Genomic DNA, 144,179 nt, shown 5'->3' with positions numbered 1-144,179 from the left:
CAGTCGTGTTCCAGGATTCTCAGAATCCATGAGAGTTCCAGCCTCTCGTTGTCACACCTCTGGGACCAAGGCAGCAAAGATGACCCCACACCCTCACTTTCTTCTCTGGCATGGCTTTCCTCCCTTCCCACACCCCCACCAAAGCCTGTGCACTTCTATCTCAGAGGCCTTGGAGACACTACAAGTTTCCAAACACTGGCCAAAACTCAGCAGACTGGACCAGTATATGGATGCCAGGTTGGGCCTGACAATAATGTCAAAGCCAAGTTTAAGACAGCCGACTCACCTTGGCCAAGCACTCACTAGATTGATCAACCAGACATCTCTCTCATCAAAAAGTGGATTAAATGAGTGGAGAGATATCTTAGTAGTTAAGGCACTTGCCTGTGAAACCAAAAGACCCAGGTTCAGTTCCCCAGGTCCCACATAAGCCAGCTGCACAAGGTAGAACATGGGTCTGAAATTCGTTTGCAACAGCTAGGGGCCCTGGTGTACCCATTCTCTCTCTCTCTCTCTCTCTCTCTCTCTCTCTCTCTCTCTCTTTCTCTGTCTCAAATGAATAAATAAAAATAAAATATGACTAAACATGGGTTATATATCTATATATTATCAATAGAAAGATAAACATGGTATGGTCTATGCCCTTTAGTAGCTCAGTAGAAGGTTCAAAAAGGGGTTGTAGCCCAAGATAGACAGGAAGTAGAACATATGCCAAAAGATAATATGCTAATGCTTTCCTGAAGTGGGGAGCAAAGTGTACAAGTTCAAGGAAGTAAAAAGGGGGAAAAAAGAAAAGGCACAAGTGTAGAGAAAGAAAATTTGAGAGGATGCATGACAGAGCCATCAATGGCCTTCAGGAGGCCCAGGTGACCCCGGCATCTCAGGACATCTAAAAAACCTGTATACATCTACTTTGTCTTATAAAAATCTGCCCTATAGGACTGTCTCCATTAACAATCTCTCACTGATCACAGGTCCATTCAATAGGCACCCTGTATTTGCAAATTGTAATGTAGTTCTTCCAGACAGCCATTGAGGAAGCCCCACATCAAAATTCAATGCAGGATTAACAGTATCTCACCTGTCATAAAATATTAACTTTTGGGCTCACTAGAAGTGACATAAAACATTAGAAATTTAGAAACTGAGCCAGTGAAAAAGTCAGTTTAAGTATCATCAGAGCATCATATCCTAGCTGTCTGGAAATACTTGTTCCTATGAAAGGGGCCTTCAGTAGCATGTAACAAGCGTGCAACTTTAAATATACATGAAACAACTGCTCAGTGGAAGGCAGGTATGCATTGAAGATTGTCAGATAGCTGTTTAGTGGTAAACAACTACACCAACATGTTCCCAATTGCTGCTTTTGCATGATAAATAGCTACATTCTGCTCAGATGTCTGCACAATCTCTACTTGTGATCAAGAGCTTTGGTTAAATGTACTCCACATTCCACTTGTATTTGTCCACTTTTTTACACAAATTCCTTCAGAACTACTCCAAATGTACATGATCATTATGCACACATATCTGTCTGTATCCGTGAGGGAAATAAGGATGAAAAGCTGAGAGAGAGCCAAGTGTGGTGGCGCACACCTTTAATCCCAGCACTCGGGAGGCAGAGGTAGGAGGATCGCTGTGAATTTGAGGCCACCCTAAGACTACATAGTGAATTCCAGGTCAGCCTGAGCTAGAGTGAGACCCTACCTTGAAAAAACAAAAAATAAAAATAAAAATAAATAGTTAAGGGGCGTGGTGTCACACGCCTTTAATCCCAGCCCTCGGGAGGCAGAGGTAGGAGGATCACTGTGAATTCGAGGCCACCCTGTGATGACTACATAGTGAATTCCAGGTCAGCCTGAGCTAGAGTGAGACCCTACCTCAAAAAAAAAAGAAAAGAAAAGAAAAGCTGAGAGAACCAGAGGTAGTGAGGACAGAGATGGGGAACATGAGTAGGGAAAGATGACTCCTTGGTCAAAGAAGTAGGGGAGAGATATCAGAAAGTGGATGCTGTAGTTTAGGTCTGGAAAGTCTCCAAAAGTCCATGGGATAAAGGCTTAGTTGGTGCCCAGCATGGTGTTATTGGGAACATTGAGAGGTGGGGTTCAAGTGAGAGGTTTAAAGTCACTGAAAATGTAACTTCAAAGGAGAGTGTGGGCCTCTAGACCCTATCTGTCTTTTGCACCTGACCATGAAGTTAACAGGCTTTCTCCGCCATGATAGTCTGTCTCTCTTATCATAGACTCATGCTCTTCCTAATATGATTAGCTCAGATATTTTTTGCAGTAATGGAAATCTGACTATCACTGTGGGAAATAAGCATGGAAAACTCAGAGTGAGGGCTGGAGAGATGGCTTAGCAGTTAAGACACTTGCCTATAAAGCCTAAGGACCCAGGTTTGATTCTCCAGGTCCCATGTAAGCCAGATGCACAAGGTGGCACATGTGTCTAGAGGTCTGGAGTTCATTTGCAGTGGACAGAAGCCCTGGCATGTCCATTCTCCCTCTCTCTCTCTCTCCCTCTCTCTCTCTCTCTCTCTCTCTCTCTCTCTCTCTCTCTCTCTCTCCCTCTCTCTCTCTCTCTCTCTCAGTGTAATAAATGAATAAATTTTAAAAAATCAGAGTGATGAATGATCCTCTAGGCATAATCAGGTAACAAAACCATGGGACAACAGCATGGGGTGAAAATTTTCTTGAAAACATCCCTCAGCAATGAGAGACAGTAGAGGTGGATAAGTGAAAGAGGAATAGCTTGGAGGGAGAGAGGCATGGCTTTGCGTCCCAGCTCTGTAATTGTGTTTGGAACCATTTCTGCCAGTTGTAGCTTCTCTCCCTGACTTGGTATAATGGGGATAACACAACCCAGTGTAAGGGAACCATGAAGACTGAGGATGTTGTATTACAAGTAATTATCACTGAGTGGAACATCGATAAATGGTACTAGTTGGACATAGGGATAGAATGCCAGCACCTTATAATGTGCTTCATCCAAATCAATGTTCATATTCAAATAGGAGTTATTTGGGCTGGAAAGATGGCTTAGCAGTTAAGGCACTTGCCTGCGAAGCCTAGGAACCCAGGTTTGATTTCCCAGGACCCACATAAGCCAGATGCACAAGGTGGTGCATGTGTCTGGAGTTGATTTGCAGCAGCCAAAGTCACTAGTGCACCCATTCTCTCCCTCTCTTTCTGCATATTTACATATATGTCTCTCTCTCTCTCTCTCTCAAATAAACTGAAAAAAATAGTTTAAAAAGAAGTAGTTATTTGGGAAAAAAAAAAGATCTACAATACATCAGTTATATAATATTAAGTTTGAAGGGGCCCAAGTGTCTGTTCGATCAGTGGACAGCCTCTCTAGAGGTTCTAGAGAGAACACCCAAACCTTGAGTTATCTAAAATTACCCTCTCTTTCTCAAAACCAACCTCACCTCTTCACTTTCATACATCATACATTGACTTCATATTGTTCATTAAACATTTTTATAATGACCATGTTACAATAATCACTCTCTTTAGGGGCAGATTAAAGAGAAGAATAAACTCTATAAATTAGTACCAACCCTCTTTATAGATCAAAAACCTACCTCTGGTTATCTTGTCCAAAAACAAGGACCAGCATCTAACTCGGGTCCATACTCATTAATTTTTGCTGTTGCTGCTTGAGGCGGTGGCGGGTGGGGGGGACATGTTGACTAACTTCTCTTCAAATGTAAATATCCCTTAACAAATGTAGATACTACCTCCCAGACACTTAGAAAAATAATAATATTATTACAGGAATTTTAAAAGAGTGAGTCACCTGTAAGCACAGGTGTGTGAAGGACAGCTATCACAGGCCACTGTGAGCTTCCTGGTTTACATTCATCAGGATGCTAGGCATGAAGAGGCACACAGAACAACTCAGAGGTGACTTAGGTAATCCTTACCCCAGACAACAAAACCCATCTGTCTCCAGCCCATATATCGTGTGATGACAGGGATGGGTCCTCTGCTGTTAATCCTAGCCAGCTTTCCTCAAGACGACAGAGGCTGCTCAGTGAGCTGCTGGGATACTGAGTGAGCCTCACCTTGTGTATTCAGCCAGGAAGCTTCAGGGATGAGGAACTCAGTTTAGTGAGTTTAAGAGGGATGCTGCTTCTCTCCTGCTGTTTTGGTGACAAAAGCTTCTGGCTGAGATACCAGTGATGAAGGAACATGTCTAGATGCATCCGAGAGCTTTAAGGATTTAGGAAAGAAGACAGAGCATTCTAAAGGGGGTTTGTTCACAAAGTGAAATCCCTAAGAGGTGTAGAGGAATAAGCTTTAAAAAAAACTCTAGGGTCCTTCTTGAACTCCAGAATTTATTGGGGCTTTTGGGAGGACAGTTCCTTTGCGTTGGCTGGGCAACAAGGCAGAAGTAACCACCATGGGACAACCAAGAGCACCATGCATAGCTGTATGGGCTCCAGAAGGCATTCCACTCGTCATTTTTCTGATCTGCACAATGGATTCCCTTACCCAACAAGGATATATCTCTGGTCAGAAAATCTTAACTGACTTTAGCTATCCTAGTATTCTGGATCCTGTCAGAGATGAATGACAAGATTAAAACAAAAACCTATGACAAGAACGTTTGACTTAAAATTTTTATTAATAGAGTGGCTATTCAGTATTTGTTAAAGTTGAGTGCTAGACTCTGGGTAATGCATTAGAAATGTCTATATAATGGTCAGAAAATTCCTCGAGTCTACCTAGTTCAATATGGCAGCCACAGGGTACACGGCATTGTTGAGCGCTTGATGTTTGTCTATTGTAGCTGCCATGGTTAGTCTCCATTGTGAACTTGACAGGATTTAGAATCACCGTGGAAACAAATCTCAGGAGATATTACTCAGGGCTTTTCTAGGGTAGGTTAATTGAGGTGGGAAGACCTAGCCTCACTGTTGGTGGCACAACGTGATAGGCTGGAGTCTTGGACTGAATACAAAGGAGCGAGCTGGCTGAGCAGCTGCATTCATTGCTCTCTGCTTCCAGGGTATGGATGTTATGGCCTGTACCAGGTTGTCCCTGCCATTATGAACTAATCCCACTGAATTTTAAGCAGAAATAAATCCTAACCCATCACCATTAAATCATTCAGGGATGCTTCCCAGGCCCAGACACTTTCCTGCACCTGTGCTAGGTAAGATCCAATTCTTTATCGGTCTCTCTTCATGAAGCTTCTTCCTGCTCTTACAGAGTAGAAGCCAGGCTCTCTGAAATGCTTGAACTCATATATTTCCCCCTCACTCCATGGCTCATTCCAGCAGCTGCCCAGTTGACAGCATTTTAGGCAGAGGGAAAGACCCAGAACTCTGGGGAGAAGAGCCACAGCGGGAGAGACTCCTCCAAGTTGCCAAGCTACGCCTCCCAGGCAGTATGGCGTTCCCTGCCACCTTTTCACTTTTCTGTTGAGTGATTTTGCTTTCTCTGCAAGGTGCTGATGTCTTCAGGGAACATCTGTTTTACCTGTCTGGCCAACGGCACAAGCTAAGTGCTCCACACAAAGAATGGTATACAGCTCCCTGATTCTTCCTCCTCTGCAGGAGCAAGATCCTCTATTAAAGCTTTGGTTCTTGTTGCATTATATTAAATCCCACTTGGAGAGACTATTTCACATACCTTAACCTGATATATTCAAAACATCGGCTAAAAAGCCTGCTTTATGAGTGGCCCCAAAGAGCTTTAGAAAAAACCCAGTTTGTGTTTGCTGTGGATCAAAATGCTGACAGATTTAATCACTCAGTACTAAATATGTGCTGTCTTTTCATATGGGGCAGCCAAGACGTTTGCCTTTTGAAAAAGAAATGTCCCTTTCATTATGAGATGAACACATGTGCCTTTCCAAATAAAGCAAAAAGCTGATCAAAATTACCCCAAAACATCACCCTCTGGAGATAACTTCTATGAACAATTACAGGTATGTTCAGCCCTTGTTTTTGCTCTTAATGCCCATGGAGGATAAGCTAAATGACAGAGAGGCACAGTGTTGCCAGGGCCAAGAGGGATGCACAGGGAGAGAGCCGTGCAGGCCTGCAGTCTGGGAAACACAGGCCACTCTGTGTGCTACGGGCATGGTGAACACACTCCCTGTACCAGCCCAGCCCTCGGATTCTCAAATGGCTCTATGAATCGTCTTGTGATGACTCTAAACATCCCATCCACCTTCTGTCCTCTAAGGGACATACAACTGACAGTGGTTAGATGACATATTGGTTTTGTGCGATTATGGCTTATACTGTCATCTAGAGAGAAGATGTAAGTCAGGAGATAGCAGAGCCATGCTCCCTCTGAGATCTTCGAGGGAGGATCAATCCTTCCTGGCCTCTTCCTTCCTAACTCTCCCTGGTGTTGGACAGCCACCACTCCTTGGCTTATAGCTGCATCCCTTCACTCTCCCTCTGGTGTCACGGGGTCTTCTCCTTGGGTGTCTGTCTTCCTAGAGCATTCTATTCTTCCAATAAAGTTGTGACCCTTTTCCCCAGGGACATAGTGAGGCCAACAACAGGCCAAAAAAAGTGATCTCATCCAAGTTCAGTTGGGAAGACCAGTGAGTTTATTGGGGTTACTTCTGGTAGTAAGGTGGAGGAACACAGTTGACCTGGGCAGTGGCATCACTGACAATCCCGCCCCTACTGTGGGCGATGACTCACAAAAGTGCATCACCTATGCAACCTGCAGGGGCATGCTCCACTGAAGAGTCTCTCCCCTCCTTGCCAGTAACTGTTTACTGTTATATAACCTCGGGAAGGGACCTCAAGGGTATTGTGAGTTTCTTGAGTCAGGGTAAGCTTCCCCATGCCCTCCACAAAAGAATGTTCCAACCTAGAGGAAACAGATATATCCAGTATAATACCAGTCGTGTTGGATTTGGACCCAAACTAATGATATCACCCTAACCACTAACTCCAAGGACTGCCCATCCAAATGATGTTTCCTCTGTTCTAAGAGTTAAGAACTCAATCTCTAGCTCTCTCTTTCTCTCCTTTCCCTCATGGAGATGGTACACAATGCAATCTGTAAGACTATAGAATCAAAAACTAGATTGTGGCTGGAGAAATGGGTCAATGGTTAAGGCACTTTTCTGCAAAGCCTAAAGACCTGGGTTCAATTCCCTAGCACCCACATAAAGCCAAATGCACAAGGTTGAGCATCTATCTGGAGTATGTTTGCAGTGGCTAGAGGCCCTGGAAAGCCCATTTTCTCCCTCCCTCTCTTTCGCTCACCCTCTCTCACTCTCTCTTATCTTTCTATCTCTCTTTTTCTAGTTGTTTCTCTTCTCTCTCTGGATGCAAATATATAAAAAATTTAATACAACTAAATTTTCTTGATCCTTTTAGAAAATAATAAAAGATCTGTATCTTTTAAGTTTTCAGATCTATGGCTCAAACTATCAGTGCTATGTAAATTCTCAAAGGCATTATTATAGGAGGATGAGACAGATTGCAAGAGAAAAGCACTTGCAGAAGTCGTTGTACTTAGATGGATCTCGAGCCCCTCTATTCACAATTGAAACCTTAATCCCCCAATGTAATGATGTTCAGCAGACTGGCCTATGGAAGATAATTAGGTACTGAGAATGGAGCCTTTGCCAGCAGTAAAAGTGTATTGTTTTTGTTGTTCTTTTTGGAGGTAGGGTTTCACTCTAGTCCAGGCTGACCTGGAATTCACTATGCAGTCTCAGGATGGCCTTGAACTCATGGCAATCCTCCTACCTCTACCTTCCAAGTGCTGGGATTAAAGACGTGCGCCACCATGCCTGGCTCAATGGGTACCTTTTAATGACAGCTCCAGAGCTTGATTCTTCTCTGTCCACCTTGAGAGGACACAGTGACAAAGCAAACATATGCAAACCAGGAGGCAGAACCTAGTACACGGGCCCCTTGTTTTTGGATGTCCCAACCTGCAGAACTGTGGGAAATAAATGTTAACTTTCCTCCACTATGAGATGGTCTGAGCTAACTAGACAAGGAAAAAGTTGAATTCCAAGGGAAGAGAAAAAGTTCAAATTCTTTAGTGGACTAAGAGAGAAACTTCTTCATCCAATCACTCAACTTACTCTTTGGATTCCTGAGACAGAGACACACTCGGGAATGCCACATGTCACAGGAGTCTCTCTGTCCTCTCTCACACTTCCACAGCTGTACAAGCATCTGTGACTCTAACAGGAATGTTTCTCCTTTGTTTTCCACAACCAGGAATCAGTAACTTATTTTGTCCATCCCAGACATCCCAGACACTAGGATCCTTGGGCCTCCCATGAGAATTATTCCATCCCTCTTCATGCCATCACTCCACCTTGGAGATGAGGACTGTTATCTTTCGTGCTTAAAGCCAGAGACCATCTCCTGTTCATCTCTTCACTCTCAGCACAGCACAAAGCCTAGTACTTAGTACGTGGTCACTCGATTTGTTAAAATTTAGTTGAACTCCATTCTTACATAAAAAAAAAAAAAAAGAAGAAGAAGAAGAAGAAATGAGCCAGGCGTGGTGGCACGCGCCTTTAGTCCCAGCACTCGGGAGGCAGAGGTAGGAGGATCACTGTGAGTTCAAGGCCACCCTGAGACTCCATAGTGAATTCCAGGTCAACCTGAGCTAGAGTGAAATCCTACCTCAAAAAACAAAAAACAAAAAAAAAAAAATAAATAAATAAATAAAATAAGAAGAAGAAGAAAAGGAAAGGAAAAAGAAATGAGGTTGAGCCTGAGTCCTGACAATGGACAGGATCTAGAGGTATAATGATGGCTATACTGTTATGAACTCTGGTGAGCCACCATAAGAAAAAATAAAAAAAGGTGAAACCTGCCATGTAAGGTCCCTATTGAGTAAATGCCCCTTCTTGCATGATGGTTCTCACGTTGTCAAGACATGAAAGAGTCAGTACAACAGAACCATTAGATTCACAGGGAGAAATGTCAGGGACCTCAGCCTGCTGGACTTCCAGGTAGTAGGCACTGTGGAAGGCTTCCAGGCAGACAAGAGCATTCCTGTTTGAATAAGAGAGAACTGGCTCAGCAGGAGCATTGAGGATGGAATTTGGAGGTCAAGGCTAGACCCAGAGAATACACTAGGCAAATTCCAGAGACAGTGACTATGGAGACAAGGCAAAGGAGGGGGGGAACCTATGGGTAGAAAGGAGGTGAAATCATGGGGTTAAAATGATAAGAAAGACTTGTGGTTCCTCCCTTGAGTGATGGTTGACAGAGCTGTGCATTGAAGGGGCAGGGTAAGGCGAGAGGAGGTCTGGGAACCAGCATGGTTCAGTTTTGTAGAGTACTTTGCATTCTCTGTTTTACCAAATTAACAACTAGGGTGTCAGTTTTTTTGGGGGGGGGACTCTTTTTTTAGTAACAACTATAATTAGAGTTTTGTTTGAGATCAAGTTCAGACTCTTTCAAAATGTGCCACCCGTTTTCATGACATCATGACTTTAAAATGTGCATAACTGTCATCAAGGGCAAGCAGGGCCAAGTTCATCACTTCTCAGCTTCTTCACCAGTTCCATTGAGAACTGGAAAAAGAAAGAAAGAAAACCACAAAGCTAACGGACAATGACAGCCCACCTCTTAAAGAGCACAACTTAAATATAGATACTTCATCTTTACTGTTGCACAAGATGAAAGTGATCAGCCCACAGTGACTGACAATCTTGCCTTTTCCTTCTGGGTACACAAGCTATACAACCACCTGTCCTAACAGCCAAGGGCATAGTTGTCCCTTAAGAACCTCTCTATCATGCAAAGGACAGAAAATAGAACTTCAGGGTTAGACATATGAGCAGAACATTGACAGTGACCATATGAATTTGGAGGCCACCAGACACTTCATGCCATGAGCCAATTACAGCCGTGCTGCCATGAACAAGTGGTTATCTTTCCTGGGTCTGGTTTTGACCATCCATAAAATAAACTAACCATAGTACACACATCTAGGATTTGTTGGGGGGATTTAATGCATGGGAAGTGCTTAGAGTAGTGTCTGGGTCAGGGGCAGGGAAGATGGTTCAGCTGGGATGATGGCTTAATGGGGGAAAGGGCTTATCTTGTAAGCACTCCGTTACGTAAAACACTGGAGAGGCAGAGAAGGGAGGATCCCTGATGCTCTCTTGCTTGCCAGTCTACCCTAATTGGCAAGCTCCAGGCCAATCAGAAACCCTTCTCAAAAAGAAGTGGATGGTGTCCCTGAGAATAACAAGAGTTTGTCCTGCAGCCTACACACACACACAGGCACACACACACACACACACACACACACACACACACACACACCATATACATGTCTTTGGCTCAAAATAAGCAAAATAAGCACATGGGCAATGGTACTTGCACATTTACTCAGTATAATAATTTTGATGTTATTTATCTGTGCATGCCATAAGTTTCTAAGCAACAAGTATCCAAATTAGGCACAACATATCCTGTGATGTATTTGTATCTGGTCTCTGCAGATGTCCCTATGCCATTCTACCCAAAAACACGATAGGAAGAAATGTGGGGATCCTCTCAAAGTCATAGTTGTTTAATGACAGCAGGGTTTCAAATAGGCAAAATGAAAAAGTTGTGGAGATGGATGGCAGTGATGGTTCCACAAAGCATGAATGTACTTAATCCCACAGAATTTACAGTTAACAATTAAGATGGTAAACCTTACGCTAGGTACATTTCACCATGATAAAAATGAGAAGGAGGAGAGAGTGCTTATGGAAGTTCTGGTATTCATGCAAAAGGGCTTTTTGGTGCATGTGTGATCTGCCCTTGTCAATGCAGATGTAACTGCTGCAATCCAATTGGTATCACAGAGGAGCAAGGTGTCCTGGGAACCCGTTTTCCAATCTAGGTCCTCGGTGAGGAGGTGGAAGGGTCATAGCAATCTCAAGTGTCAGAAGCTTCTCAAGAGATCAGTCCAGTGTACGTTCATCAGGCGTAGTACATCCAGTTGAAATAAAAATAACAAAGTAGGGCTGTAGTGATGGCTTAGCAGTTAATGTGATTGCCTGTGAAGCCTAAGAACCCTTGTTCAACTCTCCAGACCCCACATTAGCCAGATGCACAAAGGGTAGGCAAGCACAAGGTCTCACATGCCCATAAGGTAGCGCAAACATCTGGCGTTTTATTGCAGTGGCTGAGGCCCTAGCACACCAATTCTCTCTCTCTCCATCAGTTTGGTCTCAAAGTGACAACGTCCTTGGTGAGTTTGTGGTTGGAGCTGCACCCCTGCCCATAGGTGGTACAGAAGACCAAAGTTTTTTCCCTCCTAATTCAGACAGGCTCATCTTTGCCCACAGGATTTGCTCACAAATTGCCATCGAGTGGAGGGCAGCCTAGGGTCTTGGGAAAAGCTTGGGCTGTAAAATGAGAAAATATCAAAAGAAACAAATATTTATAAAGAGAGTTGGGGATTTTAATGAGGCCTTAAAAATTGCTTAGTTCCTAAGATATATAGCTTTGAATGAAAATAACCAAAAATGATGGGGGAAAAAGTATGAAGCTAAAATTATAAAACTGAAGAACTTTTTTTTTCTTTTGATAAGGATATTTGCTATTATCAATCCATCAAATATAGTCTTGAACTCCTTCCCATGCTTCCATCTGAGCCTGTAATGTAAGCTTCTGGAAGCTTTTTTGCTAGCTTGTTTAATGTGGCAGTCTTAGAGTCTCAAAGAATGGCAAAGACCCCTGCTGAATAACAAGCCACTGAATGAATGAAAGAACGAACAAATGATGAATGAGTGATTGATTGATAAATGACCCTACTTCCGGGTGTGTTTAACAAACATAACACTCAAAACTAGTGTTTAGATTCCTTAACAAGCTGACTCAGGCCTAAAGTAGTTCATCTGATAATGTCTTTTCTTAACGTTCAATCAATCTAGCCTCTTTCAGGCAAAAACCTGAATCCAGTAAAATTAAATTATCAAAAAATCAGTTACCAAAATACCTGCTACTTCCTGGGCATAATTTTGTTTCAGTTCTATAAGAGGACCATTCAATCAAAGAAAGAAGTATTTTTATCTCCATGCTAATTTGATGATTTTTCCCCCAGAAAAGAGAGAGGCTTGGTAGGGAGTATAGCAGATGTTTGGTGGGGAAAAGGCCCCTAAGACCCATAGCAAAAGATGACCCAATGGGCCTGGCAAATCCTACCTTGGGGAGGAGGAGCCCTAAGATATCTATAAATAGTGAACTAGAGCAAGAGGCCAAGAAGTCCAAGAAGCTGCTAGGTGGGTCCTACTATCTTTCCCCAGTAACCTAGCTCACGTGTACAGTGTAGTCCTGAACAAGTTTTGTTGTCTTGGGTCTCATGCTTCACTAGATAAGAGACCCCTTCCCCCAGAATTACCTTTCCTCCGTGATCAGCACTTCTCAAGGACTAAGCATGCAAATAAATCCCTGCCAAGGATCAGGTTTGGGCATCAAGGGGAGCAGTTTAAGAGACTAGTTAGAACCGTGTGCTCAGGAGCCAAATCTTAGCTCTGCTCATGGCATAACGTGACATTAGGAAGGTACCAGACAATTGTGTACCTCAGTTTCCTCACCTATTCCATGTGTATCATTCTTCATCATCATCATCATCAATCAGGCCTACCTCACAGGATTGATGTGAAAGTGAAGTGAATTTGGCTTGAGTATGGTAAGCTGAAGTATCGTAGTACCTGGCATATACTAAGCATTTTGTTCTATCTCAGCTTCACATATGTATTTCATGTATGTTTTTGTGAAATTTGTGAAATATTTACTGTACAGCCTTCATAATGACAGAGTTGTTGTATCCCAACAATGAACAACATTAATGAGATCGCAATATACAATAAGAAAATTAAGGGGATTGCTTTCGTTAATTGTTTTTTATTTGCACGTGTGTGTGTGTGTGTGTGTGTGTGTGTGTGTGCATTTGCACAGGCATGCACACAAGAATTTGTGCTGCTACAAATGTATGCCAGTCCAGCTTTGTATAAGTGTTGGAAAATTGAACCCGAGCTGGTAGGCTTTATAAGTAAAGCACCTTTAACCACTGAGCCATCTTCCAAACCCCACTGAGAAATTTTTTGGAATGATCTGATCAACATAGATCCTTTTACATATATATCTTGCAACTGGGGTTGACTGCCTCATGGAATGCCAAAGAGAACCTTGCAATGCTGACAATTAGTTGGATCTTTTCCATCCCTGACCCAGAGGACAACTGTCATGAACATATGCTGCAAAGAATCCCCAAGATATTTTCAAGGTGAGAAATGTGGGCATCACATCACATCTCCCTTCAAACTCACGTGATTGTGCAGTGATGTCTCAGACAAACCGGACCTTAGCAGAGCAGCACCGCCTGGTACAAGCCGACAGCTTTGGAACCATCCCTGCTGCTTCTGTTGCTGCATCTCAGCTGAGCCATCTTACAGGTTCTAAGGATGGCAACTGGTCTGCCTTTCACATCTACCAAGCTCCACTTTCATTTAGCAGTTACATGTTTTCTTGACTTTGCGGTCCACCTGCCTGCCCACCTCTCTTCTTTGAGGTATCTCTGCCAGTGGTACAGGAATAGCCAGGGAGGCAACTGCTTCCTTAAATTTACCCCCAGCAGAAGCATCTCTACTTGCATTTAGTGTCACAACTCTATCCAACGTCTCTTTTATGGCTAATAAGCAAATGATCATGTATTCAGAATTAAGATGTAGAATGGTAATGCAGAATGCTAATTCTTTTAGGTCAGTTAAGACCTTGTGGTGGAGGAGGGGGGAGGGCAGTGTGGCTCAGTAGTTGATCCCCAAACTCACATACATGCTGGGTGGGCGTGTCAACCTCTCGTAACCCTAGTACTCCATAAGTGTTCTCCCCCGAGACAAGCGGGCTAGCTAGACTCGCCGCATTAGCTAGCTCTGGGTTCGAGAGAGAGAACTTGCCTCAGTAAAAAAAGAAGTGGAGGGCGATCAAGAAAAAATACCTTAAGTCAACCTCTGGTCTCCACATGCACAGGTATACGCATGCATGCACTCCTACACATGAGTGCACACATACCTAAAAACACACAGGCATACATACCACACATATGTAGACCTGAGAAATAAATAAATAAAAAGAAAGAAAGCTGGGATTTCTAATGTGAGCTTTTGTCAATCCCCTAGTCACCTAAACTAAGCCCCTGTATGTCTGTACTGTAACCCATCCTCAAAGCCCTGAGGGTTCATTTGCCTCCCTCTCTTTTCCACCTTCCTTATCGCTACAACAACCCCTCTCCTCATTGGTCCAGGGGTTCCTAATCTCTCCCCTCTTGCCCTCTCACTGATGTCTCAGGATCTTCCTGAACCATGGCTGTTTAGGTTTTCTGTTGCTCAGAACCTCGTCTGGTAGCCGGGTGTGGCAGCACACACCTTTAATCCCAGCACTTGGGAGACAGAGGTAAGAGGATCACTGTAAATTCATTCTTTGAGGCCACTGCATAGTGAATACCAGGTTAGTTTGGGCTAGAGAGAGACTCTACCTGGAAAAAAAAAACTTGTCTGGTGTCCACTTGGCCTTGGGGAAGAAGTCTCAAAACCCCTTAATCACAGGCTATCCTAGGACTCCTAGCGCACTGAGGGTCAGTGTGGGTTCACAGTATGAGTGTGGATGCTGACAGACTTGAGCCTCCATTGTGGCTCTGTCCCTTACTGGCTGGGTGGCCTTCAATGCTAGCAACCTTCTATAAATCTTCTGTATGATGTATGAAACTAGAGCACTCACAGTACCTTTCTCACTGGGGCAGGGGATGATAAGTATTCGATAAGATAACATGCATTAAAAAAAAACTAACTCATGCCATGGGAGCTCCCAAAATGCCCCCTGTCCTGGGGCTGGCCTCCTTCTCCAGCCACCGTTCTGTCTGGGCTTTCTCTCTTCCAGGTCATTGTGTACAACAATTGGCTCTCACATGCACAACTGATTGACATCGCCTGAACTTTCCTTGACTTAGTATGTCATGTGACCTATCTCAGATTCCTTCCCTACGTTGCACGTCCAAACTGTACACTCTTTTCCAGACCCAAACCACCCATCATCTCCTTCTGGAAGTTTCCCCAGTCCTTCCAGATGGGAACTATTTCTCTCCTTTTCTGGGCTACCAGAACCTGTGGTTTATACCTCATGATCACATTCACTTCATTCTTCATCCAGCTGTCATTAGTTAGGTGTCAATCTGCCACTTGCACCCAACTTTCCGTGTAGTGGTTTGAACATAAAGGTTCTCCCATGACTTCATGTGTTTGTGATTAAGCCTCATACTTAATCTCCAGCTGATAGAGCCTTTGATAAGTGGAGCCTTGCTGGAGGAGGTGTGTCCTTGAGGTGGGCCCTGGGGTTTTACAGCCCAGCCTTGCTGACTGCACTCAGTGAGCTCACACGCTTCTTTCCTGATGATGTGGAGATGTGACACCTGGCTGTCTTCTCTTGCTATGCTTTCTCCACCATGATGAAGCATCTCCTCAAAACTGTAAGCTTAGGGCTGAAGAGAAGCCTTAGTGGTTAAGGTACTTGTCTGCAAAGCCTAAAGACCTGGGTTCAATTCCCTAGTGTCCACATAAATCCAGATGCAGTGGCGTATGTATCTGGAGTTCATTTGCAGGGGCTGGATGCCTTTGTGCACCTATTCTCTTTCACGCACATGCTCGAGCACTCTCTCTTCTATCTATGTCTGCTTGCAAATAAATGAATAAAAATATAAAGGGTTGGGCTGGAGAGATGGCTTAGCATTTAAGGTGTTTGCCTGCAAAGCCAAAGGACCCTGGTTTGATTCCCCAGGACCCACATTAACCAGATGCACAAGGAGGCTCATGCATCTGCAGTTAGTTTGCAGTGGCTGGAGGCCCTGGTGCACCCATTCCCTCCCTCCCTCCCTCCCTCTCTCTCCCTGTCTCTCTCTCTCTCTCTCCCCCTCTTTCTCTGTCAAATAAATAAATAAATAATATCATATATATATATATATATATATACATATATATATATATATATATATATATATATATATATATATATATATGTGGTGTTAGTTTTAAAAAACTGTAAACTTAAAATAAATCCCTTCTTTCCATGAGTTGTTTCTGGTCAAGTGTTTTGTCCTAGCAACAAGAAGGTAACAGATACGATACTCTACATATATATATTTTTTAAAGGCAGGGGCTATTCCTTCATTACATTTTACCCTCTAAAATGCCAGGCTTTTGTACATGGGAAATGTTTGTGTTACATGAACTGAGTGTAGGATTAATCAGTTGTTTGTTTCAAGAATTTCACCAAGTGTGTTAATTATGTGGCAATAGAGATCATCTTCCTTTTCCACCCTGGAAAGGCAAACTTCCAGCAACTGAAACACAGGTCTGCACGGAGAAGCGATCACGTGTCTGGCGTGCCTGACATGCAATACCAACGGGCCATTCCAGTTCCATTTCACTTGTTGTGTCAGAAAATCAATCGGTGACTTCAGCAAAATCTCAAAGCTTCCTTCCATCTCTAGAGCCATGGTCAATAATTTATGTCTCTCCCTCAAAATAAATTTAAAAAAAAACTCTTCTATTCTTAACTTGAATATGCATTATTGAATCTGCCTGGGATCTCTTGTTACCATACTTTTAAAGAAGAACAACCTATATTTTCTATATTTCAAGCTAAAAGTTTCTGGTTCCCAAGTATTAAGCTTATGAATAGGGTTTTGATATTTATTTAACCCTTCAGACCCCCAAGGATCCATTGTTAGATACTTTCAGGATGTTAACGTTTGTTTTCTGGCTCAGCAAAGTAACACTGGCCTAGCACTGGGGGTGATTCTGAAGTGAGTCACCCACGTGTTATTGATCTCTTGTGCTCATTTCTCTAGTCTGATGGTGTTTTCCTCTTTGTCAAGAAGCAACAAACATGGTAGTAGATGTGATCAAAACAGTTATAATGCTATCAATAAGAACACTTTATATTCATATGTAATGCTTCTTTGCGTGATTGTAAAATGCTTTTTCCCCTTTGAGGTTCACCACAAAAACCATTCCGTGTTGATCAAAGCAGAACCTGGGAACATGGGTCTTTATGCCCGTGAGGGCTCAGGCGAGGCCTGGAGGAAGGAAGGAGTGCATGGTGGTTTGAATTAGGTGTCCCCTGTAAACTCATGTGCTCTGAATGGGTGGTCCCCAGCTGACGGCATTGTGGGTGATGGATGTGGAGGCGGGCTTGTGGGTGTTGTGGCCAGCTTCCTCAGCATTTGGCTCACCTCCTCCTGCTGTGGGCCACCTGCTGTGGCAGAGTTGATATCCAGCCTCCGCTCAAGCCATCCTTTTCCCTGCCATCGTGAAGCTTCTTCTCGAGTCTGTAAGCCCCAAAATGAACAACTTCACTCCCATCAGCTGCTTTCAGTCTAGTACTTTCTGCCAATAAAGTAAAGGTGACTGCAACAGAGGGCATTGCAATTATCCAAGGAATGTCTGATGAGCTTGACTTTACCAGTAAGGTGTTTCCTGTAATGCTCTTAAAAGGCACACTCCCTTCTCTCCACCTGGTCATTAACCCTTCTATTCTATTTCCTTCTTTGTAAGTCATAGAACTTAAAATGTTCTTAATATTGAAAAGCAGAACAACACAACCTGACACGTTATAAGATTTTTAAGCATCCCCTCTTCCCATGGCTTTCTTCTAGCACTAACTCAAGTCCCCTTAATTGAGCAAGTGCAGAATTTGAAAAGTTGTATCCTCTGGACAGAGCATGGTAGTGCATGCCTTTAATCCCAGCACTCGGGAGGCTGAGAAGAGGTAGGAGGATCGTCAAGAGTTCGAGGCCACCCTGAGACTACATAGTGAATTCCAAGTGTGGCTGGACCCGTGTGAGACCCTATCTCAAAAAACCAAAAAAAAAAAAAAAAAAAAAAAGTTGCATCCTAGAGTGCATCACTTAGATCACTTAGTCATCACAACATGTTATAAATAAGGAATCAGGGCTGGAGAGATGGCTTAGCGGTTAAGCGCTTGCCTGTGAAGCCTAAGGACCCCGGTTCGAGGCTCGCTTCCCCAGGTCCCACGTTAGCCAGATGCACAAGGGGGCGCACGCGTCTGGAGTTCGTTTGCAGAGGCTGGAAGCCCTGGCGCGCCCATTCTCTCTCTCTCCCTCTATCTGTCTTTCTCTCTGTGTCTGTCGCTCTCAAATAAATAAATAAATAAATTTTTTAAATAAAAAAAATAAATAAATAAAAAATAAATAAGGAATCATTGTCCCCATTACGGAATTAAAGAATCAAAGTCAATGCCCAGCCCAAAACAGGGCAGTGCGTGTCAAGTTCAAATGGGGGTTCTTTTTCCCTCTCTGTGTCTCCTGGCTTTAGGCTCGAATCTCTCTGGGGGTCCTGGAGGTGGAAGGATGCATCAGCAATGGCAGCCTTCCTGAGTTCTGACTCAGTAGCATGCAGTCACAAAGAAAGGGGAATCTATACAAGTGCTGTGACTGCCCGCCACTGGACTCCCAGTGGGTGGACGCACAGCGGGCAGGAGCAGAGGCGTGCCGAACCCACTGGCCAGCCTCAGGCACAGCTGAGCCAGAGCTGGCCCTGCAAAACCCATCACGTGGAGACACAGAATGTCCCACTGTACTTCCTACAGGCCTCATTCCCCAGAGGAGGGACAAAGGAGGGCTCTGGGTTCCCGTGCTGTCTTTTCCTTCATCCATATCTATGCTCACCACCCACCAAGTGCAGAGCAGCTGGAGTGATGTGCCTGGGCCTCTAGTGATCTCTGTAGACACTTTTCCACACAGGAAGCCTCAGGAATGCGGAAGAAATGCCACACCACTGAAATGTATCTATCAGGAAGTTTCTATCTCGGATCCAGGGGGAGTGGAGCTACACATGGTGACCTCCTGGCAGCTCTATTACCTCTGTCAGAAGTTTGTCCCATGAACTCCTACAAAGGACAAGATATGTCTTGTCTACAACATTTTACTGCCATGGTGCGTGACCGAGGGCAAGCCACTTAACCAATCCATCTGAGTGGCTCGCTTCATAATATCATCTGCACTGTGGAGGGGAATCCTCTCTGTGTGCAAGACTTCCACCAAAGGGCATGAGTGAACAGTCTTTGCAAACTCTGCTACAGAAAGGTTCTGCCTTCCAGAAGACAATTGTTCCCAGGGCTGCTAAGAGCTGCTCGCCTTCATCTGTGAGCCCTTAGCAAGCTCTTTTTGGATGGAGTTATCTCTGTCTCCCTCAGTACGGCCTGGGTCACTTTTCTTCCAGAGTGTGGACCAAGCAGAGTGAGTTGTTATTTCATGCCTCTCAAATGTGCCAAGTCTGAGCAGCTACATAGACTGGAACCTATATTTTACCCTATTGTCAGCCCAAGAAAGGACATATGGTTTAGATTTTTTAGACAACACTCCACGTAAAAAGCTTTTCCTTTTATAGAGGCATGTACTCAGTCTCCCAAGCTAAGCCCTGGGCTGAATTTAATCCATACAGCCCTCCAGTCCAATCAAGAGCTGAAACACAACTTCGTGTCAGAGTAATACATTGTTAACTGATATGTCAGAAAATCAATTAATTACTTTTAAGAAGCAGTTAAGAGTAGGCTTATAATGCTGCCACTTGAATTATTAACGAATATGATGGAAAGGGTCCCCGTGCCTGTCCCAGACTGAAATCCAGTGTCATAGGATGGTCCGCAATGCCCATTCTGCCCTGAGTCCCCATCTCACGGCAATAGTTGAAGTTTGAGAGATGAAAAGAAGCAGCAAGGAGAAGGTGAGGGACGGCGTAGGGGGCTGAAGTGTGGCAAGACTGCTGCCTGCTGCCTCCGGCGAGCTCGTGCCAGGCTTGGCCTTCCAAACAGCTCAACTCTGGGGATGGGAGGATGAAGAACCGAGTTCAAAACCTCATAAAAGCCAGGCATGGTGACACGGGCCCTATAATCCCAACACTGAGAAGACAGAGACAGAAGGATCCCTAGGCCTTGCTACACTAGCTGAACTGGTGAGTTCCAGCTTCAGGGTCAGACCCCGTCTCTAAAACTAAGGTGAAAGCAAAAGAGAACACTTAATATTGGCCTCTGGTCATCAGGCATACACACCTGCACGCATACACATGCCCACACACATACATATGCTCATGCACACCACACACTGTATGCAAAAACAAGCACAACTGTCCAGGCAATCCTCTCAGACTAAAATCCAGCTGAAGTCCTGCTGGTGGGAGAGCAGAAGCCCTCCTCCCGGCCCTGTTTTGCATTGACTTGGATGGCTTAACTCAGATCCAATTACTACTCCATACACGTCCTGTATATCTGGAAACAATTCTAACATTGAGCCAGAGTCTCAGATATGCAGAGAAACCTGTTCCTGCCCAACCCTACCTCTGCCCCAAAGACAAGAAAAGTCGCGGAAGCCACAGTGTGACCCAGGGGAGAACATGCAGAGGAGTTTTTCAGTCCACTCGCAGACACCCATGCCTGAAACTCAGATGTGGTCTTGGAGGGTTGCCATGATCCATGACGGCCCCAAACTCCAAAGCCCTCAATACACCAAGGGGGAGGAGGCAGAAGAGACTACCCTGTCCAGTGTCACCCAGGTCCAGTGTCATATGGTGACAAAGCAGCAAGCCACAGAGGCAGAGGAATAAACACCTGGAAATAGATAGATTCCTTCAGTCTGAGGTCTGGAGCGCCTCAGGCTACCAACAGGCTGGAAGAAAGCCGTTGTTACTCATGCATTCGGTCAGAAAAATGTGTGTATTGACTGCCGTCTCAGTTCTGAGCATTTCTCTTTCGGCACGTGTATATGTGTGGTATGCGTGTGTGTGTGCCTGTTGGAGCGTGTGCTGGCGCACATGTGTGAAGGCCAGAGGATAACCTTGGATACCATCCTCAGGAACATTGTCCAACTTCCTTGAGTCAGGGCCTCTCTTTGGCCTAGAGCTCACCAATCAGGCTAGATCAGCTGCCCAGGAAGCCCCAGGGATCTGCCTGTCTCCACTTCTCCATCACTAGGATTCAGGTGCGTGCCACCACATCCAGCATTTTGCGTGTGTACTGCGAACTGCGCTTACGTCCTTGCGCTTGCAAGGCAAGCTCTTTACCGACTGAGCCATGTCCTCCTCCCTGAGCATTTCACTTGATGCTGGGTTCTTTCTTACGGCCGGCAGGGCAAGACATTCCCCTTGCTAGAACCTCTCCACCTGTCCCATGGAGGCTAGACCAGACATGGGATAGGAAAGTCAAATAAGACAAAAGGAGATGGTGAAAAGTGGGCTGGAGAGATGGCTTAGTGGTTAAGCGCTTGCCTGTGAAGCCTAAGGACCCCAGTTCGAGGCTCGATTCCCCAGGACCCACGTTAGCCAGATGCACAAGGGGGCCCACGTGTCTGGAGTTCGTTTGCAGTGGCTGGAGGCCCTGGCGCGCCCATTCTCTCTCTCTCCCTCTCTCTCTCTCTCTCTCTCACTCTTTCTGTCTCTGTTGCTCCCAAATAAATAAAATTAAACAAAAAATATTTAAAAGAAATGGTGAAAATAAGTTAGAGTGGATGACAATACCAGGGACACTGCATGAACAGGAAGATAGGTCACTGCGGCTAATACGTTTCTAGGTGACACCTGCACAGCCTGACGAACACTGAGGAGGGAGACAGCAGTGGCCCAGGGGCAGGGATGAGGGTAAGGATGGTACCAACGTGTGCTGTTTACATACTGAGTGTGTCCATAACTGACTGAAAAAACAAAAGGAGAGACTCGGGAATAAGGAAAGGCCTGCAAAGGTCCTAATGCAAGAGAAACTCAGTGTGTTTGAGGAGAAGAGAGAGAGTGTGGCAGAAGGAGCTGAGAAGGCTACGCCATGCAAGTCAAGAAGTAGCTGGGCCGGCTCCCCTAGAATCTGGAATCTTCAGTGCATGGAAATCTTTTCCTGGCTTGGGCAGTTGTTTGGGCAGAGCAGAGTCGTGATCCAATATCCCGCGCTCTCTGCTTGAGTGCTGTGAAGTGAGAGCGTCTCTATGAGGCTGGCCACTGCGGAATGGGGAGGAGACAGAACCCCATGCGCCCCTGGTAGGTAGTTCCTTTTCCCCCACGACCAGTAGTAACCTGACCGCAGCCTCCTCTTCTATCCACATAGGAGCGAGTCTCTCATCTCTGTGCCATGTACACAGGATCCCCTCTCCCTGTGCTGTTAAATGCAAGAGGTCAGGACCAGGTTCCTTAGGTGACAGAGATTCTAGCCACTCTTAATGTCACCTGCATTTCTCATAGTATCCTCATAAATGTATAAATGTATTTGGATGTTGACAGCTAACAGTGTTATCCAGCAAGCATCTGCTGGAGCCTGTACCCCAACAAGGGGAGCCTATAAAGCTATACCTATTCGGATAGATCCTACTGCCCTCTGGAAGCTTCCATAAACGGGCCTCTGTGTCCCCAACACAGGCTTTGTTCTGAAAAGCCATGCTGTCTTTAAAGAAAATGCCAGCATGGATTCGGGAGTCAATGACCATGTGATTCATGGACCAGCCCAGCTGGGATCCAGTGCTGACCAATGGTGAGGACTAGAGATGACGGCCGCTCCAAGGACAGCATCCAGTCTCTGCTCAGTGTCGCGGTGTGGACATACAGAGTGACTCCAGAGCCCCATGGAGAGGAGAGCTTTCCTCTGTCACCCTTGGTTAATGACAGAGAGGGCCTAGGCTGGGATGGCTTTGACCTCTCCATTTTAGCATTCACTTTGCAGTTCTTGACCTCAGAAAGACCTTCATTGTTCCCACTTCCCAGAAGCCTAAATGAATTCTCTTGCCAGAGCAAGAATAATAAGAAAGTTCTGAAGATTATCTACATTGCTAAAGATTTAATCCAGGAATTACCTAAAGACAAATAGGGCCTGGGAGTCTTGAAGTTCCCTGCTGGTGATGTGGATGGGGGGGCAGAGGGGTGGAGAAATCAAAAGATGCCACAGCTCTGTGCTCCAGGCCAGACACCAGGGAGCCACCACCGTGTGACTCAGACCTGCAGGGGCAGACTGGTGTGTCCCTGGTTCAGCAGGCTGAGGGCCAGCACAGGGAAAGGGTGAGTTGAGCTACGGACAGGCAAGTGTGAGCTGGCTGAGGGCTGACCTCAGAGCAGAGCTGGCAAGTCTTGATTTGTTTAAGACTGAATCCACTGGCTTGATGCAGCGGCCAGGCCTGGCTGCGGCTGTCCCTTGCTCCACAAAAGGATGTGGACAAGCCACTCACAGCTTGACAGATGATGGCGAATAAACTTTTTAAAAAAGACAAAGGAGGGGCTGGAGAGATGGCTTAGCAGTTAAGCGCTTGCCTGTGAAGCCTAAGGACCCCGGTTCAAGGCTCGGTTCCCCAGGTCCCATGTTAGCCAGAGGCTGGAGGCCCTGGCACGCCCATTCTCTCTCTCTCCCTCTATCTGTCTTTCTCTCTGTGTCTGTCGCTCTCAAATAAATCAATAATGACAAAAAAAAAGACAAAGGAGGAGGAAAAAGAGCAGATTGAGAAGAAGGAGAAAAATAGAGGGAAAGGAGGAAGAGGAAAGAGATAATAATAGTGAAAATTCAATGAGGGAGCTCAGAACACTGAAGAGCCCATTGAAGTCTTGGAAACCTGTTAGCTCCTTCATATTTTGCAAAATATGTACACCTCCTTCGTGAGAAGGTCTCTTTCTCTCTGTCTGTCTCTCTATTCCCCCCACCCCTGAAGAAATACTATTTGTGGTCCCATGGAAACCTCTGCCCAGAGTAGAGAGAAGTCCCACCTTCCTAATTTCCTAATTTGTCCTTACTTGCCCTCCTTTCTAGTTTGATGTTGTCTAGCTGCAGAATAGGTGTTGTGTTTTTTTTTTTTTTTAAGAGAGAACAAGACAGAGAGGGAGAGAGGAGGGGAGAGAGAAAGAGAATTGGCTCACCAAAATAGGTTTCGATGTAAGAGGGAGAGGGAGGACAAGAAAGAAAAAAATAAATAGAATAAAGGACAAAGTTATAAACATATCTGATTCCCCGAAATGGATTCGATCTGTTTTCCACATTAAGATATAAGTAACATGAGAAAGCATTAATTCTTCGTGAAAGGCTTGACACTCAGTTTTAGAGAGCCTCGTGCCAAATGGGAGCGAGGCAGGTCTTGAGCAGGTTCTAGCTGTTGTCTGAGCGCAGTGATCCAAGCAGACAGCCACCCGGGAGCTGGGGCCAGGCTCTGAACTCAGCCCACCTATCACGAGACCTTCAGAGCCATCCCAGACCAATTGCCCTCATCATTTTTGTACTGCCACAGAATTCAAGTTTAATATATACAAAAAAAAACATGTTTGTACATGACAGTCTACTGTGTTAAAGATAAATAGACTGAATATATATTTCATCCCTTACTATGTGCTGTATACACACACACACACCAGCCCCAAGAAGATCTGCCCTAGCAGAGGCATTCAGGGTTGTTCCTCTTTCTTCAGATGAAAGATAAGCTTCTTATGTATCCAAAATCCAAAATCATTGGGCCCATTTGATGTATATGCAGAAGTTCAAAGGCTGACTTTGACAGAGGACATTTGGAGAGGGATGATAAACTTGTGTCTGATAAAATAAACACAAAGGCTTTAGCAATAAAGACCTACAAATTGAGAAAGCAGGGGCTTGGGCTGGGGGTGTGAAACTGCCTTATCTACAGCTTCAGCTCCAAGAGATAGGAGTGGTGCAGAAAGCTTTATCTGCCTTCACAAGAGAGGAGCGCTCCTCCCCCAGCCCCTGTCTGCAAAGTCCAGGAAACACCTTGCAGAGTGGTTGCTGCAACCCTCGCCATCCGGGCCCTGGATGACAGTTAAAACAGACTTACGACAGTGACTTGAGCAACGACCTTGCTGTATCATCCAAGTCTATGTTTCACGCCACTTTCCCCCTACAGATGCACATAGGATATTTTGGATGACATTCATTTTTCTGGTTCTCTCTTTAGTATCAGCTTAGATCATCAAACAGAGGAAAGAAACATCCTTTTCCTCTCCAGGAATATTTAAAAAAAAAATAAGCGCTCAATGAATATCTCTCCAGCATGGGATTAATACCATTTACATTTCCGTTTTGCATCTTGCTGCATAATAGCTTAAAAATTTCCACCAAGTCCTGATAGGTTTTCTTGAAGATGTAGTATTTGGTCCCCATGGCTTGTTGAGACTTGAGTTTAATTTATGCGATTGCGATCAGGAAGTCACTCTGAAAGAGAAGAAGATAACAGCTAAAGCTTTTCAAAAGTTATAAATTTCCTATAAATAAAATTTCACAAGACACCCCTGTTTTTAGGAAGTAGCAGAATGGCTGTTGGAGAAACAGCAGGCTTGTGGGGGTTCTGGGGGGGCAGTGAGGGCTCTGAGGGGCAGGGGAAGGCTGGTGAAAGCACCCATTTCTGGATCCCAGGGTCCCAGGTTGGCTGCTGCCCAGAGAACTTGGAAGAGCCACCCCATTTCTTGAGGCCTCCTTCCCCTATGAAACAAGCGGGTTGCACCAAGTGTTTGCTGAGACACTTCTTCTCAAGAAAGACTCACTGCTTCCTCTACAGAAGGCGCCCTTCAGGACAGCTTCACCCACCTCACTTCACCGGCACCCTCTAGTCTGGGTGCTATCCTTAGCTTCTCCAAGAGCTTCAGTGGTCTTGACCTTGGTGTGGGCTTCCTGATAGTGGTTTGAGAATGGAGTGAGTTGAGACCAAAAAAAAAAGGAGAAACCTGAGGCACAGAAAAGTTAGAGGACCTGCAGAGAGCCTCGGAGTGTTTGTTACCCATAGAACTCAGGGGACAAAATGAGCACTAAAAATAAATTTAGAAAAAAAAATCTGGTCAGGCATGGTGGCGTTCACCTTTAATTCCAGCACCAGGGAGGCAGAGGTAGGAGGATCGCCGTGAGTTTGAGGCCCCCTGAGACTACATAGTAAATTCCAGGTCGGCCTGGGCTAGAACAAGACCCTGCCTTGAAAAACCAAAAAAATAAAATAAAATAAAAAAATAAAAATCTGGGCTGGAGAGATGGCTTAGTGGTTAAGGTACTTGCCTGCAAAGCCAAAGGACTCAGATTTGATTCCCCAGGACCCACCTAAGCCAGATGCACAAGGGGGCACATGCATCTGGAGTTCTTTTGCAGTGGCTAGAGGCCTTGGTGCACCCATTCTCTCCCTCTCTCTCACACGTGCGCGTGCACACACACACACACACACACACACACAAATAAAAAAATAAAAATAATTTTTTTTTGATCCTTTTAGCTGGATACAGTGGCACCTGCCTTTAATTCCAGCACTCAAGAGGCTGAAGTTAGAGGATTGCCATGAGTTTGAGGCCAGCCTGATCTACAGATTAAGTTCCAGTTCAGCCTGAGATAGAGTAAAAGCCTGCCTCAAAAAAATAAACAAAAGGGCTGGAGAGATGGCTTGGTGGTTAATGTGCATGTCCATGAAGTCTAAGACCCAGGTTCAATTCTCCAAGCCCCACCTAAGCCAGATACAGATGGTGATGAGCACATCTGGAGTTCATTTGCAGTGGCCAGAGGCCCTGTCCCACCCATTCTCTCTCTCTCTCTCTAATAAATAAATAAATCTTTTTAAAAAATAAATAAATAAGCAAAAAAAATGAAATTAAAGTTAAAAAGTCCTTTTTGGTCAAAGACATTCAAACATTTCCTGAGGTGTGATCCACAGTCAGAAGTAAATTGTCGCACATGACCAGGAAGCAGAGTGACACCTTCAAGGAAGCGGAGTCTGCTCTTACTAGGAAGCACTCTATGCTCTGGTTATTCCGTTCTACTTCCCTTCCCTTTCTTTACTTCAAACTAACTACTAATGGTCACACCCTATGCTGAAGATGTCACTGCTTAGAAACCACCTGGGAGAGGCTATCTCCTCTCTGCCACACTTCCAGACTTGGCAGCTGGTTGGGAGTCTCTAGTTCCCATTTTCTCGCAACCTCCTCCCCCACCCCCCACCCAGGGTCCAGGCTGCACACCACTCGGGGAAGTGATGTCCTTAGAGTCAAGCTTCTCACCGAAGACATGTGACCCTCCAGGTTGGCTTTGAATGCACCATCAAAGCCTAATAAATAATGAATACTAATGACAGTACCGAGACACCTATCTGCATTGTCCTCCCTCTAAAGTCAGAGAGATTGGGACTACTCCCTAAAAACGGCATATGGATCTCTAAATAAAGAGCTTTAATGCATTTTATATTTAAACCATAAGGCCATGGGCTCAAACCCAAGCTGAGATGGGCTGTGCTTCTTAAGCACCATTCTGGAAAAGTCATTGAAATATTTATCCATCTATCTGGGTTTTGTGTGTCTAAAGCAGCTCATTTCTTTAGCCACATTTCTAGCGTGGGCCTATTTGTAAATCCCTTCTGCCTGGGGAGAGGGTGTCCCCAAGAAACTAAAGCAGGCCTTTGAGAAAGCCACCATCTAAGAAGATCATTGGTTTTTAATGCACACAATTCAAAGATTATCTACTCTGCACACCGGGGTCAGAAGATGACATTCGTTGTTACATCTTTTCTCAGCCTTGAGCAAGTGTTTAACCTCTTTGAGCCTACGAGAACAATCATTTCTAGCTTAATAGCAATCACAGGAGGATGAAAAGTGATAATGAAACAAAACCTTTGCCACATGCCTGGCCCTGAGAGTAACTCAAAAGATATTACAGACTACTATGAGTGGAGACATATATATATAAGATATATATATACACACACACACACACACACACACACACACACGGTACTCAACCATCAAAAACACTGTCAGCATGAATACAGCTTTCATTTGTGTGTGTGTGTGTGTGTGTGTGTGTGTGCATGTGCGCTCACGCTTGCAGGTTACACCTATACACATGTGCACATACGTGTGGGGGCCAGAGGATAGCCATGGGTGTCTTTCCTCGGACATTGTCCACTTTTGCTTGGGGACAGGGTCTGTCTCTGGCCTGAAACTCACCAAGTAGGCTACAATTACTGAGCAGCTAGCACCAGGGATCCACCTGTGCACAACTCCCCAGGCTGGGATTACAAGCGTGTGTGACCACTCCAGGGTTTTTGTTTTTGTTTGTTTTTTTTTTTTGGTGGGGGGGGTTTGAGGTACTGTCTCACTGTGGCCCAGGCTGACCTAGAATTCACTCTGTAGTCTCAAGAAGCTAACCTCAAACTCACAGCAATCCTCATACCTCTGCCTCCTGAGTGCTGGGATTAAAGGGGTGCACCACCATCCTGGCTCAGTTTTTGTTTTGTTTTGTTTTTTCTTTCCTTTGGGTTTTCAAGGTAGGGCCTCACTCTTGCTCAGGCTGACCTGTAATTCACTATGTTGTCTCAGGGTGGCCTCAAACTCAAAGCAATCCTCCTACCTCTACCTCTGCCTCCCAGTGCTGGGATTAAAGGCATGTGCCGCCATACCCGGCTTTTTTTTTTTTTTTTTAATGTGGGTTCTAGGGATCCAACTCAGGTCCTCATGCTTGCATGACAATCACTTGACCAGTGAGCCATCTCCCTGGTCCCAAGGCTTTCTCTTTCTAATTAGATGAAACTTGGAAACTTGGGTGGATGCCCAAGGTCAAATGATGCAAACTCCTGCCTTCACAAACCCCCAGCCTACAAAACCCCAACATCGCCAAATTATTTGCACTCAGAACCTTCTGAACTGTTGTCCAGGCTCTTTGTGGGGGGTGGGAGATATATGATTCCATTGACATATAAGGCCATAGTGGAAGCATTTGTTGTATATTGGTTTTCAAAATACACAGAAGACTCACAGTTAGAATCTAAGCATTCATCTCAGAGGGGAATTTGGCATCTTCAGAAATGTTGAATCCTTTCCCCGTCTGTTCGTAGTAAAAACAAAACAACAACAACAAAAAAAAACCACCCCCTCACCAATGGTTGGTTCACAGTTGCCACTGCAGTCATTGAAGAAACATGTACTTTGGACTGGAACATTCCACAATCTTAAGGATCAATAAAAAGAGGGTGTTTTAGTATGGAATTTTTTTTTTAATTTTTTTAGCTTCTGGAGAAAAAAAAAAAAAAACTCACTTAAGCCAGGCACATGCCTTTAATTCCAACATTAGGGAGGCAGAGGTAGGAGGATCATTTCAAGTTTGAGGCCATCGTGAGAATACACAGTGAATTCTAGGTCAGCCTGGACTAGAGTGAAACCCTACCCCCCCCCAAAAAAAAAAAACTCCCTTGGTAAGCTTCAGGTGACCTTTCATTTTCTAGGCATGCTCTTCACCCCGCTACATCCAGTTATTTCAAGCTTAGTAAAACCAAGTCAAGAGCCCCCTCTTTGCTATATCCATTCTCTATAATTTGGGGAATCAGTGCTTGTTCTTATTTCAAAATAACTGCCTAGTTTATGCCTTAATTTCCTAAATTCTGGGACTTTTAAAAAATTTTATTTGTTTTTATTTGAGGCAGTGAGAGGAGAGAGAGGCAGAAAGAGAGAGAGAGACTGGGCACACCAGGGACTCAAGCCTCTGCAAATGAACTCCAGACACATGTGCCACCTTGTACATCTGGTTTTACATGGGTACTGGGCAATCAAACCTGGATCCTTTGGTTTTGCAGCCAAGCACCTTAACCACTAAGCAATCTCTCCAGCCCTAAGCACTTTTTTTTTTTTTTTTTTTTTTGGTTTTTTTGAGGTAGGGTCACACTAGCCCAGGCTGACCTGGAATTCACTATGTAGTCTCAGGGTCGAAATACTTTTTTTTTTTTTTTTGAGACTTTATATTCCTATTGCTCCAGCTACCATTGAACTCACTATGGAACCCAGGCTGGCCTCCCATTCTCTATGATCTGCCTCAGTCTCCCAAGTGCTTGGAGTGAGCCACCATGCCCAGCTTAGAACTTCTAAGAACAAAAGTGCCAGAAATTGGATAACATTCTGACTAAAGGGGCTTTGTTTTGTCTCCTTACTTTCATGTTTATGTCTTCACTAAAAGACATATTTGGTGGGGGGTGGAGCATGGAAACTAAAGCATAATCATGTTCATCCTGATCAGAATTTTAAAAAAAAACTATACACAAAAATGAAAGTAAAACATATACTCTTCTCTTTCTCAGTACTGAGTGGGTTCATCTGCAGACTTAATCCATTTCCACTCGAGTTGGGCAAGGTGGTGATAAGGACATTATTTCAGTGAGGAAATGAAAATTGCCAACCCATATATGCCTGAGGCAAAGAGAAGAGAAATGAGTTCTCTTGTGAGCTGGGTTAGTGAGGAGGAAAAATAAATGTACGTGTGGCCCCTTACTTCATGTCAATATTCAATTTGCCAGTGTTAAATAATTATCGCCAGGGTAGAGCATGGGTCAAGAGAGGGGTCCACTCAGGTCTAGTGGGAGTGACCAGCGCTGGATGCCTGGCCACTGCCTGTCATTCAGCTAAGCCAGGGGCTGACTGGCTTTGACAACTCAGCTCTGGTGCTGGGGTGAACTTTTGTTTTTCTTCTTCTTCTCTCCTTACCATTCATTTCATGATTTGGCCTCCCCAGATCCGAAACCCAGACCTAGAAATGGGTGGTGAGCTGCTGGGAATGGTGGTGTGGCTCAGGGATATATAATGGAGCTGGTTCTGGAAGTTCTGAAAAATGACCAGCCTGATCCAGCCCCAGGGTGGCGCCGTCCCCACCCCCCAGCGAGGTCTTTGGACTTGAAAGATAATGCAGATCGATTTCAGAAGAGAAAAGAATGACAACTTCATTATTGTGTTTCCTTTGTCTGCTGAGGCTATTATAACAAAATACCATAGCCTGGAGGGCCCAGACGAAGCACGTTCGTGTCTGACTGTTTTCAAGGCTGGCAAGTTTGAGATCCAGGTGCCAACAGCATTGGGGAGTGATCTTTCCACGATAGAAATGTCCTCATGTGACATGGAGCCAGACAGAGGACACGCAGCAGAGAACTGATCTCGTCATATGAGGCTAGCATTCCCACCGTGAGGGCCCTACCTTCATGGCTTCCGCCTCACTACTTCTAAAGTGACCCCAGTAAGGATCAGGGCTCTATCATCACAACGGCGAGGTGGGGGCTGGCAAAGCGGCTCAGTGGGTCAAGTGCTTCCCGTGCAAGAATGAGGAACTGAGTTCAGCCTCCCAGTACCCACATAAGCTGCCACACATTGTGCTGCGCTCCAGCTGTGGTCCCACAGAGAAAGGAGGCCCCACGGGCTTGCTGGCTAGCCTAGCCACATTGGTAAACTCCAGGTTTAGTGACAGGCCCTGTCTCTAAAAATAAGGTGGGAGCCAGGCGCAGTGGCGCATGCCTTTAATCCCAGCACTTGGGAGGCAGAGGTAGGAGGATCGTTGTGAGTTCGAGGCCACCCTGAGACTACATAGTGAGTTCCAGGTCAGCCTGGGCCAGAGTGAGACCCTACCTCAACAAACCAATAATAATAATAATAATAATAATAATAATGTGGAGAGTGATGGAAGAGGAGACCTGATGGATATCAACCTGTGGCCTTCACAGGTACATAACCATACATGAACCCCCACGCATATGAACACACACAGAAGCGCGCACACACACAAAGAAAGAATAAAAGAAAAAAAAAAGAATTTCGAGGTTAATACAAATACTCTGCTCAGCAGCTTAAGGGATCTAAACTTAAATTATAGTGCCTTCACTTTACGTTTTGCAATGTTGTTTATGAAAACCTTTAAAACAAGCTCTCTAAAAGTCTCTGTTGAGCACAATTTTTTACTGGATATCCAGCAGTGTCCCAGGACATTGTCACTTCTGAATGTGGGTCTTGGACCGGCAGCCACAGTGGCATCACTGGAGCCTGCGGGGAATGTCATCTTGCACCTCTCACCACACGTGCCCAGTCAGAATCTGCAGTCTCTGAGACTCCCCGGGGCTTCTGATGCACATTCAGTTCGTGCAGTGGTGCCTGGGAATTAAACTTTGAGTGAAGCAAAGCCTGGCCAGCAAGGTGTTCAAAATTCATTGGTCACGTGTTTGGGGGTGAGGCGAGGAAGGATGGGAAGAGAATATTATTTTTTTGTGGGCACTCAATGCCCCTGCTCTTTAGTGACCTGGTATCAACCATGAGACAGACAGAAGAGTCAAACAAATGGACGCCAAAAGAGCAACTTTACCACTGGTAGAACTTTTGGAAAGCAGGTAGGTATGTGGCTTCCAGCCACTGAGTTCCAGAAATAGGGACACTCATTCACTACTACACATGTAGTGTCTCCCCAAAACAACTGAGGGACAGATGAGCATGTTGGGTGTGCTAGCTTTTTACTCATATCAAACTCACAAGTCATCAAATTTGACAGTTTACTAAACACCCATTTGTTCACTCATAGTTCTATTGAAGTACATTATCTTCCTGGTTTCTCTATCAAGAGATGGGCCAAGCTGAGTTCTTACAAAATATTTTACTCTTATCTATTTATGTGAGAAAGAGACAGAGGAAGATAAAGAAACGAGAGAGAGAGAGAGAGAGAGAATAGGTGTGCCAGGGCCTCCAGCTACTGCAAACAAACTCCAGACACATGCGTCACCTGGTGCATCTGGCTTACCATGTACTGGGGAATTGAACCTTGGTCCTTAGGCTTCATAGACAAGTGCTTTAAACACTAAATCGTCTCTCCAGCCCTTTTTAAATTTTTTTTGTTTGTTTTTTTGTTTGTTTTTGGTTTTTCAAGGTAGGGTTTCAGTCTAGCTCAGGCTAACCTGGAATTTGCTATGTAATCTCAGGGTGGCCTTGAACTCACGGTGATCCTCCTACTTCTGCCTCCCAAGTGCTGGAATTAAAGGCATGTGCCACCACACCCAGCTAAAAGTTTTTATTTATTTGAGAGAAAGAAAGAGGCAGATAAGAGAAAGAGAACATACTAAATTTTAATAAATTACAATTACATCTCTGATTTTGGATAATATTCATTGGTTAACAATAAAGGGACAAAAGCTAAAAAAGAAAAGAAAAGAAAAGAAAAGAAAAGAAAAGAAAAGAAAAGAAAAGAAAAGAAAAGGAAGATCCACCCCACCCACAAGCTCACACGCTCACACTTAGCTCTAGGATGGTGTGCTCAGCTTCCTGACTAGCTGGCTCACACTCACACTCACACTCAGGGCACAGGAATTGCCCTTTGGTTCCTACATGTCACACCCTTCATCTTCCACAGTAATGGCTGATTTCACTTCAGCCCCAGCCAGAAAGGTTCATCGTTTTCTTGCATGGCATATATGTGGGTGTGATAGAGCATGCATATCCATGCTCCTGTGTGTGTGAGCAAAGGTGTGCATGCACATATATGCGTTTGCATTTGGAGGCCAGAGGTCAATGCTGGGTCGTCATTCACTTCTTCAGTCACTTGCATAAGAGGAATGCTGTGAGTTCAAGGCCAGCCTGAGGCTATATAGTGAATTCCAGGTCAGCCTGGGCTAGAGTGAGACCCTGTCTCAAAAAACAAGACAGAACAGGAATGGGTATACCAGGGCCTCTAGCCACTGCAAATAAACTCAAGGTGCGTGCACCACCATCTGCATCTGGCTTTATGTGGGTACTAGGGAATTGAACCTGGCTTTGCAGACAAACCACTAACTCAACCACTAACTCCTACCTCTGCCTCTCCGAGTGCTGGGATTAAAGGTATGTGCCACCAGGCCTGGCTAGCCAGAAGTTTTTGAGACAGGATTTCTTACTGAACTTGGAGCTCATTAATTTGGCTAGACTAGCTAACCAGCAAACCCTAGGGATCTTTTTATGTTTGGTTTTTGTTTTGTTGTTGCTGTTTGTTTTGCTTTATTTTGTTTTTAGGCAGGGTCTCACTCTAGCCCAGGCTGGCCTGGAACTCATGATGATCCTCCCACCTTAGCTTCCCTAGAGCTAGGATTAAAGGCATGTGCCACTAGGCCTGGCTTCTAGGAATCTGCTTATGTCTGACTTGCCCGTGCTGGGATAACAGATATGCACTACCATGCCAAGCTTTTATGTAAGCGCTGGCCGGGCGTTGGGGTCCAAACTCAAGTGCAGCAAGGCTTCACTAAGTCATGTCTCCACTCTAAATTTTCCATCTTTTAAAAAAAAATATTTTTTTTTTAATTTGAGAGTGACACAGAGAGAAAGAGGCAGAGGGGGGGAGAGAGAGAGAATGGGCACACCAGGGCTTCCAGCCACTGCAGACGAACTCCAGACGCATGCGCCCCCTTGTGCATCTGGCTAACGTGGGTCCTGGCGAATCGAACCTCGAACCGGGGTCTTTAGGCTTCACAGGCGAGCGCTTAACTGCTAAGCCATCTCTCCAGCCCTAAATTTTCCAACTTTAACAGTCTCTTGTGATTAAATTAGATGCACCGTGGTAATCTCACTGTTGTTTGACTCACAACCAACTGGTGAGCAACCTTAATTACATATGAAAAGTCCCCCTTGTCTGTGGACCATGTCATACTCACTGTATTAGGCGGGGAGATCTTGGTGATCCGGTTTAGGATTCTTGCTCGTATACCTTGCTCCTGCTCCCAAAGTCGCTAACAAGTAATTCAGCCCTTTATGGCGGAGGGTGAACAAAGGCGTGGGAAGTGGCCAAGCACTGCATACTGAGGAACGTTGTCCTACATGGAACCCTGAAGCTGCACAAGGAGGCTACCTACCAGCCCCACCCTCTAACACCCCAATAGCAGCGACACAAAGTACAGCCCAGGTGTCATTCAGGAGGCAGGCAGGGCTCTCTAGTGGAACACAATCAACAGAATGGACAACACAATCCATCAACAGAACAGATATTCTACAGCAGATGCGTCACGTTGCCCTACAGAATACGGGCTGGGTAGTCTGACAGTGGCTGTCCGCAGGCTGGAAAGCCTGAGAGTTCACAGGGCAGCTGCTGGATGCCTCAGCGATCCCAATCGGACACCGAAGGTCTGCAGGGTTCCTGGAGAACCGCTTGTTCAGTCCATGTCAGAAGGCTGGTTAAGCAGGCTTTGGACTTCCACAAAGAGGTAGCAAGAGGCAGATCAATGCATTTGCCAGCAAGTAGCACCACAGCCAGGCCAAAGGCACCGCTTTCTCCAGGAATGGAGAAGGTCTTCTTCCCTCTGGTAATTCCTCCTGGAAACATTCTCACAGACCTACTCAAGAGGAGTCTCTCTTACCTGATTTGATCTGATCAAGGCAATAATAAGAATGTCACTGTCATGAGGACATGACTTGTGGGAATCTTTGCTGATGTGGTAGGGAGGGGAAGGGGGCGGTAAATGATCACAAGCAGAGAATCTAAAAGGGTGACTTGGTAACAGATCGAATGAAATCAAAGACAAGGGTTAATTTTTCTCCTGTGTCTTCCATCACACCACATAGGACCCTTCTCTTCTCTTAAAAAGCCCCTGCCTCCCCTTCCCCACTCACAAAATTCTTTCTGCCTGGACCATTTTCTACTACTCCAACCCTCAGAAAACCTGAGTCGACCAACTGTCCAATAGTCAGTCACATCTCGCCTCAACTAGGAGCAAAGTCTCGACTGAGCCCACCCAGTCATGCTGGCCCCTTCTCCTCCTGTGCCCTTTACCTTCTGCTCCCTGGGCGCTGAACTTGCGCCTGTCCTCACTTTCTTGTTCTCTGTCACCAAGGAGCCCAGCGCCCTACCTAGCATGTACGTACAATTACAGGAAAGCTCTAGGGAGACAAATCAAAATATTTCATATCTGCATGGGCGCGGTGGCACATGCCTTTAATCCCAGCACTCAGGAGGCAGAGGTAGGAGGATCGCCATGAGTGTGAGGCCACCCTGAGGCTACACAGTGAATTCCAGGTCAGCCGGGGCTAGAACAAGACCCTACCTTGGAAACAAAACAAAACAAAAAAAAATTTCACATCTGGAAAAGTCTCAAAGTTGCCATTTGGAATGGAGGTCAGAGAAGACTAGAAATCCATTTTCTATTATGAATTTTTAGAAAAAATTCAGTTGAATAACCATGTTTGTTCAAACTCTCTGAATGAACAGAAATGACTTCAGGGTGATTTACAAGATGAAGAATTTCAGAGATGTTTTCAGAGAAAACTAGACAATGGGGATGATCAGTGTGAATGATGAAATCAAGAGTTAATTTTTGCCAACTCTACCGAGGATATCCATTAAAACAGCTTGCCATGCGGAGCCGATCATGTGTATTCGTGTGTGTGTGTGTGTGTGTGTGTGTGTGTGTGTGTGCTTCTGAACAAGGGAGGGTTCTCATCAGTAAGATGGGAATGAGACAGTGTTGTAAAGATTCAATCCAGCAGGTATATAATCACTCCTGGCATAGAATGGCAGCAGAGAGGGAGGAAAGACCAGAGACAACCAGGCAGACGCAGCTTTCCACCTCTCCCCTCGAACCGTGAGGGTGGCACCTTACACAGCTCCAGGGATTAAATCCCTTTCCAGTTCCACAAGTGCCTCCTGACCTGCACACGCCTGTCCCCTTTCCTTGAGCTTAGCCAGCCTTCCTGTGTTCTCAAAGCTAATGACACACAAACAAACTAAGAAAGTACTTAACAGCTAACATGGATACCTTTCAAAACCTAGTCACGTTTGCCTTTGTTTTTAGGTTGAAAAGAATCTTGGCTTTTCTCTCAGGAGCATTGAAATATTATGGGTGTGTATGAACAGCCATTTTCCTCCTTTCTCAGCCTGACAGGAAAATGGCCCAGGGTATCACGAGATAGTACCCAGGCTGTTTGGTTCCACTGGGTCTCTAGAATAAATTCAGCTGTCTGGTCAATCTTACTCTTGTGGACCTCTCTACATCCCACCCAGGCCTGCCAAAACTGAGCTCCCCTAACTTCAGGGTCAATTTGTCATGTTTTACCTTATCACTCATAATAAATCACACGATTCTGTCCCTGCTCCCCTCTTTACAAAAAAAAAAACAACAAACAAACCATGGAGCCATTTTATGTACTTGTAAACCATGAACTTTTTAAATTTTTTTAAGGATGCTTCTTAGAGACTATGCATATTTAAGTCCTTTAATCTTTCATTACAGGGCAGTCCTTCAGAGGCCTTTATTATTTTATTTGCTTTTTTTTTTAGCTTTGGCAAAAATATACGACTAAGGAGCTGTAAATCTCGTTCTCCTGCCTATTTAAACAGCGTCTGGAAATCTGAAATAATTACCTCCTTTCTTATTTTTAATGTTTTCTTTAAAGCCATCTTATACTAACAATGTGGAGTGGAGCTCAACTCCTGAGGCCTGTAGTTATTGAAATGCTCAAATTCTAAGGTTTTGAGAAACTGTATTCTCAGCTTGTGACTTGCTACAGATCATTGTCAGTGTACAAGGCTGACGGGGCAATTCCAAGCTCACAACATCACTTGTGCATATGTAAGGGCAAGAGAGAGGCTGCATATGACCTTCTTAATGGGCTTTCCCATAGGTGCACATAGCACTGTGCAGAAAGTACTTCCAATTTGGAGATTGCCACATGACAATTATTTCTAATAATAATTGAATAATAATCATAAATAGTATCTATTATTTGCAGAATGAATGGATCCCATGTAAACAATCTCCTCTCCTAATAAAGCTAAGGGAAGGAAAGGCAGCAAGGGGAGGATAGTTCTGAAGTATTCTGTCATTGGGAGATGACTGTAAAGTGGAGCTACCCGCTTGTTTCTTTACAGTCCACATCGTTTGTTTGGATAAACAACTGCTTTAAATAAGTAAGTTGTTTTAGAGGATGGCTACATATTTACTTCATATGCATAACCACTGTTGGGTAGCAAATTTTAAGATGTTTTCATATGAAGCTAGGGTTTGGTTTTAATTTCACCTAACATTCTGATTCATCCTTATTCCTTACAGATAGATTTTTTTAATCTTTGATAAACAAATCACATTGACACATCACAGGATGACCCCGAGACATAAAGACTCAGTATTAATTAGTAATGGAAAACATTGACAGAAGGCGCTTAAAGATCATGTGCCTACATCACAGATTCCTGATTTGGTGGTTGTTTTGTTTCAGTGTCAAATGTAATGGGTATATTTGAACCATGGTATTAAAAATAAAATCTCCAGGGATAAAAAAATATGAAAAGCAATGGGGTAGCACAAAGAAATAAAAGGAGTATCCAGTTTTCAAACTTGATGTTCATTGTAATTAGAGTGAAAATACATTAACTTTCAGTAAACTTGGTGTTTGCTACCAGTGTATTCATAGGATTATTTTTATTTTACTATTTATTATTATTCAGAATGTATACATGGAATGAATCCTTCTAGAGATGCTCATGGTATGTTAGAGTCCCAGGTATACATTTTATACATTTATAAAGTATGCATTCACACATGTGTATATGTGATTTTCTATCAGTGCATCTCAGTGCATCTGTGCATAACTTGTGATGTAATTTCCCAAATGAAGCCCTTTGCTGATTCAGATAGTCCTCCACATTGTGGATGTCATATCACATAAAATATTCCAATGAAACCTTAAATGATACCTTCGGTTCTATGGTGCTTGCCATTTACGCATTCTGCTGTTATTAAATGACTATATGACTCTCTAAAATATAAAGCGTGGCTTCTATCTGCCATAACAGACTTTATTACCTTTGTTATAACTGTGGTAGTGCAAATATTTTATGAGGGCAAAATGTTTACTAAGCATCCTCACTTTTTTTTAACAATTAAGAATATTCAGTTTGTTACTTGTAAGGAATGCAAATCATGTATGAGGCTAAAGTGAAATAATCACAGATTAACTACAGCCTATGTTGGAAATATTCAGAGAGGATGTGCTGTAAGAATGAACGAATTTTATCCCCCCCGTAATTAAATTTGAAAAATGAAAATATTCACAAAGGCACTGAAGGGGAAAAAGGAGCAATTAACTTTCAGTGTTCAGGACTGATGCGAGAGGGCACTGGGCTCTTTGTACATTGTCATTCATCAGAATTGTTCCCCATGCCTATGACCCTGAGTACCAACCACAGGAATCTGGTTCGATGCCAACAGTAAAATGCAGTTTCTAATTTTTAAAAAAATTAGAATAGAAATAATCCTTTTAGAAATATTACCTTCCTACAGATCTAATTTTAGAAATAGGATGGAACGCACAAAGGGAGAGTCATTTTGGTTTAAGAAAAATGTTGAGATTCAAATCCTGCTTTCGAATATATTATTTCAAAGAGCAAGCGTGAAAAATATTTAGATATTCTGAGCCCACTTACAGTTAAATAATTACCTTAAGTTGTAGAGGAAAACGCCAGCAAGGTGCTACTATTCTCCACTGAAATTATTGCTTTCCACCTAGTCAAAAGACTGCTTTTTAAATTCACTATGGAAACTTAACATCTCCATCCCTCTTTATGAGTATTTTCAAGTTTCCTCCGGAACAAATTTCGAGGAAAGTACCATATAGCATCCGCCTAACAAATCCTTCCATCGCATTTTTTTTTTTTTACTCGTGTACATTTTATTATTATTCTGGGGAGCAGGGGAAGTGACCTTGGTAATGTTTCCTTTCTCTCGTAAGGCATGGGAGGCATATTGGGCTTTGCCGCTGCCGTGGGCGCCCTCGGTGGAAAGGAAAGATTCCCCATGCGGTGTGCTTGACAAACTCGGTCAAAACTTGATTTGACAAACTCGGTACAAAGCCCCGCCGCCATGGCCTCCCGGTGTTTTTCCGGGAGAGCCCCGAAAGCAAGGCTTGCTTTCCATTCGTTCCAGTTCCTTCGGGAGGAGGACCGGTGGTTGGGTTTCTAGTTCGCAAGTGCGCGCAGCGAGGCGCACGGACAGCCCGCGCACGTCCAAGGACTGCCTGCGGCCCGGGGCTAGCAGTTTTCGTTGCCCGTGGCCCTCATGCTGGTCACGGGGCTTCCAACTCAGGCTTCATCCTTTGCAAGTCGGCTAAGCAGTTCTCAGGTTGCTGCCCTTGAAAACTAAACTTGGTGCGTGTGTTGCTCAAACTGCCTTGCTTTACTTGGGAAGGGAACTTGACCTCTGCGCGCAGGAGAACTGGTACAACCCGCAACCCAATTTAGGTTTTAAGGGTTTTAGGCAAAGGCCCGCCTGTCCTTTGACCCTTCCGAAGGTCATATTGTCACAGTGGGCTCTACCCAGCTCTTGTCCACAGACTCCTAACACAACCCTATCTCCGTGGGTCTCCAAAGATGCACTTGGCGATGGTGTCAGGAGCCGGGAGCTAGACTGTTTTTTAGGGGACGTGTTTGGGCCGGTTCTATTGACCAGTGACTAGACTTTAGAGAGGAAAGCGTAGGTGCCTGGACACAGGGGAATCGTGGCTCCTGCAGACAGATCATCCAGCGGTGACAGTAATATTTGCCATCATTGAGGCTGAGGTGTTTTGAGGAGCCTGCACCTAAAACAGGGCTTCTTTAAAAGATAGAGAGAGAGAGAGAGAGAGAGAGAGGCACGGAGTTTTTTTTTTTTTCTCCTTTCTTAGACCCTAACTCTCTTCCCCCACAAAGTAAAGATAATGCAGATGGCAGCATCAGTTTTCCAGCGCAAAAGGAGCAAAGGCTGGGCCCACCTCAGGGAAAGTACAAAAGGCTGGAAGGTGCCAAGGCCTTTGACCAGGAGCGCGGGGCACCTGGAGCTCTCTGGTCTGGTACTAGCCTATGGCTGTGCGCGGTCGTGGAAGCTTGGGGAACACAACTTCTGCCGGTGAGAACATCCAAGACCCCCTAAGCCCGAGAATTCTTAAGCAGACTAGCCCAGCTCTGGGCCTCGGACGCCCAGGTTGACCCCGATTGCTGCTTTCTGTCGTTTTCCCCAAACTCACAAGAGCAACCCAAAACGCCTTGAGGTGGCGGGATGGCTAGATTCCTGTGCCGTCGGGGCGTGCCAGGCGCTTGCACAGCTGCCCGGGGCATCGAACGAGGACTGCTGCTGCCCCCTGGCGTCCGGCCGCAGCCCGCGACCCACCACGACTGCGACAGGCCTGCCCGCAGCTCCAAGTGGATGGCCTCTACGGGCCAAAGGCCCCAGAAGCGGGTCCCTAGAAAGGAGTCGGCGCCAGACCCGCCACGTCCTTCTCTTCCTGCATCGGGGTCCTAAGTGGCACCCGTCGCCCCGGCAACGCATCTGCATGGACAGGAAGAAGACACGCAGGGATGAACAAGGGACCCTCGCGAGGAATGGAAATCCAAGAGTTCGATCATGGGTGGGGTGGACCGAGGAAGCAAAATCTCAGAGGGCGCGAAGGGTCTGGGGACCGAGCGACCCTCGCCGGCAGGGGAACAGCGAGAGTGGGCCGCGCGCCAGGCCAGGGCGGAGCCCTGTAAGCTCCGCGCAAATGAACTGGGCGCCGCGGGGACGGACGCAGGGGGAAGTTCCCTGCCGCGCGCAAGCTGGGTAGCTTAGGCGCCCTGGTGAAAATAAGGGACACTGGGGCCATCTCCCGGGGAGCTGGAAGTGTGGACACGGTCTCGGGAGACCGGGGTCCTATGGCTTATTTTCTTTCCCTCCACCCTCTTGGGGAGCCGCCACTCTGTGGCCAGGGAGCAGCCGCCGCGGATACTTTCAACTTTCTTTCCAGTCTCAGAGTGCTTTGGGGCCTTCTTTCTCTTACTAGAAAACTCCTTTGCTTTGTGGGCCACTGGGCACACTCAGCCAGAAAGCCGCGCGCTGCGTAATCTAGCCGCAGCCCTGACGCGGCGAAAAACACTAATTAAAGCAAGCAGACCAAGAGAGGATGGTAAGAACACAAAACTCGTGCTGCGAAGCGCCGCCGCCTCGGATGGAGTGAATCGGTGGCTCTCCGCAGCGGCGGCAAGGGGCGCACAGCAGGGGCTCTAGGGTCCCGCGCGGGTTGGGGGGAGCCGTCCCTCCGGCCCTCTGGCGGCCGAATCCCACCCGGTCCTCCCGGGAAAGCACCGGCCAAGCCCCTGGGCGTCCGCACATCGCCGAGGACCGTTCTGGGACTCCAACCCCGGCCTCGGGAGTGCCTTTGAGGCTGCTAAGTCTTCGGGGCACGCAGGGCGTCTCCCTCCAGCTGGTATCCAGGAGGTCCCGGCCTTTCCGGGCGCAGCCCGCGGGTCCCGAAGCCGAATGGATCATCTTACTCCAGGTCCTCCGGACTTCCGACCATGTCCACCGGCTTTCCCCCACCACCACCACCAGTCACCCACCCACCCCGGAGCGAGTGCAGCCAGCAGTACCATCCCGCGCGCGTGGCTGCGAGACACCCCGGTCCGCACTCGGGCGGAGCCGCGGTCACACGTGGGAGCGTGTGCGTGTGTGTGTGTGTGTGTGTGCGCGCGCGCGTGGGTCCGCGCGGGTGCAGGAGCGCAGGGGGCGGGTGGGAGCGGCGGGAGGCCGGCCACCCACTCCCCGCCGGGGCTTCGTGCGTACAGTAGCGCGCGGGGGCGCGCGGGCCAATTCCAGGAGCGCGGCGGCCGCGAGCCGCGCCCAAGCTGATACCGGAAAGGCCTGTGATTGGCCGGCGGCTGCCCCTATGCAAACGAGCTGAGGGAATGGAATTCCTCCGGCCGGGCTTACAGTAAAAGCACGTTCATTTCCAGGCACTCTCATTCATAGAGCCAGCGGGCGCGGGCAGGACGGGCGCCCCGCGGCCGGACCCAGCCAGGGCACCACGCTGCCCGGCCTTGCGCGGGCGGGTACATTCTAGCCAGGGCTCCTGGGGACGCCACAAGAAAGTCAACCTTTGCTGCTGCTCCTCCTCGACCTGCGTTGGACTTTCCCTCCCTCCCTTTTATTATTATTATTTTTTTCTTTTTCTTTCTTTCGTTCTTTTTTTTTTTTTCCCTCCCCTCCTTTCTTACTTTTGAATGAACAGGCTCCTTGGCTGGATGTTTCAACTTCTTGGCGGTGAACTTTTTTTCCTCCTCCTCCCTATGATTGTTTCCGCTTGACAACTGCGGGAGAAAGTGCGCCGGGGTTCCAGGCGAGCCGTGGGGTTGCGTGTGCGTGGGAGCGTCGCGAGCGCGTTGTAACCCGAGCCGCCCGGTGCCCCCCGCCGCCGGGGCCTCCTCTCCAGGCCCCGCTCCACCTGCTGCGGTGACGCGCTGCTCGCGGGTGTCCGTGCGTCCGAGCAGACACCCGGCCAGCGCTGGAGGAGGAAGATAGATCGTCTCGCCGCCGCCCGCGCCCGGCTCGGGGCTGACTCACCGGAGCCCATGTAGACTGTGGCCGCCTTCCGAAGAGTTGCAATGACTGCGTGTGTGTGACTCGGCTGCGCCGCTCAACTTCCACCAAACCGCAGGATCAGCCGCAAACTTTTAACCACCGTTCCCCCCAGACCCGAGTTCTCAGATGTGGAAAAGCTGTTCTCTTGAGTATCATCGACTGGGACTTTTTTTTTTTTTAAGATTAGCTAGAGAGATCTTTGAAAAGCTAAAATTTCTGCACTGATCATTTGGCCAGAATTTATTGAGGGAATATGTCAAGTAATTCTAGCTCAACCCTCTTCCAACTACTGAAGTTGATTTTCAAGGCTACTTAAAAGAAAAAAAAAAAACTACAGCGAACATTAATGGATTTCTGTTGTGTTTAAATTCTCTACAGATTGTATTGTAAATATTTTATGAAGTAGAGCATATGTATATATTTATATATACGAGCACATACATTAGTAGCACAACCCTTGGAAGTCTCTGCTCTTGCTTTTGAGGACGGAAGTCATTTTTTTTTTTCATGATAAAAGGGTCTCCCTGTATGGAAGACACTCCTGTATTGTGTTGTTGGGACTTTAAGCAAAACTGACCTGGAAAAAATAACAATAAACCTGACAGGCAATTAACTACTGGAACTTTCAAGTCGTGTATTTGTTGGTCGTTTTGCTCTTCGCATAAATATTTTAGGAAGTGTACGGGAATTTTTGCCTCCGGGAACTTTTGTAATAGCCAAAGCCTGAACTTCAACTCTGAAAGCAAGACTCTTGAAGACAATCTTCCTTTTGGCTTTGACTGTGGATTTCTGGTCGCCCACATATTTTATTTTATTTTATTTTATTTTAAATGCACTAAGCGGTTGTTGGCTAAGGAACCCTGCCTGGGTCTGAGGCCGATCGACATTAACTAGAACTTTCCCCCAAGTCCTGGACTGTTCAGTAACTTAGTCTCATCCTCCTCCCCCCCCCACCCCCCCCAGCCCTCTCGCAGTCCTAAAGGCTCCTGAACTTGTATGTTGGTGTCCCGGGAGCTGCTGGCTGAAGATCGTCGCCGGCTAGTAGGAGCTGTTTGCAGGGTCCTTACTCAATCGGCTTGTTGTGATGCGTATCCCCGTAGATGCCAGCACGAGCCGCCGCTTCACGCCGCCTTCCACCGCGCTGAGCCCGGGCAAGATGAGCGAGGCGCTGCCGCTGGGCGCCCCGGACGGCGGCGCCGCCCTGGCCGGCAAGCTGAGGAGCGGCGACCGCAGCATGGTGGAGGTGCTGGCCGACCACCCTGGCGAGCTGGTGCGCACCGACAGCCCCAACTTCCTGTGCTCCGTGCTGCCCACCCACTGGCGCTGCAACAAGACCCTGCCCATCGCTTTCAAGGTACCCGGCCCCCCGGAGCGGGTGGAGCGGAGGTGGGGGGGAGGACGAGGCAGAGAGAGATCGGCCGATGCCCAGGGTGATCTGGGTGGGCCAGGGGGCTGCGGCGGGCGGGTCCGGCTTCCAGAGAGGCCAGCGCTGCCCCTCCAGACCCCTGATCCTGCTCCAGGAGCTTGGGATGCGGGGATGCTGCGTTGCCGTGGCGACCCTCAAGAGGGACCCGCCTTAGCCAGACCGGGAGATATCCAGGGAGGACTTAAAAAAAGGGGACGATCCCCCCACAACCCAAGGCATGCACAGAAGGCCGCTTGAAAATTGCCTGGCAAAGGCCTTACCTTGGATACAAGTGGAAAAAGTGGGAAAAGTTATAAGCTAGCAGGGGACAGGTCCCTCTGCTTCCCTACTCTTCTGAGATACCTGGCTCCTGGACCTCTAGATGAACACCCGAACCATTTTGTGTCTCCCAGATGAAGGCGTCAAGAAATAAAATAGAGATATTGTTATACCCTCCAGTCGATAAAAATAAACTAGCCAGGGAAGCCAGCAGGGATTTTCTCTGCCTTATTTTATTTTATTTTTTTAAACGCCCTATAAGAATTAGCACGTCCAAAGTCCACAGCGGGCGTAGTTAAGTTTGCCTAAGTTTTCTTAGGAGTTTTGCTAACCTCCATCCAGCTCCTGCCAGAAGCCGCAAGTCAGGAATCTTGATGCTTTACCTGGAACCATCCTGAGTCTTATCGCGGGCTCACCTAGATTAAGCCCGGGGCTGCAAAAGCAGACGAGGTTGTCTTCTGAGACCCAGGAGGTCCTAGCTGCCCCGTTGTTCTTTTTTTTTTTTTTCTGTTGGAGGAGTGGACGGTGTGGACCTGGCCACTTCAGCTGGGCACCCCACCAGGTCCCTGTTCCCCTTTCAGCCCCCCTGATCTTGCCCTAGCTCTAAGCCGCCTTTAAAAACTTGGCCTTCAAAAGTGATACATCAACAACCGCGGGCGATTTTAAACAGCCGCCCTGCTACTCTGGCAGCTGGCAGGAGAAATGTAATTTCTGCGGTGGGGATGCTGTTGTTAGGTAGGTCTGAAAGGTACAGCGAAAAGTACCATCATCCCGGTCATTTCCTGCTCATTTAAAAGGCTAATGAAGGTGGGTGGTTCAAGCTGTAAGGAGAGATTTCTCCATTTTTTAAATATAAAAATGGCCACATAATACCCCCCCCCCCCGTGGGAGGGGGGCTTATTTAATATACGTTCCAGACCTCCGCTGCATCTTGATCTAATTGCAATGGATAATGCTCACTTTTTAAAAAAGGCGGTTTAGCTGTTTATTTTCCAGCTTTACACTTAGATTGTAATTTTTTTTAAATCACAGAAATATAATGTTCAGTTGGCTCTGTCTACAGAAGTCCCTCAGTTTCCCCTCCATGTTTTGAAGGCAGTGTTTTTAGGATTTTTTTTAAGGGGAGTGGTTGTGGAGTTGAGGGTCGGGACAGCAGCCAGCCACTAGGCTTCTCCTTCCCTTCTCCCAGTTGTTTAGATTTGAGTTGGGACACCCATTTCAATTTAAAACCATCCTAATTCCTTTAGGTAAACAGACGCAGCTGGGGGCCGCACCTCCGCTCACCCTTACTAGAGAGGACCTGCCAGGGCTGGCCCTGAAGTTTCTGTGAGCAGAGAGAAGAAAGGCTGATACCTCACCAGGGCCCATTTAAGCCAGGTGTCTCCACACACCCCTGGGCTAAAGGATTGGTGGCTTTGGGGAGATATCGGGGTCTCTTCTGTCTGTCACCTCTCTGTGAGTCAGCACTGATTGATTAAAAAGCCTTCTGGAAGCCAGGCGTGGTGGCAAACACCTTTAATCCCAACATTCCCACTCGAGAGGCAGAAGTAGGATCGCTGTGAGTTTGAGGGCACCCTGAGACTACATAGTGAATTCCAAATCAGCCTGGACTAGAGTGAAACCCTACCTCAAATAACCAAAAATAATAATAATAAGTAAATAAATCTTCACCAATTACGATGATGCGGTTTTGAGCTACTACATGGAAATATTTGTTTTCTTCTAGAAAATCATAAGTACTGATTTTATGAACCCCGGTGAATTCCTTTTAGCAGAAATGATAACCCATAGAGGTTTCCTTTTAAAAATGACTTGGGACCATCCACTTAAAAAAGAATCCTGATAGACTGTAGGCTAGGACAGGGGTCAAGGAGAAGGTCCCAGCGGTTCTCTGGAGACTGTTAGGGGGAAATAACAGGACGGCAGAGAAATCAGACAGCTTTATTAATATTTGACACCATTCTATCCCCATGAAGAGCCAAGTGAGCGTTGGGGTAAGAGCGGGCTGAACCTCAAAACCCGCCCACATTCTGGCTCCATTTGCTCGGTATCCCTGGCTTCTCTCTGTGCTATCTCTCCCCTTACCTAACTTAAAGCAGCTTCTACCAAATTATTCCTTTGACATTTGATTTTCAGTTAGTCTTGGGAATCTCCTTAGGAAGTTAATTCTTAAAGAATTATTATATTCTATATGATAGAAACCAGAAAATGTAAAGCAACGATCAAGTCTGATGATACTGGTGAAAAGACTGTCTCTTTGAAAAATCTTCTAAAATTCTCTGTGCATCCTGTGCTTTTACTCTTAGGAATTGCCAAGAGATTTTAAATTGGGAATTTTCTTAAAAGTAGGTTAAAATCATCCAAATAGATTTTCCTAGGCCCCAACGCTGTTCTGCCCCTCTTTGCTCCCATCAAAGAACTTTGTTTCAGCTCAGGGGAGACACTTTATTTTACTACTGAGAGAATCTTAAGTTTGCTACTCGGTATTTACAGAAGCAGCTTACAGAACTGTTTGGATGACTTAGGCTAGATTTTGTAATAACGCAATAGCACAGTTTGTTTAGGCCCCAGTACACCAGAGCCCAAGATATAAACATGCCTTTGGCTGGGAAGTCTAGAGACCTTGTGTGGATATTAGTATGCTTTTCATTAAAAAGAAAGAAAGAACGTTTCTGGCGGAAAGATCACGGTCTCTGGTTATGCATTAGCTGTCATCTCAGCTGAATTCCATGTTCCACACCACAGCCTTCTCCAAAACCTTGGCCGACTAAGGGATGTGAAGTAAATGAATTGTAACTGTAATTGCAACCTAATTAAAATTGCTTGAAAATGCCAGTTCCAACCATAACAGGCTTAGCCAAGAACAGTATTAAGAGGTCCATATAGTGTAGAGGAGAGTTGATATTTTATCCAACTTCCTGATACTTCAAAACAGAGAAGTAAAACAAAATATGCAATATCTTTGGCCAACAAGTCTCTTCTTGTCTGTTTGGTCTGTGTTAAAATGTAAATGTTTGTGTTCCCTTACCTATTGTTTACAGCTTTTCAGTCCAGGTGCTTCTTTTTTTCTGTTTGAAGTTAGATTTTTTTTTTCATTCTTTTTATACTGCATCTCAATGGCCAAATCTGTCTCTAATTAGCAGACATATTAGTTTTAAATTCTGAGAAATTAGCCTAAGTATGCTTATTTATTGGATAATACATATTATTAGTGAAATGTCCCTGGATTTAATTTTACCTTTTTTCCTTCTTCAAAAACCCCTGACAGATTTTTTTTTAAAGGCAAATAAATACTTGAGCACCTAATTATCTCATTCCTGTTGCATTTTGAAAAACATGGGGATGGTGAAAGTCCAACTCCCAATTTTTAAACTTCGAAATTCTGACATCAACAACCTTTGCTTATTTAGCCACCATGATAATTCCATACTCTGTTTCTGTTTGGTGAAGGTCGCTTGAGTTTACCAGATCACTAAGGGGCCATAAGAGGCCCAGGCATGGAGCGCAGAGAGACAGCTAGGAGGAAGGTAATAGCTCAGATGTAGCAGGGTTATGGAATAAGACTTGGAATTTTTCTGTTGTAACCCTTTGACAGACACAGCCCCAGCAGTGAGGGATTCAGTTTGAAAGACATGTCTGAATGTTAGGCTAAAATAGGAACGCCTGGGTCTCCACCATGAGATGAGGATGAGGAAGTAAAAAGAAGTATTCACAGAGAGCTTTTCAACACTGTGCACTAATTTCACAGGGGGGAAGTGAAAATGGGGAAAAAAAGGAATGGGGAAAAAAATTGAGAGACTAAACAGCAGCATCAAGCAAGTGTGCTTGGTAGCAATAGAAAGAAAAGGTAATAATGATCAATGAACTATTCAGGGAGATTTACCTCAATAATGTCTGTGAAACAAAAGAGAATTATCTTGTTATTGTTCTTAATTAAATGTCACCAAACACACTTATCACGAGATCTAAGTACTTCATTAAAGATTACTTGGAGAATAAGTAGCGGTGTTTTAAAATACGTCCAACAGTTGGAGTGAAAAGGTTCAAAGCAGAGCTCAGAGGCCCAGACCTTATTTCACAGAGCAGGTCGATTAAAACACATCGAATATAATAGATAGGAAAATGCTTACCTGGTTACCAGGAGAGCAGGTTGTAAGGATGAGGGTCTCAGCATCACGAGTGTGGCTGGGTTCATTTTCTGGCGTGTTCTTTAGAACTTAGAAGCTGAAGCAGCCACAGTGAGTAAAAATACCAGGCAGTCATCGGCAGGACAACAGGAAGGGGACATGAGTAAGCACACAAGGAGGGTGGCCATGTGGAAGGGCACCACTTTGACACCAGGCAAGTGACTGGGTGGCAGCCTTGTTTATGTACAGGACAAGACCGAAAATCTTCCACCAACAAGCAGCAACTTTTAGGCGAAAATTGGGAGGCAGACAAGTGGGGAACAGAGTCATAGCCGGTTAGGAAGTGTTTTGGTACCATCAACTTGAAAATGGCCATCCAAGAATGATTGTACACTTGGGAAATATAGAAGATGTAGTTCACCCTGAGAAAGGACCATAGAGAAGACCTGAGATGAGGGGAACAAGCAGAACTAAAGAGAGGTGGTTTGATCTGAAAGTCTGTGCCCCACTTTGAATTCACAACGGTGCAGATATAACCAATAATGAATGTCCGCAACCAGAAAGTCATCACAGAAAGACTCACAGGAGGGTTTGGTTGGTGCAGCCCTCTAATCTGTGGTCTCGGCAAGATAAGGCAGGATGATTGTGAGTTCAAGACCAACCTAAGCTACGTAGTGAGAACCTATCTCAAAAAGCAAAACTAAAAGAGCCAAAATGAGACCCAAAGTGAATACTATGACTTGTACCTTCTACCAGAGAATTTTACATTAAAATTGCTGCTTCCTTTTGTCTTTCTTTCTTTCTTTCTTTTTCTTTTTTGTCTCTTGAGCATCAAAAATGTTTACATGTTAGCTTTTTTCCAATAGCTCTGGTAGTAAACCTATGGTTCTCAATTACACTAAAAGACTCTCCATCAAGATCACCTGGCTTTGAAGAACACCTTTGTCATCCACCAGGACATAATTAACATGTTCAGGGCTTGTGGGTAGGAAAATACAACCCAGTCCCACCCTTGAACTGTGGAGAAATGGTTAAGATGGGAGCCTGTTTCTTTCTGAGCTCTGTGAGTTTTATAGGTAGTTAATAAAACAAATAATAGATTTTGTTTTTTATTTTTCTTCATGTGTGGCAGAGTTCACTGCGAGTGAAAAATCTACTAGAAGCAAGTGGGGGGTAGCAGAGAGGAACTGCTAGTGACAATTTTTAAAAGAATTACCAGCAAAAGCTGAGCATGGTACAGCAGACTTATAATCCTAGTGCTTAGGAGGTGGAGGCAGGAGGACCCGTAGTTCAAGTTCATTCTCAGCTATGTAAGTGAGTTCAAGGCTATATGGAGATCCTGCTTCAAAAACACCAAAACAACAACAACAAATCGCCAGCAACAGTCAAATTTCAGTTCAGCAGAAATGAGTTTAAATGTTTACATATAAAGTCCAGGCTCTGTTAGGCATTTCAGCGGAAGTTCGAACAAGTGGAAAGGTGGATTAGGTTATAGACTACAAACCTAAAGTGTTAAGTCCAACGTGAGGACTGAAGTGATGGCTTTTGAGAGGCAATAGCTTTTTAGTGTCCTTGTTGCTATCTGTGCTGTCCAAATGTCCAGCGAGGGCTTTGTTAGCTGGATTCAGTAAGTGTTTCCTTACTTAAAGATGAATATACCTAGGTATCCATCATGTGCAAATGACAGAAGAGTGTCTGGATAACCTTCCTGATGTCTGCTGCATTTGTTTCCTGACTGATGTCTAGGTGGTGGCTCTGGGCGATGTTCCGGATGGTACTCTGGTCACTGTCATGGCGGGCAATGATGAAAACTACTCGGCCGAGCTGCGAAATGCTACTGCGGCCATGAAGAATCAAGTCGCGAGATTCAATGACCTCAGGTTTGTGGGTCGCAGCGGTAGAGGTGCGTATCTGTCAAAACTCACCTTGAAATAAAGCATGCGCCTGGCAGTAGCCCCACATTTCCAAACTTCCAGTAGTTGCTGTAGTTGTCCTATTTTCATGGCTGTGTCAAACTTTGAAAAACAAATATTTATTTAAAATTTAATATTTCTAGCTGAATCGAATTTTTTTTTTTTTGAGGTAGGGTCTTGCTGTAGCCCAGGCTGACCTAGAATTTACTCTGTGTTCTCAAGGTGGCCTCTAACTCATGGTGATCCTCCTACCTCAGCCTCCTGAGTGCCGGGATTAAAGGCGTGTGGCAATTTGTGTAATGCATGGATTGTGAATTTCAATGAAACCGGATTGTGAATTTCAATGAAACCCTTCATAATTTTCCTAAAATGTAAAAATTCAAACTTAATATAAAGGAAAGTAAGGTCATATAAGGAAGTATACTATTTGATAAATCAAAAATCATAAAGAAGTTTTTAGCTTATAGCCCATGTGCTTTGTATAATAAATGACAGAATTTAAATCGCTACTTCAGTAATTTGAAGGGATCCCTATAGTGCATGATGTGCGGACATGGTATCTTTCAGGCAAGCTTTATATTTTTAGGTTATATTTTTAGGAGTAACAGCACCATGACTAACAATACAACCTTCCTGTTATATTGCTTTTGAATGGATGATTAAAATTTGGCGAGAGAGACTATACTCAAAACTTTCCATACTAATCATGTTAGAGATCTAATTATCCCAAGAAGTTTCTTCATTAGTTCAACTGTACATTGTAGTTTTATTTTCCTTCTTTAACCCATTATCAAAGTATTGGAGTAGAAAGAGTTCATTGGAATCATCTCTGGTTGCCAGTTGTTTTCCAGTATTGTATTTTCTCTGCATTGTGTGAAACTAAGTCATATTTTATAAACATCACCAAGTACTAAGAGTTTAATTGGAAGAGGAAAGAGAGTTTGTTTTGAAAATTTTAGTTTTGGAATTGATTTTATATTGGAATTATATTCCTTGGCAACAAAATAAGGATATGATAATAGGCTAGGAGTGATAGAGCATTTGCCTAGCATACACAAAGCCCTCGGTTCAATCCTTAGCACTGCAAAACTCAAATAAAACAACAAAAATGGAAGGACTAACCAGAGGGAATCTAAACATGGGGTCATCACTACTCATTATGGAGGCATTTTAAAATATTGGCAAATCTCTTTCTCGTAGAATTTGACTAGTGAAAATAGAAAGGGACAAATTTCTGGCTGTCATTTTTGCTAGCCTGGATTTCTAGAGCATTTTCATAATGAAATCATAGCTGGAGAAAATTTTTTTTAAAAAACCTCACAACATGATTGAAAATATATGTCTATAGTACTATGTTAATAGTGGGGTAATGCAAAGAAAATGGTATCCATTTATTGAAAGCATGAGTGATGCACTAAGATATAAAAGCATGTGTCATTAAATGGGTTCACTTGTTATATTAAAAGTCGTTGCCTTTCTGTAAATGGAATTCACATTATGACTCAGAGATTTTTGTTTAGAAAACATTTTGAAGGCTTCCTATGACTTGCTGGCAGAGTGGGTGAGATGCCAGTTTAAAAAAAAAAAAAAAATGAAGGTCTTACAGCCATGCCCAGGTCCACCTGCCCAGCTAACATCTTAAATGAGTTCTCTAGATTTCGGCTTTTAGGAATGGCTAGTGCAGTGCATTGGGCTGCTTGCACAGGGAAAGTGTTGCTATCCTAATATTCACGTAGGTCAGTGTGCGTCAGGTCTTGGCTATGGAAGTTTGGGAGGCTGTTTGAGGCTCTCTGCCAGTCACATCGTACCATGTGCAGCTCCATGGTGGCTCGCTGGCAGTGGGCAATAAGTGGGCGATCATGGAAAATGGGATTTTGAAAGCAGCGTGCTTATTCCTGTGGTGGTGAGTGCTGATCTCCCATCCCTCTTTGGCCATTTCTGTTTTGAGTGGGTGACTAATAGGTGCTGGTGTTTACTTGAGGAACAGGGAACTGTTTCCCCAAGGTGTGGACTGTTTGCGTTCAGCTGCCTGATTTGTACCAGTGTGTACTTGAGTTTGCATAAACCCCCCCCAAAGTGTAGTGGCCACGGCCAAGGCGAGGTGGTCTTCCCATACCCTGGAATGAAAAATATATATATATATTAATCAGATGCTATAAATGGGTTGCATTTGCTTTGAATGAGTTCCTTTCTATGATAAGTATTCAAAAATAATCCTAATTCAATACTTACACCATGTGTAATACTGGTCTTGAATTTGGGGGTTGTTTTTGAGGTGGGGTCAGTGCTCCAAGACAAAATGAGTTGTCAGGATGCTCAACTTGATTTGGACTCATAATTTTGCTCTGTAGTGGTGAAACACAATTTGGTTGTGCTCCTTCAAGTATCAACATCAAAGCCTATCCGACCTTCCTCCCACCCCACCCCCTTGGCGTTCCCCATTAGGAAGAGAACAGATGCTTCTTGCTCATTTTGACAATTCATGTTAATCCTCCTTGCTGAATCCTATCCTTTAAAAGTTTCATTATGTTTTATTAAGTGATCTTAAGGCTATCTACTGTTTCTTTTTTTTTTTTTTTTTTCTTTTTGAAAATGTGTCTGGCAATATGCCCTTGGCCTTCATGCCCCATGCTGACTTAGAAGGCCCCTGACCACCAGTTTTGAATTCTGCCAGTGACAGATGTTTCAGAAGGGCCAGTTCTTAATGCAGAATAAAAGGTAGAAAAATAGAAAAGGATATCCCCTCTCTTTTACCAGCTGCCAGACTTCGGGGTTTGTAAACCTCATAGCGGTTGCCAGAGGTTACACATGCAAGGGCTTTTCTCTGTTCTACAAAACGGATCTGTCTGGGTGCTGGCTGGTGTCCAGGACCAGGGCTCCTAACCTCGGGTTCAGCCCGCAACTGGGAAAACCTGCCTGTCCGGCTTTTAAGGCCCTGCTGACTACACTGGCCCCTAAGAATATTGGTGAAGGCCTCCCAGCCTGCACCTTCTTCCTCTGTATCTGTGGTCTACTCCTCCTCCCTGATAGTTTAAATCTTGTTCAGGTATATCTCACTGCTGGAATGTTCCTCCCTTTAATTCAGTATCTGACTGTGTCTTTACAAAGGAGAAGAGATAGTTGTTCCCAGGGGTTGAGCTCCTGAGGTTAGAAGGGCACACAGGTGGTTATTCTGAACAATGCACATTGGAACCACCTGGCCAGGGACTATCAGTCACCTCCCAAAAGTCCAAGTTCAGGGTCAACAAAAATTCTCTTTCTTGAGATCAATTAGCCCAGCAGTTGATCTCAGTCTGTAGCTATGGTTGGTATGTTCCCTGACAAGAAAGCAGATCATAGCCTCAGGTGACTTTTAAGGAGCTTTAGCAGTGATGTCCCTGTTGAAGTTTTCGATCTGCAGGGAAAGGATTGACCCATCTGTGAATGCAGCTGTACTTATTTCACTGTAGAACCAGAGAAGACATCTAGCAAATTATATTGTTAGCCACAGTGTCACCGAAGAAGAGAAATCACAGATTGCCATTTTTCTTTTAAGAATGTGATTTTCTTTTGGTTTTGTAAAAATATCGTATTTATTTATTTATTTGAGAGAGAGAGGGAAAGGGAAGCAGATTGAGAGAGAATGGATGTGCCAGGATCTCCATCCATTACAAATGAACTCCAGATACATGTGCCACCTTGTGAATCTGGCTTTATATGGGTACTAGGGAACTGAACCTGAGTCCTTTGGCTTAGCAGGCAGGTGCCTTAACCACTAAGCCATTTCTTCACCTCTCTCCCACCAGCTTTTTTTGTTTTTTTGAGGTAGGGTTTCACTCTAGCCCAGGCAGACCTGGAATTTACTATGTAGTCTCAGGGTGGCCTTGAACTCATGGCGATCCTCCCACCTCTGCCTCCCTAGTGCTGGGATTAAAGGCGTGCGTCATCACACCTGACTAAGACTGTGACTTTTAACTTATTGGAAATGACATGGGTAATTTTGATGATCCTTTCGAAGACTTTTCCTAAAGAGTGAAAAATGCACATGTGCACAGAATTCTGTGTGTAAGTTTCCAGAGCTACCTGAGTTTGTTTCGAGACCTTCCAGGATCGTGGAAGCCACGAATTTGGAACTTTGCTTTGAACATAGAGGGTGAGCTTAGCACTATGGTTTACACAGAAATTCCGCAGCAAATGAATGAGGGAGTCAATGACGCTGACATTTTCTTACCCTGTGCTGTTTTGGTGACATTTGATTTTGTTAGAGCCAGGACCTGGTTAGTATAATGAGGAAAGCGGATGTCCTTCAAGTGGCCAGTCTAGTCCTACAGTGGGTGACCATGCAAGGGGGAATATAATCCCTTGTGCAGGGAGGGGGCCGTTCTGTCACTGGCCAGACAGCGTCTTGTGCAGTGATGATCAGCCCTGGCTGCAGAGCCGCCACAAGGCCCATATGCCCAGCCTGTGAAGCCAAGTGTTTTGTTGCTTGTCAGGAAAGGGTTTCACTTCATGGTGGAAATAATTGTTTATGTTGACCTCCTGGCAGCTTGAAACTTGCCCACTTTCAAAATTGACAAAGTAGTATCCTTTCCCAGTGCTTTCATAAAATGGAATTCCTTCCGAAGCTCTTGCTGTGGACTTCTTCCCAGACATAATATTTATCCTGTCACAATCTGGGCTACTTCATATTTTTGTAACATTGGTTACTTAAGGCATTTTAATTTCTAAGTTCTTTTTACAGTATTTGGGGCACCATGTGGGATGCTGTCTTTCGGATCAGTGGGGAACTCTGGTGGCGACACAACTGAGCAAAGATAAACCGTACAGATGTTCTAAACGTCTTTATGTAGTGTTTGGGCTGAATGATTCACAGCGTTATCGTAAGACCCGAGTCATCTTCTTCTCAATGCACATAATGGGGGAAGGGGAAAAAAATCCATTCACCAGCCCCAGAGATGAAGATCCATGGAGAGTGTTTGTGATGTAAGCAATATAAGCTGGCAGTCAGGTCTCCTAGAGCGTAAATACAAGAAAAAGATGTGACTATATCAAAATGAACTCTCATCCTTCCCCCTCTTTCTCTTGCTGTTGATCTACAGTTATTTAAAATAACATATAGACTAAAATCTGCCCTCTTCAGATTTTATTGGGAGCAAACTAGGTAAAAACAGACCAGGCCTCTGATACAACAGGCCTCAGCCGGCCCCGACAAATACTTCCTTCCCATAGCGAGTCGCAAACTCAGCTCAGTCCATGATCTGATGAAGGATCCAAGTCTAGAGATTGCATTTCCCGTTCTCTTTTACATTTGCCAGTAAGACATTTTCTTCAAGCAACTTGCTCCCTGTCCTGCTTAAAGCCTGGGGTGGCAAAATCGTGCCAAAGACCAGAGCACAGCTTGCTGAAAACTGCCTGTGTAACCCAGAAGTTTCACGACTTATCCCAGCATGGTTTCATTGCTGACTTTATGAAGTGCCAGGCATCTCAGATGGTGTCAGACAGCTTTTCCTGATTGGGGTTATTTGTATGAACTGGGTTTTTTCAGTCGCTGGGCAGAAACTGTCCTTCTGTCCACCCACTGGCCGGCCACCCCTTCCTTGCCAGCCAGGCTTGCTTTTGCCAGCTCATTTTGGTCAGGACCAAAGGCTATCAATCAGAAAGTGCCTCCGAGAGAAATAACGGTTGAGTGATTTTCAGAGCTTCCTGTTTCGGCAGCAAGCATGATAGACATAAACAGTGATCCAGCCGGCGGCTGCGACACGACTCTGGTTCTAATAAATCAGTTTTGTATTTTCTTTCTGTGCTGGTTGGCGAGGGGCAAGGGAGTGGGGAAGAGGCTGGCTATGGAGGAACATACTCTGTTTCTGGATTATTTTTTTCTTGAAAGAAAAATTACTTGTTGAAACAGAGAGATGGTGTAATGTCTGATGACTGTTTCCTCCCTGCCGATGATTATAAAACAAGTCGAGAACAGTAAGGGGATGTTTATGAATAACTGTGTATCATCACCCCTTGGTATCTATGTATCATGGCCTAGGGTCCCCCTCCTTTCAATACAGAAATCTGCAGATGCTCTCATCCATTATATAAAACAGTGCATTGTGTGCATGTAGCCAACTCAAATCCTCTGGTCTACTTTAAGTTAGGTCTAGATTATTTAAGATAAGGAATACAATGGCAATGCCATGTTAATTGTCATTAGGAGTAGCATTTCAGGAAGGACTATATATGTTCAGCACAATTGCAATTCTTGCCAAGTATTTTGATCTGCATTTACTGATCCGTGGCTGTGGAACTTGAGGACACGGAGGTCCGGCTGTACGGAGGGGTATGTGGTGCCGCAGGCTCTGTGGGACCCTTAGCCAGCCATGTAGGTTCCTGTTTCTATACTTCCACTGACAGACTTCTTGGATCAAACTGTGTTTGAGGATAACACCCATGCTAATAACATCTCATCTGAAGCCCACAGAAAGCAATGAACAGAAGTCAGTAAGCGAGCCTGTAGACGTAATGTACTGCCCATGAATATGTTCGAATGGGCCACTCTCGTCCACTTCATTGCAGGCTGTGGAAAACGACGCACACTCATGGTCATGTTTAAGAGCATGCATGAGCGGGTGGGCTTCAGGCAACGCTGCTTACCCTCCATCACGGTTTTGCTGTGAGTGCTGCCTTCCACGGAGATGTGTTTGGGTCTGTGCGGAGGATGCAGAGAAAGTGGGAGATCATTCTGCGCTGGGCTGACTTGGGATCCCAGCATGCCTCCTGGCCTCTATTATACCGTATCAGGCAGCATATCACTCCAGGAGTTCCTTTTGCTAGTGCCCAACTTTCTCCTACAAGGATGTAAGGTATCGTGGGTCTAAAAACTGTAAAACAGTCCCAGCAGCCTCCTGTGAGAGATTGGCCCCTTCTGTTAGATTCAAAATGTGTTTTCTCGGATTTCCTCACCAAGGAAGCATTAATTTAGGAACCACTTTAAACTGTGGTTGCTTCTCAAAGAAGATGCAAGTAAATTTCCTGTTTATTTTTCAACTTAGATTGCTCCCTGCTTTTACCTTGAGATTTAAGTCCTTCCACATGAGCAAACTGGCCACCTCCCCATAACTTCACTCTGGGGTCCGGTGAATGGGAGGCCTGGCCAGCCCCCTCAGGGGAAGGATGTGTGGCACTAATGAAGTCACTTTACGAAAACAAAGGGGATGTGCAGGAATATGGGCCACCTGAGTGCAGACAGTCACTCATCTGTGTACTTACTAGATCTCCACAAGTAAGGCGAGGGGGATGGGCCTGTGGAGGTGGAAGGTCTCTGGTTTGCTCAAGGTATCTGTTCTGGGTCTTTCCTGATGTTTTTCCCTCTGTATGGAGTGTGGTCTGTGTCTGTCACTTATGCATTTGTCTATTATTCATGAAGAGACATCCAAGCTCAGAGCATTAACAAGGCTTTGTCTGCTAATGGCATTGCCAGAGCCTCAGAGCCTGCAATAAATGTCCCACCTTCACATTCTATAAGAAAGCACCTCCCAAGGAACAGGCCACTGTCACTTGCTTATCTGTCTGCTTATCAGTTTTGATGAAGCTCTTGCTCAGTGCTTCCCAACTAGGAGTGGTAAGTGCAGACATGGGAGGTTGTCACACACTGGAGTGTGTGGGGTGCCGCTGTCACCCGGTTGAGGCCAGGGGTCTGCTAAATATCCTACTACGTGTAGAACAGCCTCCAACAAGACCCAATCCAAAAGGTCAGTCATGTCAAGACTGCACGACCCTGACCCGGCATTGCCATTCTCTTAAATTGTTAAATTTCGGCTGGGGAGATGGCTTAGCAGTTAAGTGCTTACCCGCGTTAGCCAGATGCACAAGGGGGCGCATGCATCTGGAGTTCATTTGCAGTGGCTGGAAGCCCTGGCGCACCCATTCTCTCCCTCTCTCTCTCTCTCTCTCTCTGACTCTTTCTCTCTCTCTCTCAAATAAATAATTTTAAAAAAATGTTAAATTTCTCTCACCCTCCCACCTCAGACTTTTTATTTAGCTATGTCATGAGAATTTTAATTGAAAAGGAACTGCATGGAATGAAAAATAAAACTACAGCACGTCAGGCACTATTAGAGACCTTTTATTATTTTATTTTATTTTTGTGTATACAGGTTCTCATGTGTGTGCGTGTGGAGGCAAGTTTAAAATCAGGTGTCTTCCTGAAGCGTAGTCCACCTTATTTTATTTTATTTTTATTTTTTGAGATAGTGTTTCACTCTAGCCCAGGCTGTCTCAGGGTGGCCTCGAACTCATGGTGATCCTCCTACCTCTGCCTCCCAAGTGCTAGGATTAAAGGTGCACACCACCACACCAGTGCAACCTTATTTTTTTAGTCAGGGTCTCTCACTGAACCTGGAGCTTACTAATTTTTGGATAGATAAGCTACAAGCTAGCAAGTACGTCTTAAGGATCCAACTGTCTCCACCTTTGCAGCACTGGGATTATAGGAGCATGCCACCACACCCAGCTTTTACATGGGTTCCGGGGACCCAAAATCAAAGCAGGGGCTCCTCACTGAGCCATCTCCCCAGCTCCCATTAGAGGCTTTTCAAAAATAAAGAGTACGCACTTTATTTTTAAGCAGTATAAAGAATGATTGGGAAAACATTGAAACATCTATGTATAAATAAAAATAATTCTAAAATGTTTGAATATGAAAATGGTATAGACTTTAATTTTCCCATTTAATTCTCATTTTTCCAAATTTACTTATTTGTATTTGTTTTGATTTCCTGAACAAAATAGTCAATTTCTTATGGAGATATTAGTTTATGTTAGAAGACAAACTTCTAAAACATGATAGTTGCATGATTTTTTTTTACATTAAATTGTACTATAGTTACTGACATAAAATGAGAAACTGAAGGTGTTTAATTCTACGTTGTTCTTGAATAAATATTATATTCAATGGTTTCTAAATTATGATTATGGGAATTTTCATAATTTTTTTCTAAATAAAATACATTCTATCTTCCTTTGTTTTATTCCCGGCTTTCAATAAATAAACAATGCAAATTTCATCACCTCACAGCAGTAAGGTGGCACAGAAACTGCTCAAGTGGAATGAAGAATGGGTTCTGTTATTTTGTCTAGCAATGCCCATGTGAGACTTTGCTCAATACTGCATGATATTATCAAAGTCTCTTAGAGGCTTTTAAAATTTTACTTCTTAGCCAGGCGTGGTGGCGCACGCCTTTAATCCCAGCACTCGGGGAGGCAGAGGTAGGAGGATCAACGGGAGTTTAAGGCCATCCTGAGACTACAGAATGAATTCCAGATCAGCCTGAGCTAGAGTGGGACCCTACCTCAAAAGTATGAAAAATTTTTTTTTACTTCTTTATTTATTTGCAAGCAGAGAGAGTGAGAGAGAGAGTGAGAGGTAGATAAGAGAGAAAGAGAGAGAATGGGTGTGCCAGGGCCTCCAGCGACTGCAAATGAACTCTAGATGCATGTGCCACTTTGTACATCTGGCTTTACATGGGTACTGGGGAATCAAACCCAGGTCATCTGGCTTTGCAAATATCTTAACCACTAAGCCATCTCTCCAGGCCCCATTAGAGGCTTTTATACCTACTAGCATGCTATATGCTCCAACTCTGCCTGATGTCCTGTATTAAGTGGCAAGGTGCTACAAGACAGGGTGGGGTGGTCCCCCAGCAGGGGCAGCCTCCCCTTCACACAGCCACTCCTTCATGGGGGGAGCACAGGTGTGCATCCATCGGGACAGCAGCAGATTAAGATGTTCCGCTGGCTTCTCCCTCCTCCTCCCTCAACGCTTCTGTCCGTCTGGACCACAGATCCTGCCTTCGAGGGCTGTGAATCCACGTGATGCATAATGTCCACATGAATTTCAAAGTGCTAAAAGCAAGGGCTGGCCACCTGGACGGCTAACGCCCAGCTGTCCCTGTGTGTTAATTTTGCCGTCACCTGTTTCCACACTGAGATTCAGAGAAGGAAGTTTGGAAAACAGAAGTCTGAGCAGACGTCAACAGGCGTCTTTCGGCAGCAACTTGAATTTCTCCAAGTTACGCCATGACAGCCTTGTTCTTGTGTTGGCTTGAGCTCACCGTGGAGCCCCTCTGTCCTCAAGTCCCTGTCGTCCTCAGCATAGAGCCACAGCTCCTGGGTGACCATAGAGTTCAGTCACTTGTCTGGTCATTTGTGACTTGTAATTGCTAAAGGTCTACAGGGAAATTGCATGCGGCAGTGACTAGCTGGGCCTCTCTGAGCTCAGGCATATGTTGTTACAGATGTGATGTGTCACTAGGGCAAAAGTTCCACAACAGGTGTCACATGTGAGGGCATACTTACTAATTCTTGCAACCCAAATCCTATGGAAAGGAGATGAGGGGCTGAGGATGGGACTCGGTGCTATAGCACTTGTCTAGTAAGTGCGAGGGCCTGGATTCAACTCCCGGTATGGCAAGAATACATCAGGCTCTTGTCTAGAGTGCTGTTCCTAGTGGCCAGATCCCTGCTGGACGCTCCTCACCCTTGCCTATGAGCGAGGCCAGGGGCACTCTCGGTGGTGGACTTCGAACCTGACCTGGTGCTTCTTTGCCGAGAGGAGTGTCTCAACTTGCATGCCCTGCTGCGGCTGGCCTGCGCTATGCGTGCTGAGTGTTTCACAGCATCCTCGGCTTGCATTCGTAGCCAGTGACAGCTAGCCTCCTACTGACAACCAGAAATACCTGCCGACATTGCCAAATGTCCCCTGAGGATGGGGAAGTTGCCTTTGGTTGAGAACCTCTGGCTTAAAGGTGTGTGCTCTTGAACAAGTCTTTTGACCTGTCTGGCTCCTGAAAAGAATTCTGCCTTTGTCCACGGAGGAGGAGGGGAAGTAAGGATCCATTACCTGAGATAAGACATAGGTTACAGGTCATTCCTTCCCAGGATAAGGTCTCTGCAGCCACCTTGTCTCTGGAGGAGACAGTGACAACCGTGAATACAGAACAACCCTGGCCGTTGTCAACCAAGGTCCTGTTGTTTTTTTGCTCTGTGAGCATGAGGATTGCTGAGGAACCCTCACCACATATCCTCCCTCTTCAGCCCCGTGGAGTCCTGAGGTCTTGAAAGGGTTATATGCAGCAAGCACTGAGATTTCAGATTAGCAATAGAAGAGATGAAATTAAATATGGACTGTAATTCGAAGCACGGCTTTTCATGGGAAAAGAAGTTCTCCCAACTCAGCCTGGCCAACTCTTTTGTCCAAACATTAGTGGCATGCAAATATTTATGATTCATACATGCCCCTTTTAATTCCCGAGCGTATTTTAACAATAAACACTGCATTTTAACAATGAGGCAGAATAATCCCTTTGTCCTGTCACAGGGCTGCACAGGCTGGCACCCGGCAGCATCGCATTCTTCCTGAGCCGTAATTGCTGTCTCCACCCAAGCTTAGGGAGTTTTATGTCAGTGCCACCGTGGCTTGCCTTAGAGCCTGCTTTGGGCCATCCTGGCTGTTCTGCCGGAAGCCATTCTTAAGGCTGTATCTCAGTATTTTCATAAGTTGCAAGTCAATAGCCACACACGATTTACACTTGAAGCCACGTATAACCCAGAGCATTGAGTAAACTGTTACTTGGAGACACTTCTGCCTACACTATTTCCTTGCATTCGGGCCAAACCCCTGGGCTCTAGATTATACTCAAGCCATGGTGCCTCATTTAATGTTCCTGTGATTCATGAAAAGCCCATGGAAACACGCGTGTCTACCTGCCATGATTCTGGAGGTCCTTGGAAGGCGATGTGGGGTCATATGAAAACTGGGCACTGCTGCAGGACTAGGCACAGCTTTCAGTGTCCCCTCCTGGACAATGGGTACGGCGATGTTTGTCATCCGGGCCTCAGAGGTGGTTCAGCTGATAAAAGCCAATATGAGGAAGAAGAGCTACCCCCACACCCCACTGTGTTCTTCCTTTTACAGTAAAAACTGTGGAGGGAAGAAGGGAAGAGAGCTGGCAGCGTGTCTGGCTGAATCAGGAAGTTAGAAATGATGACGCCATTTTTCCACTGTCTACTTCACTAGACGGAGCTTACTCCTTTGTCCCATCAAGGGCTTAATAAGATCAGAATGCCTGGGATATGGTGAGATTGCATAGATGTTCACAAATATATGCGCGTACATTCATAACGAAACAATTACAAACATCCATTGGGCACTCTGTAGTAGGAAGTAGAGTCCATTTCTATTTCATTATATTTGTTCCCTTACCTTATCCCCCAAGGTCATTTACTGAGGGATTTCACTGATTCTTTTTTTGTGTGTTTCTTTAAAATATTTAATATTTATTTATTTATTTGATAGAGAATGGGGGAGAGAGAGAGAATGGGCACACCAGGGCCTCCAGCCACTACAAAGGAATTCCAGACACACGTGCCCCCTTTGTGCATCTGGCTAATATGGGTCCTGGGGGAATTGAACCTGGGTCCTTTGGCTTTGCAGGCAAACTCCTTAACCACTAAGCCATCTCTCCAGCCTTTTTTTTTCTTTTTTTTAACTGAAAGCTTTCTTTTTATTTCTTCATCATCTTAATTTAATTTGTTTATTTGGGAAAGAGGGAGAGAATGGGTATGTCAGGGCCTTCAGCCACTGCAAACAAACTAGACGCATGCGCCACCTTGTGCATCCGGATTACGTGGGTCCTGGGGAATCGGACTTGAGTCCTTTGGTTTGACAGGCAAGTGCCTTAACCCCTAAGACATCTCTCCAGCCCTTTTCTTTTTGCTTTTTTAAAACAGGATGCCACCATCTAGCCCAGGCTGTCGTGAGACACACAGCAACCTTTTGGCCTCCGTCTCCCAAGTGCTTGTCTACTCGCTCGCTTATAAGCATTGCATACTTACTGCGTTAGGCACTAGGCTCCCACTGGAGACTTCAAAAGGCACTGTCTTCAGGGGATCATGAGCCACCGTGCATGGCATGGAGCTATGTGTAGGAGGCTCTGGGTCATGAGCACACAGGGCAAAGAGTTATCCAGACCCAGTAGGTCAACTGGACCCCTGCCCTGGGAGGCCCTCTGGCTGGACTATGATTCCTGATTAAGAGAGCAGAGCATGAGGATTTAGGTGTAGTAATGAGAAAGCTCTTCTGATAGGAGGGACAGAGTAGCGGTGAGGCCTTGGCCTAAAGGGAGTTTTGGATATCTCTGTGCTAACACTGGGCTCCTTGGCTGAGATACTAGGGAGCTATGATTCCAAACACGTAAGGGAGATGGATAGGAATGTGAATCCTGAGGGAAGGAAATGCAAGTAAACAGGGAAGCAACATGGTGCTTTGGGTTAAGTCATGTATTCTTTCATCACTATGTTCATTAGGAATTGGATCAAGTTTTGTTTTGTTTTGTGATTTTTAAAAAAATTTTTTGTTCATGTTTATTTATTTATTTGAGAGCATCAGACAGAGAGAGAAAGAGGCAGAGAGAGAGAGAGAATGGGCATGCTAGGGCCTTCATCCACTGCAAATGAACTCCGGATGCATGCGCCTCCTTGTGCGTCTGGCTAACGCGGGTCCTTAGGAATTGAGTCTCGAACCGGGGTCCTTCAGCTTCACAGGCAAGTGCTTAACCGCTAAGCCATCCCTTCAGCCCTGCTTGGTGATTTTTGAGGTAGGGTCTCATTCTAGCCCAGGCTGGCCTTGAACTCAGTGTGATCCTCCTACCTCTGCCTCCCAAGTGCTGGGATTAACAGTGTGCACTACCACGCCTGGCTTGGGTGGAATTTGTGGATGTTCCAGTCTCTCCTGAAGAAGATGCACTGTTTGCATGTAATCTGCACATCTGGCTCTCACGTCTTCTGTGTGTCATCTGCACAAGACTTACGATTTTTAACCCAAGGTAAACAGTTGTCCCACCATATTGTCTATGGAATCTCAATGAGAAGGAAAGTGCACATCTAATGTACGCTCTCCTGATCTGTGATGGGTTGGATCCTCAGGTACAACACCCAGTGGTTCAGATAGCCCACTGTGGTCCCCATGAGGGTAAGTAAGGCCTGCCCATCGCTTTCTTTCCTAAGGCCACAGCTCCGCTCAGAAAGGCATGCTTTCCAAATGGAGTCAGGCGACCTATGGAACTGGCTGCTGAACTGAAAGCCTTCAGAGGAACTCATCGATTCATTTATCAAGTTTTTTTTTTCCCCATAACTTTGGAACAAAAGACACAGAGGAGACTCAAACATGGCCTCCGAACCCCTAGTGACTCACTTTCATAGAACTTCTCCAGATTAAATGTTTCCCGTGGCTTCGTGTTTCTCCAAGTTAAATGCTGTTTTTCAAATGCCCTGTTGCTCCGTGCAAAAAGGCTATTTCTGTGGAAAACTGAGCTCTGAATTTCAAGTTTTCAGTCAAGCTCTTGAGGCTTGTCCTGTGTCAGGAGACTCTGGGCTGCATTCTGCCTGCGTGGACAGAGATGTGGTTGGACTGGGTCAGCTGTGCACATGGGCCACTTTGCACGCAGGTGGATTACACCGATGTCATCATCCTGTTCAACTCAGAGGAGTCAGGAGAGTCTGTGCAAGTGGAAGGATTTGTGCCCTGCTTGCAAATCTCCAGGTTACACAGCTATACTGTGAAACCAAAATAGTGGTACTGGGAAAAGGAAATACAAGAGGAACAGAAACACAAATTCTGCCTGTTAGGTTGCTCCGGTGGGAAGATGAAATGAAACACTGAATCCACACTGAGAAAAACACTATGCATCTCCAGCTCCCAGAACCTACGGATGTATTCATTGTAATGCTCAGTTACCTGTGATCAAAATTAGACCAGGAGAAATCCAGAGTAGAAGACAAATCTCCCTGAAATCTGTGAGAATCGTTGGCGCTTTCCAGAATTTGCAAAGAGCAAACCCCCTGCCTGCCCTGATTGTCAAGGGCTACACTTGCAAATTTTTCTTCTTTTTCCTTCCTCACTCTCTTGGGTATCTCAATATGGTGAGCACAGCGGCTGGAGTTCCTGCAGAGACAAGAGAGTGAGAAACATTCCCGCTGTGCTTCTGAAGGGAAGTGACCCCTCCCAACCCACCATGGCAGAGGATCCTTTGCGTGCAACCTTCCTTTTCGTGACAAAGGCCAAGTTTCACATCCCTAGAAACTGCCCCTGAAAAAGGGAAGATGGACTCACAGGTCCCAACCTACACCAAGGACAGCAACTGTCACAGAGCCACAGAAGAGCCGTGGAGAACAGCCCACCCACAGGCCAAGTGAAGGTGGGGTGCTCCCAGCAGCAGTGAGGGAGCCACTCCTCGACACCAGCCCTGCTGGCATGAGATGGATGGAACTGCTAGGATGTTCATCACCTGGGTGACAGGTGGCTTTTAGCCACCATTCTTGCTTTATGTCATTTCCCTCCACCCTCGAGCCTTTGGAAGCACAGGGACATTCGCAGCCAACCTGAGGTTCAGCCGCCTCCCAGATGTTGGCAAATGCAATGCCGGCCCAGCAGAACCACGGAGTCCAGCCATGGTTTTATTAGACCACATTCAGCTGGGTTATCAGAGTTCACCACCAAGCCCTGCCCCGGGGCCCCAGAGCTGCCTGGCCTGAGAGAGCATGTCACATCACACAGCAAGTGTCCAGGAAGGCTCACCCTGTGACCTTCTTCCCGACTAAATAAAGCAGTTAGTATTTCGCCCTGCCCTTTGGATGGACAAACTGGCGTCGAGGGAGACAACACATGCGGCTGTCGTGGCTTGTTTATATAGTGGATCAGCCAGTCTCAGCTGTGCCTTACTCAGGTTGCCAGCTGGTTAGGCAGCAGCAAACTTGAGGTTGAATTTGAGTCTGGTAGCAGCCCCCATCACCTGCTGATCCGGCCACCTCCTCCCTAGTCCTTCCCCCATCCGATGTCCGTGGAGGCTTCATCCGGGCTCCTCATGGCTCTCTTGCCACTCGGGCCTCTAGTGAATCGCAATTGTCACGTCTCTGGTCATTTGTTGATACTTACAGAAAGCTTGCTTGCAGCCCTGCTTTTGTATCCCGTATTTCATTAAGCCTGCAAGTCAAGGTTATTATCGTCCTCTGAAAGCAAAGCTGGGACCACTGAGAGGTTAAGAAACTTGCCCAAGCACACACAGCCAGCAAGCAGAGAACTGAGATTTGAGCGTGGATATGTGGAGGGTACTAGCTCTCACCCCGTGTCTTTCCAGATCCCCAGAACTTTATGAGCAAGTTGTTGTCTCCTGCTGAGTCCCAGTGTATGACCAGATGACCCTTCTCCTCTTTGTTTCATCTTTTGGCAGGGAAGACAGGGTCCAAGGTATTGTCTCTTAGTCCCAGCTGACCTAGAACTCACTATGCAGTCCCAGTCTGGCCTTGAACTCACAGTGAGCCTCCTACCTCTGCCTTCTGAGTGTGGGATTAAAGGAATGTGCCATGTCACCCCATATTTCCACTTTTTTATTTTAAAAGTTAAAAAATATTTTACTTATTTATTTAAGAGAGAGGGAAGACAGAGAGTGGGGGGAGAATGGGTACACCAGGGCCTCTAGCCACTGCAAACAAACTCCAGACATGTGCCACCCTGTACATTTGGCTTATGTGGGTTCAGGAGAATCAAACCTGGGTCCTTAGGCTTTGCAAGCATGTGCCTTAACTGCTAAACCATCTCTCCAGCCCACTTCCACTTTCTTCAGCTCTCAGGTCACAGCCACTGGCTGGCACTGGTACTACTGCTGGGACCCATTTCCAGAAGTGGGAAAGGGGTGGGGACTGGAGAGATGGCTTAGTGGTTAAGGCACTTGTGTGCAAAGCCAAAGGGCCGAGTTTCGATTGCCCAGGTCCCACATAAGCCAGATGCATAAGGTAGCACGTGCGTCTGGAGTTCGTTTGCAGCAGCTGGGGGCTCCGGCACACCCATTCTCTCTCTCTGCCTCTCATTCATAAATATATATATATATATATATTTTAAATCTAAAAGAAGAGGAGAAAAGGAAGGTCTTAGTATGTCCATCTCTCCTTAGACAGTCCTTGACTCTCTTGCAGGGTACCTGTGATGCCTCTTGCAGCCAAACATCTCTGTTTCCAATCTGCGCCGAGGGTCCTCTGTGCACTCACTATTCAAGACGTTGCTGTTCTCCTGGGCCCACAACCAGTGAGGGTTTGGGGGGAGGACAGGGAAGCATTAGGCTAGCTGCAGGGTTGACCATGAACTCTCCTGGGCAGCCCGTCCCCTCAGCCCTGCGTTAGATCCTGAAGCACCCAGGACCATTGCTGCTCCGTGACCCATCCTCCTCTATGGCTTGCCTGTGACTCCTTGCTCTGCTGAGAAAAACACTTGAGAGTCTTTCGCTCTCCACACCCACGTACTTAAAATACCAGGCCCATAGGTCATTTTAATGAGGAAATCTGGCTAGTAACACGTGTACGTGCTTCGGGCTGCAGCTCCCACGTCTGTAGGAGCTCGCCAAGCAGGGCCACGTCTGTGCAGTCATGGTCTACAGTGGGCAGAGAGCAGAGCTTGTGACTCCTGCCGCTCACAGCAGCAGTCTGATGGCATGCCCATGGCCACCTTTGCGGGGCACCTTGCCGAGGTTGGTGAAGAACACGGGCAAGTTGAGGACAGGTTTTCACCCAGGGGAAAATCTGCCTATGAGCAAGAAGAGTTGGTGCTATCTCTAACATAATAGGCAGATGTTCCTATGGAGGTGACCTTTATTGCTGGGGCAAAATCACCAGTCACTTGATGTGTTTACTTTTGCAGTGTGTGTGTATGTGTGTGTGTGTGTGTGTGTGTGTGTGTGTGTGTTCATGTGAGTGTGGGCTCACGCATGTGTGCGGAGGCCAAAGGACATCTTCAGGCATCCGTCCTCGCCTCCCACCTTGTTTGAGGCAGGGTCTCTATGTTAACCACCCAGTTCACCAGACTTAACAAACTTGGACAACCCCACTTCCCTTCTCACCCTTGGCACCCTGGAATTACAGATGCTCAAGCTACAACATCCAACCCCCCCCCCCAAATATGGGTTCTTGGAATCTCAATTCAGGTCCTTACCTTTGCACAATGGGGCTCTATCTGCTGAGCCATCTCCGCAGCTCCCTGGTAGCTTTAAAAACCTATTTTATTTATTTATTTGAGAGAGAGACAGAGAGAGAGAATGGGCATGCCAGTACCTATAGCCACTGCAGATGAACTCCAAACACTTGTGCCACCTTGTGCACCTGGCTTTATGTGGGTACTGGGGCATCAAACTCAGGTCCTTAGGCTTTGTGGGCAAGTGCCTTAACCACTGAGCCATCTCTCCAGCTGCCCCACCATGGTCTTTGCAGGGTGGGAACTCCTTGTGTCTGCACAGAAAATGATGAGCATAAAAAATCCTAAGAGGGCTGGAGAGATGGCTTAGCGGTTAAGCGCTTGCCTATGAAGCCTAAGGACCCCAGTTCGAGGCTCGGTTCCCCAGGTCCCACGTTAGCCAGATGCACAAGGGGGCGCACGCATCTGGAGTTCGTTTGCAGTGGCTGGAAGCCCTGGTGTGCCCATTCTCTCTGTCCCTCTATCTGTCTTTCTCTCTGTGTCTGTTGCTCTCAAATAAATAAATAAATAATTTAAAAAAAATCCTAAGAATCAAGACGATGAGCAATGGCTTCACAGGCATGTGCTCTGCTTAGATTTCTCTCTGACGTAGGCTACTCTGTGGTTAAGCAGTGCAGGTCCTAAGAGTTTGACTGACAGAAGCCCAGGTTGAGCTTGGTGAGAGCATGGTGGATCCCTGACTCAGGTGCACTGGTAACTGCTGAGTGTAGCTCCTCAGTAGAGGCCCTGGGAAAACTTCCACATGGGGGTTAGTGGCAGAGCATGGATACAGTGCTATGGGTGTGTTTGTTGTTGTTTGTTTGTTTTTCGAGGTAAGCTCAGGCTGACCTGGACTTCACTCTGTAGTCTCAGGGTGGTCTCGAACTCTCGGTGATCCTCCTCCCTCTGCCTCCTGCGTGCTGGGATTAAAGGCGTGCACCACCATGCCCAGCTTCTGTTCGTGTGTTTGATATGGGTGCCACAGAGTTTGCTGGTGGAGTGTCACAACATCGGTGACCAAAACAGAAGGACTGGGGTTCTGCTGGGGGGTTTGAGCTGGATGATTTGGAGAAATTTACTCAGCCTTTCTGAGACCTGGCTTTGCTTCGTATCAGTTAATCAAGGGGGGTAAAAAGTCTATCTTGTTCATTTTGTGACACTGTTGTGAGAATCAAATGATACTTTTTATAAAGATAAATAGTATTTTGAAACAGTGTTCAAAGAGTTGTAAACTCTCTGCAGACCTAAAAATGCCAAATGTTATGGACACAGACTCTTTGTTGTCATTTAAGAAACTGTGGGTAGGACAGCTGACAGAGGACTGAAACCAGAATTTGGGGGATACACCACTATGTACAAACACAGCAATAAATCTAGGGTGGGCCCTGGATTCTTGTTTAATGAACTTAAATAATTAAAATCCACAGAGCAGCCTGCCATGGTGGTGCACGCCTTTAATCCCAGCACTTGAGAGGCAGAGGTAAAATCACCATGAGTTCAAGGACTGACCTTGAGACTACATAGTGAATTCCAGGTCAGCCTGGGCTCTTAGCCCTACATTGCAGAAACAAACAAACATGAAAAATCCACAGACCAGAGGGTAAGGTTTAGAGGGACTTTATGGATTAAAAGAAGGAAAGAGGAGGAGGTACAGTGAGCTCCAGCCATGAATGAGGAAGGCCAGAGGGACGAAACCCCATGTGGGAATAGGGTACCCCCTCCCACTAATCTCAGCCCAGAATTGGCTGAGACCCGAGGGCTTACCACAGCAGGGACCTGGATGTTCAGGAGAGATGAAGAGCCAAAAAAAAAAAAAAAGCCCATGCCCACCTGGTAAGGATTATCTTTTGGGGTTGAGCTTTGCCTTCAGGCTCAGGTAGTCTGAGAGAGAGTTGAGTGGTCTGGCCTCAGGAAGGGTCCAGCACCCCTGAGAGCTGACTGATTGAGACTGGATCGGAGGCTAAATTCCAGTTATGCTGAAACCAGTAGACACGGTGGGACATTTGTTTTTTGGTTCCCTCTTTGGACCCTCTACCTTGTTGTCTGACTAACTCCCCCCTCAGAACCATGGCGGGAGCGGGGCTGTTTCGTAGGGGAGAACACACTTGCTGTGACCAGAACCCTTGTGCCAAGTTTGTATTTACACTAGGTTGAACAGCATCCCCCACAAGACCACATCAACCTAGAATCTCAGAATATGTGATTCGAAAACCGTAACTGTACAGATGCAGTGACTTTAAGATGATGTCTTGCTGGATTTGGATGGGCCCCAAGTCCATGCCTGATGTCCTTCTAGGGTGAGGGACATTTGGAGTCAAGGACCACCAGTGGGAAGGTGGGATTGGAGTGCTGAGAAGGCAGACTATAGAAGACCAAGGACGTAGACATACCAGGGAGCCAGAAGGAGGAGGCGGAAGGAGCCTCCGCCAGACCCTGCCAAGGGAGCACAGCTCCGACGGCACCTTGATCTTGGCCTTGTAGCCTCCAGAGCATCAAGAGACTAAATGACCAAATGTATGTAAGTTGAGTCATCTAGTCTGCGGCAACATGTTGCAGCAGGCTCGAGGACACATGAGCACATTGTGCCCTGGAGTCCCTGAAGTGCTCAAGCGGTAGGTGGGCGCGAAGGAAGCACCATGGGCCCGCGTGTGGTGATCGCATCTGTGAGCTGCGAGCTACAACCCATGGCAAGGAGTTCAGGAAGTGCTGTCCTAGGGCTTCAGACTCCACAGGCACTTGCAGCCGGGGGCTCTGGAGGGGCCATCGGAGAGCTGCAAGCCACAACACAGGCAGCCTGCTAGCTCAGGCTCTGGAGACAACGTCCTAGAGCTGTGAGCCACAGCACGGGCATGTCACGGATCCCTCATTTTGCACAGTGGAAAATTAGGACCTAGGAAGGGAAAAGCAAGCATAGAAGAATCCCAGTCTTCCAAGCCTTTGGCTGGAGGATCCAACTGTCATTTACCCTGTGTCTCATCTCGCCCCACGTGCACGTGCGTGTGCATATGCACGCACCCCAAGTCCGGGTCAGGACTAGGCTATGTCAGTATCCATTAACTGGCATGTTCAAGACACGTCTCCCTCCTTTTCATCTCAACCCGCCCTTTATCCTAAAGTCCCCACCTGTTATCCTCCTTCCACACCTCTGTGAGGGAAGCTGAAAGCTGTCAAACGAAGTACCCGCCCTCGGGGAGGTTAGGCCCCAGCCACAAGCCTTGTCCAAGCAGACATCCTAATTAATCAAGGGAGAAGAATGATTTATGAGGCTGTCCGAAACAGTCAAGGAGCAAACTCACCCTCAAGGAAGGGCACACGAGGAACAAGTGAGCAGTGGCCAGCTGCCCTCTGAAGGCAAGGGGGCTCGGGCAAAGACGCAGGGGGATGGGATGAGCACGGTGAGGGGGGAATACAAACACCCCAAGGTTGGCGGGCCCTGGATGGAGAGCTGAACACAGGGGACATTAGTCAGGCCAGAGGGAGGAGGGATGAGACGTGTGGGTGGGGCAGTCTTCCTTGGAAAGGAATCTGCAGGCTGACTCTCGGCTTTCATGGGGATGCCCATGGATTCTTGATGAGAGGGCATGGCCAGCTGTGGGACCTTGGATATGCCAGCAGCAGGTCACGTGCCTGTTCTAGCTGCAGGGGTGCAGCTTCCACTGCTCACCCTGTCCTGAGAAAGTTGGAAACAGAGCAGCGAGATGGGCGGCGAGCTCCGGCCTGCCTCCAAATGGGCATGCCTTCCTCCCTGGGCCCTGCCTGAGCCTCTGCTGACCGTTTCTCTGGGTCAGCTAGATGCCTGGGGATGTGTGACGATCACAAATCCTTCCAGCCTGATAGGATTCTTCTAGGGGAGGAGCAGAGCTGAGGGGACAAGGCCTCCTGTGCCCCGGAGACTGTGGCCCTGTGGAACCGCACTCCCCAGAAAGCATCTTTGTCGGTCTGACCCACTGTATGGGTCCTGTGAGTCACTGGTTATGAGTGGGCAAAGTGGGCCTCACCACTTGGGCGTCACCTACTATATTATTCTGTTTGCCAGATTTTCATAGATGGGCTATAGGGCCTTGGGGATTGTTCACGGGGAGGCTCGTGGTTAGGAATCATGGCTTGCTATGGACTCGGACTATAGGTCCCGCGAGCATTTCTCCACAGCCTTCATTTGTGTTAGAGCATGCGTCATGGTAAGAGGTACTAGCTTGTTTCTAATGGTTAAGGGGAAGAAGTTGAGTTTTAGGACATAAATGCCTTTTGGAGCTGATGGGTATGGTTTGTTTGCTTTGATCCTGAGTTTCATTTCAAGCACATGAATCAAAGGAGAAATTGTATTACCTGGAAATGCCGATGGAGGATTTAATGTCATAGTCAAATGCTATGATCTCACGAGAGAGCTCTGAGAGACAGGACAGAGGTAAAGGACACAAACACACACACATCTCTTTAATACCACGTGCAGTTGCTGTTTTAATAATTTTACTCAGGTTGGTTCATTTAGTCCTCTCCAGTACCACCCAGAAAGTTCAGAGGAAAGCCATAGGCAAAGTTGAATGTACTCATCTCCTAGGCGAGGACACAGAGGCACAAAGCTAGATCTAGGGACTTGCCAAGCCAAAAGTTAGCCAGCCAGAAGTCAGACTTAAAATCCACCCTTTGAGCCGCACGGCCAGGAAGAAATGCCCTTAAGCGAGGAAGCGAAGCGGAGCTGACTCCTCCTGAGGGCAAGTCCAGGGCGACCCCAGCCCGCTGCTCGCCTGCTCATGCCTGACTCTCAGTCTCAGGAAGCATAGCCTGAGGCCCATATATGTTTTACTTTTCCTTCTACTTCATCCGTGGATGGCTTTGTAACATCATGTTATCTGGCATTTACAAATTATATTTAACATTAATCAGATTTGTGTGTGTGTGTGTGTGTGTTTGTGCACACACAGAGAGAAAGCAAGAAAGAATAATTCTAAGGGAGTGTATCCTCAGTCTTAGAATTCAATCTTTTCTATCTCTTGGAAATATAAACAGTTAGAGGGAAAAGATAGGTGTGTTTTCTTGGTTAAATTTTTTTTTTTTTTTTAGTTTTTATTAATTTGAGAGAGAGAGAGTGGAGTAGAGGAAGAGAGAAAGAGAGAAAGAATGGGCTCACCAGGGTCTCCAGCCACTGCAAACGAACTCCAGACGCATGCATCACCTTGTACATCTGGTTTACGTGGGACCTGGGGAATCAAACTGAGGTCCGGGCTTTGCAGGCAAACGCCTTAACCACTAAACCATCTCTCCAGCCCACATAGGTGTGTTTTCTTTTTTTGCACTCTTTGCCTGGATTTCAAGAGTATTCAAGGAGGCTGGTGAAGACTGGAGGCCGGGGGCCCAGGGAGTGGATGGCTGTGAGTCCCGGGGTAGAAGGACTCAAGTTCTGATTGCTCTCCACTCTGTTACTAGTGATTAATTAAAGCCATCCAAGTACCTAAGGTGTCACACCTAACAAATACCATAGTGTGCATTCCGGAGTATAAGCAAAGCCAGACCCAAGAGAGCACAAGGAAAACCAATACCCTCAAGTAAAACTAACCATCGGTGGGCTGGAGCGATAGCTTAGCAGTGAAGGCGTTTGCCTGCAAAGCCTAAGGACCCAAGGGTTCGAGTCCCCAGGACCCACATAAGCCAGATGCACAAGGTAGTTCATGTGTCTACTGGAGTTTGTCTGTAGTGGTTGGAGGCCCTGGTGTACTCATCTTTTCTCTCTCTCTGCCTCTTTCCCTCTCTCTCTCTCCCAAATAAATAAATAAAAATAAAAATTTTTTTAAAGTTTTTTGAAAAATAAATAAATTATTTAATTAACCATCAAGTACCCTACAGGGCTACTCAGGCCACCCCATCATTTCATCTTGTTCTGCTTTGTGTCCCAACAGGAAAGAGCTTCACTCTGACCATCACTGTGTTCACAAACCCACCGCAAGTTGCCACCTACCACAGAGCCATCAAAATCACAGTGGATGGGCCCCGAGAACCCCGAAGTAAGTGGACCCTCCTATGGCTGGTATGCTGTCTGGGCTGGTGTGGTGCATTCAAGGACCCCCTCGAGGTCTTGATCCCTGACTTCAACCTGTCTCCCAGAGGGAGGCAAGGCCCCTGGAGGGAGGAGGAATTTCACTGTGAACCCTCTCGATTCTTCGAAAGTTGTGTCTGTGCAATGGGCTCTCTGTGAAGCAGCCTCCTAGAAAAAATTATGCAGATTCAAGTGAGTTGGATGAGTTGGTTCCAAATACGTAGTGAAGTCCAGTGTGATCAGAAACAGTGAATGGAAGACTGGCCAGGTGCAGGACAAGCCAACGAAGGCCTGAGGGTCAGAGTGGACCCCCCCCCCCAGGGGCTGATTACTATCAGTCTTAGCCTTTCATTAATTTGTTAAGACCATGGATGAAAACTGGCACAGATATAAAATCATATTACAGGATTGTTTAAAATAGAGAATGGGGGTGGTGCACAAGAGTGCTGGGCGAAGACCAGTAAATATAGAAAGATGGTCCCAAGAAAAGAGCTCCTGTGAGGAAAATGTCTAAAAAAAGGAGGGAGGTTGTTTAGTCTGCAGGAAAGATGTCTTCACAGTGACTTAATGACTATCTTTAAGTAAACAGAGGAGTGACACTCTTCCCTAGCCACACCCTGGCTGAGGCTGGGCTATAGTTCTAGGACAGTTGGCAGACAGACAGACCCTAGCCCAGCACTTGTACCTTAGATCCCACGGGAAAGGCATATTCTCTTCTCAGAGTTTGTGGCATGTGGGGTCTCCTCCTGTGCACAGAAACTGAGGTACAGCGAGGGCAGGTGGTTAAAAAAAAATGATATGGTTGAGAATATGTGCTCTGGGACCCAATGAACAAGTTTCAGGAGCCTCTCTCTGAACCTCAGTTTTTTCTTCTGGAGAAATGCGGGTACTAACGAGACTGTCTCCATCAGACGGAATGAAATGACACGACATTCCTAGTTTAGAGCACGAGCTCAGGAAATGTTGGGGTTCCCCAGCAGAGCCCACCCATGACCTCTCAGCATGGTGGTTTCACTGAGCCTTGGGGGTGGTGGCTAGGGGCTCTGATGGTCCCCAACTATATAGAACCACTGTGAGAACCAGTCCCTTCCCTGCCCCCACCTGCCCCATCTCCCTGGGTGTCAGACAGCAGCCATGTCCCCCAGCGACAGCCCCAGGACATGGTACGTCACAGTTCCCTTGCCACCCATTTGATTTGCTCCACTCTGAGACTTCTTTGACTTTTGCCCTCATTTTTTTTTCCCCTGTAAGGCTTTTGTAGCTTTTTTTCTTTTCCTCTCTCTTTTTATTTCGCTCTCTCTCGCGCTCGCTCGCTCTCTTTGTTCTATTCCGAGGTAGGGTCTCACTCTAGTCTAGGCTGACCTGGAACTCTAGCTCTTGGCTGAACTCACAGCCATCCTCCTACCTCTGCCTCCCAAGTGTAGCTTCTTCTCTTTAAGCCACACTCTGACTCAGGGAAGTCTGGGACTTGGTATCGCCCCTCAGTTCCTCTATATATGTGACAAGAGATCAAAGTATCAGGACCAGGAGCCCCCCGCCCCACCGCCGCCCTGCAATGCCAATAGGGGTCCTGCAGAAAACACGACATAAACACCCAAGTTAGGAGCTCCACCCGGAGGACCAGACAGCAAAGTAGGCTTGCATGATAGGGTGTGGGGGCTTGGGAGGCCCATGAGGTGTGTAAAGGACACTGCTGCTCAGAGTAACTGGGTTCACGGGAAGGCTTCAAAACTGTAGAATCGTAACTTCCAAACAGAAGTATGTGGGTGGGCATGGTGGTGCACGCCTTTAATCCCAGCCCTTTGAAGGCTGAGGTAGGATAGCTGAGAATTTTGGGAGCCAGCCTGAGGCTACGGAGTGAGTTCCAGGCCAGCCCCAGCTCCAGCGAGACCCTGCCTCAAAAACAAATGGCAACAACAGCGAAAACAGAAGTAAGCAGACTTTGTCCAGACTGGGGAAGAAGCTTAAGCCAGGCTACCCTGTGATCCGCCTCCTACCTGCACGCGTGAGAAAGGCAGGTTTTCACTTCCTTGCCAGCATTTCCTGGACTGCGGAAAGAACCCAGGGAGGGGCTGAGGCTTGAGAAAGCAAACCTTGACTGGTCTGACTTTGAAGGATTGGCAGCAGAGAGGTAATGGCTGCCTGTGTATATAATGTTCAGAGCCCCTGGGTGTTCTAACTTGTGGGAAGGGTCACCGGCAGAAGGGCCCCTGGAACACACAGAAGAGATTCAATCAGACAGCTGCCTATTTATACCCAGCCTTCCTTCCCAAGCGGAATTTGGCATCTAGGGAACAGTTGACCGGGTAGGACAACTATGAAGTGTTACCGCCCCAGGTTGACACTCTTACATTTCACAAGGGGATTTCTAGAAAAAAGCCAAGCGCAGGCACAACCAGTTGGGAAGGACTAGGTGGCCCAAGTGGGCCAGGGCTGCCTAACTGTCGTGTTCTGTTCTTCTGTCGGCAGGTAGGGTCTCACTATGTGGCTGTGACTGGCCTGAAACTTGCTTTGTAGAGCAGGCTGGCTTTGACCTTTCAGGGGTCCTTCTGCCTCTGCCTCTGCCTCTCAGGTGCTGGGATTGCAGGGGTGTGCCCCCACAGCTGGGATTCTGTCCTCTGATTAAACATCTTGCGGGGGAACACTGCCCACTTTCACTTTCCAGTGCAATGGGAAGGGAGGAGCCCACATACAAATCAGGGATGTCTGATTGATAGGGTCAGTGTGGGTTAGTGAGGCCTCCCTGGCCCCACTAAAGATAGGCTGTGGGTTCTGAGTGATTCTGAACCAATGGGCCTGGTATTTGCCAAGCTGAAGAGTGTCGAGAATATTTCCCTTGCTTCATGAATCAAATACTCAGAGAGCAAGAAAAGACCTCAGAGAGCCCTCTGGATCATGACCTAAAAGAAAAGGAAAATCAGGGCCAGGGAGAATGGCTCAGTGTTTGAAGACACATGCTTGCAGAGCCTGCTGGCCCAATTCCTCAGTACCCACATAAAGCCAGCCCAAAGTGGTAGGCGCATACATCTGGAGTTTGTTTGCAGCGGGAGGCTGCCCTGGCATACCCATGTGCCCACTCACTCTTACTCTCTCATAAATAAATAAAAGTATATTTAAATTTAAAAAGAAAAGGAGGAAACAGTCCCAAAGAGAAGAAGTGATTTGCCCAGGTTTAAAACATGGCTTGATGGTGAAGCCAGGAAGAGGAATTCCTCACTGATATCTCATCTTGGACTTGTCTCCATCTTCATGCCCGTCCATTTGTCTGCCTGTCTGTTCCAGACCATACTGTCTTGTATGTCATCTACTATGAACTCTCTCTGCTGGCCTTGATATCCTCTCTTTGAAATGCAGAAAGGGTAGAGGCGGGCACCTCTGTTGGCAAGGTGCCTTAACTTCAGTTTCTCATGAAGATCAGCGGGAAAGCTTAACTCAACCAGCCATAGAAGCACTCCCGGACTAGGAACAAAAACAACAAGAACAAAATTCTGTCCCTCATGCAGATGAGAAAAATTGGATGTTTCCCTCCCCTCTTCCATAGACACAGTGGTGAAGCCGTAATAAGATATGTATTTTAAAGAGAGTTAGCAGTCTTTCTGCAATCCAGATGGTTATTCACCCTCATAGAGTAACTGCCCTGCTGCTAAGTCAAAACTTGTTCTGCCTACATACTATGGGATTCTTTGACATCTCCAGCCTGTGTTGACAGTAGCTTCTGCAAATGGCCTTGGAGGAAGAGAATCACCAGAAGTGATCCTTTGCCAACACTGGCTTCTTGAAAGCAGCAACGTGTTTTTAGTTAGCAGGTAGGGCATTTAGTGGCTTGTTAACATACTGAGAGATAGTTTAAACCTAAGAGATACAATGAAAGGATTTTTCACAGCAAAGGGTAGTCTCATGTAGTTTTTATATATTTCTAAGGATCTGATGATGAAAACTGTACCTCAGCCCATGTGTCTATAATTTAGATGACCACAGTGACAGTGGGGTGCCGAAGTATGAGCAACAACATGTATTCGCCCCATACAGTGTGCGATGTAATTGCAAGCATGTCTTGGTTGTGTGTGACAGAGGAAGGGACTTTGCTGGGGACTGGTTAGGACAGCATACAGTTGGGGACATCAGCAGACCTGTGGGAGCCTTCCTGGTGGTGTGGCCCTGGGCAGCCATCCTTGTCCAGCTACGTTCTGCGACATGTGAACATTGAGAACCCTCATCGAAACTCGAAACGGTCAATGACTCACACATTGGCCATTCTAGTATAGCCTCTGCCCTTGGGTCACGGCCTCTTTCCCTATCACTTTGTTGGCTTGAGCTCTTGAGAGTCGCGGTGAGGTGCAAAGTAGACCGTTCCTAAAAACCCGCGAGCTTCCTGAGATGCTAGTCTTGCCAAGTACTCTTTCCTAGAGGAAGTTATCACTAAAATAAGTCACCCAACTGGCCTAATTCTTCTTCTCTCCCTTGCTTTCTGGGGTATGCGTTGAAATTATGTCACGTGAATACAATTTTCTTCTGTGACTTTGAAAGAAAATAGCCAATGTACTATAATACACATATGCATAAAGATACATACACATATATGTAATAGAACCTTGTGTATGACAAGTAAATGTCAAGTGAAGAAGGAAAATGCATGAAAATGTGATAATCGACTTGAAAATTCGTCAAATCTCCTTTCAGAAAAATGGGGGTGAATGCACTCATGGGCGGTTCTCACGATTGAGTGGAAGCGCTTCTTCATTGCCATGTTATTGGCTTAGCAGCTAAGGCACTTGTCTGCTAAGCCTCAGGACCCAGGTTTGATTCCCTAGTACCCATGTATTCCAAATGCACAAAGTGGCACATGTGTTTGGCATTCATTTGCAGTGGTTAGAGGCCCTGGCACACCCATTCTCTTTTATCTGCCTCTCTCAGTCTCTCAAATAAATAAAGAAAAGGGTAAAAAAAAAGTAATAATGATAGCTGATATTAAAGTGTGATCATTCGCTCCACACCATTCATTCAGAGTGCTTTGGCATGTTAATTCATGGTAGCAACTGAAGCCAAAGGACATTAACAACCTTATCCAAGGTCCCCCAGCTAAGTCAGTCACAACTGAGTCTAAGCAGTCCAGATATTGGAACCCACAGACCCTCCTGTCTGTCTCTAAGAGCTGTGCTGTTTTAATCAGGAGGGTTTATCAACATGGGCCTGGTTCACACACAGGATTGTCTTTTGAGAAGGCAGATGCCCCGTAGCTTTGCAAGGGTTATTGTCTTTTCTGGACTCTTGGGAATCAGTGTCTTCCTCTAGGCAAGGCTGGAGTGAGGTAGACCATTGGGCATTTCTTAACACGGGGCACTGACAGCCAGTCACATGGACCAGCTGTTGGTTCTACCTGTCACTGAGGTCTGCTTAGGGACCTCAACTGGGGGCAATATATACCATGCACCCTCTGCAGGAAAGATGAATAAAGAGGAAAGTGACTAGAGGGGCAGCAGCCCATGTGTGGGCGCCCCTTGAGGACAGGGTGTCATTGAAGGCCCATGTGTGCAGCATGTGATCTGAAGACTGAGGTGACCAGTCCATAGTTAGGCGGCTCACAGGAAAGGCCTCAAGGATATCGCCCGGGTTATAATGGGATCTGCTTATTCCCTCCTCCCTTGGGGTTTTCAATTTCAGATCTGCATGTCAGGTCTTTCTAAATGAAATCCCAACCCACAAAGAAAAGAAGGAGCTAGCTCTTCCTTCCCTCCAACCATATTTAGAGCAGGAGAGAGGCAAAGGATCCAAAGAGGCTCTGCTAACACCCCTCCTCCCTACTTGGGAACCCTCCATTGCTGAAGGGAAGTTCTGGGGGATCTTAACCCTGTTTTTTTTTTAATTTATTTTTACTTATTTATTTGAGAGAGAGGCAGATAGAGGGAATGAATGAAAGAATGGGCACTCCAGGGCCTCCAGCTGCTGCAAATGATGAACACATGTGCCACCTTGTGCATCTGGCTTTGGTTGGTCCTGGGGAATCAAACCTGGGTCCTTTGGCTTTGCAGGCAAGTGCCTTAACCACTAAGCTATCTTTCCGTCCCTGCTCTGGTGTTTTAATTCCCACTAAACTAAGCGCTCTACCTACCTGGAGAATGAGCAGGCACAGTTCTCAAAGCATTGATAATAGCTGCCTAAATATTGCCAACACATTTTAGAATTTTAGAAAGCAGAGTTCTTTCTGGGCACCAGCAAGAACCCTAAGAAATGATCAAGGTGCCTTTCTCTGTCTGATGCACAGAGAGAGAAAGGACAGAACATGAATGAAACTTCAACCGTTACTTTGAATAAGTATCTCCTGCATCCAGATCACTGCAAAACCATACCACAATTCTGAACCCCACGCCAGTGAGGTTAAGGTCTAAGCTAACAAGCTGCAGAAGTCGTTAGATGGCATGCTAAAAGAGGACCGTCTGCATTCAGGCTTCCGTTCCTTAATCTTAAAATGTGTAAAAAGATTCCAGGATCCTTAACTCTGGGACCTGGGTTTTCATCCTGGCGCCACCAGACCTGTGGGTGTGAACTTGAGCAATTATCTTAAGCGCTTTAGTCCTCATTTTCCTCTTGGGTCAAAGTAGGCAATGGGACGAGATAATCTCTAAATTAGTTCCCACTCAAAAGGGGTAACAAAATATTGTCAGTAAAATAGAGCCATTGGCTTCCCCATAAACAGGGCCCCTCACAGGTTACCACCTTGCCCGGGCAATCCTATCTTATATGCTCTCAGACAAATGCCTACCCCTTCAGCTTCTACATTATATCTCACTGTTTGCTATAAATGCAAGTTTTTTTAAATTAGTTTATTTATTTATTTATTTATTTGAGAGAGAGATAGAGGAAGAAGCAGAGAGAAAGAGAGAATGGGCGCGACAGGGCCTCCAGCCATTGCAAACAAACCCCAGATGCATGTGGCCTCCTTGTGCATCTGGCTCATGTGGGTCCTGGGGAATCAAACCAGGGTCCTTAGTCTTCGTGGGCAAAAGCCTTAATCGCTAAGCCATTTCCCCAGCCCCTATAAATGCAGTTTTTGAAAGGACTTTGTAAGTTGTTTTGAGCTTCTCTTGGCTGTGAATAACACCTTTAGCTTCTGCTGTCCTGGCATCTTAGCCATCAATGTGAGATGATGCCCATGAGTTACGATTCCCATGTTTGCATTCGCTGACTTTGGGGTGCCCATACCTGGGTGTCTGCCAGAGAAAATAGCCATCCTCATGTCACAGGCCCAGAATGCTGAATGTGATGGCTCCTGTAGACCACTTAGAGCCCTGCCTAGGACACAGTGAGTGTTTAGATGAAGTCAGCTATTATTTGTATTTTATCTTAGAATCCTTATGAAAATGAGAAAACTCTAAATAAGAAAGGTTGTGAATCACATTTAAAAATGCATGAAGTTGCCATAATGTTGCAGTTTTTGAGATTTAATTAAACATTTATGCATTTTGATTTTTTTGTTGTTGTTGTTTCAGTTTTTGTTTTGTATTTAGGCCCAGTAAATTTCTTTTCTGGCATATTTATGGGCCCTTAAAACACTCTGGGCACTGTTCCTAAGTCCCTAATGAGAACTACAGATTTGTCCCCAAACATTGTACTTTGTGAAAAATTCAAAGAAAAATTAGAAGGTTAGTACCTGAGTTCTAACACTTGGGTCCTTTTCAGTGATAAGCTGATAGAAGGCCTCACATTGTTCTAGAAAGAGGCAGGGTCTTTGTATACTCAGCACTTGACACGCAGTGGGACAGAGGACGGATTCCAGGAACCGCACCATAGGGGACTGTGGCTACTTCTGCTCAGGGACATGTGATTTCCACACCTTATGCACATCCCCTTGCTCATGTTCAGTCATCCCTCGGACACTTGAAATTCCCAATGCAATGACAGTGCGGTATTGATTAGGGAACAGTGACAAGGGAAAAAGTAAGGGCATGTTCAGTGTAAACACAATTTTTCTTCATCTTTCTTGGCAAATGTTTTCAACGTAGGGTGGGCTGAATCCTCGGATGCTGCTCTCACAGCTGCTGAGGGCTGACTGGGCGAATGTAGCTGTCTCCCGAGGGTGCCAGGACTCTGTAGCCACAGCCAAGCTCTGCAGGTAGAGACATGGGCTGGCCAGACCTTGAGTTTGCTAAGCCACCTTGTGGTGCTGGAGCCCCTTCCATTCTGTGTGCATGGCTCTGCCTGTGTCCTCTACTGTCCAGCCATGTGCCCAGGAGGGTCGGGTCTTGTCACTGCGCATGTATTTTGCTGGGGACAGGTGGACTCTCAGCTTACTGACGGGGTGTGGTGGACAGTCCCTGGGTCACTGCTGCTCCTCTGCTTTCTGGTCCGATTTGAAATTTTTTCTGACCCTAGCCACTTTCCAGTCTCCATTTTGAACAAACTCTCCTTGAGTTTTTCCCAAAGGCATATGATTCTTTTTTTTTTTTTCTTCCTGTAAGCTTTGTAGCAAGGAAAGGCCATTAGTAAGAAAATACACAGAATTCTTCCTCTTCCATCAAAAGAAACATCTAGAAGTACTGATTAAATAAGTAAAGCCTGCCCTGGATCTGTGTTCGTATACATTGGAGTTAATTTGCTCTCTGGGCTGAGTCTCCCGATACTCTTCATGGACTTTTTATTCTGAAAACACTTGCTGGAAGAGGCTTGCTTCTAGCTTCAAAAGTATTAAATGTTGACATTATGAAAGGGGTATACTAGACCTAACCTACAAGTATGTGCCACAACTGATATCACACATCAAAAATGCTGGCATTTAGTTGGGTGCTAAAATGTCACATGGTAAGGTTTCCCTAAGCTCTGTGTGTAAGCCTTGCAGTTTTACTGGGAAAGGTCACTGTAGTTGGGCGCAAATACTCAGGATCTACCTCCGGGGGAAACATCAAGGTTAAAAAAAAAAGTACTTAAGTACCCAAAGCAAAGTTCTTTTCTATTTGCCTTTTTTTATTTTTTATTTTTAAGCAGCACTGTGGAATTAATCTTCCAAGTCCCCAGGCCCCTATGAAGTAAGCTAATGGGATGCATTAATTTTGTGCTTCCACCGGTTACATACACTCAGGTTCCATTAAAGGAAGTACTGCCTAAGCCCACATGGTTATCGAAAGTTTTCGGCCTGCTTTCCCAAACCGAAACGTCCAACAGGACACATTTTATTTGCTTGGTTGGTTTCATTTTTGTTTCTGTTCACCATGCCTTATAAGTCATCTTCTGGTCCTTTGAGGGTAAAAAGTAAACATTTAAAAACAAGTCACTTCTTAGATACTGTACAAACTTATGGAAATCTTTGGATTTCTTCCTGGCATCTTACCTTTCACTTACTTTTGAATGATTTCGCGATATTTCTGAATCATGTGGTTTTTTTAGCAAGCTAAGTAAAAATAGGCACTGGGATGGCTTTGCTTGTGCCTGACCCTGCTGGTGGGGAACTGCCCGGCATCTCAGAACAGAGTCAGAGGGCGCAGGCGGCTCTCAGGAGCTGCAGAGAACGGAAGAGAGGATTCGAGCTGCCACAGCTACCTTCCAGGTATCTACCTTGCAGGAATGTGAGGATTCAATGAGATGGCCTGAAAGGCAGGCTGGAGCAATGGCTTTTTAGCTGCCCACCTGAGTCCATCTCACCTCCACCGTGACCAAGTTCAGCTGCTCAGGGGTAAAACCAGGGAGAAGATGTCCCCAGTGTGAGATTCCTGTATTGTGAATGGAGAAGTCATATGAGAACAGAGTACACGCCTGCATGCCATTTTTTTACATTTATTTTTATTTTTATTTATTTGAGAGTGACAGAGAAAGCTGTAGGTAGCTAGAGAGAGAATGGGCATGCCTGGGCCACCAGCCACTGCAAACGATCTCCAGGTGTGTGCTCCCCCTTGTGCAACTGGGTTACGTGGGTCCTGGGGAATCAAGCCTCGAACTGGGGTCCTGAGGCTTCACAGGCAAGCGCTTAACCGCTAAGCCATCTCTCCAGCCCCTGCCTGTCATTTTTAAAGCATGGGCTGGGGCATGGGCAGATTGCTCCCTTCATCTCAGAGCCCTTACCCAGGGAATCAAATGGAATTCTGCTATTGCCAAGTTATTAAAAAAAAAAAAGTCCTGGCAAATTGGGCCCTGAGGATACAGTACAATAAGGTCTTTTTTCTTTCTCTTTCCCACCGTACCTACTAGTAATCCAGATACTGAGGCACCAGGCCGCCTTCGGCAGATTTGGTGCTCAGCCTGGCAACGCCATGTGAACACCGCTGCCCAGCTTCCCTGGAGGAGAGGCAGTGTTCCCAAACAGCACGGGCAGCTCTTCTTCTCAGGTGAACATGAAGCATCTGCGCTGCCGTGTGACCTGCCGAGGCTCCTAGCGTCTAGAAACTTACACTGGGTTATGAAAATAATACTGTGAGGTGTCTATGGTATATAATTTGAGATAGTATATATCAAAGTATGGTTTAAACAGCCTACCAGCTAGATAATAGAAACATAATAGAGTTAATTAGATGATTAAAAGATAATAAATAGAAACCTACTATTATTGTTTTGCATACATGAAACAAAATTCTTAGAGATCTTAAGTAAACGAATGATTAATTATGAGAATAGAAAAAAAAAGACATTGAAATTAGAGACCACTATCAACCTATACTCTTAGAAATTTTACCTCTCGCCATTAAAATATCATACGTTTATTTTGCCCCAACCTATAAACCTTTTAAAAACCTGGGGAACAATGAAATAACTTCGGCAAACAGTTGAGTTTTATTTGAATATATTTTTCTTTCTCAAAACCAATTTCTTTTTCCTTCTACAACTGTTATGAGTCTATACTCTTTCAATGAAGCACTCACGTAGATAAACACAGGAGCAGTGGAGGACCATGAAAAGTACGGCCTGCTGGGTCATTATCCCTCATCATGAATGAGTGAGTGTGTGTGTGTGTGTGTGTGTGTCTGTCTGTCTGTCTGTCTTCTTATATATGGTGCTGGTTTGAACACTCAATTTCAGGGAGGTGACATGCTATACCCTCGAGCCTCAGTGCAGTTTCAAAACGGCAGCTGCTTGTTGGTGTGAGTGTCCCAAGGCTAGGGACGTCCTGTCGTTTGGAGAAATAGGGTGGGGGTGGGGGGACAGGGTCAGAGAATCTGCGCCATACGGTGGGGGATTCAGCCATTGTCAAAATGAACAGGCAGCCGACTGCAGGGAGAAAGGCTGAGACTGGAGTCTGTCGGGCTAGGCTGTTCTCAGAGTGGCTCTGTTGAACTCCGAAAGGAATCCTGAGCCCTAGGCAAGGGAGCGGTGGACCTGCCAGTGGAGAGACCTCGGCCCTGCAGCTCCCCCTGAACCCTCCTTGGTCCTCCACACAGGAAGGGGAGGCTGCAGTGAAGGTCAAGGTCCTTGTTGACACCCAGGAGCCACTGAGCATCCTCTTGTCATCGCCAGCAGGAGAGCAAGGCCTGATGGCAGTGGCCACTGGGAAGGGGGGAGGGCGAGAATGCACAGGCACACCCCAAGCTTCAGAGGGACATGGATAAAGGCCCATGCAGAGTGGCAAGGCTTAAGGAGAGGAAACCATCATAACTGTAGTTCCCATGACTTTGGCAACATCAAAAAAAAAAAAAAAAAAAAAAATCCTTAAACCCACAAAGTGCTCAATTGTCCAAGCCCAGTGGCCAACTTCCCAAAACTGGCTGGTCAGAGACCTCAGTGTTAATTCCTCAGCCAACTTTAAAAAAAGATGGTGTAAGTTCTGTTGGATTAATTGCGGTAGCGTTTCTGAGCGAGGCTGCCTGCCTTCTCCGCCTCCTCCTCGCTGTATTATGGGCTGTTCTTCATTACCTGCCTACCTATCTTCACAATCTAGCCGCAAACAGCTCTGCTTGACCACACCACTTCCCTATTGAAAGTTAATACTGTTTGACTCATTCTGTCCTGCTAACCTGAAGCCAAAGAAAACAAGGCAGAGAATAACCGGCTTGTATGGAGTCTGGAAAGCTCTCGGCGGCCTGGCTTTCAAAGGCCTCTACAGTAGCTTTACTATATCTCAGCTGCAGCTGCAAAGAAAATGAAGGAAGCAGAAGTGGCTGGAAAAAATAAGTTGGGGGTGGGGAAAAAGAGCAGGAAACGAGTAAGGCGGTGTGTGTGTGGTGGTGGGGAGGGGGGGGGCTCAGGCTGGGAAAAGACACGGCATAATCTACCCAGTTATAGGGCTCTTGATTTTGCCCTGACATACTAGACCGTTCACACAGAAGGGGAACTGTTGAGGGAGTTTAGAGGAGAGAAAAATTCAGCAAGCAAGCAAGCAAGCAAGCAAGCAAGCAAGCAAGCAAGCAAGCAAGAAAGAAGGAGGGAAGGAAGGAAGGAAGGAAGGAAGGAAGGAAGGAAGGAAGGAAGGAAGGAAGGAAGGAAGGAAGGAAGGAAAGAAAAAGAAAGAAAGAAAGAAAGAAAGAAAGAAAGAAAGAAAGAAAGAAAGAAAGAAAGAAAGAAAGAAAGAGTGCTTATCCTATTGAAGACAGAATACAGGAGAGGGGTTGGGGGGGGGGTCTGTCCAGCACATAGGCAGAGCCCTGAGGTGATTAGAGACAAGCCCTGTCAGGGTCAAATCTTGGAAGAATTCAGAGAGGGGGGGGGGGAGAGGGAGAGAGACTGGTTCCCTGGTTTGCTAAGGAATTAGCCACGCCTTCTTCCTCTTCATTTCCTGAGATGTGGTCACCTTAGGGCAGATAGGAGCACTTGGGTCTTGGAATAAATTGAGCTTTCCCTCCCCACATAGCTTGGCAGACACAAGACCAGTATTTTCTCACTAGGCTATCCAAGTACAGAGCCGCTTGCTTGATGGATGGCCGGGTCACTGGCAGGCAGGACCCTTGTACCCTTGCCCCTTCCAGGCTAATGGCTGCTCCCCCTCTCCCCTGCATGAAAATGTCATCCCTAAACAACCTGCAAACAAGCTTCTCAGGAGGGGTGAGGCAGCGATAATTGTCTAAAAAATAACTCAGACGGTTGGTTTTCTTAGTAAGGAGCTCTCGGTACTGATCCAGGGCTGTTGCAGCATCTTTCCAAGGCCAAGGGCTGGCCCCTTGGTCCCTCTTCCTTGAGGTCAGCCTAGAACTCCAGTTGGTACTTTTTATCTTTCAGTCCCAGGGATCGGTTGGACCCAGCACCTCACACACACTAGGAGAACACTCCAGCCTCAAGCAATAGCTACAGCTTCCCCCATCGGTATTTATGACCTGAGGGGTGTGTGGGGGGAAACATATACTAGAATTAGGTGACTTCCCTGGCCGCTGGCCGAGCCTGGGATTAGTGAACAGAGATTGGGTGTACAGAGGGAATTTCTGACCCCTTTTTATAAACACAGCAGAGGTGATCCCACAAGCTGCTGGCTGAGCACCCCAGAGAAAGGGCATTCATTCATTCATCCACTCATCCACCCATCATTTCCTGAAGACATCCATCGCTCAACCTTGCAGGGGCCTCAGTTTACCTGTGTCTGGGCCCTCCTGCTCAGCATCACCTGTAGCATATGCTGGTGTGGGAGGGGAAGGAAGACCTACACAGGGAGACAAGGAGGGCTGCGTAGGAAGCAGGAATGCCCAGGCCCCATGGTGAAGTGTGGAGGCAGTGACCTCCGGGATGTTCCCCCACCCCCACCATCTGGCCTGAGCAGCCTGGGGCTCACCCCGCTGAAAGACAGAACTCCAACACCAGCTCAGAAGCGCCAAGTACATTTTATAGCCCACGCCCCCTCCTGACCCTGCTATCAACCTATGGCCCAGACTCGCCCTTCTGTGGCCGCCTTTCCTGTAGTCTATTGGGAGCAGGGGCTACTCTGATAGACAGTCTGGATTACTGGCAGGTTTTAATTACTTGAAAGAGGGCGAGTTTGATAACACTTGGGATTACAGGTTGGCAGAGGTGAGAATCTCGCTATTCAAGTTCTCTGAACCCCTTCCAGGAGGCTGCCTCTGCCACCCCCACAGAGGACCACTTCTGGTCAAGAGCTCAAGACACCAGGCAGTCTCTGCTCTAAGCTACAATTATCTCCTTAGTCACCAGACAGAGCAGGAGGCGACCAAGGACGATGATGACTGCACAGGTTGTCGGGAGGGCGCAGGTCTCCAGGAGCCCTTGTGAGCCACCCAGCCGGATGCCTGGGCTTCCCAGCTGCAGCTCCACTCTGTTCTTTGTCTTCTGAACCCCGGGGGCTCAGGAAGAGGGGTGTGGGCAGGCCGTGCCAGCTTGTGACCCCCAACTGTGTTTGTTAGATGTTGATCTGGCTTTGGCCTCTGCTAGCTCTGATGACTACACCTGTGGATTGTGCGTGCTTTGTGTGTGCCTGTGTAGATGTGTGTGTGTGTGCGTGTGTGTGTATATAATGTCTATATCTATATCTATACACATATATGTGTGTATCTACCTGGTACATGTAAAATGTATGTATGTAAGGATGTGATGTTCATACATATATATATTTAACATGTGTGGTATATATATATACATATGTGTGTATGTATCTGTGACATAAGTATGCACTATGTACATGTGTGTGGAATGCATATACATATGTGTGTGTGTGATGCATGTATATGGGCATGTGTGTGATACAACTGTGTGGTGTGTGTATACATGTACATGCATGGTGTAAGTATGCATGCGTGTGAGTGCATGTTTGTTAAATCCTCTCTGCAGACAAAAGAGAATGTGTAGCTCTTGGCTGATGCCAGGGTTGCTGGGCTCAACTCTGCACAAGAGACTTATCCATTCATTCCTATTTTTCTGAATAATGAGAGGAAAATCAAAGAGAGTGTCGCTGAGGGATTTAAGTTCTACTTTTTTTTGTGTGTTTGTTTGTTTTTTTGTTTTTTTTTGAGGTAGGCTCTCACTCTAGTCCAGACTGACTTGGAATTCACTATGTAGTCTCTGGGTGGCCTCGAACTCACAGCAGTCCTCCTCCCTCTGTCTCCCGAGTGCTGGGACATGCGCCACCATGCCCAGCTCGGGATTTAACTCCTATTAAAGCAATTCTCCACGAGACTCCTCCACTCTGTCACGATAGTCTTCCTCAACAAGGACACTTCCAGCAGCTGCACTGCAGTTACAAACTTTAGATCCTGGTTCCTTTGCCCCAAATCAACTTGACTTTCCTCCAGCCCAGGGGTGGTGACAATCAGGAAGGGTCCATGCTTCCACTTGCTTGGTGAGCTGGTCCTTCGTTCATCAGCATTTAGGTTTGGTGAGCCTACTGCATGCCACGTGTTCTTAGGTACTGGGGAGTCAGGCCTGAGGAAAGGAAACACAACCCTTGTCTCCAGGGACCTCGTGGTCCAGTGGGCACAGACTCACCATTCATGATACTTGCAGGTGCTGTGGAGAAAGCAAAGGGCTGGGCACAGGCCAGGTAGGGGAGAGTTAACTACTTAAGAAAGGGCATCCAGGATTTGAGCAAATCCTTCAAGGCAGGAGTCAGGTCTCTAACTGGAGACTGGCTTACAGCTCAGCATGGCACCTTCCCCCCCAACCCCGGGCCCTCTTCAATTGCAGCTCTGACAATTTTCTTAGCAGGTTCGAGGTTGAGTTTAGTGTCACGCTCTTTCTGGACTCAGCAGCCTTGGGTTGATATAGGGGAAGAGTTTCCAACACACACACACACACACACACACACACACACACACGGCATATCTTGGAAGGTAGGACAATAGGAAGGTTCAGGGAAGGCCAGGGGCCATCTGTGAAAATCAATGCCCAGTCACTCATAACTGCCTGTCCACAAGGCCACTGATGCAAAACTTGGAGGTGAGGGAAAGCTAATTCTTAGGTAAACTTACAGGGAGTTGCTAGCTACCTGCACTCAATAAAATGAGGCCCGCTGGCTAGAATCCTAAACCTGAAGACCTGGAGTAATCAAGACAGAGCTCCAGGTCTAGAGATGGGGCTCCCAGCACTGTATAAATTAGACTTTGGTTTCAAATGTCTGCAATCCCAGCATTCAGGAGGCACAGGCAAGATGAACAGAAGTTCAAGATCATCTTTGGCTATAAAGTAAGTTTGAGGCTAGCTTGGGATACATGAGAGCCTGTCTAAAAATGAAAATAAATCAAAGAGCTCTGAAGACCATCTTGATGGTCAGGCTTGGGACAGGCTCCAAAGGCCATCTGCCTAAAACAAAGAAAACTGAGTCACAACAGCACATTAAGTTGTTCAAGAAAGACTACACTTAGAGTCAGCCAACAAGAACTGGCTGAGTAGATAATGGCAGCCGATGTAATCGCCGTGGATGCTTTTACAGCCCCTCAGAGTAATCCACCTTAGTCCTTTAATTCCAGGCTTCCAGATAAGGAGCCTAAGCGACGAAGAGACTTGCTCTTGTCCACAGTGAAGTTCGAAGGAAACACAGACTTAGAGTGGAGAACACTGAGTGCCAGGCTGGCGGTGACGTCCCCCAGGTGCTATGTCGCTTCACAGAAGGGCAAAGGATTATGGCACCTGCATTAACACCCTGCTCGGCAGGAGCACTCTGAGGTCTCCCCACTGCTCCTCAGGAATGGAACTTAGACAAAGATTCCATGTGACCCTTTGCTGCAACTCCCACGGCTCTCTCTGAACAGTGGCAGGGCAGAAGTGACTTCCTCCTGGAGAACTGCGCGTACATTTTAACTGAAGCTATCTGGTTATTGTGGGAGGCAGACCGTTGCCCACCACCCGTCTATAAGCCAGAGTCTGAGCAGTTGCAGCTTCTCTGTTATGTGTGGGAAAAAAAAATTAAATAAGCTAGAAGTGATGCTGTAGTGATGGTTCCCTCAATAAAGAACTTGCCAGCCAAGTATGAGGACCCAAGTTTGGATCCCCAGCACCCACATAAATGCCAGGCTTGGTGGTACATCACTATAATTTCAGCACTCAGGAGGCAGAGGCAGGCTGATCCCTGGGGCAGGCTGGTAGCTAGACTAGCTGACCCCATGAGCTCTGGGTTCAAATAAGAGACCCTGTCCCAATAAGATGGAGAGCAACAGAGAGAAACAGCCAGCATCCAGCTCTGGCCTCCACACATATGCACACACACGTGTATCCACACATACATGTGTGCCAACATATAGATGGACATGCTTACATCTATCAATAAACCAGACACACACACACATGCAAACAGGTTTTTGTTTTTGTTTTTTCAAGGTAGGGTCTCGTTCTAGTCCAGGCTGGTCTGATTCACTATGTAGTCTTAGGGAGGCCTCGAACTCACAGCAATCCCCCTCCCTCTGCCCCCCGAGGGTGAGTGCTGAGATTAAAGGCATGTACAACCACACCCTGCTAGAGGGTTTTGTTGTTGTTTTCACCAAAAAAGGCCATCACAAAGTGCCCATAAGCATTTAGTGGACCCATCAGTGGAATGCATAGGAATTCTGCATGCCATGCATACAACTACTGATGGAAAAAATTTTTAATATTTTTTATTTTTATTATTTGAGAGCGAGAGAGAGAAAAAAAAAGGATGCTCCAGGGCTTCCAGCCCCTGAAAACAACCTCCAGACACAGGTGCCACCCTGTGTATCTGGCTAACATGGGTCCTGGGGAATCGAACCTGGGTCCTTGGCTTTTAAATGCCTTAACCACTAAGCCATCCCTCCATCCCTGATGGGAAAATAATTTAATGCACCGGTTTATTTATTTTTTTTTTAAGGTAGGGTCTCACTCTAGCCCAGGCTGACCTGGAATTCACTTGGTAGTCTCAAGGTGGCCTTGAACTCATGGCAATCCTCCTACCTCTGTCTCCCAAGTGCTAGAATTAAAGGTGTGCGCCACCACGCTCAGCTTAAATGCATGTTTCAAACATGTAGGAATTTCTTAGCTGTTGTTATTCCCCAAGTACAGCATTACAACTCTGTATATCATTTGCCTTGGCTTTAGGACTCTAAGTTATCTAGAGATGATTTAAGAATACAGGGGAGAGAGCGGAGGGGTGGCTCATGGGTAAAGGGCTTGCTGTGCAAGACTAAGGACCTGAGCTTGGATCCCCTGTAACCATGTAAAGGCCAGGCATGAAGGTGCACACCCACAACCCCAGGGCTGAGGAGGCAGAGACGGGAGGATCCCTGAGGTCCTGTGGCCAGCTAGTCTAGCCAAATCCGTGAGCTATAGGTTCAGTGAGAGACCCTATCTCAAGAAATAAGGTGGGCAGTGACTGAGAAAAAAAACCAAGGTTGACCTTTGGCCACCACACGCATGGGCACACATGGGCACCCATATCAACACACATACTACACACATGCATGCACACCACACACATACACACATACCCCAAATTAAACAGTACAGGAGGAGGTGCCTAAGTTATAGGTATGAATACAAGGCATTTCCATCAGGACTTGAGCACTGTGGGGTTTGGTATCTGCAGAGGGCCAGGAGTCGCTCTCCTGGGGATACCAAGGGAAGGTTGTATTTGGTTTTGTATTTCCTTGTGCACAGAGCACCAGAAGCCCATATGAGAAGGGCAGTGGTGATGGCCCTGGGAAGCTGGTGTGCCCGTCAGAGGAGCTCCTTGCTCACACACACACTCCAGGTGTGTTCCTGGTACAGGACCCTCAGCAGAACGTGGGGTCTTACCAGAAATCTAAATTCTCAGGGCCCTTTTCCACACCCTCCAAAATAGAGCCTCTGGTATTTCTAATGCCTGCTTCAAGCATGGAGACCCAGCTGCCTACTGGGAACCACAGTACAGCCCTGGCTCTCCTAATCCCTCCAGCAGCTCAGGATCAGAAGTGGGATTGTACACAGTGCAGAGGATGACACGTTCTTCTGCCCATGTCTGAAGCTGCAGGATTTGCGCGACTTGTCTCGTTTCACATTGGGCATACAGAGGTTTCTTTTTCTGAGTGAACTGAGTGGGTGTGTTTGGTGGGGGATGTTGTTTTCAGACCTGGGTTCTTTTCCTCTCTCTGGCTGTGTAAGATTAGTTAATTGACAGAACCTTCTTCACCCTCCCTTCTGCCCATCAGTTAGAAAATACAGCTGATTTCTCTGGCCTCTCTCCAGTTCTTGAGTACAACCACCATGTGTGGTTCTCTTAGTTTACTGATATGAGAAGAAATGAAGGGGAAAGTGTTTGTGTAACACTGAACAATATAGAAACAAGCATATGTGCTCTGCATTATGTTAAAACATGGTAGCACATGTTGAATATCATTACATATTTTATATCTAATACATAAATGAATTTAAATATTTGCTAAGCTGTGAGCTCTTTTTCAATGCTGGGTACAGAGCAAAGGGCCTTGTGAATGAATGTTTGGCAAGGACTCTACCACCGAGCTACATCCCAGCCCTTTGAAATATGTGGATGATATATAATACTGGACATTGGTTCCCAACATTCAGTCAGCCAGATGCTGGCTATTAGGAAGGTTTATCTCAGTACCTGGAACCTCAAGGAAGGATCACATTCATGTTCAGTGCCATCACTTTAAGATCCTGATGACCTGAGAACTTACAATTTAGACTATCCGACAGAAAAAGCAAGCGGTTCCCTATGCATTTCAGTATGTTATCCACAGTCATAAAGCTTCAGGAAATCAATGGAAGAAATTCTACTTTTATATCTAGTTCATGTAGCTTGAATGTGGTTGACTGGAGGACATTTTTTTTGAAATGCATATATCCTTTTCAATGTGAGTTTATGAAATTCATCAGCCCTCTCAGCAGAATCCCAATGAGAGAAAAAGAGAGAGAGAGAGGAGAAATCCTTTTGTCATTTTACATAGATTTCCCCCAGGTGCTCATTACGGTGGTGCTTTGCATATACGCCATCTTAGTCCATCAAGAAATTGGCCTGGGGCTGGAGAGATGGCTTAGTGGTTAAGCGCTTGCCTGGGAAGCCTAAGGACCTTGGTTCGAGGCTCAATTCCCCAGAACCCACATTAGCCAGATGCACTAGGGGACACATGTACCTGGAGTTCATTTTCAGTGGCTGGATGCCCTGGTACACCATTCTCTCTCTCTCTTTTTCTATCTGCCTCTTTCTTTCTCTGTCTGTCACTCTCAAATGAATAAATAAAAATAAACAAAAAGAAATTGAGCTGGAGAGAGGGCTCAACAGTTAAAGGCATGTTTGATTCCCCAGTTCTCATGTAAAGCCAGATACACAAGGTAATAAATGCATCTGGAGTCTATTTGGAATGGCAGGAGACTCTGGTGTGCCCATACTCTCTCTCTCTCTCTTAAGTAAATAAATGTAGCCAATTAAGAACTATTTATATGGCTGGGCATGATGGCACACACCTTTAATCTTAGCACTGGGGAGACCAGAGGTAGGTGGATTGTTTTAGTGGGAGGCCAGCTTAGTGCTACAGAGTATATTCCAGGCGAGCCTGAGCTAGAGTGAGACCCAGCCTGGAGAATGAGAAGAAAAGAGTAACAGCCACATCGGAAGCACGGGGCGCAGGCTGTGACCGTCAGGACCACCCGTGATCACTCTGGTCAAGCACTTCTAAGTAAAGGTGGCAATTCAGCCCCATTTGCTTCTTTGTTATTAGATCATATTCTGTATTCTAGCTACTTACAGGTCACACTGGTGTGCTGAAAAGGACAGCTTGTTACCAATAAGCTATACATGCCTCTTCAAAGCAGGTTTTACAGGAGGCAAGCAAAAGCTGGTGTCAGTATCTCCCATAAAAATACTGTAACATTTAGGGCTGTCCTAGTGGGCCACTGCCCTAGGAAAATACAGGAATATCATTAGAGTGGAATAAAATGTACCCAGTGAAATTCATTCATTTTTATTACATATATTTCCCTTTGTTGTGGCTTTCCATAACTACATAAATAATAACTTTTCAGTAGAGTACTTTTTTCCCCAATATAAAGAAAAGTTATACAGGGGCTGTAGAGATGGCTCAGCGGTTAAGGTGTTTGCCTGCACAGCCAAAGGACCTCCATTGATTACCCAGGACCCACGTTAGCCAGATACACAAGGTGGCGCACGTGTCTGGAGTTCTTTTGCAGTGGCTAGGGCCCCTGGCATACCCATTCTCTCTCTCTCTCTCAATCTCTCCCCCCCCCCACTCTCTGTCTGCCTCTTTCTCTCCCTCAAATAAAAATTGAAAGAAAAAAAAAGTAATGCAAGACCTAAAAGTCCTTTGCAAGTCTGTAAGATTCAGTGAGTGCACCAGCAGGCAATCCTGAGGCGGCCCTGACTTTAAGCACCACCCTGTCAACACTCAGGGTGACTCCCAACACACTCACAACTCCAGGCCACCCACACGCATGCGTTCAGGTTTGCACAATTCCACTAGTAGTTTGATCCGGTGCTAAATTCCCCGATGCCTTCTAAAGCCCATCACTCAGTACAACAAGAGTGAATTCACAGAGCACATTTTCCATACTCCTTTATTTAAAATTCAGGGGGCAAATTGATATTTTAATAGCATCCAGATACAGGAAACTGAAGACATAAAGCATTCATTTTTCCTCAGTCTGAAGGTTTCTATCGGAAGCTCCTGTATTTCATGCAAAATATTGCTGTTTGGCACATGAAGCCTGATGGTTTCAGAAAAGGAGAATTAGGTCTTCCCTGGCCCTAGGACCACACCTTGAATGATGATGCTTTTTCTTTCTTGCTCATCTCAGTTGGCAACCTTCTCGTACTTTATAAGCATGTAAGCCTAGGGGTCAAGTTCCCTCCCAGGCAACACAGCGTCTATGGATTCCCAGATAACCCCTGAGGAGAGTGTGGGATGAACTATTCTTCAATCCTCCGTCATGAAATTCAGCTGGAGACTCCGGGGGCTTAGGAAGCAGCTTAAAGAGAAGAGCTGCTTTCTGTGAGCGCTGTGCCTGAACATTCCCGCTAGAGCAGACAGTCATCAGCTAATCCTCTAAATGACTTCGATTTGGGCAGGTGTCAGCTGGAACAGGAGTGGCTCACATGTAAAAACCTTTTGGTAAATAAAGATATCGTATAGTAATAAGGGAGACTAATAAAAATAAGTAACTTTGCATGTGTCTGCCCACATAGTGACTTGCCTGAAATGACCTGTTACTCTGCCAGTTACCCCACGTTTATTGAGGCAGACATGCCGATAGCTTTCTCCAAGACTGATCTGAAGACGCCACCACACCTGATGCTGACCCCGAGGTTCATGATGACCCCGCACATCATTCCCCTGCTCATCCACTTAGTGCTCTTCAGAAAACACCACCCAGGGCCCGAGGAATGTGAAGTTGACACGCCGACAAAATGTGCTGGAAGCCCTTGCCTGCCAGCATTCTCTCTCAGGCCATAGAACTCTCCAGAATTATGTTTCCTGCCATTTTCTTTCCTTGACTCCTTATGCCAGTGTTAGACTGCGGTAGGCATTTCAAGGCCTGGATCATGTGTTAAATGGTTTTCGAGTTAGAATTGTGTGAGAAAACTTCCAGTTTTTCAGTGTGACCAGGAAGTTATGATTTGTCACCAGGATAAGAGGAGAGAGGAACCAAGGAAGGCTTCATCCAGGGGGCAGTGAATTACACCATGACTGACTGAAATAGAACGTTCTAGAAAAATGATGTTTTTGTACTTCTGAGGGAAAGAGATGAGGTGGGGGTGGCTCAAGGATCTGGCCCCTTTTGTCCACAGAGCTGGTGCTTAAAATACTCGGACTGTGAGAGGCTGCTCACATGTGTGCTGGCTGAGCCTGCGTGACTCAGGGTGTTTGTGTTTGAGTGGAGTGTTGTGGGCTAGAGCGTTGAATCAGAGTCCAGATTTGCCTTGGTGACACATGAAAAGAAGGAACGTTGCATTTGAACTACACAAATATTATGCTTAAGTATTTTTCCTCCTTTTGGAGCCAAACAGGTCTTGTTCATGATAAAAATCGCTGCAATATAGTGGGCCCTTTTTCTGGTCTGCAATTTGAGACCATGTCACTGGTGCCAAGGGGCCCCGTAGCAGGAAGAAACGGCAAGCCACGGAGATTTGGAACCATCATACAAGCTCTACAATTTAATTTTATAATTGTAGCAATTGGGAGCTAGGAAGAATGTGCTGTTTGTAGCTCTGCTCCTACCCTGGGCTGGGGGAATGGAGTCTGGGGTCTTCTTGCTAATTTAGAATTGGCTGAGGGCACAAGAAGGGGGACTTACTTTGGGCAGAAGCCGGCTGCTTCTCCAGTCTGTGGACATTTGTGGGGAAGGCACTGTGACTCAGTCAAGGTCTCTATCCAACAAATGCCCAGGGTGAGGGAAGCAAGGTGAGGGAAGCCTCTTTAAAGGCAGGAATGAATTGCCCAGACACCACACGCCTGAGTCCCATGGTGGGAGGCTGGCCTCTGCCATCTCTAGTATAATGACATTTTGATGGGGCACAAGGAGGAAAAATCAAGAGGCCCAGCTCTCCTGTCCAGGCCCATGTGAGTGCCTCTTCCAGTTTCCAATTGACAGTGACACTTACTGTCCACCCAGGGGCCCACACTGTACTCATTCCTGGGTCCCCAGGAAGCTTTGCAGACCACCTGACCACCCCTTCTGGCTCCCGTGGGCCTGGTTTGCTGGAAATATTTGAGCATATCCAGGCTGCACCTTCCTGCCTATTCACTCTTAGTGGGGCACCCAGGGAGCGGCTTTAGGGAAGTCTGTGTGGAGAGGGAGCTGGGGGTGTGGGGGGACCGCCATGGAGGCCCTGCCTCTGCATGTAGCAGGAAATTTCACTTGGGCTGTGGGTTTGCAGCTGCACCCAATTTCCTGTTGAAGGGGCGAGCTGCTAAGCTCCAGGGCCCACTTGACTGCCTCTCAGACCTGCCAGGGGGTCAGGCTTACAGGAAGGCAGGGCGTTCTGATCACCCTGGGAGGGTATCTTTCCTGGCTGTCCTATCGTGCTCAGCCTGTGGCCTACAGGCAATGAGCGAACCAGTTCTTTCCCATATTCCTCCCAGAATATGCTGTGCACACGGCTGTGGTGTGGCTTATCTGCAGAGTAGTTCTGTTATAAAAACAGAAACCTAAATTAGCCGCGTCACCAGCCCTACTACCACCACCCAGTGTCCTGGCCATCCAAGTGGCTGCAGAAGGTGGGTGGGTGCTGGGGCCCAGCCTTGCCGAGCACCCGGGGCCAGTGTGATGAAGGCACCCTAGTGTGCTATGGGGAGAATGGTTCTGCTTCTCCTCGGCTGCCATCCCAAGGGGCATTTTCCAACAAGCCCACGTTGGGGGTGAGGGGAGAGGGAGGGGCAAGATAAGGGAAGCCCACGTTTAGAAACTCCACAATACATTTTCTGATCTCTTCCCCCCTCCCTCCTTCCCTGCCTTCCTCCTCCCCTTCTTCCCTCCCCACCCGGTCCCCACAATAGGACATCGGCAGAAACTAGATGATCAGACCAAGCCGGGGAGCTTGTCCTTTTCCGAGAGGCTCAGTGAACTGGAACAGCTGCGGCGTACGGCCATGAGGGTCAGCCCGCACCACCCCGCCCCCACGCCCAACCCTCGGGCCTCCTTGAACCACTCCACTGCCTTTAACCCCCAGCCTCAGAGTCAGATGCAGGGTAAGTACCCGCCGGAGCCTGTTTCCCCTTGCCCTTGCCCTTGCCGGGGCCCCAGGAGCAAAGCCCACCCAGGCTAGCATGGACTCCTGGATGCTCCAAGGGAGCTCTCCAAGCCAGCGGCACTCCCTGGGAGCTTGTTAGAAGAGCAGTCTAGGCCTCCCCACTTGCTGAGTAAAATACGTGTTTGTTGCGAGCGCCCACGTTGAAAACCATCCTGTGTAGGATATGGGAGAAATATGGTTATGGATATTTGAGTGTGTGTGCGTGTGCATGTGCGTGCGTGTGTGTGTGTTCACACATGTCCCTTGGTATCTGTGGTATACTGATATTCTGGAGCCCATTTAGGTACTAAAATCCATGAGTGCTCAGGCCCCTTATATGAAATGGCCTTGTATTTGCATAAAACCTATGCATGTCTTCCTGTGTGATTTATCATCCTTAGAATACCAGTAATATCTAATGTGATGTACGTGTCATATAAACAGCTGCTACACATTGCTGAGGGAATCACAAGAAAAAAATACTGTACATTTTCAGCATAGGCACATTTAAGATATTGTCAACCTACCATTGCTTCACTCCTAGCGATAGGAGTACAGATCCAGAGAGCTACCTGTATGTAAACAAGTAAGGTTTATAAGTATTAGCTTTGGTACCCTATTTTGTTGTTTTTATTTATTTATTTGAGGGGGGGTTAGGTAGAGAAAGAGAGAGAGAATGGGCACACCAGGATCTTCAAGTGCTGCAATGCATGCGCCACCCTGTGTATCTGACTTACATGGGTCCTGGAGAATCGAACCTGGGTCCTTTGGCTTGGCAGGCAAGTGCTTTAACCACTAAGCCATCTCTCCAGCCCTATGCTATTTTCTTACCTACCCATTAGGGTTAAAGACACACACGCACGCACGCACGCACGCGCGCGCGCAGCAAGGTGAAGGTGAGAATGCTTCAGACTCTTCTGGCCTTCAGGCTAATTGTGGGGCTTGCAACGTATCTGTTATTTCTGTAACATTAATAGGAGGGATGTATGGATGCCATCACATCAAGCATAGTATTTTCAGATCAGTAAAGAATGTTGTCCCAGGCTGGGGAGATTGCTTAGTGGTTAAGGCACTTGCCTGAAAAGCCTATGGACCCTGGTTCAACTCCCCAAAGCCCACCTAAGCCAGAGGCACAAGGTGATGCACGCACACAAGGTTACACATGTGCATAGGGTGTCACATGCCTCTGGAGTTTGATTGCAGTGGCTGGAAGCCCTGGAGCACCAATTCTCTCTCTCATAAATTAATTAATTAATATAATGTCACCTTTGGCCTGTGAGGATAGTCACCCACTGCTAGCATGCTATAAAGAGTTCAATGACTGCCTTAAACCCCACTGTGCCAAATTACGTAATACACACAATTCATGAATGTGTTAGCGTCTGACATTATTAACTGTTTACTCTATGATACCATTTCTAATATCCCAAAGACAGTCATTTTCTCTGTGCCATTCAGGCCACAGCTGTGGATGTGAGCTGTGTTGCGGGATGTGCAGACAGCATCTGTTGACAGGGTTTCTGGGCCAAAGGCTCCCCTTTGGGGATGAGGTGCTCACAAACCATGCCCAAATCACCTATAGAGTGCAACAGACAGCTCATGTCACCAGGTATGGTGGTGCAAGCCTGTAATCACAGCACTTGGGAGGTGGAGGCAGGAGGATCATGGGTTCAAGGCCATCCTTGGTTATGTCATGAATTTGAGACAGCCTTAATGAACTACATGAGACTCTGTCCCCTGCCCACCAAAAACTCAAAAAAATGAAATACTATGTCATCTTTCAGTTATGTTTTTGTTTTTGAGGTAGGGTCTCACTCTATCTCATCCTGACCTGGAATTCACTATGGAGTCTCAGGGTAGCCTCTAACTCTTAACAGTCCTCCTACCTCTGCCTCCCGAGTTCTGGGATTAAAGGTGCGAGCCACCATGCCCGGCCTCAGTTGTACTTTGAGGGGAGGGTCTTTTACTTGAATGGAAAATTCTCAAAGAAATCCTCCCAGAATATGCTGTGCACATGGCTGTGATGTGGCTTATCTGCAGAGTAGTTCTGTTATAAAAACAGAAACCTAAATTAGCCTCTCTTCCTAGGTATATTTGTATTTGGTTCCTAGTGCTTAATAGTTACAATAATTAAAAATTCAGGGCTGGAGGGATGGCTTAGCGGTGAAACACTTGCCTGTGAAGCCTAAGGACCCCAGTTTGAAGCTTCATTCCCCAGGACCCACGTTAGCCAGATGCACAAGGGGGCGCACGTGTCTGGAGTTCATTTGCAGTGGCTGGAGGCCCTGGCGCGCCCATTCTCTCTCTGTCTCTCTGCCTCTTTCTCTCTGTGTCTGTTGCTCTCAAATAAATAAATAAAAATAAACAAAAAAATTTAAATGCACATTGATTTTAAAAGATCTTACACTGTGAATTAGTGTGGTGAATTAGAGGAAGTGCACCGTAAGTGACATAGGTTACATGGATGAGCTTACATGGCGGGACTATATTTTTCTGGTGAGAATAATAAGATTTCCAAAACGATTGCTCCATCTTGTGTTTCGGGTTATTTAAATTCACGCATGCCATCTCCAGGATGCTAGGTGGAAAATCAAAGGGACGACTTCTGTTCTCTTGGCCGATCCCTGTCGCACTGACTATTCACACTAAGTTGAGAGTGGCACTGGTCATTTTCTTACGGCTGTGAGGGCCAAGGCAAGGGGACAAACTGAAATTGTCACAACTGAAGTGCTGTTTCACACAGTTTGTATGGACAGGGTTTGATCTGATTTCACTTTTCATCCTACACGCTCGTCTTCTAGAAAAACTCGGGGATGGGGAGGATGACAAGGACGATGCTCAGTGAATTCCTTAGCCTACGTGCGCATCCCCTCTCGGGTGGAGGTTTCACCATGGATGGGTCGCCAAGTGTCTTCAGTTCTTCTCAGCTCTATGTGCTTCGCAGAATGTTAGCTTGAACACGAGCCTCATCCCTTTCCTGTTTCTTTACATGCTTGTTTACTTCTGTGACATCTGAGCAATAACATGCTTTTAGAGTGTCATGCGGCTTGGTCATTACCCTAAAAAATGTGTTAACCAGATTGGCAAGGTTCTTTCTCTCCAAAGCATGGATCTGACATTCACTTCTTCGCTTGTAAAATGACATGAACTAAACTTCAGAAACATCTGTCCATGATACTCATGTAAAACTTTCCCCTCACTCTTTCCTTTTCTTTTTTCTGTAAGAAAATGCTTTGTTATGTAAGGCAAGCTTTCATTAGAGCCTTGACCATTATTCTCTAGAAGTAATAATGCCTGAACGTCTCTTTCAGCCAAGTACTCTGCTGTGCTCGTAACATGAGGAAAATTGTTAGTTTCCAGGCTTAGCCCTTGAGTGTCCACGTTGCCATTAAGATGGCACTTTGGGGCACTTAGCAAGTGTTTATGGCTCTCTGACCTAGCAACTGTAGTTTTAAAACTAACCCAGAAGTAGTCAGGACAGCCCGGGAGCAGTACTCTTCGGCCATGGAAATGTTTTCTGTTTTTATAGAGATGTCAGTGACTGGGGGGTTGAGAGAGACAGCCAGAGGCTTCCAGAGAGGCAGAGGCCGCTCAGCTGGGAGCCCTTCAAGAGAGTGCAGCTGCGTCCCTTAGCACTGCCAGCAAGAAACCATGCCCATAGGACAGCACTTTTACTTGTCTAGGATGAGATATTCTCAGGAAACACACAAAAGAGACATCCCGGATGCTCTGCAGCAAGGTGCAGCTGGAGAAGGGGGCAGGTTGCCATGCCACCAAACCACTGTTTATTTGTTGAGGTTTTAACTTTGAAAGGGCTGAAGTTAATTTCAACTTCCCTTTTTACCAGGTCTTAATTAAAACTGAACAGAAAACCATTTGGTTGTAGCTACATGTTTAGGCAGGTCAGGACTCCAATGTTAACTCCTTTTTTTAAAAAAAAAAAAAAAGCTATTTATTTATTTATTTAACAGAGAAAGAGGGAGAGAGAGAGAGGGAGAATGGGAGCGCCAGGGCCTCCAGCCACTGCAAACAAACTCCAGACGCGTGCGCCCCCTTGTGCATCTGGCTAACGTGGGTCCTGGGGAATTGAATCTGGGTCCTTTGGCTTTGCAGGCAAGTGCCTTAACCACAAAGCCATCTCTCTAGCCCCAGTGTTAACTCTTACGTTTATCTCAGAGTTTTTCTATAGTCCTTTTGCAGTAGGGCTATGGGGCAGATTTTAGACGTCTAGGGATACCCATGCCTGCTTTGACAACCAAAACGAGTAGTTTTAAGTTACGCCTTTCTAGGAAGATGAGGTTAGAGTGATGGATGGTGATGCAGAAAGCCATCAAGCCGGTGTCACTCTCCTTGTGTGTATCAGCTGCTGTAAACATCTCTCATTGAGTCTGAGCTCATTCGCTGGACTCAATCTGCTGTATTCCGGCAAGGCTCAGACCTTTGGCATACATTGTTCTATTCTCTCAACCATGCTGCAGTATGGTTTATAGACGCAGACTTTGACTTCACTGCTCAGAGGTTAACTAATGCCCTTCATCTTCAACATCACTAAGTGGTCAACCTGAACTCAAACTCAGATCTTTCTGGTGGCAGAGCCAAGGCAGGTGGGCTAGAAGGCTCTCCCAAGTCTTGGGTTCTTGAGTCAAGGACTAATTAGCTGCGGAGCTAATTGGTATTGAGAAGAATCCTAGTTGCCAATGGCGAGGGTATTAGTGTTGGGCTGGCCAGTGCTGGTTGACTGTGCCCTGCTGAGACTAAGTGGTGATGGCAATGGTAAATGAGCTGTGCGGGGTGTCTTACTAAACGGTCTCCTTTACATACATGTATGTTTGTCTGTGAAGATAGGGGACAAAAAGCTCAACTGAAGAGTGACTATCTGAGCATGTGAAAATTGGGTGATCTACCTGGGGAAGAGGGCTTCAGGCCACTCACGTTCCCTAGAGCAACTGCCACCTACATGAAGGAGCCTTTCATGTGGGATGGAGTTTCACCAAGACCTTCTCCTCAGGCCCCATCTGATCAACCTGGAGGAGGAGGGTGAGTGCCTCAATTTAAAAGTTCCATGTGGCCAAGAGAGGTCTTGAGCTCTCAGATTGCCTCAACTTTTAGTTTTCTAAGTGATTCTGCCTTGATGGTTCTATTCTCCCCAAAATTAGCTACTCTGGAAAAACTGCATTCTTCTGCTACTGTTGGCAAAGTTCTTTGAGGTGCTGAATCGATATGGTTCTAGTTGGTGGGGGTAACGATGTCAGCCTGATGCACTTTACCTACTGAATGAGCAAAGCAAAGAAAATCTTTCCATCTTCCTGGAGGAGGTAAACCCATGTCCAGGGAGCAATGCCAGATGAGGAGATGAGGCCTGGCTACCTCTTGTCTGTGTGCCCCCCACCACCACCATGCACCCGACAATGTAGATAGCTCAGAGGAACTGAATGGGACATGGAGACCCTTTCCCAGCCTTGGGGTAAGACATACAAGTGCAAAGCACTGTGTGAGGGGCTCTCTCTCTCTCTCTCTATCTCTCTCTCTCTTTCTTCTTTCCTTCTTCCCTCCCTCCTTCAATGGGATGGATGCACACATGCACACACATACACATACACACATCTCTTCACTTCTAGCAATTCCAGAAGGTGAATGGGTATTAATTACATTGGCATTAGATGCTACAGTCAACACCAGAGATTCTGATGTGTGAATCTGAAAATGGTCATTTCACGGCTACAAGAAAGCCAAATGCTCCGTGTGAGAATCAACACGTAACGCTTCCTTGTAACACGGAAGTGAATGATTATTCCTTCAAAATGACTGATGCAAGCTTGGCAGGGTTCTAGAACCTATGGATGACATCAGAATCTTACACGGGCAATGAACTTAATCAGGTGTTCCCATGAATAAAGAGACAGGGAGGGAGGGAAAGGAGAGACGAGAAAAGGCAGAGGGATGAGTGCAGAATGCAGAGCCCCTGTGGGTGCTGTAGGGCTTTGGGCTGGAGACTTAACTTCCTGAAGTCTGTTTCCCCACGTTCCAAGTGAGGATAATAGTTGTTCCTCCAGGTCTGAGGAGCACGGGAGGGTAGTACCACACAGAGCGACCCTTCGGAGATGCTGTGAGGATCTGTTCACAGTACCGAGGCTGTTGATTTTCTGTGACTACTCCAACACAATACTACACAATTAGTGCCTCAAGACAGCAGAAATAAATGTTCTCTCAGCTGGAGGCCAGAAGGCCTACATCAAGGGGTCACAGCCTTCCTCCCTCTACAGGCCCGGTTCTTGCCTCTTCTAACCTTTGCTGGCTCCAGCACACGTCGGCTTGTGGCTGCATCATACTTCTCTCTGTCTCTCCTTTCCACTCTTTTATCATTTTTTTTACATTTTTCATACATACATATACTGTGCATAAGCATGTTCCCACCCTCCATCCCTTACTCTTCCATTTCTCACTTCTACCCGCTCCCGACTGCCCCTTGTTCCCCTACATAGTTCCGTTTCTACGCTCATGTTACTTTCATGTGCTCATAACTTTCTGCAACTGTATAAAATCTAAATACCACCAATGAGAGAAAACATGTTATTTGTTTTTCTGTGATTGATTTAATTTGCTTAATACCATTATCTTCAGTTCCGCCCATTTTCCTGCAAATGGCATAACTTCATTTTTTGTAGCCGAAAAAAACCATTCCCTTGTGAATACAGACCACATTTTCTTCTGCTTCTCTGTTGTTGGTTCCATAGTTCAGTGGTTGTGACTAGTTCTGCACTCAACATGGATGTGCAGATGTCTCTGTGATGTGCTGACGTAGAGTCCTTCGAGGTAAATACCCAGGAGCGGTAGATGGGTTGTAGGTAGATCCACCTTCAGTTTTCTGAGAAACCCTGATGCTGATTTCCACAGTAGCTTACACTGCAGCTGGGGCAGGGTCCCTGGTGCCCGCATGCTCATCAGCATTTGGTCTGTTCTCGTTTTCCTAATGCCCGCCATTCTGGCTGGGGTAAGACAGATTCTCAGCGTTCTGGTGAATTGCATTTCTCTAATGGCTAGTGAGCCTGAACACTTTTTCATGCTTATTGGCCATTTGTGTTTCATCGTTTGAGAGCTGCTCATTTCATTAGCCCATTTATTGATGAGCTTACGTGATTTCTTGTTCAGTTTTTGAGTTCTTTGTATTTTCTAGTATTCATTTTCCACCAGATGTGTAGCTAGTAAAGATTTTCTCTGCTCCATACATCATCTCGTCATGGGATTGTTTCCTTTGCTGTAGAGAAGCTTTTTGATTTGTGAGGTTCTGTTTGTCAATTGTTGGCCACTATTTCCCGAGCAAATGGAGTGCAAGTAACAAAGCTCTTGCCTTGCCTATGCCTATATTTTGAAGGGTTTTTCCTCTTAACAGTTTCAGGTTTGTTCAGGTTTCAGGTGTTTTGAATGTTGCTCAATGATAAAGGATTTGCCTAGGTCCAAGATCCAATCCCTAGTACCACAAATTATATACACATAGTTTTTTCAAGGTAGGGTCTCGCTCTAGCCTAGGCTGACCTGGAATTCACCATGTAGTCACAGGCTGGCCTCAAACTCAGTGATCCTACCTCTGCCTTCCGAGAGCTGGGATTAAAGGTGTGCGCCACCACACCTGGCAATTAACAGTAATAGTTTAAAACAGTATGGGGCCTTGGGAGATGGCTCAGTGGATAAAGTGCTGGTCGTGGACCCTAGTTTGGATCCACAGCACTCACATAAAAGTCAGGCATGGCAGAATACACCTGTATTCCCAGTGCTACACAGGCAGACACAGCAGGATCCCTAGGACTTGCTGACTAGCTCTTCTACTGGGTGAAGAATGGGTGAACTAGGTTGAAAGAAAGACCCTAGCATAGAAAGTAAGGTGGAAAGTGATTGAGGAAGACACTCAATGCCTACACACACACACACACACACACACACACACACACATACACACACACACCTGAACACACATATACCCAGTCATATATGTGTATACACACTGACTACACACACACACACTATATATATATTTGTGTGTATGTGTGTGTGTGTATATATATATATATATTGAACAATACAAGCTCACATGTGTATGAGAGAGAGAGAGACCTTGTGGCACAGTGGTATCACATCTAACTGTCTTTAGGTGTCTTTCCCTCTTTCTTTTGTGAGAATGCATGCCTTTGGAGTTAGATAATTCATGATGATCTCAAAGTCCTTCACTTAATTACATCTGCAAAGCCTCTTTTTACCAAGTAGGCCTGCAGTCATGGTCTGCAGGTTAGAGTATGAACCTGTCTTTTCTGGGGCCACCACTCAAGCCTCCTAGGATAACTGCAAAGGATGGGTGGGACTCATCCCAGTACATCCACACGTATCTTCCCCCGTCCATCCCACAGAACAGATCCAGGGTCCAGGGACATGTAAGCTCAGCACCTCAGGCCTGTGCCCCAAACATGTTTTCTGGCTGCTGGCATCTCAGCTCATTGTGGCTAGAATCTAGTGTTACAGCACTTTCTTCTCTTGGTCAGGATGAGAACAGCTATCTCTCAGCGTTTTCTAGAGTACCCATACAAACAGCACCAGGGGTTCTCAGCAGTGGTACAGAGGTGGAGCCTCTCCCTGTGTCTAAGGGGTCAGGCCAGAACGGAAGATGGGAAACCACTTGCCCCAGCCTCCAAAAGCTCCATGGCAGCATACCCGGCGGTAAGGGGAGACACAGAGAATGGCATGAAGACCAGAGGCAGCCAGTTGGGATGGACTCAAGAATTTGACCTCCCTGACCAAGCTAGACATCTCTCTGTTGTCTGAAAGAAACAAGTGCTGCAGGGGACACTGACAACCGGCCACTGCAAAAGGACGGTGATTTTTGCTTTGCATAGCTCATTATGTCAAGTTGACAAATCACCTGAAAATAGCCTTCCAAATTTAGATATTTAAAAAAGAAACTGACTGTGGCCATGAAGTCATCTCAAAGTTGAACCAAAGCGCGGACCGAGAGAAGAGCACTGCCGGCCGGCTGGCCGGGAGGAAGCACACGTCTGCTGACAAAGGAATTCTGCACCCCACTGGCTGCTTTGACTGTCTCCCCTCTCACTATGCAACACAAATGCAGGGCCACTTGGATTTGGTTATTTTAGGTTTCTTTGTGGATTTCCAGTAAGTGGAAGGACATGCACTTCCTTATTTCCCTCTGGTCCTCAGGACACCCCAACCTGACTAGGCAGACATGGACCGAGAAATAGAGCATGTCACCTTATGGACAACAGTCATAGTTGAGGCTGGGTTATACGGGGTTTTCACATTTCTCTTTCAAAGCTTCAACCCCACACAGACTTTTATTATCATCATTGAACAATTGCCTTCAAAGAAGTAGAACAGCCCAATTGTTATGGAGATTAAAGACACCGATTGCAAAACTCCTGCAAATAAAATCTCCACTGACAAACCCAGTCTCTTTCCATAGACTTTTCTTCCATAATCTCTTTCTGGCAGCACACTTCATGTTTTGATGCTAGAGATTTAGTTACCAGCCACAGTAAATACAACAAAATAATAATTTGAAAGAAAAAAAAAAAACAGAAAAGAACTCACCCTAAAAACAAACATTGGTCAGTCATGTGTAGTTTTATGCCTCTCTGTACACTCCCAAGAACTGAGGGGGTGGGGAATGCCACTCTTCCCATCCCGGGGATTTCTGATGAGCAGGCCACTCAAATTCTTCAGGTTGGGTTTTAACCTGTCCAGGCTTTCATGGCAGCATGGAACCGAACGCTTCCCATTTGAAAATCAGAAGCATTTTCAAGAGCAAACAGAGCCCTGGGAGTAAGCGCCAGAGGAGATAGGAGAGCCAGGGCTGAAAAGACCCGTTCCCTCAGGCCCAGGGCAAAAGGCTATATTGTCCCTGATTGTTTGGTATGACCTTCAGGGTATGTTCAGGGTTTAGAACTCTCCAAATACAGATGGTGGGTGTGGAAACCCACCTTCCCGTTCTTATCTCCATAGAGCATGTCACAGGAGTGTGTGCGTGTGGTGTGCATGCAGGTATGTGCGTGTGGCGAACGGAGGCTGATTTCTCATCAGTGGCTCTCTACCTTATTTTTTGAGACAGGGTCTCACTTTGAACCTAGAGCTCACTGACACAGCTGGACTAGTTGTCCAACTAGCCCTAGAGATCCTCCTGCCTCCACCTTCCTAGCTCTGGGATTACCGGTGTGCACCCAGCTTCTATGTGGTTGCTCGCGTTTCAAGCCGTATCTCTATACTTGTGCAGCAAGTGCCTTTGCCCACTAAGGCATCTCCCCAGCCCCATTCCTCTCCTTAAAGATGACATTCCCGCTTTCCCTCGTGGAGGGAATCACGTGGGTAAAAGGGATCTATGGAGTGGCATGAAAGGACACTAGAAACTGAACCACCGTGTTTCTTCCACATGGGGACTTGGGTCACTGAAGCTGAGACTCTGAAAGTTAACACAATCCGTTCTGTTTAACAAGACCTGAACCCTATTGTTGACCAGCTTCTACGTGTGGGAGAGGAGGTGTTAGGGAACTTCCACTCTGAGGATTAGGAATGACACCTTTGGTGCTGTAAGAGCAGAGCCTCCCCAGGATCAGAAAGTCTGTGGGGCAGTGTAACCTTGGTTGGCAGTGACTCACCCACTGGGACAATCTCCCAGCATCATAAATTACCAAGTGCCACTGTGGAAGGAGTCCCCTTTACCCTATAGCTTGATGTGTTCAACTTGAGCCATTCCAAGACCAGATCCAAGACCGAGAGCTAATTCTCTTCCTCCTTACATGGTTTGGAAGGGCTGCTCTGGGAATTTTCAAGGATCATCTTAAAAGAAAAAGGGAGGAAGGAAAAATGTAACTAGAGACTGTGCTTCTTGGAGTTGCTGGTCATACAAGGGGAGCGAGCATGCTTGTTTTACGAAGCCCTCTGGGACGGCCGCTCTGTTGTGGCCACTCTCGCTCCATTAATGCATCTCTCTGCACATATCAGATGGCAAATTATATAATGATAAAGTTATTAAAGTATCTGTAAAAGTCAGCACACGCTCAAGGGCTTGACTCGGCCTTTCTGCCTGTCAAGTGGTTTATTTAGATGTCTCATCTCAAGGTCGGTTCATCTTCATCTGTACTCTGCTGTAAATTGCTCCCTCTGTGAAACAACCCTCAGTGCTTCTGCTGAAGTCTTAAGGATGAGCACAGAAGCCTTTGAGGCACGAGGGCCTCCGCTACAAAACTGCACCGCTCATTTGTGAGTGTCTCTGTAGCAGGGGTGTTCCTGGAAGCGTTGAGGCAACAGGATTGTCACGAGGGTGCTGGGCGTGGTGGCATACTCCTTCAACCCCAGCACTCACTCAGAAGGCTGAGATAGGAGGAACGCTGAGAGTTCAAGGCCAGCCTGAGACTACATAGTGAATTGCAGGTCAGCCTGGGCTAGAGTGAGATCCTACCTCAAAACAACAGCAGCAGCAGCAAAAAGATGACTGCTTCACACATTTACCAAAGGCTATAATTAAAGCGAGCCTAGCTCACATTGCTAGAATGGACTGGAGCTGGCCCTCTGAATCCCCACCACCCATAGGTAGGTCACAGGTGTGCACATCATAGATGGGGCAAGTGTTGTCTGGAAGGTTTGGCCATGTTGCCTGTTCTGTTTGCACGTGACCAGGTACTGCTTTCTTTACCCACTGCCAGGTGTCTCAAATGTCATAGGAGTAATTCACTGGGTGGGATTAAATTCTAACATTCCATGACTCTGTAAAACTGCATTCATTTCTGGTCACCTCTTAACATCTCAATGAAACCAACAGGGATGCCCCAGAGCTCCTCGCCTTGCTAGCTCTGATTAAAAGGTTGTTTTAAAGGGAGAGTTAATGTTTTCACTGTGACCCAGCTCTGAAAGCCTCTGAGCCCCCCTGTGATACTAAACAAGAGAGGTCCTTGCCCAGACATGGATCTATTAAATTTAATGTGATTTCCCACAAATTATAAAGCATGCCTTCAAAATTGAATTGTGTGAAATTATGGATGGTCAATTCAGGTGGAAGGGAAAGGAAATCTCGTTATTCTTATTCCAGAATCTCTTCCCGATTTCCTCATTTGATTCGTTCACGCCTTGGGGGGGGAGGGGCAGATGTATTGGTGGGTCTGTAAAGAATTTCTCTTATTTGTGAAACTTTCTTCTTGGATATTCGTGGCCCTCTTTGAGGAGGACACCATAGCCTGGTGATGTTACAGTAGAATATCAAATCCTCCAACCATCCATCCATCCTATCCTACCAACCCGAAGAGAACCAGTCTTCAAATCTGGTGGCCAGAAAGGACTCAGCGTAAATGTGGGAGTTCATCACGGGAGCCAAATGTGGATCCATGACAATGGATCTGTGTGGAGGATAATGGGAGCGGGCTCCAGAGTCCAAACCCCCGTGTTGTCCACTTCTGTCCTTTGGGCCACCATTTGTCAAATGGACAGAGGCCAGTAACCAACTAGATGTTTGTGAGGGTTGAAAGAGTTAACATGCATACAGCACGAAGAATGTGTGTTTTCTGTCACTCCTGCATAAAATCCCCCACCAATAAGGTGGAGACATAGACTTGCCAAATCTTTAACATGGAACCCATGTGCTTGGGACACATAAGAAGTGACCATGCCATTCTTGGTCAGTGTTCCTCTGTGCCCACTGTGGCACTGGTGGATTACCAGGGTATTTCACATGGGATCTGCCCCACGAGGCTCACAGTTACTCTGTAACAGTGACCTTCAGGTCTTGGTTTTCCTCAGGAGTGGTGACAGCCCCGGGGAGACTAGAGGGAACATGGTTTTTGTGGTATTTTCATTTGAATTTTGGTTCCTTGGGTAAACTCAGGCAGGGAAACCCACAGCTACTATGCCAGAGCAGCAGCTGCAGACAGGAATGTGTCTTCTTAGCACTGAAAGGGACCCTAAAAAGATCCCTCTTTTTCTTACATGAGACACCGGAGGCCCCAGTATGTCCACACTGACTCAGCTGATGGTGGTTCTAAGACTTCTGATACCTGCCCCGTCTCTTTTCATTCAAGTTTCTGTTGTCACGCTTCCCAAAGCTCAGCCTGATTCTGGCTTTCCCTGGATGGGGCTTTCTCCTCAAGGAGACGATGGTCTCCGTGGTTGGATTCAGTCTCGTGAGCTTCATTTCCATCTCCATATTTATTTTTTTTAATTTTTTTGTTTTATGTTTATTTATTTATTTGAAAGTGACAGACAGAGAAAGAGGCAGAGTGAGAGAGAATGGGCACACCAGGGCCTCCAGCCACTGCAAATGAACTCCAGACGCATGTCCCCCCTTGTGCATCTGGCTAACGTGGGTCCTGGGGAATCGAGCCTCGAACTGGGGTCCTTAGGCTTCACAGGCAAGCGCTTAACCGCTACGCCATCTCTCCAGCCCTGCATCTCCATATTTTAAAGAGCTGCATTTTCTGTTTAGTAGGGCAAGGATTTTTAAAACAAGGTAAGCTAGACTCTCTTTCTCAAAGCCACCCTCCATCTTTGCCAGCACCACCATGTGCCCCCAGCCTTGCCCCCTCTCCTGGAGGGTGGGGGCAGACAGCTGCAGCGAGCTCCGATGGGTCACTTCCTGAACACAGGGCCGCGGTGGGCAGTGGTCAGGGGTGACTTGACCCCTTCTGTTACTTGCTTGAATTGGACACATTCAGAACATGTGAATGGCCGCCTCTTTGGTGTTTTTTCACGAAGTGGCTACAGAAGGATTTCTTTGAACCAAGTTTCACCTTCCTGTGTGATTTTAAGTAAATACCTCCCTCTGCAGATTCCGCCCACAGGCCTGGCCCTTTAAGCCTGTTTGTGGCTGTCCGGCCAGAAGAAGGACAGCAAACAGGTGTGTGAGGGTGACAGAACCACAGCTGTGGGAACCACAGCGGCTCTGGCGCTGGCCGGCTGAGGCTGGGAGGGGTAGGAGGTGCTGAGTGACAGTCCCTTCGTCCCAGTTCAGGAAGTTGCTGCCAATTTCATGCCACTTACTCCCTGAAGAGTGAACAGCAATGAGAGTAAGCAAACGAGGGCCAGGGTCCACAGTGTCCCTGGGAAAACCATGTCCTCGTCCACAAATTCAGGGTCATGAATGACACAGCCACAGCTGCCCTGGATTGTCTCAAGAATTTGCAGAGATCAGATGCTCTCTACTCTTTCAGATGGCTCCCTTTATTGGCGTTCAACTCATTTTCCTTATTTCCAGATGATATTTACTTGATAGCTGGTCAAGGAAAAATGGGGCCTCAAAGACTTTCACCAATTTGCCCTATAGACCTGTCATCTACACCTTTACCACCCACACAGTGTGGCTCTTGACTTGTCATAACCACACGCCCGGAGCATTTGTGCCCTGGGCTTGCCTCAGTGGTCTGAAAGCCACAAATTTCTAAAGAAGCTAACGTTAGAGCTACGAAGGGCCATGCTGTGAAGTGACTTTTGCTTCTCAGACACAGATCCCTCAGAATCCTAGCATTTGGTGGCACTGAGAATTTTCTCCTGGCAGTAATAATTTCGGCAATTCTTACGGTTACTCAGAGCTTGTGACCATGGGAGATGAGTGAATCACAGAAAGCTAGACCATCATGGGGTGGCTGGGCTCCTTCCCTCAATTTAAGTAATGGGAAGCCCAGAGAGGTTAGGTGACTTGCCTCTGGTCACAGACAGAGCTCACAGTCAAGTGTTTGGCTTTCCTTTACAATGTCCCTGGCCTTGAACACATATATCTCGTATTTGAAAGCAGCAACGTGAACCATCCTGAGAAGTCCTTTCAAAACAACACTTAGGCAAAAGAGGGGCTGTTGGAACAAGATAGGACAAACCCCAGTGCGCCTCTGCACCCTGCTCCACCCAGTTTCTCATCTTTATATTACAAAAAAAAAAAAAAAAAAAGAAAGAAAGAAAGAAAGTCTCAAATAACCCAAACAGGCAGGGTCTGATCTGCAGACAGTCTGTAGGCACCTGCCCAAGAAGCTGCCGGCCGGCTGGTCCATCCTCCCCTGATTTATGTTGTGTGTGTTAAGCCTTAAATTGTTGAGTCTCTGGCTGGCTGCAGAGGTATTACTGGAGGGCTGGTGCATGTTTGCAGCTCACAGAGCTGGCTCTGGTGCTGGAGGTGTTGGCCCGGAATCAACTCCAATCTCACACCTGTCTGGGACAATGAGGGCCTTGTTAGCTGCATCTCCAGCTCGGGCTGCTTAGTTTTCACATTCAGAACTGGGAGGGAGGGGGACAGGAGAGGCCAAGGCAAGACTTGGGAAATACTGGGGTCAGCTGACTCCTGGATCCTTTCCCTCTTCTGTGGCCCCCACCCCCACCTTATGTTTGGAAATTTCAAAACAAGCAATACCAGCAGTAATCGTACGAAGGGAACTTTCTGCTGCACAAAGACAGGGAAGCCTGTTGTAGAATGAATCCCCAGCCATGGTGAAGTCCGGCAGCCCAGTGAAGAGGCAGAAGGAGGAAGGGCACAGACCCCTAGCTAATCCTAGTACTGGAACTTGGGTCCTTTCCCCCAGGACGGGTGTGTCCCTTCCGGTTCTTCCTCTGCTCTGCTAATGCTGCACCGAGGAACAGAAGTCACAGGGGACCCTTTGCCTCCAGCTCCGTATTGTTCATGGATGATGTGGAAACTGTCCCACCCCAGTGCTGTCTCATCTCCTGTAGTCACAGAGAACACAGCAGGTCACCAGCTCAGACATCAGGAGACCCAGAGAGCGGCAGCCATGAGCGGGAACTCTTCCGGGTCCAGGTTGGCACCCTTTGTGGCCAGTGTTTCTGAGGGAGCATTATTCAATCAAAGCCACCCTGAAATGACTCATTTTCATAGAACTGTATGAGGTGGAGGCTCACAACAAGGTCGAAGTTTCCCAGGGTTATGAAGCCACCCTTTGCTGCAGGATCCCATGGTGGGGAGTCTGTTCAGCGCACTTAATGGCTGTCTCCACATGCTGCTGCCATGCCTTGGGGACTTGGGCAGCTCACAAATCTCCCAGTGCCTTTCCCAGAAGGGAGGCCTCTTCCCAAGCCAACAGACACTGAGTGACAGTGGCCACTGCTGGCTCCCTTGCCCTCACAAAGAAACAGGTGGCCAGCCTTCTCACCTATAAACAGTTCATTTACACACCAAGCCCATGACACACTAGGAACGGCCGTAGAGGCACAAGAAGCACAACGCGGGACAGCGCATATGGTGTCGCCCTTGGAAATTGAGGACTTACCAGAGATGAGGGTGGGCCTTTTTGGTTTTTGTACCTTAAATCACTTGGGCTTTTTCTTTTTTTTTCTTTTTTTTTCGAGGTAGGGTCTCACTCTAGCCCAGGCTGACCTGGAATTCACTATGTAATCTAAGGATGGTCTTGAACTCACGGTGATCCTCCTACCTCTGCCTCCTGAGTGCTGGGATTAAAGGCGTGCACCACCATGCCCGGCTAGCTTCAATCACTTTGAACTCAGCAACCTTTGTATCTCTGTATGAATGTCAGCTGATGTCCCTCGAGGGACACAGGACAGCTTTTTAGCATTAAGCTGACTCAGTGTGAAGAGCCATGAGATACAGGTGTTCTGGGGGACTTCTGGCTGCCTTTTGTCCTAAGTGAGGTGACCTTGACTGCCAACATGGGTGGAGACCCTTGGCCTTTCCCTATTGATACCTTGGCCTTCAGAGACCACTGTGAAGCCTCCCTCGGCCCTTGTCCTGGTCAGTCTCACATGTGAGGAAGCAGTCATCGATTTTGGAAGCCAAGCCAGATGCCTCCCAGCAGTCTTTTTTTGCCATGACTTTGTCCCCCGCCAGGCCATGCTAGGAAACGACCCACACTCAAGCTGCCCAGCAGGAGGGAGGCTGGGACGCTGAGTGGCTGAGAGCCTGGTTTCTTGCCTGCTCCCCCCCCCCCGCCCCTGCTCTAGCCTCTGAGTAGCTGCCTGCCCACAAGCCTTGGGTTGTGCTGGTTGCCTATCCAAAAAGCCCCTTCCTACTGCCCCCCCCCTCCCAAAATTCCATCATTCTTTAGTACACCTCATCCTTCATATGGAGAAACAAACTGAACTCTCTTCCCAGCAACTCTCTTCCCAACTCCTACATCTGCCTGATGGTCCCTCTCCCCCTACCTGTCCTCTGTCAGACCAGTGAGGGCACACTGACTATCATGGTGAGAGCCAGTAAGTCAAAACTGGCAACTCATTGAGGGTGCCCCTGCCCCAGCTTCTGCTTTTCCAGAACATTCCAACTCTAAGACCAGCGAATCAGCAGAGTTCTAGGTGTCTTTGAACCGTCTCTTCCACTTCTTTGGACCCTTTCCCACCACCAGGAGCCCAGATGTCCAGGCAAGGGGCCAGCAACAGTGCTTGAAGAAGGGATTTTATGTTCTCAAGACAACAGGTCGCAGCTGGGCATATAAAGGTTTGAAGCCCACTTTCAAAACTTGACGCTGCCAATGACGTCCTTCCTCCCGGAAGAGCGACTCTCGGGCAGGGCCTTTGTTTCTTTGCTATGCTTAATCCATCCTTTCCCTGACGCCCCAATGCCAGCTAGAAGACTACTGGTGCCACTCACACTCCTCCCTGGGCCCTTCCCCTTCACTGCTGTGACCTCCAGGGAGAAACATGGGAAGTCTCTGAGCCTCTTGACTTTCTGGCCCCATGACTTTTTTTTTTTTAATATTTTTTTGTTCATTTTTTATTTATTTATTTGAGAGTGACAGACAGAGAGAAAGACAGATAGAGGGAGAGAGAGAGAATGGGTGTGCCAGGGCTTCCAGCCACTGCAACCGAACTCCAGATGCGTGCGCCCCTTTGTGCATCTGGCTAACGTGGGACCTGGGGAACCGAGCCTCGAACCGGGGTCCTTAGGCTTCACAGGCAAGCGCTTAACCGCTAAGCCATCTCTCCAGCCCTGGCCCCATGACTTTTATAGCCATTTGTTCACAGGGGCAGAGGCATGCTGGGCCACCCTTCTTTTTGCTGTTTACTGCAAATGGCCCATGTGCACCCTCTTCTGCCTTCCTTCCTTCCTCCAGACAGCTCAGCCTCACCTGAGGCCACCTTCCACACTCCTGACCTGGCTCACACATTTAAGAGCCCTAGACCCCAAGGTGAGACTGTCTTTATCTAGCATTTCCCAGGAATCCCAGCCCCTACTTAGTGCTGCTGCCTGGCCACCAGTCTGCTTCCTGTGCCCCTTTCTTGTCTCCTTTCCGGTCCACATTACCAGATGCTTCCAGCACTCTTCGGGGGCCACCTTTCTAAGCTATCTCACTTTGCTGTCCCTCCTGCCTTCCAGGGCACACATGGCCCCACCTCTACCATGCTCATGTCTCCTGCCAACCATGGAAGTAAGAGATGACCTCCCACCCCCCTCCCCCACCCCCGTCTCCTCTAGTGAGTCTCCTTCTCTGCTGGGGGGGATGGAAAACCATTTCAACATCTCTGTCCTCACACTGTTGTCTGAAAAAAAAAAAAAAAATCAGCCTGTGGACCCACAGCGTGAAGCCTCTGCAAAGACCTCTACTTGGCCATTCTTGCCCTTTTGGCTGCTCTGTCTCCTCCCTCCCCACCCCCTGGTTCTTCACAGGCTCTTTTGTTCAAATCAAGGGGAAAGTGCTTTGGACTTACAGTTGAGACTGGTATGCTTTATTTCTTAATTTAAAGAAGACAGGAAGTTCCTGTTTTTTGGAAAGGTTGTTCATTTCCAAAGTTAGTTACAGAGCCAATCAGCTATAGGATGATTTAAGGTACACAATACAAAAAAATAATAAACCAATGAGAGAGATAGTCAGAGAATACAAAGGGAGATGTTATAATAGGCTTTTGTTGGTACTTGCATCTTCTTGTTGAAAAACAGAGCAAAGACCCTGAGGTGCTGAGGTGCGGACAGAATCTGATGTTATCAGCCCCCAGAAATCCTGCCTGGAGTCCGGTGGCAGGCAGGCTCCAGAGCTCCAAACGACCACAGCAACTGGTCCTGCTCAGTACAAACGGTGCTTTCAGTCGTTGGTAAACAGCCTGCGCCTCAGGGCTCAAATCCTTCAAAAGTTTGCCTAGGTAATTGCGTTTCATTGCTGTCTGGCCTGTGCTCATCAGTCTAATCTGGACGTTCAGACAGCCAGGCCAAAGCTTGCGAGACTGGAGGGGAGCAAGCTCGTGAATTTAATCCACTTGAAAGACAGACTAATACAAGTGCAGCTAACTCATTATTTTAAGTGATGTGAGCAGAAAAGGGTATGGCACTTTCCATAAAGGGTTTGAAAGCAGCACGTTGCTTCACTTGGCAGTTTAAAGCCATTAGAAAGATGGGCACAAGGAGGGTGACAATGTGATCCCTCTTGCTGTCCCTCTGTCTCAGGAAGCCTGGCTCCTTCCCCTGACCACCCTGGAAACAGAGCTGAAAATGGTCCCTTCCTTCCCTAGTTTTAAGTGTGGGTTATTCATGAATCATAGCAACAGACATGAGCTTTTATTTGAAATCTTGGGGTTTCCTGGGTTTGGCTTCAGGGCGCAAAGCAAATATAAATGGAAGAGAGAATTCTGAGTGAGCCCAGAAAGCCCAGTCATGCCAGACCTACAGGTGGAAAAGCTACCACTCCGCAACCCCATCCCACCTATCCCTGGCGATGTATTTCTAGATTGTTTTTGTAGTTTCCATTTTACCAGTATGGATGGATGGGAGCAGGGGAAGGTTTCTCATAGTCACATGGGAGTAACAGTTACCTACAAAGAGTTAGGGTCCATCCACCTGTCCTGGGGAGCAGAGAGTCCCTTAATTTCAGCCCCATGGCTTCATCCTAGCCAGGGCTGCCATGGGAAGTCTTCTCAGAGGTGACTTTCTGCCCCTCCATTCCATGAGTTGTTGGAATGAAACCTCAGAAATGTTGATTGGGATTTGTATCATTATCTACTTACACATGAGTCATGTCCTGGAAGCTCAGGAGGGGCAAGTGCCGGCCTGTCCCTTCCCAGGTGGCAAAGCTGGTGGTCAGCTTAGGAGCAATCTTGTTGTTGGTCGTTGACACCTGTGGCTTACCCAGGGCTGGGTGTGCCAGCTCAGGTCTGGATGCCAGGCATAAGACTGTGCAAAGCAGTTGCCTTGGGCTGGAGATGGCTTAGCGGTTAAGTGCTTGTCTGTGAAACCTAAGAACACCAGTTCAAGGCTCGATTCCCCAGAACCCATGCAAGCCAGATGCAGAAGGTGGCGCATGCATTTGGAGTTCATTTGCAGTGGCTGGAGGCCCTGGCGCACCCATACTCTGTCTCTCTCAAATAATATATATATATTTTAAAGCAGCTGCCTCCACCCCAGTGTGGGGGATGGAGTTCTCCCTGGGTGTATGGTGACTACAGCTGCCCCTGGATTCCCACTAGGCCTCTGGAAGTTGTCCACCTCACTCGACATTTCACACCACTCAGTTCATGTGTGCTCCACCCCGGCCACCAGGCCACATGACATGTTTCCCAATCAAAGGCACACCTCTAGAAACCTACCTTCTGCGTTGTCACCACAGTCGGGCATGGCAACAGACCACTGTGGCAAGTGTGGCCTTCTCTGGGCCAGGAGCCTGTTGACATCTGAAGCACCACTGACACTTAGGAAGCTCTGCGGTGGTCCCACCTTTCACACTACAGGATGCAAAGTAGCATCCTTGGTCTCCACCCACCGAGTGCCACTCTCACTCCTCTGGCTCTAAGCAAGACACACCTAAGCCATCTCCAGATATTGCTCAAAAAGAAAGAAAAAAAAAAAACTAGAGCAAAATTCACCCATGTGACAACTGCTGGGTTATATCACCCTGGGAAATTCACAAGTCTTTAGTCACCATACCCAGGATCACAATGTTTGGAACCTATGAGTTTCTCTATAGCATAAATTGGTTTGACTTCTTTAAGTCTCTGTCCTCCATGATCCACCCCTTCTCTTGAGCAGGTTTCAGAATTGTCTGCTCCCTCAGCCTGTGCATTTAACTTCTTTTTAAGTTCTTCCATTTGAGCCCAAGTCACTAAAACCCTATGGGTTCTATGCGGAAGACTGCCTTGACCTTGTAAATCAAAGCAGCTCTCTGGAGGGAGGCTTCCCACTGCTGGGCTCAGCTCGGTATCATCTTTCTCAGGGTGACCTCATCTATTAAAGTATGAAGGTTGTATTTGAAATGCCATTTACTTTCTCTAAGTCAATAAATGAAGCTGTAGATCTTTAGATCATCAGAGGTCTGCTTAGTACCAGAAGTTTTTCTCTGTGCAGATGTGTCATTTTTGTGTGTGTTTTTTAAATTGAGATCTGTGTTGGAGTTTAAAAGAATTCCGGCAGATTTCCGTTTGCCTTTCTGAATCAGAGTGTGGGGTAGTATTCCTCTGCGAATGGAGATTGCCCCCAGATGAATCTGACTTTATTAGTTTATGTCCTTTGTTCAGAGCACCGGGGATGAGCTTATGAAAGCACGCATGGCTCTTATCTTCAAAGGCCTCCTTTGCGCTACAGACTCCACCTCGGCGACCTGTGTTAGTAATCTACTGCAGTCCCAATTAGTTCACATCAAGGTCGATTCTTTGGGGGTGTGCAAAAGGGCTGCAAACAAGTGAGCAAGCTCTCCTCAAGTGGAACTCCCAGGAAAGTGGGAGAGGGAGTCGCCTGATACCACAGTGGTTGATAGTGAACCACCTTGGCTTGCACATGAAGAATCCAATTATCCTACACAACTCAAAACTGGCACAGAAATGTGCAACCCGGTGAAGGATTACCAGCCTCCCATTCTCAACTCTGTGCTTCACGGCAAATATCTGAGTGATTTAATGGTCTCTGAAAAATATAGAGAAGCATAAAGGAGCTATTTCTTTGGGTTTGGGTGAGATGGATCCTTGAGTTTATGATGTGCAGTAAACATTGCTCCCCAAAGGTACATCTATGGAAAATAAGCTGAAGTTGGTTAAATCCATAACATGAGCTGTCACATGAGTTTAGGAGTGAAGAGCAGTGCCGGGTTCATAGCCACACCTTTTCCTGTCTCTGTGAGGCAATCAGCAGGACAGGTAAGAGGTATGGGAGGGGTATATGTCTCCAGTTAAGAAGGCAGGACGTCCCCTGCTTCCTCGACCTGTCATTTCTACCACAGCGGAGGGGCCAGAAAAGGACCAACCAGAATGGGCATTACCCAATGTCCAGTGTCCTATACAGTTGATATTTCCTCCAAGTTTTGTGGAAGGACAGAGGTGTCGGGATCACCCGTAGAGGAACAGCCATGAGTAACACCCTCACCTCCCTGCAGACAGACCTGGTCTCATCATACATCCAGCTCCTCTGAAGGAGGAGGAACAGACTTGTGATGTGCAGAAGAGGAAGCTGAGCACCCCCTCCTGCAACTCTCCAAGGCTCTGGCCTCGCTGCTCGTGCTACAGAGTACTGGTTCTGAGAGGCCAGGTCTGACATGCAGAAGATGCGGATGCATCAGCAGTCCCCAGGGTCTGGGCAGTGAGAGAACAGTGTGGTGTGAAAGGGCGCAGACAGGAGCCCTGCGCACACAAAGTAAGAAGAGAGCATGGAGGCAGACACAAGGGGATTTTTTTTTTTGCAAGTATTTATCAAAGGGGACATGCACTTTAACTTTGCAGAATTCTTCTATTTCCCTGTGTTCAAATATTCTTTGAGTTGAGAGTGTAGAGTGGCTGCCATTTGACATGAGTCACACCTCAGAAGACAAAGAACAATGAATCCTTAACTTGTAATTCAGCCCCCGATTCTGGTCCTGGAAGGGCCATGCCACGCTTGGGAGGAAGACCCTGTGCTGGATTTCAGTGTTGGCGCCACACTGCTAGAATGACACGCTCATACTGATCGCCCTGGGAACCAGATTATACTCTGGGACTCTGGCAGGATGAGGCAAGACTCATTCCTGGTGGCCCTGGCCTTTCTCTGCTAGGTGAGGTACCCTCAAATTTCTGCTGGGCAATAGGCTGAGCAGCACTGTCTGGACACTGTTATGGTTTTCTGAAAGAGAAGCGAGGAAAGACTGTCCTGCCTCAGTACCAGCTGTGATGACAGCAATCAGGATCAGGTCACATTTCATCCAAGTGACCGAACAGGCCATTGCAACCACCACTTAACTTCTCATGGTAAGGGAGGGTCTCCAAGGTGTAAGCCACTTGCCTCAGCACACAGTAAAAGGACAGCCTGGTGTCTCTATCCTCATCTCTCAGCCGCCAAGATAATTCCCTTTGCTTTATTCTTGCTTAAACCCTTTGGTCTCAGGAAAAGGGGCAGCAGAGGAATGAAGCTCCCAGATCCTGGAAATGACTGGGACTCAGACAAACCAAAGCACAGCTGGGTGTCTTCTCTTTCCAGCACTTTCTAGATGGTACTGTCCTGTATCCTCTTTTCTTTCTCCATGAATGTGAGTTTTTCTTCAGTGTTATATAAAGCCAAAATCATGGAGATTTTAAGTGGATTAAAATACAATAAGGCTACATTTAGGGCCCTGGTCACAGAAAAGCAAAATGGCAGAGCCCACTTGATGGCCTTCCAGCCAAGCTAGAATTTTCCAAGAAGTTCTAACATGTGACCAAACAAACAACAACAACAAAAGCTATAGCACTAGAGTGAAGAGTAGAGAATTCAGAAAGAACTAAAATTGCTGAGTTTGGGGTGGTATGGAGGGTGTCCCTTCTGTTCTCCCACTAGAGGAGGGCCCTAGATGTTGGCTCAAAGGAAGCCCTTGGCACAGAGAGTTGGGGGTTATAGAGGTAAAGGAGCAGTTGTCAGAGGAACCCAGATACCAGAATGGACCAGACCTCATTCTCAGCTGATCTCCAGAGCTTCAAGTTCTCCAATACTAACAACTGTGGATAGGGAGTCCATTATCTTCCATCCTCTGCAGTTCCAAAGAAAATATCCCTTCCTTTCTCTGTGCCTGCTGTCACCTTAAGGCAGTGTGTGGACCCTGACAAAGCTTCAGCCATGTCTCAGTATTATCTACCCAAGGGAGGCCTTACTACATCTAATCTACATGTGGAGATGGTTGGAGATTCTTAGGGAAGGCCTGGGGTCCCTTCACATGGTAGAGACTGGACAGAACATGCACCCCTCTATGTCTGAACCTGGACTGCATGTCTGGCGTTTCCAGATCCATGCTGTATGAGCAGAGATCCTTGCACAGTCATCTTTGAGAGTTGCTGCTTCAGTGAAGTGTTCTACAACATTCTGTTTCTGTGGGTAGCCTTGGGAGGTGCCACACCTCTCCTGATTATAGCTTCCCACTTGAGATACCAAGTGAGGGTCCTCATTCTGTGCCAGTGCCTGGGCCCCAAGATGCAGGCTGTGTGCAACTCCCCAGTCCCTGACAGTATGTCTGGCTCATCTACTTCACGGTAGGAATAAAGAGGGCTAACGTGCAGGAGAATGGCCAACGAAGAGAAACGGAAAGCTGTTGTTTCCCTCCACATTGCACTGGAAGAGCTGGAAATGGAGGAATGGAAGGAATGGAGCAGGATGCTCATGGAAGAACTTAACATGCCACATACTAGCCTGGTGTTTCAGAACCTGGTCCAGCCTGCCTGCAGGTTACTTCTGGAGGGAAGAGGTGTACAGAGTGAGGGTGCAGATAATCCTAACAGGTGAGGCATCTGCAAGGGGTTGGTTTTTAACAGAAGGCAGAGAAATAACCTGTCTGCAGGGAAGGATGCAGCAGAGACCTGGCGAGCCTTTAGTGTCCTCAGCTCTGTGGTCACTGAAGGCCACTCTCTCCACTGGAGACAGTGCCGCCAAGGAATGAGATGTGTTATGACAACATGCTCTTTTCTAGAAGCCGGTGACTTATCTCTGAACCCTTGCTCAAGGAGGACTCTGCCTAAATACAGAGCCCTTTCCAGACACGTCTCAGACTGATCTGGCTGTGGGGAGCGGCCTCGTGGTGAGGGCTCAACTGTTTCCCCTGGGAACTGTCTGGCAGCTCTAATGAGGAATAGCACTTTGCATTTATAGAGAGCCTTTCATCTGTGGATCTCAAAGCTGCACCACAAACATTAATTAACGCTCACACCTGTGAGGCAGGTGAGTCTGGTTACCCCCATTTTTAAAGATGAGGAAACAGAGGTTTGAGAGGAAAAGGACTCTGGGGTGAGCTAACAAGGCTGGGAGCAGGCCTGATGTTAGGAACAAGCATTTCAAATTCACAGCTTCCTGACCACTAAGCTGTGAAGCCCCTGGAGGTGAGTGAGGAACTTAGGTCCTGGAAGCACTGAATGATGGAGATGAGGCCATATAGCTCCCTTCTTCCTTCTCCAGGCAGCTTGCCACCTCCTAGGCCCGCTGGTTGGCAGTGAGAAGCCCTCCAGATGCCCAAGGCCTTTGAAACACAGCATACCCGGGCAGGTCTCTGTCCTGGCTTGGTCTGGATGCTTCCCTTCAGAGTAATTGCTGGAACAATGAATGCAACCGAGCCACACATGACTAACCAAGATGTCTGCACCCGGCTGGAGACAAACGGTTGGCAAATCCCAGAGCTCTTTCACAACCTCCCTTTTTTCCAAGATCCAGAACTGATGGGAACTGACTCACGTTATCATGGGTTTTCACTGATAGGACAAGGTGGTGCTGATCCAGCACAGACTACCTGGGGGAAGTGGTGGGTGAATGGAATGCTCTTCTGACTTCTGTTCTATGCTGCACACGTAGGGCCCACCACAGGAGCGGAGGAAACACTGCTTCCCAAAGACAGGGGAGCCTGGAGGTAAAGAATCCTTCCAGAGTTGTCACCTACCCAACTGTCAGGGCCATGAAGGCTGATGTCTCACAACTCTGAGGGGAGCATCAAAGCATCTGAGGACCCCCCTTTTGTGTGCCACAGGAGTCTAGTTTTTTTTCCCAAGGGTCTCAGATGAGGAGATGCGAATTTCCCCTGGGGCTCGCCCTGACACATCACCCTGGAAACTGACTCACATCGCTGAGTCCTGACTCACATCCTGTTGTGTGCTCTGAGGCATCCAAGAGGGCATTACACCAGCTACCCATGACTGAGGTGCACAGGGAGGGCAGCCTGAGAACATCCCTGCCCTCTTCCATACTGAAAGGGGGGGGGGCTTTTCCTCTAGGGAAAAATCCAGAGTAGTCCCTAGAGGTTTTATGTTCACCAAGCAGTTTTGCTTTTCAAAAAGCAGATGGTCCTGGCATGTATAACTGGCCATGATTTCTTTAAATGGCTCTGAGGTGAATGAAAGACTTGGTGTTATAGAGATGCCAGCTGAATAGCCACGGAAAGGGCTTTCCAACTGCGAGAAGAGATGGGGTCCCACCAATTTGGCCTGGGTCAGGGGAGGAGGAAGGCAGCACAGATCCACTGGTGCTGTAGGAAACCCAGGCTTTGAAGCTGGGCATTGTAAAGGTCAGAGGAAGGCCAGGAGCTGCCCCTGCCTGTCCTTTCCTTGGCCAGAGAAGGATGGGGACAAGGCAGGATGCTTTGGGCTCTCCAAGAGGAGGCACTTGGTCTCCCTGACTTTTCCCTCTCATTTGTCCGTATCCAGCTTTACTGAGTGCTCTGCTTCAATTTGTATCACTTCTTTGCCTGGCTGTGGGGTTGTACAGCCTTTCCCCTCGAGCTTCCTACAGTGCAGGTTTGGTTACTGACTTTGGGTCTTTCCTTCTGAACACGCTTCCAATGCTGTGAAGTTTCCCATCAAATGCTGCTTTACTGCATCTCACCGATTTGGATGTTTACTTTTTCATTTTTCCTTAGCACTAAATATATTTTACTATCTGTTTATACCTCTTATTTGGCTCTTAAGGTATTTAGAAGTATGATGTTTAATCCTTAAAATTTTAAGGACTTTCAACAATCTTCCTGCTATGAGTGTTTAGGTTGAATTCTAAGAAAATACTTTATGTGATTTCCATGACTTTGAGCTTAAGTAATGTTTCACGGTCCTGTATGTGGCCTGTCTTGGTGACTTTTTGCATGAGCTTTAGGAGAATGTGTACTGTGGTGCTGGATGGAGCAATCTATCCATGGTAGGGCAAGTAATATTGTGCAGGCCAACAGTGTCCAAATATTCTGCCTGCATGTTGTATCAATAAAAAAAAAAGCAATGCTGAAATCTCCAGCTACAGTAATCTGTTTATTTTTCCTTGTCTTTCTATCAGTTTTTACCTCAGGTATATTGACACCCATTGTTCACTGGGCGCTTGTTAAGAAATACCTATTATTAGGTAGTTGCTCCTATTAGCATCATATAATTCCTCTCTAACCCCTGAGTATTTATTTTGTTTGCAGTTAGCTTTGTATAAAATTAGTATCTATTTCAGGCTTCTTTTTCATCAGTGCTACATACATTATGGATTTCTCTCCATCCTTTTACTTGAGCAAGGTCTTACTTTGGCCCAGACTTACCTGAAACTCACTCTATGGCCCAGGCTGACCTGGAACTCAATGACCCTCCTACCTCAGCCCCCTAAGCCCTGGATTAAATACATGTGCCACCACATTTTGCTCCCATCCCTTTACTTTTAGTGAGTTTAAATTTAAGTTAAGTTCTCTATAGGCAACATGTAAGAGTCTTATTTTTAACTTGCTCTGACAATCTGTGGTATACTAGATAATTTGTGTTTAAACTGTATATTGATACATTTGGGTTAATACCTGCCATGATTGTAACTTTTCTGTTATACCTTTTTATTCTCCAACCCTGTTTTTCTGTCTTCTCATATCTTCACTGAACATTTTATGTTATTTCATTTTAGCTATTTTATTAGCTTATCAATCATACTCTAAAAAAACTTTTTTAATTGCTTCTTGACCTTTTGGCTAAGATCAAGTGTAAAAAATGGTTTTTGTTGTTGCCCTAGAGTTTAAACAATACATAAATAACTGACCGAGGCCTATTATCAACTAGTACTACGTCACTTCTTTCTTACCTGTCAATACTCTTACTCATGTCATTTTTCTTCCTGCTGTAATCGCCACATAAATTATTATCACTGAACAGTCATCTTTCAGATCTATAAGAATAACAAGACTTCATTTTACTATGATTTATTCCTTCTTAGATGAATTTCCTTTCTTCAAGTATACATAATCTAAGTTTCAAGCCTGTAGCATTTTCCTTTTGTTTTTAACATTCCTTTTGGTGCATGTTTGATGGTATATAAGTTTTGCTTGTCAGAAAACATCTTTATTTCTCCTTTATAGCTGAGGGATAATTTTTCTGGACATAGAACTCTAGGTTGGTGGCTTTTATCTCTCAACATCTGCCTTTTTTTTCTAAGTGAGAGAGAGGGAGGGAGAGGAAAAAAGAATTGGTGCACCTCAGCCACTGTAAAAGAACTCCAGATGATTGTACCACCTTGAGACCTTGTACTTGCCTCACCTTTGTGCATTTGGCTTACATGGGATCTGGAAAGTGATCAAACATGGGTCCTTAGGCTTCCCAAGGAAGCGCCTTACCCACTGAGCCATCTCTCCAGCCCTTGCCTTCTTTTTTGCTTGCATGGTTTCTGAAGAGAAATCTGAAGGACCTCTACCCTTATTCCCTGTAGACAAGGTGGTATGTGCCTTAACTCCGGCTTCTCATGTACATGTTCTATAGTTTGAATAAGATCTTCCAGGGTGCATAGGTGTGGTACTTATCTTGCTTGATGTTTTCTAATCTGATGTATAGTATTTTTAATCTGTCATTTATTTTGGTAAGTTCTCAGCCATTCATACTTTATACATGTCTGTTATTTTCTCTTTTTTTCTCCTTCTAGCAGTTACACATGTTATGTTGTGTAGGCATATCCATGGTTATTGGATGTTTCCTTCTTTTTCTCCTTACCTTTAGTTTCACAAGTTTCTATGGATACATCTTTACATTCACCAAGTCTTTCCTGAGCCACGCCTTAATTATTGTGACTTCATACAAGGCATTCATTCCCTAGAGTATTTTTTTATTTCCAGAATTTCCTTTGAGTCTCTCAACATTTCCATCTTCCTCCTTATACTGCTTTTGCATGCTGGCTTCTTTTCCCATTGGAAACCTTAACAATAACTAATAATTATTAAATGCCCTGACTGGTGATTCTAAAACTATCATACATTATATCTGAGTCTGGTTATGAAGCTATCTATGTCTCCAGGTTGTGTGTTCCTTTTCTGTCTTGGAACTTTTTGCTGGAAGTAAGGCACAGTGCAGTGGATTCTATGAACTAGAGCAAAGAAAACTTTGGAGTGAGTCTTTGGTTCCCTCAGGAGGGGCTGGTTGGGTTTTTATGGTTACTGGAGTAAAAGTACCAAAAGCATCCATTTCTAATAGTGTCCTTATAATTGTCTGCCTTGTCATTGGGCTTCCCCAGGGAGTCCACCTTAAATAGACTAGTTCTTAATGCTCTTAAAGCTGGCACCTACTGTTGTTCAATGGGATTCTAAAGAAGTTCCTGAATACCAAAGCCACAACAGTGCCTCTCCCAGCCTCTTCCTCAGCAGGCCACACCTTCTAGGACTTTCTTACTCACATTGGCCCACATGAGCCTCTGACAAATTTCCAAGTCCCCATGAAGTGTTTTTATCAATTTGTGCATCCATCAGTTTCTGTTTCCAATAAGCAAACCATGTGATTCTCTGTATTTACTTGCCTCCCGAAAGTTTTGGGATGGTAGCCTGTCCTATAGCTAAATTTGTCTAGGAGATCCAAGAAAAGCATAGATTTTCAGTTCAGCTTTTCACTGTGTGAACAGGAATTACTTTGAAGCTAGGTACATTTTGAGCTTCAAACTAGAAGAAGCGGGCCATTTGGACATGTATTATTTGATAGGATCATTGTTGACTCTAGAGACATTTTGATATTATTGCATTTATGCAGAATGAAAACATTCTATACTTTGTTATGGAGAGATATCTACTTTGGATCTTTGTGCTTACTGCTAGCTTTAACCCAACTTATCACTACTTTCCTCATCTTCTTATAGGGCTCAGGAATGTGAAAGGGGGCTGTTTTCATTCATTATTTTATAATCAAAATAACCATTACAATATGGCCTTGGAAAAGTGACCTCATCAAAATATCACTTGTCCTGAGAAAAGAGGATGATGCCGAAAGCACAACACTAAGTTATTTTAACAGATATATATGTGTGTGTGTGTGTGTGTATGTATATATTTATATTTATATTCATATTTATATTTATAAAAGAGAGAATGGACATGTCAGAGCCTCCAACTGCTGCAAACAAACTCCAGATGCATGTGCCACTTTGTGCATCCGGCTTACATAGGTACTAGGGAATTGAACCTGGGTCATCAGGCAAGTGCCTTAACTGCCTAGCCATCTCTGCAGTTCTCAACACTAAGTTTTCTAACTCAGTACTTTTTTTTTTTTGGTTTTTTGAGGTAGGGTCTCACTCTAGCCCAGGCTGACCTGGAATTCACTATGGAGTCTCAGGGTGGCCTCGAACTCATGGCAATCCTCCTACCTCTGCCTCCCGAGTGCTGGGATTAAAGGCATGCGCCACCATGCCTGGCTTAACTCAGTACTTTTTAAGAGGGAAACATGAATAGGTTATAATGCTTAACCCTTGCCTTCTCCATATGTATCACAAATTTCTAGCTTCTTTCCTCATTTACCATTAATCTGAGCCCAGCTCCTCAAGAAGAGAAGGTTAGGGCTAGAGAGATGTCTTGGCAGTTAAGGCGTTTGCCTGCAAAGCCTAAAAACTCATGTTCAAATCTCCAGGTCCCATGTACACCAGATGCACAGTGATGCAAACGTGCAATGTTGCATATACACACAAGAGGACACACACTATGGAGTTTGTTTGCAGCAGCTGAAGGCCCTGGTGTACCTATTCCCTCTCTTTCTCTCTCAACTAAATTAAAAATAAATTAAGTGAAAATAAAAGAATAAAATCAAGACCTTCAGCACTGATTCTAGAATCTCATCCTGGAAAAGTGCATGTGGCCTGACTAAGGACCATCACATAAGTCCTGTGGCCTGAATGTGGCCTGACTAAGGACCATCACATAAGTCCTGTGGCCTGAAAGTCATTCCCATTTTCTATAGAGAATCATAAAAATTATTTAGACTTACTGAGTACTGGGTATGGCCAGATCATGTGAAAATTATTTTGTCTATAGATGACTTGTTCCTCACTCCTATTCTTGGAAGTCAGAATAATGTGAATAAAAACAAATGAGACTTGCCTAAAGTCACAAAACTAGTGTATGGTAAAGACAGGATGCAAACTCCATCTGTGTGTGACTAACATTTCATACTTTCATTATCTCCTCCTCTAAGAGGCAGAATACAAGCATGTAACAATGTCACTGAGGTCCTGATCTCTACCTTGGGAATGGCTCTTTGCAAGTCCAAAGTGAGCATCTAAATTAACAGCCTTGTCAATACAATCTTTAGATCCCCCAATGACTATAACTCACAGAAGGCAGTTCCTATAATCCTTTCATTACAGAGTCCTTAACACACTGGCCCTAGGAAAGCAAAATTCCTTGTAGAAATATAAATGAAGAAACAAATTAATAATGTCCTCAGACTATGAGATGACTGGATGGAGCCATTCTCACTATGATGAGCACTGCAGGAAGAAGCCTTCCCAGACATCATGGTTCTCAGCTTTACTCCGTTATAAGTTCCAGTGGGGCAGGGACCATGATGCCTGGCATGTCGTATGTGCTGAATGAGATTTTTGTCTTTCTGACTGACTTATCAGAAGGAACTCCTTCGAGAACAAGTCTTATGTACTTTGGGCACTGACTGGCAGTGGTTTTCTTCCCCAGGATGTGGCCTTTTCTGGATAATTCCCACTCTCCCTTCTTTATCTTTTCCCAGAATTCACATAGTTAAGATTACGAATACCAGTCCTCACCTGCCTTTTTCTTGACTGCTTAACATACAAGTTAAGCAAAGCAATTCTGGGTTAGACTTACTTGACTGACAATCCTGCTCTGTCACCATTGGAGAGGATTTAGGTAGCATACCCTTCCAAAGGTAAGACTATGAAGGCGTGGTCAAGGGCAATGTAATCCCTTACCACAGACAGGCCCAGAGTCCAGTGGCTCCAGTGCCTCAGGCAACTATCAGTATGGCCATTTCTCTGCTTGCCTCCCGTGTGTTTATGTTGGCCCTGTCAGAGCAGACAAGAACTTAATGTGAACCGCAGAATGCACTATATTGTCAAGTCTTTTGTTGTTATTGTTGTTTCCTTTAAATAATAAAATGAAAGAAACTACCCCAAAATGTAAGGAAAAGCTCACCATCACCACCTTCTGGCCCACCATTGGCAATGAACACCAGCACAGCTCACTGTGGTCACAGTGAAAGCTGGTGGTGAGGCGGACTTCAGGGCTGGTAGCACTGCCTCAGTCAGCACAAGGGAAAGCTAAGCCATGGCGTGAAGTACGATGATGCCCAGCCTATAACCCTGTGTTTAAAAAAAAATCACAGAACCTGGACTTTAATCATGAAGATCATTTTACCAAAGCATATTTTTAAAAGGCTGTGAAATATTATGCAACGTTTGCATGGCTTAATTATGAGTTTAGAAAAGCCGAGCACCACTTTTTCACTGCAGTAAAACATGACGGAGCATGAATCACGGCGTAACACTTTATGCTTAGTGTGGTTTTAGACATGGGGTTAAGGGTGCTAGGCTGTCCACACAACAAGGCATGAATTACCATACCGCAATTCACACCCTGGAGGCCTTTATAACAATTATCAAACCTCTTTTGTTGCTTTTTAAGTGATTAAAATATTTGAGTACTGTATGTTCACTTGGTAAACGTGTGTGTGTGTCTATAACGTAAGCATGTCTTATCTGTGTGGGTTCCCCCTCCCCTCCCCTTCACTTGGAGCAAAATAGTTCAAGTAATGTGGGATGATTAAGTAGCCTGCTGTTCATGTCTGCCTTATGCTCTGGGAAAAAACTGTTAGCTGTAAGATCACGCAGGGCCTCCACCTGAAAAGGTTAATAGGTACCAATTCTCTTATTCCTGGCCATCTCTTCAAATCCTCCAAAATTTGGAATGAAATCAATACCTTTCTTTACTACTATATTTCAAAGATTCCAAGTTAAAATATTTGCCCAGGAACTACCAGGTTTTGGAGACTTATTTTCATTTGTTTTCAAGAAAAAAAAAAAAATGGATCTGTGAAAGGGAAGGGGAGAATGAGGAGGCCAGCTCCAGGATAGATAGCAAGGCACAATCTCAAAAAATAAAAAACAAACAAAACAAGTTCTGAACACTGGAGTCAAGAGTTACAAAATCAATTTTGTCTTGAACTTTTGAAGTCAGATTTTTGTCTCTGCTCTGTCCCAGGCCTCTTACAATAACAATCTACAAAATACATTTTCAAAAATCTGCCCTTTAAAAAGAGTTGCAAACTCGAAGAGTTGATTTAAAAAAACAAAGGTGCTGTCTGGTTTGATGGAGCCAGCTCCATGGCTGGGCCCGAATCCTGGTCACTGAAGCTCATGGCCAGTTTCCTACCTAGATCTGCTTTGCTGTCTTTGTGTTTGAGAATGAGTGTGTGTGTGTGTGTGTGTGTGTGTGTTAATTTTCCATTATTAATTTATTATTATCATTATTATTATAATTTCCACATTCACTATGAGGATGGCATTCACTTAAGTAAAAAAGAAAATATTTTAAGCCTATAAGATTCTTTTCCAAAGGTACCTCCCAAAACCCTAAAACTTCACATTCTTCTATATACTGAACACAGACAGCTGGCCACCTAAGTATATAACATGTTTTTTATGATGCTAACTATTTAATTATCAGCACATCTGGAAAAGTCCTATTTAGTACCTTAGGTCATAAAGTCCACTATAAACCCTTCATCATTAGTAGTGTGATTAAAGAAAAACTGAAAAAATAGGTATTAGACAAAAATCTACAAAAATCAAACATAAGCTATCACAGTATCTTTGTGAGGAGTTATCATCCACAGGAAACACCAGATACCTGGATTTAAGCAGGCTTATCAAACACAAGTAAACAGGCTACATACCTGCATATGTAAATATGCAAACAACGGTTACTAACTTCTCATTAGAACACCTCTCCACTTTTAAAGTCCACCCCATTCACCCCGTAACTCTCATTCTTTACCTACAACTTTAACTATGATTCCCTCATTGTTTGTAGATACAAGGCAGATCCAGCCGTCCCCACCATGGTCCTACGATCAGTCCTACCAGTACCTGGGATCCATCACCTCTCCTTCCGTGCACCCAGCAACACCTATTTCTCCTGGACGTGCCAGTGGTATGACAAGCCTCTCTGCAGAACTTTCCAGTCGACTTTCAAGTAAGTCTCTTGAAACCTATCTGCCAACACACACAAGAGAGGTTAACAGAACATTACTAATTGACTACAGCACAGTTCAAAGACATCTCCTTTCTCAACTATAACTCCTATGCCCACACACTGGTTTCCCTTGACACATTAAAGCAGAGACTGTGCATGCCGAGGTAGAAGTGACCTGGAGAAGTCTATTTCTTGGACATTTGTCTGGCAGGAAAGGGTGGCAGCTAAAACATAAAATAAGACAGTAATAATCTAAAAAGCCAAAGTGGCCAAAGGATCTTGCATCTTTGGCAAAACAATTATTACTCCAACTGAACCCTACATCGATAGAACTGATTCATCCTGTGGTGGTGAATCTTCACACTCCTGTGTTTAGTGCAGGGGGACCGTGTCAGAATGGGAAGTAAACATTCCCCAAGTGAACATGGCCTGCTCAGACTAAGGCGAGAGGAACACAGTGGAAAGCTCAGGTGTCATGGTTAGTGTAATTGTTAATATGAGCTCATTAAATATTAGTCATTTAACCTATGAGCCCTTTGGGCTTGGCACTCATCTCTGCTTGTGGGCAGGGAAATCAGTTACAGAGAAAAATTCCTTTGTTGAAGGCAAAAGAAGAAACTTACTGTTTGGGGCTTTGAACTTGGAGCTGAACCAAACTGTGAAACTACTTCAGAGAGCTTCAGCATTATGAGGCCTGCGAGCACACTTGTGCTGAGTGTGCTGGCGGGAAGGGGAGGGTCATGCTTTTTGGCTCTGGGGATTGGACTGTAGCAGACTGGGGGCGGGCAAAGGGTCCAAGGAGTCATGTCTTCCGTCTTGGATGTTGTGAAATCCTGTTTCCAGACAATCATGATTGCTGGAGATTTCACCAGAAGCCTTAGATCATCTTCACAGAGCAGTAGTACTGATATTTGGGCTACACCATTGTTTGTTGGGAGAGGACTGTCCTGTGCACCGCAAAATATTAGCAGCATCCTGGGCCTACAGATGCAGTAGCACCCCTCTCTCAGGTGTGGCAATCAAGATGTCTTCACTGTCCAGCTGGATTAGCCAAACTGGTGAACTGGGCTCAGGGAGAGACTCTGTCTCAAATAATAAGGTGGAGACTGACCTTGACTCCAATACTGACTTCCAGCCACATGCACACACATACATGCACATGCACCTGCACACACACATATGCCCATATACACATGCACACACTATGCATACATACACAGGCAACAATGAACGTCTCCAGACATCCCTACGTGTCTATGGAGGAGAGTGGGAAAGGAGGTTCAAAACTGTCCTCAGTTGAGAACCACTGTTTTCCACTGTTCCTTGGTGCTACAGTAAAATAGGAAGCCAACTAAGTTTTCACAATGGCACTCGGCCACTAATGTCAACATTTTCAGTGCACCTGCTAGTCTAAGGAGCTGGGACTAGCCTAGGAATTATGACCTCCGTTAAAACTGCTGTCTGTACATGCCTGTCCCTTGGGGGCCACTGTCTGATTCCGGTGGCATTTGTATACTTTTGCTGACTCTTTCTGGTGGCACTGCTTTTACCCACTGGCTACCATTTACATCAGAATCAGTTACTGCTTTTCTTAGAGATGTGACCACTGTCTGTCCCTAGGAATTTAAGCCTTTTGATTTGGTCGCAACCTAAAATTGGTATCTTATAGTCCAAGACTCTAGGAGCCAGCTACTCCAGCTGACCAGTATTCAGATCTAAGTGTTGCTCACCAAAAAAAAAAGAGGAATAGCTGGGCATGGTGGCACACACCTTTAATCCCAGCACTCAGGGGGCAGAAGTAGGAGGGTCACCCTGTTAGAGTTAGAGGCCACCCTGAGACTCCATATTGAATTCTAGGTCAGCCTGATTCAAAAAAAAAAAAACAGGGAGGGGGAATAAATAATATGTACTATAAAAATCCCACAGCACAGCTATATTCCTCAACAACCCAGACTTCATTTACCCAAGCAGTGAGGAAGTATGCTTTACGGCACGGGAAAGTGACACAGAGCAAAACCATGTGCCATTATCAGCATAAAAAAAAAAAAAAAAAAATCCGCTGCTGTTTTGGAGGGGGGACCAGAGAATTCCAGACGAGCTTTCACTGGTGGCAGAGTGTGGCATGGGAGACTGCTCTCCAGCTTGGCAGAAGTCCCTATGAGAAATCAAGCCTGGAGCACAGGCCTGAAGAGTGTTGTCATAAACCTGGGGGCAGGAGAGGGCTAGGATACATGAAAGTAAGTCTGCCTCGGCAGACAGTTTTGAGAACCTGACACTGCTCTGCTCTGTGCTGCTTTAACTTCGAATCCGCCTGCAGACAGCTTTGTGTAACGCCCCCTCCCTGCCCTCAGTGGCACCTGGCCTGCCTTCTATGCTGGGGACTGGCCCGGTCTCTCTCTCTCTCTCTCTCTCTCTCTCTCTCTCAGCCCTTCGCAGACAGACTCCACACCTTGTCTGAAGAGTTGTCAGCTGGAGGTTTACTTTTCTTCTTCTTTCCCCCTCCCCTTTTTCTGTTTTCTTTTTTTAAAATTAATGTTTAGCTGCCAACTTGGGCGACAGACAGCATGCATTAATCTGAGTCATGCAAAGATCCTTTTAAGGCAGCCATTATCTGCTCAGGTTGTTTAATCCTTTGGGGGCAGTAGGCGGGGCCTGGATGGGGCTGCTTTCATCCCTGTCAAACTGCACAGCCAGACAAGCTGTCATAGCAGATACTTAGCACCATCTATGGGGAAACATTTCCAGTGAAAATACCTGAACCTCCTAATTCTAACTTCCTAGTTCCCTATGAATAGCAGGGGTCCCTGTCTCTGCACCCCCTTCTACTAAAGAAGGCACCAGGCCAGCCAAAAGGACAGATGCACTATGGCTACATGATAGGTGACTTGTGAATGACCAGTGAGTTGTAATAATGGATGTCAGGCAAGGCTTTAAAATGAAAAGAAGTATCTAAATTTGTTTGTTTTTTATCAAAATGTGTATAAACTGTGAGAGTGTGAAAGAGACTTGACCAAATGATGAGCTCTTTTAGAACAGTGTTGTTGTATCGACACAAGAACCACAGGCAATATTTCAGATAGTCTGCCCACAGTGAAAGAGCTATTTCCCCTAACAGCTGAGACTGTAACACTATTCCAGTACTTATGCCCATGACAAATCACGGATTCACTCAGAATTCCAGTAACTTGGTACCATCACATTACCATGTAGTGATTGGAACAGACTGGCAGAACATGTCCAGGCATTGCTATGAAATGGGGTGACCTTTCATTCATTTTTCCAGTGCATTCACCCTTTTGTCTCAAGGCAAATGAAGCAAGAGGAATAATGGGCAGAGTCGTTTGTTTGTGTCCAGGGCATTGCATCAGATGACAACAAATTGATTGTACTTGCCTAATACCTCTCCTCCTACCTCGGCTTCTTCTAGACTATAAAAATCTAACTGGGGAAAAAAATGGAGTAAAGCTTCCTGTTAACTCTCAAGCATGTCACAGCTCTCTCTCTCTCTAAGGAAAACAAGTGACACAGGGCTTGCTCACAGATGGCCCTGTGAGGGGGCAGGGATGAACCCTGTGGAATGAGGTGTGGCCTAGCTGGAGAATAAACTAGAGAGCAGCCAAGCCAGGGCAGCCCCAGAACCACTGTCAGTTTACAACTTTTTCCCTGCCCACATGTCTGACTCGCCTTGAAAAGATTAACAGGAGTGTTTGTTTGAAAGTCAGACTCCTGGTTTCCTCATTAGCGGAGGGATTTGTTGCGACTTCGGCTGTTTCTATAAACTTTCATTACCTCTCTGATGAGGACTATATCCCCTCATCACACTCGCCCCTAATGTACACAGGGGTTCCTTTTCAAAAAAAAAAAAAGTGAGAGAGCAATAAAAGGTCATTAGGAAAGAGAGCGAGCAAGTGCGAGAGAGAAACACTAGCTCTCCCTGCTGGAATAATAGGCTTGAAATATGAGGAAGTTGATCAACAGCCGATGTCTTCCAAAAACAGATTAATCCACCCAGGCAACTTTCCTTTCAGAGCTTTTGGGTCCCTCAAGTTTCTCTATAGCAGCCTCAACTCAAAAGGACATAGGCCCCATGCCATCTGAACTTAAAATTGTTCTGTATGTTGGTAACTTAAATTTTTAAACATTTAATTCTTGCCTCTGCTGTTTCTCGGTGTCTTTGGGTGTGGTGAAGTGACTGCTATAGTTCTGGACTGCTCACTGATGGATAAATCTGAGAGGCAGACATGGCCCCACACCACCATCCTACATGGACAGTAGGGGTTCTCAGAGGTCATTGTGGCCCCTTCACTCCCACTCTCAGGTTACTTGGCAATATCTTGAGGTGTAACCAGTGGAAGGGTACTACGAGCCATCTGGCCAGAGGTGCAAAGATTCCACAAAGCACATGTCAGTCCCCCAGTCACCTCTACAAATAGTCAGTAGCACCACATGGAGTCAGCTATGATCTGCAAGGGGCAGGAACCCATCCAACCACTCATACCTGCCTGAGGGTAGTATGTAGGTAAGGGTACATGAACCACAGGACTGCCAAAGTCAGTATGTAAAACTGTAAATTCAGTCCTGACAAAATGAATTCTGTAAGCAAAGCTGGTAAAATTTCAACATGTGCAGAAACTCAAGTGAATGGAACAAGTTCCTCTATCCACTTGGGCTTAATACTAGTGAAGCACATAGTGGAGAAAACCACATGAAATTCAGGCTGCTTTGTTGCTACAGATGTCTGGAACAAAATGGAAGGCGGAAGTGGAGACAAGAGTTAAGACTATTCAACATCTGCTACATCACTCCTATGGCACGCATTATGCTGGATGTCAGGAAATTAGCCAATTTTCAAGTTTTCAAAAGCCTACAAAATGAGCATTTTCTATGATTCAACCTAAGTACTATGTGCAATATATTATATAAAACTATAATGCAAATATTATGTAAAATATATTGTTAGCAATATCATTGCAGCCATTATCCTTACTGCCATCATGTTGCTTCACTGTATATTAGTTAAAACATTAATATACTGATTATTATATTAACATGCTAATCAGTATTAACATACTGATATAAATAGTAGACAAAAAATTAACAAAAAAGAAATATTTCAGGTTTTGTGGGCTCTGTGGTCTTTGACCCAATCACTCAGCATTACAGTGGTTCATACAAAGCAGCCATGGTAATCTACACAGGACTGAAGGAGGCTCTGTTCTAATTTACATTTTGAGCTTCATGTCATTTTAAATATGATTATTTTTAAACTGGGCATGGTGGTCTACACCTATAATCCCAGTGCTCAGGAGGCAGGAGAATCACAAGTTTGAGGGCAACCTGGACGACATAGTGAGTTTCAAGTCACTCTGGGCTACAGAGTGAGGCCCTATCTTAAAAAAAAAAAAAAAAAAAAAAAAAAAAACTTCTTTGGATTTTTTTAACCATTTGAAAAAAATAAATTTTATTTTTAACGCCTGGGACATACAAACAGATTTGGTTGATGGCCTTCAGTTTGCCAGCCTGGGATGATAACAAGTACATATTACATTATAGTAGATGAATGCTATTCAGATACTATATAATATATATATTATGTCATATATCACATGCCCTATTACATGCATCCCTACATTACTGTCTGCCATTACTATGCACATGTCACACTATCTCCCTGGGCAATTAGCATTCTGGGTAGAACCCCTTCTTGCTGAGCAGTCATCCTGGGTAGTTCCCCATTTGCTGGGCAGGGAGCACTCTGAGCAGAATGTCACCTTTTAGGTGGCAGTCTTCTGGTTAATTCCCCATCCCCCTTGGGGCAGCATTCTGGATTGGTCCTGGTTTCCTGGGAGGCAGGAACACTCTGGATAGTTCCCTCTGTATAGCTAAGCACATTTCCAGACCAGTAGTATTCTGCGTAGACCCTGCCACTTCCTGTGCAGGGGCATTCTGGGTAGCTCCCCCACTGCATGGGAAGGAACACTGTGTGGTCTCCACAAACTTGGTAGTCCCACCTACTTCTTGTACAGAGGTATTCAGGGTAGTTCCCCCACTCCATGCTTTCTGGGCAATCCCCCCACTTCTTGTATGGAGGTAGTCTGGGTAGTCCCCCACTTTTTGTATAGAGGCATTCTGAGTAGCCCCCCCACACACACTTCTTGCACAGAGTAGCTCTGGGTAGTCCCTCCAATTATTGTACAGAGGCATTCTGGGTAGTCAGTCCCCCCCCCCTTATTATACAGAGAAATTCTGGGTAGTCAGTTCCCCTATTTCTTATACAGAGAAGTTCTGGGTAGTGAGTCCCCCCACTTCTTATACAGGGGCATTCTGGGTAGTCCCCCCACTTCTTTTGCAGAGGTGTTCTGGGTAGTCAGCTCCCCCACTTCTTATACAGAAGTGTTCTGGGTAGTCAGTCCCCCCCCCCCCTTATTATACAGAGAAATTCTGGGTAGTCAGTTCCCCTACTTCTTATACAGAGAAGTTCTGGGTAGTGAGTTCCCCCACTTCTTGTACAGAGGCATTCTGGGTAGTCCCCCCACTTCTTTTGCAGAGGCGTTCTGGGTAGTCCCCCCACTTCTTGTGCAGAGGTGTTCTGGGTAGTCAGCTTCCCCACTTCTTATACAAAAGCGGTCTGGGTAGTCAGCTCCCCCACTTCTTATACAGAGGTTCTGGGTAGTCAGCTCCCCCACTTCTTATTCAGAGGCATTCTGGGTAGTCAGCTCCCCCACTTCTTATTCAGAGGCGTTCTGGATAGTCAGCTCCCCCACTTCTTATACAGAGGCGTTCTGGGTAGTCAGCTCCCCCACTTCTTATACAGAGGCGTTCTGGGTAGTCAGCTCCCCCACTTCTTATACAGAGGCGTTCTGGGTAGTCAGCTCCACTTCTTATACAGAGGCGTTCTGGGTAGTCAGCTCCCCCACTTCTTATAAAGAGGCGTTCTGGGTAGTCCCCCATTTCTTGTACAGAGACGTTCTGGGTAGCCCTGCACTGCCTGGGCAGGAGCCCTCCAGGTAATCTCCCATTTTCTGTACAGGAGCCCTCAACTCACAGGCTTCTCTTCTCGCCCGCCCTCTCTCCCTCCCTGCCTCCCTCCCACAGCGGCCCCGGACCTGACTGCCTTCGGCGACCCTCGCCAGTTCTCCACGCTGCCCTCCATCTCAGACCCCCGCATGCACTACCCGGGCGCCTTCACCTACTCCCCGACGCCCGTCACGTCGGCCATCGGCATCGGCATGTCTGCGGCCATGAGCTCGGCCACGCGCTACCACACGTACCTGCCGCCGCCCTACCCGGGCTCGTCGCAGGCGCAGGCCGGCGCCTTCCAGGCCAGCTCGCCCTCCTACCACCTGTACTACGGCGCCTCGGCGGGCTCATACCAGTTCTCCATGGTGGGCGGCGAGCGCTCACCGCCGCGTATCCTGCCGCCCTGCACCAACGCGTCCACGGGCTCGGCGCTGCTCAACCCCAGCCTGCCGAGCCAGAGCGACGTGGTGGAGGCCGAGGGCAGCCACAGCAACTCGCCCACCAACATGGCGCCCGCCGCGCGCCTCGAAGAGGCCGTGTGGAGGCCTTACTGAGGCTACGACCCGCGCCCAACCCGGGGTCGGCGTCCATGCATCATGGCGGCGGTGGCGACGCCCGGCGTTGAGCGTGCGTGCGGCGTGCGTGCAGCGTGCAGCGTGCGTGCAGCGTGCCTCGCGCTCCAGGCACGTCGTCCCCACGTGACACCACCCTGGACGGTGTCCCTGACCCCCTCCCGCCCCGCGCAGGCCGTCGTGTGTGGACACGTTGCAAGGCAAACAGGAAGATTCCCACAGGGAAACTGTGAATGCTTCTGATTTAGCAATGCTGTGAATAAAAAGAAAGATTTTATACCCTTGACTTTTAAAACTTTTTTGAAAACAAAAAAAAAGAGTTGTTTATTCCAAAGAGAGTGGAATTTTGGTTTGGTTGTTTGGAGGGCGAGTTGGGGAGGAGAGGCGGGGAGAAGGGGAAGACGACAAAACTCATCCTGGTTGGCATCTCATTGTTATTTCTTTTCTTTTTTTTTTTTTTTTTTTCCTCTTCCGCACCTTACAAATGGCAAAAAAAAAAAAAAAATGCGTATGTTTGCATTCGGGTGGTTTTTATTTTGAAAGATATATAAATTTGAGCTTGCATCTTTCTTATTTTGATAATTGAGAAGAATATGGTTCCCTTTTTCTGTAAGGTTTATTTAACTTTTGGATTTTTGTGTAGTTTTCTCTTTCTTTCTTTCTTTCTTTTTTGAGACAGCTACAGCTTTGGGTCATTTTTCTAACTACTGTATTCCCACAAGGAATCCCTAGATATTTATGTATCTTGATGTTCAGACATTTACTTATATGTTGATACTTTTAAAATATTTAAGTGTACTTATATTTAGAAAAATATCAAGTACTACATTTTTCTTTATAGTAGCCAAAGTTAAACGTATCAAGTTGAAGAAGCCTGGAAGAAAACAAAAAAAGGATGGGTGAATGTGATTGCTTGGTTATCTAGAAATATTGTTTACATTAAACTCCTTTCTATGTTATTCAAACAAGTTGGTAGCTAATGCAGCAATGTTTTTAATCAGATTTTACACAATGAGGATCACTTCAAACAGCAGAAGTTTTGAGTTTTCTGCTAGGCTCAACAAAGGGTCTCCTATATGCCTCCCTTTCTTCAAACAGAAAAGGTAAATCTAGTCCTGGAGGACTCTGGTGCCAATAATCACGCCTCTAGAGAAGATTTCAATTCTGCCTAGGGGTATGCCTTCCCCGTGGCTTTCTGAGTACTTCAGACATGCTTGGTAACAAAATACATCCAAAGCAAGCTGTGTGGAGGAGCACTATTCACATAGGAACCAATTCAATGAGTAGGAATCTCTTAACTGCTCATTTGTGGAGTAGCACAGAAATATCTGCCTTGAACACCTGCTCACTGATACAAAACGAAACTCATGGCTATCTCCCAAAGATAGGAGTAGAGGAGATAAGACCAGGTGCCTTTGAGGGACAAAAGTCCCTAAGTGAATTTTCAGAGGATGAGCCCCAAAGGTCTGAAGGATCCAACTTCCCTCTGCCTATACCTTCATTGAATCGATCATGGGAGACCTCATACCAACCTGTGCAGGATCCTTGTCCTGTGCAGTTCACTCACCAAAGACATCCTCGTGTTGTTTCCACCAAGCAGAGACCCTACCCTATTGAGTGTGCGCACTTCTATCTTGCACCATCAAGACAGGAAAAATGCATGTGTCTGTTGCCCATGCTGCAGTGCAGATGTATCCAATGTCACTGTAACTTTTATGGCACTATTTTTATTGTTGGAGGACTTGGTCAGAATGCAGTTGTTATACAACTCAGAAATACTAACTGCTGATTTTGATGCGTGTGTGCTCAAAATGATCTGGTTGCTATTTAACGTACCTCTTAAATTAGTTGCAATGATATCAGGTCAACTCTGAAGAGTGTTTGAAAGCAGGACTTCAGAACAGTGTTTGATTTTTATTTTATAAATTTAAGCATTGAAATTAGATCTTTGGCTGCAGGCAGCAAAAACAGCTGAACTTATTTAAAAACAACTTGTTTTTGAGTTATATATATATTGATTATTTGTTTTACACAGATGCAGTAGCACTTTGGTAAGAGTTAAAAGGTAAAGCAGCTTGTGATGTCACTAACTAGAGAAGAGCAGGTCTTGGAGAAACTCAGAATACATTCATTTCATTTTAGATACATCTCCCCTCACAATTCATTTTCCCAAGTTATTCCACAGTACATTTTTGCAGTTACATTGCCATCAAGTGTCAGAAAAATAAAATTTTGATTTCTGAAAAGGACCATTAGTCTATTTCTCCTCATTAATGTTCTTTTCAGTATGTGTTGCCATATTTGACCTGAGAAAATGTTAGGGAAAGATGAAGGAACTAAAATAGTATTTTTTTTCACTGTAGTTCTGATGCCCAACGATAGTCTAACCCTAATTAGGACAATCAGATAATCGCTGAACTAAGCCTTTACTCTCAAATCTCTGTATCAAAAAGTTGTCCTATGTTGTACACTCACTGGTTTAGACATTTAGTGATTCATAAACCCTTACCAGTATTTAATTATTTAAGAAAAAAATCAAACATTAGCTGTTTTAGAGATAGGTCTCACACAACACATTATTTTTTTCCTACCTGAGAAATTGCATTCATTGCCTTCAGGTAAATTGTCTCCTCATTCACTGTCTTAGTAAGTTAAGACAACAGCAAAGCCTATGAGCCAGTTATACAATAACCAGCTCTATTGCGGGTGGGGGAAGTATTGGTCCAGGAGAAGAAAGATGGAATAAATCATTTCTATTGCTTATTCATACCTTATTTACTGTTCTAACGTGGAAACATATACCACTTACTTCTCATGCCCTACCTGAAAGCATTC

At 46.1% G+C, this 144,179-nt stretch overlaps 1 protein-coding gene across 3 annotated transcripts; it reads left to right on the top strand.

Moving 5' to 3' along the window:
• Nucleotides 1–41,012: 41,012 nt before the first annotated feature.
• Runx1 (RUNX family transcription factor 1) lies at nucleotides 41,013–141,337 on the top strand. Of its 3 annotated transcripts, XM_045151216.1 has the most exons (7): nucleotides 41,013–41,142; nucleotides 44,228–44,481; nucleotides 50,685–50,841; nucleotides 74,768–74,872; nucleotides 99,216–99,407; nucleotides 133,591–133,752; nucleotides 140,848–141,337. In XM_045151216.1, exons 1-7 carry the CDS (start codon nucleotides 41,139–41,141, stop codon nucleotides 141,324–141,326), a joined length of 1,353 nt encoding a protein of 450 aa, XP_045007151.1. In that variant the 5' UTR covers nucleotides 41,013–41,138; the 3' UTR covers nucleotides 141,327–141,337. The 3 variants fall into 3 exon arrangements, with proteins under 3 accessions (XP_045007151.1, XP_004654524.2, XP_004654525.2); XM_004654467.2 differs by lacking the exon at nucleotides 41,013–41,142 and having other exon boundaries at nucleotides 43,020–44,481; XM_004654468.2 differs by lacking the exons at nucleotides 41,013–41,142; nucleotides 99,216–99,407 and having other exon boundaries at nucleotides 43,020–44,481.
• Nucleotides 141,338–144,179: the final 2,842 nt, after the last annotated feature.

This window comes from Jaculus jaculus, chromosome 5 (assembly GCF_020740685.1).
Source record: "Jaculus jaculus isolate mJacJac1 chromosome 5, mJacJac1.mat.Y.cur, whole genome shotgun sequence".
NCBI classification, from domain to species: Eukaryota; Metazoa; Chordata; class Mammalia; order Rodentia; family Dipodidae; genus Jaculus; species Jaculus jaculus.
Note: the sequence above shows the minus strand (reverse complement) of the source record. Positions and strands in the feature narration are given on the sequence as shown.

Excerpts from the sequence above, each read along its gene's own strand:
- Runx1 (XM_004654467.2), top strand. The coding sequence starts at position 44,212 with ATGCGTATCCCCGTAGATGCCAGCACGAGCCGCCGCTTCACGCCGCCT. Across the intron at positions 99,408-133,590 it reads GCCTCAGAGTCAGATGCAGG|ATACAAGGCAGATCCAGCCG; the intron begins GTAAGTACCCGC and ends CATTGTTTGTAG. Across the intron at positions 133,753-140,847 it reads ACTTTCCAGTCGACTTTCAA|CGGCCCCGGACCTGACTGCC; the intron begins GTAAGTCTCTTG and ends TCCCTCCCACAG.